The sequence below is a fragment of the Ammodytes marinus genome (assembly GCF_949987685.1).
Source record: "Ammodytes marinus genome assembly, chromosome: 11".
In the NCBI taxonomy this organism is placed as follows: Eukaryota; Metazoa; Chordata; class Actinopteri; order Uranoscopiformes; family Ammodytidae; genus Ammodytes; species Ammodytes marinus.
This window is the reverse complement of record NC_137215.1, coordinates 2,043,804-2,181,303: the sequence shown is the minus strand read 5'-3', so window position 1 is coordinate 2,181,303 and position 137,500 is coordinate 2,043,804. Positions and strand designations below refer to the sequence as shown.

Here is a 137,500-nt window from a genome sequence, read left to right as displayed (position 1 = left end):
AGAAATCGAGTAAGGAATCCCTCTCCCAGGACGGACATCCTGCAATAGATGTCATAGGTAGAGAGATTTTAGCTCCCCCTATGGGCAGAACTGTTTTTATAAACAGAATATTTGAAATGATTCCTTGTGCATTTTTTACAGTTCAAAGAAACATCGTATCATACATTTAAAAAAATAATCATATTGTGAACTTGCGCATTCGTCTAAAAAAATAGCTGAAAATTCCTGTCAACTCTTAAAAAAACAATTTGTAAAAAGGTTTATAACCAAACATGGAATCCGGATATTTAATAACATTGGGAAAATATACTGACAATATATATACTTCAATTTGAGACAAAATATGTTCAAATGATGCCCTGTGCTTATTACTTAATTTGAAAAAAAACATCTTATATTTTTTTTCTTCATACTTTCAGATTGTGAACTCGCCTGTTAGACCCGTGAACCTAATAAATCGTGAGGAGATATTCACTGATTTAAACAAAAAGTGATTTTGACAACGAACTTTCTCCAGAATCACTGACTCCATCTTTTTAAAAGTTGCAGATTCTTATTATCACAGCCGATTATTTCTTCCCTTGTGCTTTTGCGTGAAAAAAAATTGACTTCATGAATTCCCATTAACCTTCAAAGAAATTGACAAAGAATGAGCAGACTAGCAAAAAGTGATTCTGACAATTATCGTTCTCCAGAATCACTGACTCCTTTAGAATACCACTAGCAGCTTTAAAAGTTGCAGATTTTTACAAAGTTCACGGGTCTAACACACAAAAAAATAAAAATGTATTTCCTTTTGTAAAAATTCCCATCAACCCTCAAAGAAATTGACAAAGAATGAACAAACAGAGTGCCATCCATCACTGCAGTAGGTCTGTTGCATATCGTTAACCATCCCCTCATCCCCAAACCCATCCATCTCATCCTTCTCCTCACCCTTCTTCTTCTCTGCTTTCACCCCATCTACCGTCTTACTGCGCTCTTTCTTCTTTGTTGGATCCTTTGGGGTAGTTTTGTGCTCCCCATCTCCACTTTTTCCTTTCAGCCACATGTGAGCCTCTGCTGGGGCCTTTTTGCAGGTTTTGGCCTTGAGCACTTTGTCTCCGTCGCAGGCGTTGAGACGTTTCTTGAGCTTGCCGACCAGCTGCTTCCAGTAAGGGCTGGACTTCACACCGTAGGCCGCGCACAGGTCCGGCTTACCCGCATAACGACACCAATATCTGGGGGAGGGGAAAGGAGAATGAAGACCAGGATTTTTTTTTTTTTCAAGATACTTTTTTGGCAATTTTGCTTATATTAAACATTTTGTAGAGACAGAGATGAAATGGGGCAGAGAAGGGAATGACATTAAGTACTTTGATTGTGTAAAAAACTAATTTAAAGGTGCTCTGAGGAACTTTCAGTTTGTGATAATTCTTGCACCCCCTTTGGACCAAAGCGGTAGTGTTTTTACTACGCCAGCTGTTGTTCCTGGGTGAGCGTATACCCATGACAAAGGCATAAAGAAAAACTATATCAGGCTGCACACAGGTCGGGCTCACCGCGTAAGAGGTTATTCTTTGTTTTTAGTCATAGCCACTCTTTCACTCTCGTTTGGTCCGGACTTTCAGACATTTCCATTTGATCCGAAACACCAAAATTGTATGAGACCAAACAGCTCATACACTTTAAAACATATTTGTTGTTAACTTCTGTTGGGAACACTTCAAAATCTGTTCATAAAGTTGGTCCAAAGGTGAATTTAAATTAATGACTGTAAGGGCTTCCCTCACCTCTGTGTCTCTCCCAGTGTCTCCGTGGTGCAGTTGACCATGAGAGTGACCAGGCCTTCTCCAGAGGTTTGCCACACACAGCTGTGTCCGTCCTTAGTGGTCAGTTCTCCGGACCCGGGCACGGAGCGGTTCCTGGGTCTCTTAGCAACAGCAGGGGGGGAAAGGGAGGGGGGCGGCTGGCGGGGTTTGTCAGGACGTCCCACACCGGGCTGACGCTTTGATTCAGTCAGAATGGGAACGCAAAAGAGAACCAAGAAGAAGGTCCACGGTAGGATAGTCATGGTGGCTAAGGAGAGAAATGTGAAAAAAGTATTAATCAATTATTTATTTATTTTTGCCTTTTTTATTCTACTAGAGGTTTGTAGAGACAGAGATGAAATGGGGCAGAGAGGGGATAATACGGTGTTAATACACAGCCTAGGCTCTGTAACACACATCATTAGATTCAGATAAACAGACGAGCGACAGGAGGAGGAAAGTCCACGGTAGGACACTCATGGTGGCTAGGGGAGAGAAATGTGAGAAAATAAATATAAATGTAAGTGGAACATCTTGCAACTGAAGCGGAAAGCATTCTTCTCCGGCGTTGTGAATATAAATCAATATTCCAATCGACATTTATTATATATGAGCAACAGTGAAATCAAAGTGCTAATCTGTGACATTCAGGCCCTCTGGGATACTGACGAGGAAGATAATAGATACTTTATTTTTGGATTTAAAAAAAAGAACACAAACAAAAATACATTAAAATAAATAACTAACATAAACTAAAAGCAAATGTTAGACAAAAAATAAAAAGTCAAAAAGGTGTCATGAAGGTCACTTTAGCGCTGCTATATAATCAAGGGGGGCAGCTGGCGGGGTTTGTCAGGACGTCCTACACCGGGCTTAGATTCAGTGAGACAGAGGAGGCTAAAGAGAACCAAGAAGAAGGTCCACGGTAGGATAGTCGTGGTGGCTAAGGAGAGAAATGTGAAGAAAGTATGAATATCTTAAAAAGTACAATGGACCCTGAGTGGTAGTGTGAGTCTGTTATTCAAAATCAGCCAAGCTTAAAAAACATTCACCAAAGAGTCCAGACCGGATATGTAGTGAGTGTGTGTGTGTGTGTGTGTGTGTGTGTGTGTGTGTGTGTGTGTGTGCAGATTCACAACAAAAGCAACGTGGGAGGGAAGGTGCGGTAGACGACCCCTGATGATTATATAGCTGAGATAAACAACATTATTAGCCTAAACTACATGTTTAGTATTTAGTAGGCAGTTCATATTAAGGGTCTTCTTGCCTAAGAACCCCCACTGGACTCGCATAGAGGAATTGTAGAATGCTTATTTCTTGTTTATCTAACTTTCAATGTGAAGCTAATACCATAACACCTTGATAAATATGAGCACATAACTTCAAAATCATCTGAACGACGAAACTGACAAACCAAATGTTTTTTAAAGTGAAGTCAGCGATTCTGGAGCTTAGAATGCACACAATACGGTAACACACAGCCTAGGCTCTGTAAACGGGCGTTGTAGTACGACTAAAAGATTTACAAAACAGAACATTACTTTGCATTTTCTGAAAGTGAATTATCTTTTCAACAACACTGAGCGTGAGCTGCAGCTTCTAAAATAGCTAAACAAGGCCTCTACTGATTTCGGGGACTGTTTTTACATTGTTTGAAATTCAACATAATGTACTGTAGTAGTGCTCCGTTTTGTCTTCATAAATGTTGATCCTCTTTCCGTTTATTTAACATACTGGTATTCTATATTTTATTATATCAAAAAATCTCAAACAAGTATAAAAAACAGCCTGATATTACAGATATAGCAGATCCCGTGTTTAAACGGGAGTTTCAGAGAGATGAATAACAAAGGCAGACTGCACCAAAACAAAAATAATCCCCCCTCCAAACCCCCACCCTCCCTCCCTACACACACACACACACACACACACACACACACACACACACACACACACACACACACACACACACACACACTCCCCTCAAATTCACCCTTCATCAATAAGTCATGAACAAAAACACTTATTTCTTTGTTGCCTCCATCAGTCTTCCACTTCAATTACAATATTAACAAAACGCAAAAAAATCCCTAAATACTTTCTTAGTAAAGTAACGTAGTTTAAGTATTTTAAGGTTAGTTGTTTAGTATAAGGAAAGGCCCGGAGTTCTTACCATGGAACGTTGGTCGGGGCAGAGTGGCTGTGTGAGTGTGTGAGTGTGGGGGTTCGCCAACACTCACATAAAAGACATAATGGAAGAGGGGGTTCAGGGAATGAGACCCCTCCCACATTCACCCCCTCCTGCCTGTGTGTGTGTGTGTGTGTGTGTGCTTGTAAATGTAATCTTTTAACCTTTCAAGTGAGGACATTTTTGGAAAGTGAGGACACGTTGCCTTTTACTTGTTTCTTTAAAGGGCTGTTTGAGGGTTAACACTAGGTTTTAAGGTTCAGGTATGCATTAGGTTTATGTAAGGGTTAGTGTTAGGCATTTAGTTTTGATGGTTAGGGTTAGGGTAAGGGGCTAGGGAATGCATTATGTCAATGAATGTCCTCACAAGCATAGCTGTACAAACGCACATTGCCATAAGGTACTAAGTATAAAAACTACAATAAGTGAATGCTAAATAGTGCAAAAAGTAAGGCAAAATAAACAGTATTGAAAGCTAAAAGGAAATTTGAAAATGTACAATGTAACGGACATAAAAACAATGTGCAGACTTATATTAATAAATAAATAAATGTAAAAGGCACTGATGGTCTGAGTAAAATGAATTAAGCAGCTCCACTTGTGCATAATAACTCTGCAGGCAAACTCTCTTAAGACACGGACCTGAATGCGATGTGGACTCCAGCAGAGCCAGTTGCCTTTTCAGCAGAAATATACAAAGAAGAAATAGTCAAGCCGAGTCAACGTTTATTTATATAGCACATTTAAAACATCCCCAGTGAACCAATGTGGCGTACTGGCTCATAACACAATTACAAATATGTCTAACATTAAACAATTAAAATCATTATGAAACGTGAAAATTAAAAAAATATGAAGCTCAATTTAAAAGCCAGTGCTAAGAGGTGAGTTTTAAGCGAGATAGATAGATAGATAGATAGATAGATAGATAGATAGATAGATAGATAGATAGATAGATAGATAGATAGATAGATAGATAGATAGATATCTCTATGCTATAAAGCCCTGACAGTACGTAACTGGGCTTTCAGTGAGGTGAATATGGAGAATCTTCTAAAGGACAAAGACTATTGCAGGAATCTGGGTCAGAGCCGTGTGTGTGTGTGTGTGTGTGTGTGTGTGTGTGCGTGCATGTGTGTGTGTGTGTTTGGCGTGCATGTGTGTGTGTGTGTGTCACAGCTTAACCCCCCGTTGACTCACTGTCACGGAAGCCTAGCTAATTTTCATTCAGATCAGGGGTTTAAGATATACAAGCAGAAAACGCTGCCAAAAACCTGCTTGGAAAAGGGTTGCCATTGTAGAACATTGATTTTCAAACTATAGTGAGTGTACTACACTTGGCACGTGAGCTCTCTCTAGTGGTAGGTGGAGGAATCTTAGAAAAATACCCTGCGTTCCAAATTTACTACACTACATACTAAAGTTCAGAACAGTTTTTAGGGCCACAGGAGAGAAAAAAATAAATCAGATAAGGAAGATTTTTTTTCATTATGTCGAGAAATTTCAAGAATAAAGACGAATACTGCAAAATGCAAATGGACTTAGTGGAGCATCCAGGTCTTTTCAGCATACTGCAATTGAAATGCATGTATCGGGACATCCTAAATCTTTTTCTTGCATACTAAATAGTGTGGAAGTATGGGTATTGGAACGCAGGGATGTTTTCTAAACGTTAACAATAAAATAAAAAAATACTGTTATTAAAATACATAACAAATTTAAATGAAAATACTTAAAACTATGAGCCCGCTAAGATATATCTTAGATTATATGTTGGAATCACTTTTATATTATTTAGTGTGCTGATGTGCCAGGCCACAAGATGGCAGTAGAGAGCTAGTGGTCGGTCAAATCACCTAATCAATGATAAATGTAAGATAAAAATAGGTGTGCAATATTGGTGTGTGGAAATAATAAATATACAATCATACTAAGAAAAGCACATACACATAAGAGCTCTCATATTATCCCCAAAACCACACCATCCATTACATTATATCAACATTATCATATTATAAGAAAGTAAATGAACAAACCCTTTGACAATGCAAAAGTAAATCTAGGCCAGACCTGCCCCACGCCACAAAATCAATCTTATCACTATGTTTATGTCTGATAAAGAGACAAAAACATTGAAACATTAACACCGAGATGCAGAATTAAAATGCAAATGGGTGAAAGTACAATATAGCCTAAGGTGAACTGAATAGATTTTGGAGGTCACAGGTCAAAGGTTACTGTGACATTACATATTGTGATGCTGTAAGGTTTGTCACTGTTTCCTCGATTTCAGCATGTGATACCAATGTCTTATGTCTACTCCTTTTAATAATACATTTTTCTTAACGGAAGAGTAAGACTGTGTGTGTGTGTGTGTGTGTGTGTGTGTGTGTGTGTGTGTGTGTGTGTGTGTGTGTGTGTGTGTGTGTGTGTGTGTGTGTGTGTGCGTATACAGTGAACCCTGTGTGTGTGTGTGTGTGTGTGTGTGTGTGTGTGTGTGTGTGTGTGTGTGTGTGTGTGCGTATACGGTGATGACTGTGTGTTTGTGTGTGTGTGTGTGTGTGTGCGTATACAGTGATGACTGTGTGTGTGTGTGTGTGTGTGTGTGTGTGTGTGTGTGTGTGTGTGTGTGTGTGTGTGTGTGTGAGAGAGAGGATCTTGTGATGACTCTGAGTCCTTGACAGCAAACACAGTGGTCCACTCTCTATCTCACGATGGTCATTGAGACGCGTTCGCAATCAGCTCGCCGCCTCTGCCGTGATTACTGTGGTGATTATGACACCAAGCCACGACCTTGAGTGTGTGTATGTGCTGTGTGTGTGTGTGTGGTGTGTGTGTGTGTGTGTACTTGTACAGGAATCTTTGTGAGGACCAGTAAGAGGGCTAGGGAATGCATTATGTCAATGAATGTCCTCATGAAGATAGAAATACAAACGTCTGTGTGTGTGTGTGCATGTGATAGAGTGTGTGTGTGTACTTGTACAGGCATCTTTGTGAGGACCAGTATGAGCTTTTAAACGCCAGAGTGAGGACATTTTTGGAAAGTGGGGACATTTTGGCCAGTATTCACTTTTAGACAGGCATTTAGAGGACTGTTTGAGGGTAAACACTAGGTTTTAAGGTTCAGGTATGAATTAGGTGTATGTTAGGGTTAGTGTAAGGGTTAGGCATTTAGTTTTTATGGTTAGGGTTAAGGTGAGGGGCTAGGGAATGCATTATGTAAATGAAGGTCCTCACAAAGATAGAAATACAAACGTGTGTGTGTGTGTGTGTGTGTGTGTGTGTGCGTGTGCTTAAACAGACTAAAGGGCAGTTATAGAAGGAAGGTGAAATACAATGAGTTCCTCATTGAGAAACCGTTTAACGCAAACAGAGCAGTCGACTGCTGATGCTGAAGTACTCTGTCGATAGCTGTTGAGTTAAATATGTTTGAATTCATGGTATGCTTCATATAGCAGCTTAGCCCACGCTTTAAAGCTATAGTGCGTACATTTTTACATATAAATTAATGACTGTTACATTCAAGGCATCGCCCAAACGAGTTGACACAAAGTTGATTAAGCCCATCAGCTCCACAGAACTCTCTCTGTATTTCTCAGTATGGCAGCGTTTACAAACTGCTGCCCCCCTTGTGTGTGTGGTGTGTGTGTGTCATGACCAATAATCGCCGTCGTAGAGTCGGGAGGGTTCGGGGACACGAATCTGTTTGGTGTGTGCCGTGAAATCGGTCGTAGTAGATGTCGTCGGGCTTCAATCGGTGGCGGACAGTCTTTCAGTTGGAGCAATTTGATTGGTGGAGGGCTAGCGAATCAGTAAAGCCCGGAAGTGAGGCGGGTAGCACAAACAGCTAACAACAGTTAGCCATCGTTTTAATGCGTTTGTTTGTTTCGTTCAGCGAGTACTCACATGCATCAACCCTTGTTGACTGCTCGACACCATGCTCGACACTCTCTGCTAAAAAGTGTGCTCTTTATGGTCCATAAATATAAATACGTATTTATATCTATGTGTATGGTCTACAGAGCCGTCCCATCATTTCCGGCTTCCGTATTTTTTCGGGCCACAATACAGATTAGCACCGCCTGCTGTTATGGAGACATTACGTCCCGCGCAGAGCGTACGGAAAGTCAGCAGTCGGTTTGGTGTGTTCTTTGCACTTTTTCGGCCGCGACGGGAAGACTGGAGCTCCCTGGATCGGCAGTCGCGATTTTCGGGTAGTCGGATTGGTGTGTCCTGGCCTTTAGAGGACTTTAAAGTGCTAAGGATTTTGAAAATATTTCCTTGAGGAACTTCATTTATGTTAAAAACCGGTTTGGTGTGATTCGGTGCTGAGATTTGTTTAAATCTTGCACCAAAGGTATCAATGAATGACACACATTGTTAGACACCAATTCATACTGTGGAAATGTGGTTGTTGTTTGTTGTTGAATGTAAGTTGGTTATCAGCTTAAGGCTTCAGGCTTCATAATCTTTGATTTTTTGTAATTTTGTAATTCAATGAAAAAGCCAAAGGTATGTTTTCCCATTATTGTTTGAAAACAGATTGTTGATATAAACTTGCAACTTACAATTTAATACAAAATTACATATATCCTGTAGGGCTGTAACGATATGTGTATCGAACCGAGAATCGTGGTACACAGAGCAAAAATCCTGTATCGCGGTGTGAGAAGGCAGAATTGCGTTTTTTTAATTTTTTTATTTAATTTTTTTAATTTTATTTGATTTGATTAGGACAGTGCATATTAATCAACATGTCAGCAGAGCATCAATGTAAATATGCCGGAGTTAGCATAAATGCTAATTCGCATCCGTAGTCCTAAATTTTAAGGCTTAAGTTATGGATAAAAGGTTTGGGGACGGAAACTGTAGCTGTTAAGTGTTTATATGTCTTCTAACCTGATGTTTGGTTTATTGCACAGTTAAATATATACATATTTTTAAACAGTATTATTTTGTTACAGAGAAGAGAGAAATGTTATATATTTGGTTACTATGGTAACTATTTTATACATTGTCAGAATGCTCTTAACTGTCTGAGTGGAGGAGGGAATGCGGACCCGACTATTGACTGTATGCTCAATGACACGTTTTTCTTTGGCTCGTGCAGATGCAATAAATGTCAACAGCCAGCCTCCATTGTGGTCCAGTCATCTTCCCACTCATCCAGTGCATGACACAGAACACAACGCAGATCACTATCCGTTAACGGATGTGCGCCCATTCATATACGAACTTTTGCAGTGCGTGCACACCCGTTACACCATCCATAGTTCAAGGGTGAGCGTACCCATGACAAAGGCATAAAGAAAAACGATATACAAATAGCACTGATGGTCTTTGTTTGCTACATGTCATTAATGATCATCAGTGGAAAAATGTGACTGTTTCCAAAATGTTTAAAAGTTCCTCGTAGCCCCTTTAAGTTCTGTGTGTTAAGGCAGTTGCACACCAGGCACGACGCGAATAAACGGCACGAAAAAGTGAATAATTTTAAATGTGAATTTTGACGCTACGTTTTAGAAAAATCGAACTCAGTTTGAAAAAATAAAAGCCGCAAATTCGAGAAGCGAAATTACGGCGCTGATGTGGAAGCTTGTATTGACTCTGTATTGGGGTTGCCACCTTGGATTTAGGAAAAAAAGGGACACTTAATGTTTAGGGTGGAGGGCTCGGCCATTATTAGGATACCAGTTCAGACTGACCAGTGTAATGACCTTTGATAACCATACGCATCTACACTGGTTCTTACAGTAGGCTATATAGGGAGACTGAGGTGGGGACCCTGGACTTTCTAGGGCACATGTGTCAAACTCATCTGGCCCGCGACACGTTTTGATGTGGCCCGCGAATCAATTCGGCCGATTTGAATCAATTGTGAAAAAAAAAAAAAAGAAAAAAAAATCTTTTTTTTTTTTTTTTTTTTTTTTATTCTTCATGGAGGCTGTGCCATATCCGCATGTTGCATACGCATTATTTATTAAAAATAAAAAAATTAAGAAATTAAAAAAGTGGGGGGCCCCACACTAGGTCTTGAAACGGGCCCCGAGATCGTTAAGACCGCCCCTGCCCGCTTGTCGCGCAGCCTGACGGAGCGATGTGCCTTCTCTCTGCCCACTCGCCTCTCCTTTGAGAACGCATTAGTAGGCGCAACAAACGCCTCGGCCCGTGGTAAACGCCCTTAACTACTGAACGAAGTTAATCAAATTAGGTTTTGACATTTCCCCCCAAAAACGGGACAAATTGTGTCCCGGGAGAGATTCTTCTTTTCCCAGGACAGCTGGTGAAAAAAGAGAACAATTCTGGGAAAAACAGGAAGGGCGGCAACACTACTTAATAAAACGCGCCCGGTGTGCAAAGGCTTTTAGACAGAAATATTTAAGAAAACATACAATAATAAAGATATAGGTCAAACATCATTCAATGCTTTCTTTTTTGGATATCGAATGGATGACGGTACCTGCCAGACGTGCAGACGTTTATAGTTGCTGCGTCAGAGCGCTGGAAGCAGACAGACAGCTGAGGGAGTGTGATCGCCCGCTGCATCCACCACCCCCCCTCTCTATCTCTCTCTCTATATATATCTCTCTCTCCCTCCTTCTCCGAACTGACCCTGCGTTGCGAATCGCATACTCTTTCTTTTTTCTATTCGACATACTACAACCGACGATAAAGATAATCGGTAACACTTTATAATAACTATCCGTTGTAACTCGTTAATAGATCATTAGTAAACTCTTAATTAATGATTTATTAATGATTTGTTAAGTGTTTGTTAGCAGTTTGTTAAGGATTTATAACAATGCCTTACAGACAGTTAATAGACCATTAATAAACTTTTAGTTAATTGGTTATAAATGACTTGTTAAATGACAGTTAACCGTTTGTTAAGGATTTATAACTGTGCTTTATAGATAGCCGATAGATAATTGTCAAGCTAGTAGTGAATTACTTACTAATGACTTATTAAGTATCAGTTAATAGTTTATATGTGTTATCGGGACGTTATTCTAAAGTTGCAACTATTCCTCATTCATTAATTGTTTGTAAATGAGGAATAGTTGCAACTTTAGAATAACGTCCCAATAACATATATAAACTATTAACTAATACTTAAAGGCCTACTTCACCGGTGGGAATATGAAGGTGTATTGAATTCTGAGATCCTATGTAGTATAAATGTGCAAACAAAATTAAATTGGTTCATCCTAGCCTGAGAAAAGGCAGAAAGAGTGTTTTTTAACCCTATATTTCTCTTTCTCGTGACATCACAGAAAGAGAAATATAGGGTTAAAAAAAACTTACTTTGTAAATATTACTGTGATGTCACAGTAAAAGACATCACAGTAATATTTACAAAGTACGTTTTTTGGTTAAAGTTGCAGCTATTCCTCATTTATTAATTGTTTGTAAATGAGGAATAGTTGCAACTTTAGAATAACGTCCCAATAACATATATAAACTATTAACTAATACTTAAAGGCCTACTTCACCAGTTGGAATATGAAGGTGTATTGAATTCCGAGATCCTATGTAGTATAAATGTGCAAAAAAAATTGAAATTGGTTCATGCTAGCCTGAGAAAAGGCAGAAAGAGTGTTTTTTTAACCCTATATTTCTCTTTCTCGTGACTAAATCATATCGTATGTAATATAAACTGGTTAAAAAAAAACGTACTTTGTAAATATTACTGTGCCGTCACAGTAAAAGACATCACAGTAATATTTACAAAGTAAGTTTTTTTTAACCCTATATTTCTCTTTCTGTGATGTCACGAGAAAGAGAAATATAGGGTTAAAAAAACACTCTTTCTGCCTTTTCTCAGGCTAGGATGAACCAATTTAAAAATAAATTGCACATTTATACTACATAGGATCTCAGAATTCAATACACCTTCATATTCCCACCGGTGAAGTAGGCCTTTAACTAATATATTAACTCACACTTTACAGATCAGTTGTTAATAGATATAACCTTCTACTAATACCAGTGAAACTGTGTAAAGCTGCACATGGGTGAAACAAGTTCAAGGTACAGAAATTTGACATGATATTTAAAATATCAAATTTTTGTACCTCAACCTTGTTCCACCCATAGGCTGTTCTGTGTACTGTTTTTTACCAAAGAAACACCACAGATGAAATGTTGAACATTGTGTTTAATCTATAGAAACACACATACTGAGCCATCACATGGCATAACAGTAGTATACAAAAGTATACAACAACATACAAACCCATGAGGTTTGGGAACTTTTTGTGGTAAACACTGGATAAACAGAATTTCAGATGGACATTTAATGTCCATACATCACGGCAATGTCATGGATTATCCGTCCTAATGGCCCTTTGCGATGCTATAAAGCACAGTTATAAATCCTTAACAAACGGTTGACTGTCATTTAACAAGTCATTTATAACCAATTAACTAAAAGTTTATTAATGGTCTATTAACTGTCTGTAAGGCATTGTTATAAATCCTTAACAAACTGCTAACAGACACTTAACAAATCATTAATAAATCATTAATTAAGAGTTTACTAATGATCTATCAACAAGTTACAACGGATAGTTATTATAAAGTGTTACCAGATAAGCTAGTTAGGATGCAGTATAGGCATACTATTGGGACATACTTTTACTCTCTTATTTCATCATAACATTGCGCCTTGATCTTGCCTCTTGCTTTTATATCCGGCGCATCCCCTTTTGTTTTCATTCGGAGGCTTCGTCGATGTGACGTTACTTCACGTGCACACCGGATTGGTCAGAATCGCCCAAATAGGATGAAGTAGGACATCCGGGTACTTCTAACCATCCTAAATCTGGCCACAAGAATCGGGACATCCTAAATCTTTTTTCTACATATAGTAGAAAGTATGCGATTCGGAACGCAGGGTGAATGTGTATTTACATGTTGTCATTTTTCATTCAGTTGGCAACAAGGTATTTAAACCTGATGCAGTGCATAGCTTCTTAATTCTTAAAACAACCATGTCAGAATAAATATGCTATGATTTGGGAAAAGATGTAACTCCGTTTCAGAAGGGTGAAACTATTGTCCTGCATGAAACAAAGAAAACTAAACTCAGGAGAAAATTAAAATACTAAAATCCTATCAAGAACTTTCCAACACATTATTAAAACCTGGAGAGATAGTGGTGAACCGTCATCTTTAAGGAAGAAATGTGGTCGGAAAGAAAATTAATGATCATGAGGGGAAATCATAATAAAATAAAATAATTTGGTGGAATCAAAATTTCAAATATCGGGGCACAACCCAGAGGTAACTGAGAAATTAATAGCTTACCTATATCAGTCTCATACACTTCACCAATTGAATTGATAATTAAATTAATATAAAAAGTTACTAATAGCACGTAGTTCAAGAGAGTTCTAAATGGAAGAGGATTGCAATGTTTATTCTTATGCAATATTAAAGAAAAACCAACACAATTAAAACACTCGTCATTTATTTACATAAAGTAATAAAACACACACATCAACTACTAAACTAACTGATGACAGAAGAGATTGCATGTGACTATGTGTATAGATGCAAATGAGCCTGTCTTTCCCTGACACCTCCCTCCCTGTGGTGAGGCCCAGCCAAGGGAGGGGGAAGGAGAGGAGAGAAAAACAGTCTCTGCGGGCCTGTTCTCACGGTGAAAACGTGACAGTTTTCCCGTTTTTGGTTTAAAAAAAAACCCCGTTCAGACACAATTTATCTGACATCTTCACCCGTGCACATGTTTTCAGAGGAAACGGGACGAAATCGATGTAGTAAGCATGCCAGGCCAGCAGTGGGCGGTACAAGGTAGTAGTAGATAGCTTTTCCGGTACAATTTGATGCATAAAACCTTACTGAAACCGAAAATTAATGCCACTAACGTTCATAAAGCGGTTGGTGTAAGCTTGGGGTTACAAGTATTGTAAATGACAAGCTTTCTGTCCTCTTTCACCGCATTGAACTTGTGAAAACAGAAGACATGCTGATAGTGAAGGGGCTTTGTGAGCGGATACCTTCCTGATAGGCGTACTTCAAAATAAAAGTCAACTCACGTTTGTCCGGTGAAATGCTGTTAATGTTTAGCCAGTGAAATACTTTTACTGTGAAGCCGTAGCCTTAATGCTCCTTTTGTTGAACAGTAACTTAACCGCTGCGCGCTGAACTACGGATAGTGTTTTTTAATGTAGAGAGAGCCGTGTACACAAGTTTATTTTGCTAGAAAAAGCGGCAGAGCACAAATCTTTCCCCAGACAAAGTGGCGGGTGCATGGTATCAATAACTTACTAATAGACTACAGACTAAATTGGCGAGTGTTATAGGCCTATTTAAGCCCTGCACGTTATGTTGTCTTCTAACTTTATAACTCGCGTGTGGGTATATGACAGCAAATGTTATAGACTATGCATACGTGAAGTGGAGCCGTGACGTCAGCGTTACCAGGGGAAATGTGTTCGGTGTTCACATGAAACCAAAACCGTTGTGTTTTCCAAAAAATCCTCCCTGGGAGTAGATCTCAAAAACTTGCGGTGTCATGCCTGTGTTTGCTGTTTTCATGGACATGATATAGTGCAACCGCGGGAATTTTTCCGCGTTTGCACCGTTTTGTGTTGCCGTGAGAACAGGGCCTGCATAAAGGCAATTTAAATCAAAATTAATATTTACGTGTGTAACCAATAAGTTCAGTGTGATATCAAAAGTATATTAACCAAATTACAAAACAACAATGAACAGTCCAAATCAGTGAATATACATCTCTGATCTTTTATTTTTGTAAGTTTGTAATTCAATGAAAAAGCCAAAGGTATATTTTCCCATTATTGTTTTGAAAACACATTGTTAATATAAACTTGCAAGAAAAATGTACAATTTAATACAAAATGACATATAACCTGATATAGAATGTTATATTGCCAAGTAAACAACAACAGTTGCAGACCCAACACCCAAAACTTACTTCTTCCGATAAAACACCAAAATCAAACTTATGTTAAATAAAAGCAGAAATGATTCATATTTATTTTATTTATGTCTATTATTCAACATAAAATAAGAAATCGGAAAACAAACACAGCTTTTGATAGAAATGCATCAGTTATTACACAAATATAAAACTAAATTAAAATGGGCCATGATGACACCAAAATAGAACAATAGTTATAAAGACTTTTTAAAGGTGCTCCAAGGAACTTTCAACTTGATTCATTCTAGCACCCCCTATGGACAAAAGCAGTAGTGTTTTACTACGCCATCTATAGTTCAAGGGTGAGCATACCCATGACAAAGGCATAAAGAAAATTAGACTCTTTCAGAAATGTTTAAGAGTTCCTTGTAGCACCTTTAAATTCTCTGTCTTAGAGATACAGATTTAAGAATATATACAATAGATTATAAAGATATTGGTCAAACATCATATCAATGATTTAATTTTTGGATATCAAATGGATGACGGTCCCTGCCAGTCTGTTATTTTCTATTTGTCTACATTCTCTTTCTGGTTTCATCCCTTTCTCTCTCTCTCTCTCTCTCTCTCTCTCTCTCTCTCTCTCTCTCTCTGTCTATTTCTCTCTCTCTCTCTCTCTCTCTAAAGCTGACTGTGCATTTACATCTTGTCATTATTCAAACTATTGGCCTGGTGACCTCATTACTGTCTGGGCTGCTGACATCATTGTTGTCCATTCTGCAACAACACAGAGAGGCCAACAGCTTGTCTATGGCCCCTTTCCTCATGAAAATATACAGAACTAAATCTGCAAGAGGACTCAACTTCAGAAGCATTAAGGACAGGTAGGAGATGGATCCAAACAAACCATTTAAATCAGCAAAGCTTAGGTGGAAGAGGATTGTATCAATATTATATTCTGTACTTAGACCATAACATAACAAAATGATGAAGGGCAAAAACAGCAGCGTATAAATGAGCAGCACCAGAACCAAAATCCCAACAATTCTTCGTTTTTCTTCAGAGGAGACAGAGATGGAAGCAGACAGGGCTTTGAGGGTCCCACCCAGGAAGAAGATGAACAGTGGGAAGGGTAGCAGGAGGAGGATGACGTATATGTAGATATTTACTACTAGTAGTATAGTACGGGATATACGAGCTAATATAGCCAATAAATATATCATGAGTAGGACAAGAGGAACAACCCAGACTAGGACACAGACCACAACAGAGCTGTTGATAGTTCTTCTGAAGCGGTACCACAGTGGATAGATGATGACCAAATACCTGTAATACAAGACAGACACATGGTCTCAGAGGAACTTCAGAATTATTATATCTTATATAATAAGAAATTGATCAGACTTGAAAGTAGTTTAACACATAGACAGATAGCTACCTTTCCAGGGCGATGCACACCATGAAGCCAACACTGACCACAACACCACAAAGGTGAATATAAAAGAAGATCTCGTATATCAGCTGCTCCTCTTCTGTCTTCATCTGGTAACGTAGTGCCTCCATAACGATCATGCAGCAGAGCTGAATCAGGTCGGAGATGAGAAGGTTGATGACGTAGATCAGAGCAACATTATCCTTTCGGACCTGCAGGAAAACATTGGTCAAACATCTAATTTTAGTAAATCTGACCCAAAGAGTTTACAGCGATCGTAGCAGCCCTCTGAGGCCACATGGGCAGCGCCGTTCATTGAGCTACATGTTCATATGCTCACAATAACATAATGCTAAAATCTACATCTACCAAATATATTGCATTTCACATGTTCCTCGATTGTTTTTTGATAAAAACAAAATATAAATGATGCTGTACAAAGTGTTATTATTTTCTTTGATTTGGAGCCAGATGCCACAGTAACATTTAACAGAAGGCTGGAATGCAGCCACCCATGTGGTTAGGGCGCACATTTAAATATAGTCAAATCTTCCTAAAAATATACAGGTCATAACAACTCTTTGTCCCAGACAGACTTGACGACAGACACATTATACAGACAGTAAATAAATCATTCTTGGTCATAATGTACATACCAGAGAATAAAGAGAGTAGATGGCCATAAGGATCAGAGGAAGGCCGATAATGATGATTATACATGTCGCCACATGCTTGATGGATTCAGCTTTGAGGCCGTTGGTATAGTTGGTGATTCTGCTGTGGTAGACGTTGGTGTAATTGAAGTCGTTGGTGTAGTTGTTGTATCTTCCAGTCTGTGAGGTGTTGAAGTTGAAATCCTCCATTCTTCACTGTGAAACCTGATGATGAGTTTCAATCAGAAAAAATATTTATTAATTTAACACACTGTTACTTTAACTTTTATTTTAGAGAGTGGCAAGTTTGAGGAAAAAGGCAGCTAGCCTAAACCTACCAATTGTTTACCATGTGTCCTAAGTTTTCCTGTGTGTTTACATTATCACAATCAGTTGATACTACTTTTCAAACATAAAAACTATGTAACTTTATTCTTCTTGCATGCTATAATTTACAACAATGCCAAAAGATTCACACCCCTAGTTATTTTTCCTTTTGAACGATCTCTATAATATATTATCACAATATTCCCATTTGAAAGCTACAAGACCTCACCTGACTTGAGTTCCTAAACCAATTTCTGATGTGTTGTCCTCTGCATCTAAAGAGTATGCGGTGATGACAGTAAGTGAGTATGTGCAATAGGTTCCTAGTAATATATATTTGCTTATTATAAGGAAGTGAGAAGGGGGCAGTGCCACTCTTGCCAGCTACTGGGTAAGAGAGAGAGAGAGAGAGAGAGAGAGAGAGAGAGAGAGAGAGAGAGAGAGAGAGAGAGAGAGAGAGAGAGAGAGAGAAGAGAAAGAGAAAGAGAGAGAGAGAGTGAAATACTGTGGAAATACTATTTGACTGTTTTTAAATAAGCGCTGATGAATCTAATTTGAACTTTGTCTGTGCTTGTTGATGAATTATATGTTGTTCTCGTATAGAATATGTGGTAAATTAGAAGGATTAGCAAATGATTTTCTACTTCCTTTCTTAGTATCCTAATATGAATGCCTGCCTACAGACACACACATACAGTGCTGTTTGACAGTTTGTGAACCCCTTGAGACTGTTGGGATTTTATTTATTTTAACCATTATTAATTCATTTTTATCAATACCAGTATTTTTTATATGAAATAACCAGTGTTGCCACAGTTACTTTGAAAAAGTAATCCGATTACTGATAACTAGTTACTCATTAAAATAGTAACTTAGTTACTTTACTGATTACTTGATGTTAAAAGTAACTAAGTTAGATTACAAGTTACTTTAAACGTTACTTTACAGGTTTTGAAACCCATATATCTCAATTTAAAACATGCACATATTAAGAATCATTGAAAATATATAAAATAAAGCTTGTAGGCTAGTAGCCTATAGGCATACTGTTTTCAAAATAATACAAATTATGGTTTGAAAAATGTAATAAAAAAAAACTTTTTCCCCCCATGAAAATAAATGCATTCCTCCAAAGTGCAAAGACAGTAGCAGTGTCTTTAAACTTAATGTGCTTGGCCCTTCACTCTCATGCATTAATTTGACTTTTCTCTGCGATGTCTCATGTGTTGATAGACTGGGTGTGTGCGGCCACCGGTCGCCACGTGACTATACGTTTCCAAGTTTTAAACACTTCTCTCTCTTCAACGTCACCGTACCCGAATCCTAAATATCCCCATAGCAGACGCCAGACGCTATATTTCACGCTGCATGTCAGAGACGAGGGCTGCTACCAAAAAGACGAGAGGAGCAGTTGGAGCGTTTGGAGACACATGCGCGCACATTTATTTACATTAAATCGCAATCGCAGTCATTTGTGCAGTTATGTAAAATGTTTCACTAAGGAAAATGACAGAAAAAGTAACGCACAGTGACTTTGATGAGTAACTTTAATCTGATTACTGGTTTGGAGATAGTAACGCGTTAGATTACTCGTTACTGAAAAAAGAGGTCCGATGCCGGTAACGTGTTACTAAGTAACGCGTTACCGGCATCACTGGAAATAACAGATGTTTGTTTATCAATTCAACATTTTTCTTTTCCAGAAATCAATTGTTAAAACAGATAAAACAAATTATTTGACAACTGTTGTATGTGCAAAAGTTTGTGAACCCTGAGCTGCATTGCTTAAATCAAGCAAGGTAAACACAACCAGGTGGGCCAAATTGATTGATGAAATAGACCAATGTAGTGAGAGATCTTTAGGGAAGAAATTGGGCGGCATTAGATAAAACAAAGATAAAACCAGGTCAGTTCAGGCCCACCAAACTGAACCCATACAGGTCAGACATGCTCAAAGGGGAAAACAATCTCAGAGGATATCAGGAATAGAGTTTTGATGTTTTTTTTGACATTTGTCTGGGGACAGCTATAAATTCATATAAAAAAGTTTGAGCTCCATCGGTCCACGTGAAGAAAATCATCTACAAATGGAGAGCTTTAAGAATGACTTAACATATCGAATATATATTTGCTTATGTTAAGGAAGTGAGAAATGTCACCACCTTGATTTTACTAGGCAAATAGGCAAGAGCTTTTAATCGTTCAAAGACTATAGTCATTGGGGCGCCTGTGGCGCAGTGGGTAAGGGCGTCCCCCCATGGGCACAGGCCCCTCAGCAGACCCGTGTTCGAATCCTGCCCGCCCTCTCTGCCCCACCTCACCTATGTTTCTACAAAATCTGTCCAATAAAGCAAAAATGCCAAAAAAATATTTGAAAAAAGAAAAAAACTGCTGTCAATACTGTCAATATGTTTCAGTTGGTAACAAGTTATTAAAGCCTAACTGATGCAGTGAATAGCTTCTTACTTCTTAAAACAACCATGTCAGAAGACATATGCTATGGTTTTGGAAAAGATGCAACTCCGTTTCAGAAGGGTGAAACTATTGCCCTGCATAAAACAAAGAAAACTACTCAGGAGAAGATAAAACTACTAAAATCATGTTAACCCTTGTGTGGTGTTCGGGTCTTTGGGACCCATTTTCATTTTTATCAAAATAAAAATTAAACTATTAATTATGATTTCAAACTGAGACTTATTGGCCTTGGCTCATTTACCATGAAGAACATATATCAGAAAAAACATTGGTCAACACACACTATACACCCCCCCTAGACATTTATATTACATTCAGGATGTTCGGGTCCACAAGACCCAGCAAGACCTCAATATACCAACAGCGCATGAAGTGCAAAATACCCATGCCTGGGATAGAGACAGAGACATGCAAGACTCTGTAGCAACCATGAAATAACATTTAAAAACAAGGAAATGAGAAAAAGATTAAATCATGCACATGTAAATCACTAAAAACAGTTACAACATAAAAACAGGAATATTTAGCACCATTGTACTTAGCTGCCCATAAGTTGGAAGAGAATGTAATTTAAGTTACTGGTGAAGCCTGTTCCAGGTGGTCAGTGCACTGGTGTTCTGATTATTTTCAACAAAAAAATGTTTCTTAAAGTGCACGATAAGAAATACAAAACATTTCCTTTTTTCTCTCCACCTTAAATAACCTAATGGTCTTCCGTACAGAGTCCTGTTTTTCATCAAACTCACCTTCAGTGTGTGGAGTGTCGGCAGGTTGAAGCAGCAGTGTTGGAGTTTTACACTTTTCTCTCCTGTAGCTGGACTCACCAAGAGGAAGTTGTTAGTTTGGTCTGAATGTGAATGCCTGATTTGTCGGTTCGTCTCAGGTGAAAGGGGGATAGGGGATCCATACCTGACGCGCATGTGACGGCCCTCTAGTTGTCATGGTGGAACTTGTTGGCTAACTCCTCCCTGCTTGCAGACAAGTCCTCACCAGTCTGCTCATCGGCTCTCTCCCTCTACAGACACCCTTATACTTCTTTTGACTTTTGGCTTTTTGTTACATTATTTTACAGTCTACAACACCCACCTCACCTCACCGTACAATACATTCACTCAAACCTACACTACTGACTAACTGACTGACATATGCCACAGTACTTTTATGGTTCTGTGTTTAACCTTATGTTTATGTTAATGAATTATTGTTACTTTTTACACTTGAACCTCTTGTGTGTCTCCATATTTATTGATAACCTGATATAGAATGTTATGTATATTAGCATGCAGACAACAGCAATTGCAAACCCAACACCCCAAAACGTACATGTCTTCTAATAAAACACCAAAATCAAACTTATATAAAATAAAAACAGAATATATTTTATGTCTATTATTCAACATCAAATAAGAAATAGGAAAACAAACACAGCTCTGCATAGAAATATATCAGTTATAATAAAAATAAATAAATAAATTAAAATGGGCCATGATGAGACCAAAATAGAACAAAAGTTATACAGACTTTAAAAAGGTGCTCCGAGGAACTTTCAGTTTTTATTAATTCTAGCGCCCCCTTTGGACAAAAGCGGTAATATTTTTACTATGCCATCCACAGTTCAAGGGTGAAGTGTCTGCAAGAGAACTAAACTTAAGTAAAGATGTACTGCCCTCATTGTTTAACTTCACTAGAAATATTTCCTTGACGAAATTACACAGAATATTGTGTCATCTGTTTTTGCTTCAGTTCTAAAGAAAGAGATAATTGCTCTGTGGCTCTGTGGGCGCTGTGCCATGGACACATTAGACTGCACCTTCGAGAGCCTGCAGCCAAACTTCTGCATGAATCACACACCTTTCTATTACTAGTCTCAAGTAAACACAGCATGAAACTTCACTTATAGAAATGTTTATAACTTTTGTAGTGGTTTTCTATTTATTATTAGCAGTGAGTTTAATCATTCTTTACAGGCTTTATGTTTAACTTAGGATAGAATGCATGTCATGAATAGCCAAGTATCAAGTCTGTGTTTCAGGGCCGGTTGCACTCTGTAACAGTTGGTGTGCTTACTTACTTACTTTAGAGTCCACAATAAGTGATGTGCATAGCAGTAAAAGTTACAGAATTGACTCTTAAAACAATCGACTTCTGACGTCTGAAACACGTGGTATAAGCAGTCGGTACAACAATCACAGGGCTGGTTTAACACTGTGGCTCTATCTCTAACTCAGGCTACAAATAACGATCATGAATAGCCTATAAACTCTATCTTACTTTACCAATTGAATTGATAATTAAATTAATATAAAAAGTTACTAATAGCTAGTAGTTCAAGAGAGTTCTAAATGGAAGAGGATTGCAATGTTCATTCTTATGCAATATTAAAGAAAAACCAACACAGTTAAAACACACGTAATTTATTTACATAAAGTAATAAAACACACACATCAACAACTAAACTAACTGATGACAGAAGAGATTGTATGTGACTGTGTGTGTAGATGCAAATGAGCCTGTCTTTCCCTGACACCTCCCTCCCTGTGGTGAGGCCCAGCCAAGGGAGGGGGAAGGAGAGGAGAGAAAAACAGTCTCTGCATAAAGGCAATTTAAATCAACATAAATGTTTATATAGGGGAATATAAATCTCTAATCTTTTATTTTTGTAAGTTTGTAAATTAATAAAAAAGCCAAAGGTATATTTTCCCATTATTGTTTTGAAAACAGATTGTTAATATAACAGTCTCTGCATAAAGGCAATTTAAATCAAAATTAATATTTACGTGTGTAACCAATAAGTTCAGTGTGCTATCAAAAGTATGTAAACCCAATTACAAAACAACAATGAACAGTCAATCAGTGAATATACATCTCTGATCTTTTATTTTTGTCAGTTTGTAATTCAATGAAAAAGCCAAAGGTATATTTTCCCATTATTGTTTTGAAAACAGATTGTTAATATAAACTTGCACGAAAAATGTACAATTTAATACAAAATACCATATAACCTGATATAGATTGGTATGTATATTGGCAAGTAAACAACAGCAATTGCAGACCCAACACCCCAAAACTTACATGTCTTCCGATAAAACACCAAAATCAAACTTATGTTAAATAAAACAGAAATTATAAATGTATTAACATCAAATAAGAAATAGGCAAAGACACACAGCTTTGGATAGAAATATATCAGTTTTAACAAATAAAAAAGGTTAACTCTTGCACCCCCTTTGGACAAAAGCGGTAGTGTCTTTACTATGCCATCTATAGTTCAAGGGTGAGCGTACCCATGACAAAGGCATACAGAAAAACAGAAAACAGTTTTGCACTGATTTTACTTGTAATTAATGATCATCAGAGGAAATGTGACTGTTTCAGAAATGTTTAAAAGTTATTTGTAGCTCCTTTTAAGATCTCTGTCTTGGACATAAATATTTAAGAATACATACAATAATAAAGATATAGGTCCAACATCATATCAATGCTTTAATTTTTGGATATCAAATGGATGACGGTCCCTGCCAGTCTGTTATTTTCTATTTGTCTACATTCTCTTTCTGGTTTCATCCCTTTCTCTCTCTCTCTCTCTCTCTCGCTCTCTCTCTCTCTCTCTCTCTCTCTCTCTCTCTCTCTTTCTGTCTGTTTGTCTCTCTCTCTCTCTCTCCCTCTCTCTATCTCTCTCCCCCCGACTAAAGCTGACTGTGTATTTACATCTTGTCATTATTCAAACTATTGGCCTGGTGACATCATTACTGTCTGGGCTGCTGACATCATTGCTGTCCATTCTGCAACAACACAGAGAGGCCAACAGCTTGTCTATGGCCCCTTTCCTCATGAAAATATACAGAACTAAATCTGCAAGAGGACTCAACTTCAGAAGCATTAAGGACAGGTCGGTGAGGGATGCAATCCAACTATATACATCAGCAAAGCTTAGGTTGAAGAGGATTGTATTAATATCAGAACTTTTACTTAGACCATAAAATAACAAAATGATGAAGGGCAAAAACAGCAGCGTATAAATGAGCAGCACCAGAACCAAAATCCCAACAATTCTTCGTTTTTCTTCAGAGGAGACAGAGATGGAAGCAGACAGGGCTTTGAGGGTCCCACCCAGGAAGAAGATGAACAGTGGCAAGGGTAGCAGGAGGAGGATGACGTATATGTAGATATGTACTACTAGTCTAGTACGGGATATATCAGCTAATATAGCCCATAAATATATCATGAGTAGGACAAGAGGAACAACCCAGACTAGGACACAGACCACCACAGAGCTCTTGATAGTTCTTCTGAAGCGGTACCACAGTGGATAGACGATGACCAAATACCTGTTATACAAGACAGACACATGGTCTTTGAGGAACTTCAGAATTATTATATCTTATATAATAAGAAATTGATCAGACTTGAAAGTAGTTTAACACAAACACACAAGAGATAGCTACCTTTCCAGGGCGATGCACACCATGAAGCCAACACTGACCACAACACCACAAAGGTGAATATAAAAGAAGATCTTCCGCCACTTCTCAAATGTATTCTTCCGGTCGAGTAGTGGTTCTGTCATCATCTGGCAACGTAGTGCCTCCATAACGATCATGCAGCAGAGCTGAATGAGGTCAGAGATGAGAAGGTTGATGACGTAGATTGGAGCAACATTATCCTTTCTCACCTGCAGGAAAACATTGGAAAAACATCTATTGTTAGTAAATCTGGCCCAAAGAGTTTACAGCGATGGTAGCAGCCCTCTGAGGCTAAATGGGCAGCGCCGTTCATTGAGCTACATGTTCATATGCTCACAATAACATAATGCCAAAATCTACGTCTACCAAATATACTGCATTTCACATGTTCCTTGATTGTTTTTTGATAAAAACAAAATATAAATGATGCTGTACAAATTGTTATTATTTTCTTTGATTTGGAGCCAAATGCCACAGTAACATTTAACAGAAGGCTGGAATGCAGCCACCCTTGTGGTTAGGGCGCACATTTAAATATAGGGACATTTTCCTAAAAATATACAGGTCATAACAACTCTTTATCCCAGACACACTTAATGACAGACACATTCTACAGACAGTAAATACATAAATCTCAGTCATAATGTACATACCAGAGAATAAAGAGAGTAGATGGCCACAAGGATCAAGGGAAGGCCGATAGTGATGATTATACATGTCGCCACATGCTTGATGGATTCAACTTTGAGGAAATGTTCAGAATAATCATCATCATTGCCCATTCTTCACTGTGAGACCTGTTGATGAGTTTCAATAAAAAAAATTAAAAAATCAAATTTATTAATTTAACACTCTGTTACTAGTAACTACATTTTATTTTAATGCAGGACTGCAGGACTGTCTAGTGGACCTCAGGCTTGTCCTTAATACAGACAAAACCAAATATATGTGTTTCTCCAGAGCAAAAACTATACATTTTAATGATCTTATTATTCACACAAATAATGGATCTCATATTGAAAGAGTCACTGAATATAAATATCTTGGCATCTGGATAGATGAAAAACTCTCTTTTACATTTCACATAAAAAATCGTGTCTGTCGTCTGCGACAAAAGATTGGATATTTTTATAGGAATAAAGCCACCTTCCCGTTGTTCAGTAGGAAAAGGATTATTGAGGCAGTTTTTATGTCTGTCCTTGATTACGGTGATGTGGTCTACCGGCATGCATCACATTCATGTCTAAAACTCCTAGACTCAGTTTTTCACTCTGCTTTAAGGTTCATCACAGGAGATGCTTATGACACACACCATTGTCTTTTATATGAGAAGGTTGGGTGGTCCTCCCTTAAAGAGAGACATGATGCACATTGGCATGTTTTTATTTACAAAGCCTTGACTGGGAAGCTTCCTCGTTATTTAACAGAAATGCTGCTTGTTTCAGATGGGCTATAACAGACCCGCTCCACTGACATGCTTATGCTTTATGTCCCACAAGCCCAGTCTGAGCTGGGAAAGACAGCTTTTAGCTTCAGTGCACCTGACTCCTGGAACAACTTACAGCTAAAAATTAAACTAAATACATTCATATCCTTTGGCCAATTTAAACAGACTATCTTGGATCTGCCAAACTCTACTTGTAACTGTTTTAATTAGACTATATTGTACTGTATGCCTTTTAATTGCTGCCACTCTTCCCCACTCTGTAAATGTTTCAATCGTTTTGTTTTTTCTTCTCTTCACTTGTTGTGTATTTGATGTTTTTGCATTGAATATTTTGTTTGTATTGTTGTTTTGAATTTGTTTTGACTCGACGTCATTGAAAATGAGGGTCACCCCTCAATTGGTCTCTCGAGGATAAATAAAAGTTAAATGAAATGAAAAAATGAAAATATTTTAGAGATTCGCAAGGTTGAGGAAAGGCAGCTAGACTAAACCTACACATTTTATTTCCTTTGGTTGTATCTGTACAATATACACACATGAATAAATGTTACCATTGTCTTAAGTTGCCTGTGTGTGTTAACATTATCACAATCAGTTGATACTACTTTTCAAACATAAAAACAACGTAACTTTATTCTTCTTTCATGCTATAATTTACAACAATGCCAAAGATTCACACTCCTAGTTATTTAATGAGAGATCTTTAGGGAAGAAATTGGGCGGCATTAGATAAAACAAAGATCAAACCAGGTCAGTTTAGGCCCACCAAACTGAACCCATACAGGTCAGACATGCTCAAAGTGGTAAACAATCTCAGAGGATCTCAGGAATAGAGTTTTGATGTTGCACATTTGTCTGGGGACAGCTATAAATTCATATAAAAAAGTTTGAGCTCCATCGGTCCCCGTGAAGAAAATCATCTACAAATGGAGAGCTTTAAGAATGACTTAACATATCGAATATATATTTGCTTATGTTAAGGAAGTGAGAAATGTCACCACCTGGATTTTACTAGGCAAATAGGCAAGAGCTTTTCATCGTTCAAAGACTATAGTCATTGGGGCGCCTGTGGCGCAGTGGGTAAGGGCGTCCCCCCCATGGGCCCAGGCCCTTCAGCAGACCCGTGTTCGAATCCCGCCCGCCCTCTCTGCCCCACCACACCTATGTCTCTACAAAATCTGTCCAATAAAGCAAAAATGCCAAAACAATATTTGAAAAAAAATAAAAACTGCAGTCAATTCTGTCAATATGTTTCAGTTGGCAACAAGTTATTAAAGCCTAACTGATGCAGTGAATAGCTTCTTACTTCTTAAAACAACCATGTCAGAAGACATATGCTGTGGTTTTGGAAAAGATGCAACTCCGTTTCAGAGGGGTGAAACTATTGTCCTGCATAAAACAAAGAAAACTACTCAGGAGAAGATAAAACGACTAAAATCATGTTAACCCTTGTGTGGTGTTCGGGTCTTTGGGACCCATTTTCATTTTTATCAAAATAAAAATTATACTATTAATTATGATTTCAAACTGAGACCCATTGGCCTTGGCTCATTTACCATGAAGAACATATATCAGAAAAAAAAATTGGTCAACACACACTATACACCCCCCCTAGACATGTATATTACATTCAGGATGTTCGGGTCCACTGGACCCAGTAAGACCTCAATATACCAACAGTGCATTAAGTGCAAAATACCCATGCCTGGGATAGAGACAGAGACATGCAAGACTCTGTAGCAACCGTGAAATAACATTTAAAAACAAGGAAATGAGAAAAAGATTAAATCATGCACATGTAAATCACTAAAAACTGTTACAACTTAAAAACAGGAATATTTAGCACCATTGTACTGAGCTGCCCATAAGTTGGAAGAGAATGTAATGTAAGTGACTGGTGAAGCCTGTTCCAGGTGGTCAGTGCACTGGTGTTCTGAATTAACTGATTATTTTCAACAAAACATTTTTTCTTAAAGTGCATGATAAGAAATACAAAACATTTCCTTTTTTCTCTCCACCTTAAATAACCTAACAGTCTTCCGTACAGAGTCCTGTTTTTCATCAAACTCACCTTCAGTGTGTGGAGTGTCGGCAGGTTGAAGCAGCAGTGTTGGAGTTTTACTTTTCTCTCCTTTTGTAGCTGAACTCACTAAGAGGAGGTTTTTAATTTGATCTGAATGGACCTGAATGTCTGGTTTTCAGTACGTTGGACTTTTTAGGAAGAACAATAAATCAAGTAAAGATGTACTGCCCTCATTGTTTAACTTCATTAGAAATTTTTCCTTGACGAAATTACACAGAATATTATGTCATCTGTTTTTGCTTCAGTTCTAAAGAAAGAGATAATGGCTCTGTGGCTCTGTGGGCGCTGTGCCATGGACACGTCAGACTGCACCTTCGAGAGCCTGCAGCCAAACTTCTGCATGAATGACACACCTTTCTATTACTAGTCTCAAGTCAAAGCAGCATAACACTTCACTTATAGAAATGTTTATAACGTTTGTAGTGGTTTTCTACTTATTATTAGTAGTGAGTTTAATCATTCTTTACAGGCTTTATGTTTAACTTAGGATAAAATGCATGTCATGAATAGCCAAGTATCAAGTCTGTGTTTCAGGGCCGGTTGCACTCTGTAACAGTTGGTGTGCTTACTTACTTACTTACTTTAGAGTCCACAATAACTGATGTGCATAGCAGTAAAAGTTACAGAATTGACTCTTAAAACAATCAACTTCTGACGTCTGAAACACGTGGTATAAGCAGTCGGTACAACAATCTCAGGGACGGTTTAACACTGTGGCTCTATCTCTAACTCAGGCTACGAATGGTGATCATGAATAGCCTATAAACTCTATCTTACTTTACCAATTGAATTTATAATTAAATTAATATAAAAAGTTACTAATAGCACGTAGTTCAAGAGAGTTCTAAATGGAAGAGGATTGCAATGTTCATTCTTATGCAATATTAAAGAAAAACCAACACAATTAAAACACACGTAATTTATTTACATAAAGTAATACAACACACACATCAACAACTATACTAACTGATGACAGAAGAGATTGTATGTGACTGTGTGTACAGATGCAAATGAGCCTGTCTTTCCCTGACACCTCCCTCCCTGTGGTGAGGCCCAGCCAAGGGAGGGGGAAGGAGAGGAGAGAAAAACAGTCTCTGCATAAAGGCAATTTAAATCAAAAGTAATATGTACGTGTGTAACCAATAAGTTCAGTGTGCTATCAAAAGTATATAAACCCAATTACAAAACAACAATTAACAGTCAATCAGTGAATATACATCTTTGATCTTTTATTTTTGTAAGTTTGTAATTCAATGAAAAAGCCAAAGGTATATTTTCCCATTATTGTTTTGAAAACAGATTGTTAATATAAACTTGCAAGAAAAAGTTACAATTTAAAACAAAATTACATATAACCTGATATAGATTGGTATGTATATTGCCAAGCAGACAACAGCAATTGCAGACCCAACACCCCAAAACGTACATGTCTTCCGATAAAACACCAAAATCAAACTTATGTTAAATAAAACAAACTATAAATGTATTTTATTTATGCCTATTATACAACATCAAATAAGAAATAGGCAAATACACACAGCTTTGGATAGAAATGTATCTGTTTTAACAAATAAAAAAGGTGAACTCTTGCACCCCCTTTGGACAAAAGTGGTGGTGTTTTTACTATGCCATCTATAGTTCAAGGGTGAGCGTACCCATGACAAAAGCAAAGAGAAAAACAATATAAAAATAGCATTTTTTGCACTGATGTTACTTGTAATTAATGATCATCAGAGGAAATGTGACTGTTTCAGAAATGTTTAAAAGTTATTTGTAGCACCTTTTAAGATCTCTGTCTTAGACATAAATATTTAAGAATGCATACAATTATAAAGATATAGGTCAAACATCATATCAATGCTTTCTTTTTTGGAATATTATTTTTAGTAAATCTGGTCCTAATAGTTTACGGCAATTGTATTACGTCTTTGAGGTCACATGGGAAGTGTGTTTCATTGAGCTACATGTTCATATGCTCACAATAACATAATGCCAAAATCTACAGTTATCAAATGTATTGCATTTTACATGTTCCTTGATTGCTTTTTGATAAAAACCTAAAACAAATTATGCTGTAAAAATTGTTATTATTTTCTTTGATTTGTAGCCAACTGACACAGTAACATTTAGCAGAAGGCTGGAATGCAGCCACACATGTAATTAGTCCAAATTTAAATATAGTCAAATCTTCCTAAAAATATACAGGTAATAACAACTCTTTATCCCAGACAGACTGTACCACAGACACATTCTAGAGACAGTAAATAAATCATTCTTGGTGATAATGTACATACCAGAGAATAAAGAGAGTAGATGGCCACAAGGATCAGAGGAAGGCCGATAGCGATGATTATGCATGTCGCCACATGGATGATGAATTCAGCTTTTACCGTTCTTTAATGTGAGACCTGATGATGAGTTTCAGTCAAGAAATGTAAAAATATTTTCATTCATAATCTTAATTTATTGAGCAGTTCATTGTAGTGCTTTATTTTCTTATTTCAACCAAGACTTATTTAGTTCTCGGAGGCAAGCCCTCATTTTCAATGTGTCCGAGATTACAATAAATAAATGACACAGTAAGACCACAATATACCAACAGTGCATGAAGTGCAAAATACCCATGCCTGGGATAGAGACAGAGACATAAAAGACTCTGTAGCAACCATGAAATACAATTTAAAAACAAGGAAATGAGAAAAAGATTAAATCATGCACATGTAAATCACTAAAAACAGTTACAACTTAAAAACAGGAATATTTAGCACCATTGTACTTAGCTGCCCATCAATTGGAATAGAATGTCATTTAAGTGACTGGTGAAGCCTGTTCCAGGTGGTCAGTGCACTGGTTTTCTGAATTGATTATTTTCAACAACAAAAATGTTTCTTAAAGTGCACGATAAGAAATACACCTTCTCTCCACCTTAAAGAACCTAATGGTCTTCCGTACGGAGTCCTGTTTTTCATCAAACTCACCTTCAGAGTGTGGAGTGTCGGCAGGTTGAAGCAGCAGTGTTGTACTGTATATTTACACTTTTCTCTCCTGTAGCTGAACTCACTAAGAGGAAGTTGTTAGTTTGGTCTGAATGTGAATGCCTGATTTGTCGGTTCGTCTCAGGTGAAAGGGGGATAGGGGATCCATACCTGACGCGCATGTGACGGCCCTCTAGTTGTCATGGTGGAACTTGTTGGCTAACTCCTCCCTGCTTGCAGACAAGTCCTCACCAGTCTGCTCGTGGCTCTCTCCCTCTACAGACACCCAAATACTTCTTTTGACTTTTGGCTTTTTGTTACATTATTTTACACTCTACAACACCCACCTCACTGCACAATACATTCACTCACCTACACTACTGACTAACTGACTGACATATGCCACAGTACTTTTATGGTTCTTTGTTTAACCTTGTGTTTATGTTAATGAATTATTGTTACTTTTTACACTTGAACCTCTTGTGTGTCTCCATATTTATTGTGGCCAAGAAGAGCCAGGCCGTAACGAATTGGGGGCTCGTCCAGGACAAACATAATCAGAATCAGTAATTTTGATTGGAACAAACACACCAAAACAAGACAAGGAACAGACAGACAAAGACTTTGTTACTATGTCAAATAGTAAATCCGCTTAAGACATCAGGCTATATAATCTTTTATTTTTGTCAGTTTGTAATTCAATGAAAAAGCCAAAGGTATATTTTCCCATTATTGTTCGAAAACGGATTGTTAATATAAACTTGCAAGACAAATGTACAAATTAATACAAAATTACAAATTACATAACCTGATATAGATTGGTATGTTTATTACCATGCAGACAACAGCAATCGCAAACCCAACACCCCAAAATGTACATGCCTTCTAATAAAACACAGAAATATGAAATAAAAACAGAAATTATTAATATGTATTTTATTTATGTCTATTATTCAACATCAAATAAGAAATAGGAAAACAAACACAGCTTTGGATAGAAATATATCAGTTATAATAAAAAATAAAAAAAATAAATTAAAATGGGCCATGATGAGACCAAAATAGTACAAAAGTTATACAGACTTTAAAAAGGTGCTCTGAGGAACTTTCAGTTTTGATTAATTCTAGCGCCCCCTTTGGACAAAAGCGGTAATATTTGTACTATGCCATCCACAGGTCAAGAGTGAGCATACCCATGACAAAGGCATAAAGAAAATCTATATAAAAATAGCATTCTTTGCACTGATGGTTTCGTTTGCCGTTACATGTAATGTATGATCATCAGAGGAAAAATTAGACTGTATCAGAATTGTGTAAAAGTTCCTTGTAGCACCTTTAAGTTCTCTGTCTTAGACATAAATATTTAAGAATACATACTATAATAAAGATATAGGTCAAACATCATATCAATGCTTTCTAGTTTGGATATCAAATGGATGAAGGTACCTGCCAGTCTGTTCTTTTCTATTTGTCTATGTTCTCCTTATGGTTTCATCCCTTTCTCTCTCTCTCTCTCTCTCTCTTTCTGTCTGTTTCTCTCTCTCTCCGTCTACAAGCTGACTGTGTATTTACATCTTGTCATTATTCAAACTATTGGGCTGCACAAGCAAGGCCTCTTTAATGCGCAATCGCTGCAGAGGTTGGACGCAGTAAGACAGTCATTTTAAATTTCTTAAAAGTTCCTGGGGGTTACGGGACAAAAAAGTCAAGTGGTTGACCCAAAATAATATCACCTGCACTGAGCCGGAGGATCCGACGTTCCACTGTGTTGAAAGGTGTGAAGTCATAAACAATGCCTGGGCTGCCGGCAAAGGAATGTTTGGGAGTTGACAAACACTCTAAATTTCTATCCCTTTCTCTCTATGTCCCTCTTTCTCTTAAGCTGACTGTTTTTGTATGTTCTCATTAATCAAAGTTGTGGCCTGCGGTTATCATTGTCCATTTTGCAACAACACAGAGAGGCCAACCAGTTTGTCTATGGCCCCTTTACTCATGAACATATACAGAACTAAGTCTGCAAGAGAACTAGTAAGTAAATATGTACTGCCCTCATTGTTTAACTTCACTAGAAATTTTTCCTTGACGAAATTGCACAGAATATTATGTCATCTGTTTTTGCTTCAGTTCTAAAGAAAGAGATAATGGCTCTGTGGCTTTGTGGGCGCTGTGCCATGGACACGTTAGACTGCACCTTCGAGAGCCTGCAGCCAAACTTCTGCATGAATCACACACCTTTCTATTACTAGTCTCAAGTAAACACAGCATGAAACTTCACTTATAGAAATGTTTATAACTTTTGTAGTGGTTTTCTATTTATTATTAGCAGTGAGTTTAATCATTCTTTACAGGCTTTATATTTAACTTAGGATAAAATGCATGTCATGAATAGCCAAGTATCAAGTCTGTGTTATAGGGCCGGTTGCACTCTGTAACAGTTGGTGTGCTTACTTACTTACTTTAGAGTCCACAATAAGTGATGTGCATAGCAGTAAAAGTTACAGAATTGACTCTTAAAACAATCGACTTCTGACGTCTGAAACACGTGGTATAAGCAGTCGGTACAACAATCACAGGGCTGGTTTAACACTGTGACTCTATCTCTAACTCAGGCTACAAATAACGATCATGAATAGCCTATAAACTCTATCTTACTGTACCAATTGAATTGATAATTAAATTAATATAAAAAGTTACTAATAGCTAGTAGTTCAAGAGAGTTCTAAATGGAAGAGGATTGCAATGTTCATTCTTATGCAATATTAAGGAAAAAGTAACACAATTAAAACACACGTAATTTATTTACATAAAGTAATAAAACACACACATCAACAACTAAACTAACTGATGACAGGAGAGATTGTATGTGACTGTGTGTGTAGATGCAAATGAGCCTGTCTTTCCCTGACACCTCCCTCCCTGTGGTGAGGCCCAGCCAAGGGAGGGGGAAGGAGAGGAGAGAAAAACAGTCTCTGCATGAAGGCAATTTAAATCAAAATTAATATTTACGTGTGTAACCAATAAGTTCAGTGTGCTATCAAAAGTATGTTAACCCAATTACAAAACAACAATGAACAGTTAATCAGTGAATATACATCTTTGATCTTTTATTTTTGTAAGTTTGTAATTCAATGAAAAAGCCAAAGGTATATTTTCCCATTATTGTTTTGAAAACAGATTGTTAATATAAACTTGCAAGAAAAAGTTACAATTTAATACAAAATACCATAAATAAAAAAGTTTAACTCTTGCACCCCCTTTGGACAAAAGCGGTAGTGTTTTTACTATGCCATCTATAGTTCAAGGGTGAGCGTACCCATGACAAAAGCATACCGAAAAACAATATGAAAATAGCATTTTTTCACTGATGTTACTTGTAATTAATGATCATCAGAGGAAATGTGACTGTTTCAGAAATGTTTTAAAGTTCTTTGTAGCACCTTTAAGATCTCTGTCTTGGACATAAATATTTAAGAATACATACAATTATAAAGATATTGGTCCAACATCATATCAATGCTTTCTAGTTTGGATATCAAATGGATGACGGTCCCTGCCAGTCTGTTATTTTCTGTTTGTCTACGTTCTCTTTCTGGTTTAATTCATTTCTCTCTCTCTCTTTCTGTCCGTCTCTCTCTCTCTCTCTCTCTCTCTCTCTCTCTCTCTGACTGTGTATTTACATCTTGTCATTAATCAAACTAATGTGCTGCTGACATCATTACTGTCTGGGCTGCTGCCAGCATTGCTGTCCATTAGGCAACAACACAGAGAGGCCAACAGCTTGTCTATGGCCCCTTTCCTCATGAAAATATACAGAACTAAATCTGCAAGAGGACTCAACCTAAGAAGCATATAGGACAGGTTGTAGAGAGAATATGGACTTGAATGAGTAAAAAAATAAAAGATGAAGGGCAAAAAAAGCAGAGTACAAATGAGCAGCACCAGAACCAAAATCTCAACAATTCGTTGTTTTTCTTCAGAGGAGACAGAGATGGAAGCAGACAGGGCTTTGAGGGTCCCACCCAGGAAGAAGATGAACAGTGGGAAGGGAAGCAGGAGGATGACGGCTGATAAGATCACTGGGCCTATTGGTCCAAGTATAAATAACGGGAGATAAAGGACAAGAGGAACAACCCAGACACAGACCACCACAGAGATCTTGATAGTTCTTCTGAAGCGGTACCACAGTGGATGGGCGATCAGCAAATACCTGTAATACAAGACAGACACATGGTCTTAGAGGAACTTCAGAATAAAATAATAAGACATTGATCAGACATGTACGCAGTTTAACACGTAGACAGATAGCTACCTTTGCAGGGCGATGCACACCATGAAGCCAACACTGACCACAACACCATATAGGTGAATATAACCGAAGGCACTGCGTATCTGCCAATCCTCATGTGGATTCTCACGGTAACGTTGTGCCTCCAAACCGATCATGCAGCAGAGCTGAATGAGGTCAGAGATGAGAAGGTTGATGACGTAGATCGGAGCAACATTATCCTTTTGCACCTGCAGCAAAACATTTGCACAATATTATTTTTAGTAAATCTGGCCCTGAGAGTTTACAGCAATCGTATTACGTCTTTGAGGCCACATGGACAGCATTGCTCTTTCAGCTAAATGTCCATTTGCTCACTGTTATGGCTCCCGCCTTGTTTTCTCCTCCCTCCTCTTGCCTCCTTCATTTTCCCTCTCTCAGGTGTTGTGGGGCCGGATTGGGCGCAGGTGCTCCCAATCCGGCAGAGTATTAAAGGCGTGGCCTGTGCCGGTCTCTGTCTCTCTCTGCCTGCCTGACTGGAGGACGGTGTGTTGCGGACCTGCTGCTTGTGGTTTATTTAGTTTTATGGTTTACTTATGGGGGGCTGCTAGGTTGTGTTCTGTTTGTTTATTCGTAGTTTAGAGGGGCCGGGGTTATAGTTTAGTTGGAGGAAGGCCTGGGCAATACTGTGGTCCAACTGTGGCTCCCCAGGTCTTCCTCCCGTTTACCTCTTTTCTTTTGCAGCCTCCTTTATTGAGTTGTGTTGTTTGGGATTAATTTAATAAATCACATTATTACTTTGATTCATGGTTCTTTGTGGTTTATTTTAATGTTTACTGGCCGGCTGAACGAGCCTGGGGTGGCCGGCCGTAACATATGGGCGCTCGTCCGGGATGGGGACTCATCCGAATTTTGTTTAGCGCACGTGCATTTGTTGATTTAATGCTCTGCGCCGTGGATTTATTTTTGGTAGATGGGTGTGCTGGGGTTGCTCCTGCGTTGCTGGCGTTGTAGTGTTTTTGCTGTTTGTTCTGTTTCGCTTCGTAAGTGAGATGGAAAAGAAGCTGATTAAGAATCAGCTGTGTGTTTTGCTATGGTTCAGCAGGGAGTGTTGGTGGAGCGGGGCGCGGCTGCCTCTCCTATGTCTAAAGGGGCGGGCTTTAGCGAGCAGGTAAGATTGAGGGAGATAGCGCTAGGAATGTATAAATTAGAAGTAAAGGAAAAAGAGAAAGAGCTTGAATTAAAAATTAAAGAGATGACTCGCCATTTTGAGGTGGAGACGGTGCGTTTGGATGAGCTGGAGATGAGCGCGGCTGTGCCACAGCACGCAGCAGTTATACAGCCAGCTGAGCTAGATGTTACCGAACACATTGATCTTATTACCGATCACCTTGATCTTATCCCGGTTTTCTCCGAGGAGGAGGTAGACAAGTTCTTTGTTCTCTTTGAGCATGTCGCAAGTACTTTAAACCTCGTGATTGGTGGGCGCTGGTGCTGCCGAGTGTACTCACTGGTCGGGCACAGGAGGTTTGTGCGATGTTGTCCGTTGACGATAGTCTTGATTTTGACAAAATTAAAGCTGCCGTGTTGAGAGCATATGGATATAAGGCTGTGTTTGAGAGAACGGTGTCACAAGAATGTCATGCTGAGAGCAATCATGGTGTCTCTGTCCAGTCGTGTAAAATCAGCACTGCTAGTGGGGCGGAGGGGAAGCACACCCGGGAGGGACGGAGCACGCAGGAACGTCCAGTGTGTTTCTATTGTAATAAACCGGGGCACATAGTCGCCAATTGTTATGCTTTACGGGGAGAAAGGAAACCTGCAGTGAAGTCAGTGGGTTGTGTGAACACTTCGAAGCCTGTGGCGGAGGTGGCTCCTGAGAGTCTGGAGTCGGAGCGAGACAATTATGCACCATTCTTGATGGGGGGCGCTGTGCCTTTAGAGCAAGTGGGGGAACAAGTGCCGTTAATCATTCCGAGGGATACAGCTGAGAATCAGTCATTTATTATAAGTGATGTCTTGCCTATATAGTGAGTCTGATGTGGATTCCGGTGTCATTTTCCGGGGGTTTGAGACACAGTGCAGGGGCGCGCCATGGTACCTTGAGTCAGATTTGGTCTCCGGTCCGGTGGCTGTTCGTCCCTATTTTCCGAGTGAAGGTGTGTCTCGTTGTTTGGGAAGTGAGTTAGCTGGTGGTAAGGGGTTGGTCAAGCCTGAAGTGACGGCCGTTCCTATGGTTGCAGGGTGTAACGCTAGGTTGGCTCGGAAAAATCCTGTTTTTTTTTTTTGCAGGTGCGATGACCAAACAGCAAGTAGTGAGCGTAGCTGCTACACCGTCCTCTGGCAAGTTGTCCATTGGGGAGGGTGGAGGAGTGAGTTGCGCTGTTTCGGCGGAGACGGGTCCTGGTCCGGTCGGTGTTAGGCCCGGTGAATTCTCCGAGGAGGGGTGTAAAGTGGTTGGTAAACCTGGCTGTGCCCGTGATGTGGCGCTGTCCAGTGCTGATACTGAAATTCCTGTTGGGGCGCTGTCTGGTGCTGGGGGTGCTGACGGCGTGGTTGTGGTGGAGACTGGTAGTTCTCCAATTGAACGGCATGCCTGGAGTGTGAGCCTGAACAAGCGGGATCGTCTTGGGAGGGAGGTGGAGTATGGGCTAGAGCATGGGGTTGCTGGGCCTGGGTTGAGCTTGTGGAGCTCTCCCTGTGTTTTGGCTGACAGGGCTGACGGAACGGATTGTGGCTTCAGCGTGTTGCTGACTTTGGTCGGGATACAGAGGTCTGTTTTGGGAGGCTGGTGGGCCGAGGTGGGGTGCGGGACTGCTTTTGTCGCGCTTGTGTGTCAGGGCCTGCGATTGTTGTGTTTTTTTTGTCTGGGTTTTGTTTATGACAGGGGAAAAGTAAAATCCAGTTAAAAAAAACACTAACTTAGTTTGGGGGTGTTACCTCTTTTCTTTTGCAGCCTCCTTATTGAGTTGTGTTGTTTGGGATTAATTTAATAAATCGCATTATTACTTTGATTCATGGTTCTTTGTGGTTTATTTTAATGTTTACTGGCCGGCTGAACGAGCCTGGGATGGCCGGCCGTAACACTCACAATACCATAATGCAAAAAATCTATGGTTATCAAATATATTGCATTTCACATGTTCCTTGATTGGTTTTTGATAAAACCAAAATACAAATGATGGTGTACAAATTGTTATTATTTTCTTTGATTTGTAGCCAACTGCCACAGCCACAGTAACATTTAACAGAAGGCTGGAAGGCAGCCACACATGTGGTTAGGGTCCACATTTAAATATAGTCAAATTTTCCTAAATATATACAGGTCATAACAACTCTTTATCCTGGACAGACTTAATGACAGACACATTCTACAGACAGTAAATGAATAAATCTCAGTCATAATGAACATACCAGAGAATAAAGAGAGTAGATGGCCACAAGGATCAGAGGAAGGCCGATAGAGATGATTATACATGTCGCCACATGCATGATGAATCTAACTTTTTCATGAGGATCATCAGAGCTGTTGGTGATTCTGCTGTAGTTGAAGTAGCCGTTGGTGTAATTGAAGTCGTTGGTGTAATTGTTGTAGCTTCCATTCTGTGAGGTGTTGAAGTTGAAATCATCCATTATTCACTGTGAAACCTGATGATGAGTTTCAATCAAAAAATGCATTTATTCATTTAACACACTGTTAGTAACTTTTATTTTAGAGAGTGGCAAGTTTGAGGAAAAAGGCAGCTAGCCTAAACCAATTATTTACCATTGTCTTAAGTTTTCCTTTGTGTGTTTATATTATCACAATCAGTTGATTCTACTTTTTAAACATAAAAACTACGTAACTTTATTCTTCTTTCATGCCATAATTTACAACAATGCCAAAGATTCACACTCCTAGTTATTTTTCCTTTTGAATGATCTCTATAATATATTATCACAATATTCCCATTTGAAAGCTACAAGACCTCACCTGACTTGAGTTCCTTAACCAATGTCTGATGTGTTGTCTTCTGCATCCAAACAGTATGAGGTGATGACAGTTAGTGAGTACATGCAATAGTTCCTGCTAATATATATTTGCTTATTATAAGGAAGTGAGAAGGGGGCAGTGCCACTCTTGCCAGCTACTGGGTAAGAGAGATTGCAATATTGACTATGTTTAAATAAGCGCTGATTAATCTAATTTGAACTTTTTCTGTGCTTGTGGATGAATTATATGTTGTTCTCGTATAAAATATGTGGTAAATTAGAAGGATTAGCAAATGATTTTCTACTTCCTTTCTTAGTATCCTAATATGAATGCCTGCCTACAGACACACACATACAGTGCTGTTTGAAAGTTTTTGAACCCTTGAGACTTTTGGGATTTTATTTATTTTAACCATTATTAAAGCTGCAGTTGATAATTTGAGCCGTTGGGATCCCAACGGCTGTTTTCCCAACGCTCTACCTGCTGTAGCTCCTCCCTCTGAACGACAGCTTCGCGCGTTCATGTGAATTCAGTTACATTGACAGGAGACAAACACCATGTCCGATTCCGAGGTGATTAAACATTAGTAATGATAACTACATACGTACATATTGAGCATACATTTTAATCACAGACATACCATGTATGTTAGCTTAAAATCATTGTAAGTGTGCTGGTAGGCCTAACAAAAGTAGCTGTAACAGCCAGGCAAGATAGCAAACTAATTGTAACAGAGCGGAGAGGTGTGTGTGTATCTCCTATCAATGCTCCTGCTCTGACCGCGGCTGGGAGGGGCTGCTCGGGCAGTGTTGCCAACTTAGCGATTTTGTCGCTATATTTAGCTACTTTTCAGCCCCCCTGGCAACTTTTTTTTCAAAACAGCGACAAGCGACAAATCTAGCTTTTTTTCTGGTGTAATTGGTGACTTTTTCGCCGAAGCAAATATCACTTTTAACGCTTCTCAACGAGCAGCGGGAGCCTCCTGGCCCGTCCCCCGTCACAGAGCACTGACAGACGGCCCGGTCCTTGCGCAGCAGCCCCTCCCAGCTGCGGTCAGAGCAGGAGATAGCCTACACCTCTCAGCTCGGGGCTCCCGCTGCTCGTTGAGAAGAGATGATACTTGCTTTGGTGAAAAAAGTCACAAATAACACCAGAAAAAAAGCTAGATTTGTCGCTTGTCGCTGTTTTGAAAAAATAAGTCGCGAGGTCGCGGTCGGAGAGGTCTTGATGTGATAGGGCAAGAAGACATGGCCGGTGTACTTTTTTTCAAGCTCTCTCCGTCTCCCTTTCAGCAGTTAACTTTTCAATATTCGTCTTTCCTCGTTTTTTTGCTGTCTTAGCGGTGTTAGTTGTTAGTATCCTGGGAATGGTAAATTGAGGGTTCGTTTGTGAAGACATTGCCACTCGCTGTCCGCCGTAGTAGCCTTGTACCAAACAGTAGGCTAGTGTCAGACTGCTAGGGTCGTGAACGCTCACGCAACTGACGCATCAACGTCGTTGCCAATAAGAACGGAGAATCTGACCTCGCTCTGATTGGTCAAAATTAACATGAGCGGTGGCAATTTTGGGGGGCAGCACACAGAGGCAGGGGGGAGCAAAGTGATAAAAAAATATTTTCAGACCACTTCACCTACATATAGCTGAATGGCTATTATGACAGTTTTGCCAAATATTACAGTAAAAAAACTCTCAACTGCCGCTTTAATTCATTTTTATTAATACCAGTATTTTTAATATGAAATAACAGATGTTTGTTTATCAATTCAACATTTTTCTTTTCCAGAAATCAATTGCTAAAACAGATAAAATAAATTATTTGACAACTAGTGTATGTATACAAAAAGTATTTCTGTTAATATGAAGATTAATCTGGTAGAAATGTATGAAGATATCTATAAAGGAAAAAAAGTCCCATTCCCTAATGTGATACTAGTGTCACCTATTGTGGTCAATTTCAGGACTTTCGCCCCGGATAGAGATTTTGTCACACATCCCACGTTGTTCACTGGGGTCATATTAGTCTATAACAGTTGAGATATTCTCCGCTAAATGAAGCGCATACAAAACTTTCCCAGCACCTAGACTAGCAGGCAGACACTCTGATAGGAGTCGAACGGGTCCACCCAGCCCTAAAGGATGATGGGAAATGTAGGATTACATAGCAACGGGGGTAAATACGTCGGCAAACCACCCTAATAACTAACCGAATAGAGATCAGATACTTCCAATGACCGAATATAATGATATTCTGATGTATTTCTTGCTATAAATGTTGTCAAAACACATGTTTATGCACTCACTAGCTGAAGTGTGACGTATTTGTTTCACCAGGGAGGGAACGCTCTTGTCAGCTGTGTCTGTGTGTGTTATCTTTGATTTTGCCCAATTGATCCACACTTAGCTTGGCACGGAGCCTATTGTGTACCAAACATTTCTTGAGAATTATCAGACTTCAGACAGATCATGTCAGAGCCTTGATTTGCCGACCTGATAATGATGTAGGCTATAGCCTTAACCAGTGAATGAATGAAGTAAAATATGAACAGATTCATTTCCTGCAGCGCCCTACTTTAGGCAGCCGCCCAGACAACGCACACCTCCCGCTTTGACTACAGTTGCATACAAATAAATAAATCGCCTCCCGTCACCAACCCCTGCTCCAGCAGCTGATGTATCCTCTTTGTGACTGAAATAGCCTATATTGATATAAAACTAAGGATTATTGACATACAATCAAACGTTTCCCGAGAGGTTAATATGCCTTAATGAAAATAATGTGTTATATGTTGACATTTAACATATCTGGGACAGGTTTCAACCGAACATAATCCGAGAGGTAAATATACGACAAAAAATAGGTTGAGAAAAAACCTATTTGCGATATGTTCAATAGAACGTAATCAGAGACAATACGTTTGTCAGCCAAACGTAATTGAGAATGCCGAATAGTTCTCTGGGAAATTAATTTTGATGAGGCAGGGTTGTACTGGGTAAGAGAGAGTGAAATACTGTGGAAATACTATTTGACTGTTTTTAAATAAGCGATGATGAATTTAATTTTAACTATTTATATGCTTGTGGATGAATTATATGTTGTTCTCGTATAGAATATGTGGTAAATTAGAAGGATTAGCAAATGATTTTCTACTTCCTTTCTTAGTATCCTAATATGAATGCCTGCCTACAGACACACACATACAGTGCTGTTTGAAAGTTTGTGAACCCCTTGAGCCTTTTGTGATTTTATTTATTTTAACCATTATTAATTCATTTTTATTAATACCAGTATTTTATATATGAAATAACAGATGTTTGTTTATCACTTCAACATTTTTCTTTTCCAGAAATAAATTGTTAAAACAGATAAAACAAATTATTTGACAACTGTTGTATGTGCAAAAGTTTGTGAACCCTGAGCTGCATTGCTTAAATCGAGCAAGGTAAACACAACCAGGTGGGCCAAATTGATTGATGAAATAGACCAATGTAATGAGATATCTTTAGGGAAGAAATTGGGTGGCATTAGATAAAACAAAGATCAAACCAGGTCAGTTTAGGCCCACCAAACTGAACCCATACAGGTCAGACATGCTCAAAGGGGAAAAAAATCTCAGAGGATCTCAGGAATAGAGTTTTGATGTTGCACATTTGTCTGGGGACAGCTATAAATTCATATAAAAAAGTTTGAGCTCCATCGGTCCACGTGAAGAAAATCATCTACAAATGGAGAGCTTTAAGAATGACTTAACGTATCGAATATATATTTGCTTATGTTAAGGAAGTGAGAAATGTCACCACCTTGATTTTACTAGGCAAATAGGCAAGAGCTTTTCATCGTTCAAAGACTATAGTCATTGATGGCGCAGTGGGTAAGGGCGTCCCCCCCATGGGCCCAGGCCCTTCAGCAGACCCGTGTTCGAATCCTGCCCGCCCTCTCTGCCCCACCTCACCTATATTTCTACAAAATATGTCCAATAAAGCAAGAATGCCAAAAAAATATTTGAAAAAAAAATAAAAACTGCAGTCAATACTGTCAATATGTTTCAGATGGCAACAGGTTATTAAAGCCTAACTGATGCAGTGAATAGCTTCTTACTTCTTAAAACAACCATGTCAGAAGACATATGCTATGGTTTTGGAAAAGATGCAACTCCGTTTCAGAAGGGTGAAACTATTGTCCTGCATAAAACAAAGAAAACTACTCAGGAGAAGATACAACTACTAAAATCATGTTAACCCTTGTGTGGTGTTCGGGTCTTTGGGACCCATTTTCATTTTTATCAAAAGAAAAATTATACTATTAATTATGATTTCAAACTGAGACTCATTGGCCTTGGCTCATTTACCATGAAGAACATATATCAGAAAAAAAATTGGTCAACACACACTATACACCCCCCCTAGACATGTATATTACATTCAGGATGTTCGGGTCCACTGGACCCAGTAAGACCTCAATATACCAACAGTGCATGAAGTGCAAAATACCCATGCCTGGGATATAAACAGAGACATGCAAGACTCTGTAGCAACCAGGAAATAACATTTAAAAACAAGGAAATGAGAAAAAGATTAAATTATAGACATGCAAATCACTAAAAACAGTTACAACTTAAAAACAGGAATATTTAGCACCATTGTACTTAGCTGCCCATAAGTTGGAAGAGAATGTAATGTAAGTGACTGGTGAAGCCTGTTCCAGATGGTCAGTGCACTGGTGTTCTGAATTAACTGATTATTTTCAACAAAAAAATGTTTCTTAAAGTGCACGATAAGAAATACAAAAAATATCCTTTTTTCTCTCCACCTTAAATAACCTAACAGTCTTCCGTACAGAGTCCTGTTTTTCATCAAACTCACCTTCAGTGTGTGGAGTGTCGGCAGGTTGAAGCAGCAGTGTTGGAGTTTTACACTTTTCTCTCCTTTTGTAGCTGAACTCACTAAGAGGAGGTTTTTAATTTGATCTGAATGAACCTGTTTGTCTGGTTTTCAGTACGTTTGTCTTTTTAGGAAGAAAAATAAAATAAACAAACTGTTTCCTGGTTCGTCTCAGGTGATAGGTGAGGCTCCGCACCTTTCATTCCATAGTAATGACTCATTACATTTGTTGTCATTTGGCACACATTGTATCCAACATAATCATAATCATAATCAACATAACATAATCTTTTAACACTTTTTAATTAAATGAAAAAGCCAAAGGTATATTTAGCCATTATTGCTATAAAACAGATTGTTAATATAAACTTGCAAGAAAAATGTACAACTTAATACTATGCCATCCACAGTTCAAGGGTGAAGTGTCTGCAAGAGAACTAAACTTAAGTAAAGATTTACTGCCCTCATTGTTTAACTTCACTAGAAATATTTCCTTGACGAAATTACACAGAATATTGTGTCATCTGTTTTTGCTTCAGTTCTAAAGAAAGAGATAACGTCTCTGAGTCACTGTGGCCGCTGTGCCATGGACACGGGAGACTGCACCTTCGAGAGACTGCAGCCCAACCTCTGCATGAGTTACATTCCTCTCTATTACTAGCCTCAAGTCAAAGCAGCATAACACTTCACTTATAGAAATGTTTATAACGTTTGTAGTGGTTTTCTATTTATTATTAGTAGTGAGTTTAATCATTCTTTACAGGCTTTATATTTTGATTGATTGACTGATTGATTCAATTTTATTTCAGACATATCAAAAAAAAGAAAAATTAAAAGCATGAAAATACAATAAAAATAAATATGTTCAAATGATTTCACAAAAGAAAAGAAAAATAAACAAAAAATAAACAGAAAATAAACAAATAACATATTGAATTGATATGCCTGAAAAGGATCAGGAAGAAGTATAAACTTATTTGATCCTAACCCCCTTTTCCACAGGTCAATAACTTTATAATTATTTTTATATTTATACAATCCATATATCCATAAACACTCGACGCCATTGCAAATGAGGGCCACCCCTCAATTGGTCTCCCGAGGATAAACAAAAATCAAACGAAAAATGAAATGAAATATCCACTACATACATCCATACAAAAATACATCCACCATATGCATCCACACAATTCATACGTCCATATCTCCATATTTGTACAACTCACATATCCATATCCACACATACATGCATCCACGAATCCACACAATCAATATATCCATATACAAACATTCACTCAACATGATGCACCATAACCACACCCCAAATATATATATAAAATATTTCCTTTTAATATACTTTCCTTCTTAAATCTCTCCCTCATCCCTGTACCTGTTAAAAATCATTGCTTTGAATTTTTTTTTTTAACTGAATCATGTTTGGACATTGCTTTAGCTCCGTGCTCATACCATTCCACAGTTTCACACCACCAATTGAGATGCAATGACATTTTAAAGTCATGCGTGCAGCCAGTGTCTTAAAATGTAACTGTTCCCTCAAATTGTAACCCCCCTCTCTGTCAAAAAAAGTTTTTGAATGTTACCTGGTAGCAGTTTGTTTCTAGCTTTGAACATGATTTGTGTAACTTGATATTCAACCAGGTCCTTGAACTTTATGATGCGGGAATGTAAAAAGAGGAGGTTGGTGTGATCATAATATCCAGCTTTATTGATTATTCTTATGGCTCGTTTTTGAAGTGTGACTAGTGGTCATTATACTATATTTAACTTAAGATAAAATGCATGTCATGAATAGCCAAGTATCAAGTCTGTGTTACAGGGCCGGTTGCACTCTGTAACAGTTGGTGTGCTTACTTACTTACTTTAGAGTCCACAATAAGTGATGTGCATAGCAGTAAAAGATGCAAAATTGACTCTTAAAACAATCGACTTCTGACGTCTGAAACACGTGGTATAAGCAGTCGGTACAACAATCACAGGGCTGGTTTAACACTGTGGCTCTATCTCTAACTCAGGCTACGAATGGCGATCATGAATAGCCTATAAACTCTATCTTACAGGGTAGGCAGCCCCCAGTAATAATTAAGGATCAGGGGAAGAACTTATTCAAGAGGACAAAATTGCATTGAATGTGGAATTCAAATGTTGGACCGAACATACAAAGTACGTTCAACTTGAAAAATGACAAAAATAATCATTAAAAAATGACAACCGATCCTGATTCTTGTGTTCTAAACAGTTGGCTGGTTCAATATAAAGGGGGGAAGAACACCATCAACTGAAAGCAAACCACTGTCAGACTGAAGCTATTTATAAGATAGAGTTGAAAGACAATCCCCACTCCTGTTAGAGTTAAACTAAAGGAGCACAAGAAAGTGAAAGCTAACATTGTGTGTGCGGTGCCAATGCCCTCGAGCAACAACAGACTTTCTTTTCAAAGGTTTTTTTATTCATCAAAAGAATTTGCAAAGCAAATACAATACAATGATTAATTTTTTTTTTTCCCCTTCCCCCCCCCCCCCCGAACACACCCCGCCCACATCCCACCCCACCCACAACCAATCCTGCAGCACATAAAAAAATATATATATATATATATAATAATAAAAATAAAAAAACAATACACAATATTAAAAAACTACATAGACAAAATACACACTACAAGAAACAAAACAAAAAAATAAATAAATAAATAAAAGAAAGGAGGGGAGGGGGTTGCTACTCCTGTAAAATTGTTGTTCGTCTATCAAAATAATTCATAAAGGGGCGCCAAATCTCGTCAAATTTAATCTCCGATCCCTGGGCCGTATAACGTATCTTCTCTAAATTCATACATGACATAATATCCTTAATCCAGTATGAGTGGGAAGGAGGAGCAGGATCTTTCCATTTGAGTAAAATAGCTCTGCGAGCAAGCAGCGAGGTGAAGGCCAGAACCTTCAGCTTCACTTTAGGCAAGCCCGGATTTGGAGCAATGCCAAAAATTGCGGTGAAAGGGTTCGGCTCAATTTGATGCTGCAATACTTCAGAGATTGTTTGAAAAACTGATGTCCAGAACTCAGTCAAGGTGGGACACAACCAGTACATGTGAAAGAGTGATGCCGGTGCGTTCTTACAGCAACAACAGACTTTCAACAAGTTCAGACACAATAGGGGAGACATTAAGGCTGTGTGCTTGGAACATTACTCAACAGTTGAATGGATAAAAGATATTTGCAGGTTTTTGCAGCAGACACACTAACAATCTCAGAAAGATAAAGTAAACGCTAACCATTGTTATAATTTGACCCAATTCATTGCAACAATGCGGTTAAAGTTGTTATTTTATTTTAGTTTTAAACAAGTCCAAACCCTGGTTAAGTTTTGTGGAGCTGACAGGCTTAATCAGGCTTTGTGTCAACTCATTTGGCAAGGGCTTGAATTTAATTTAATTTATGAAAAAGTTACGTTCTATAGCTTTAAAGTATATACCGTACTTAAGGAAGTGTATAGGTGTCAAGTGTCAAATGTGTTCATTTTGTGTTAACAGTTAGTTTCCCTTGTAAAGCACAACCCTCTCTGATTACAATTATGCCTATTGACATTATATTAAAACTCTCTCTCCCTCCCTCACTCCTTTCCACTGACAACGTGAAAAAGAGGAAGTTTAGTTTGAATACAATGTAAATCTAGTCTCACACTGCCAGACCACATACAGCTAGCAGTACTGTCTGGCAGCACGCCAAAGTTTAGTTGGTGTAAGCGCTTTAGAAGCTGAGATTTTTGGGTTCAGAGTATTGAACAAAAACTATTGAGTGACAGACAGACACTGAGAATAAAAAGCAGAATAAACGAGAACAAAGAAAATATTTGAAAGAATGGCCGGATGTGTCCCGGAGCTGTTAAAGACAAGGCAAGTTTATTTCTATAGCACAATTCAGACACACGGCCATTCAAAGTGCTTTACAGGGGCGAGATTAAAATACATAATACACATTTGAAAAGTGAATGAATAGAAATAGAACATTTAAATACAATAAAATTACAGGTTAAAATGAAAACAGAAAAGTCTTCAGACTTGATTTAAAAGAGCTGAGAATTGCAGCAGACCTTTAAGTTTTCTGGGAGTGTGTTCCAGATATGTTTACGACATGATATGAGAATGAATCCTGTATGAGTGGTAAGCACAGCACCATTATCTCACACCCGGACAGACACACATCTCCCTGTGCTGAAGCAGCTAAAACGGGAATATTCGGAACATGCTAATGTGTCCCATTTTAACGATGTGCAAAAGCTCAGATAGAAGTGTTGTGCATGTGTTTGTCTGAGACGAGGTAGACGCACAAACTCAACACAAAGGGTTTTGGTAATTTTTTGTTCTTTATTTTTTTTAGCATACACACACACACACACACAGGCACGCGAGGACACACACACACACACACCTGTGTATGTGATACCAGTTTGTAAACGCTGCCATACTAAGATATAAAGAGAGAATTTTGTGGAGCTTAATCAACTTTGTGTCATCTCGTTTGGCAATGGCGTGAATGTAACTGACCTTCATTCATATGATAAGAAATGTACGCACTATAGCTTTAAGAGACAGGGACATTAAATAGGCAGTGTCTATAAAATGCAACCAACAGTTCCCCACTATTCTATTCTCCCTTTAATCACAACCATCTCACACATTTAGTTCTGTCTTATTACTGAAACTGAAACCTCCGTCTCACTGCGAGGAAACTACTGCACAGTTCAGCACCACGGACAGCTCCAAGCACATTTTAAAAAACCTCTTCAACTAGGAAGCTTTTTTATTGTTCCATTTTCACCCTTGGCTGAGTCTAACACCTGAAGATTCAACTCGATAGTGATTCTGGAGGCTTGGAGGTTTTCAATGATGCTGTTCTTAAGCTCTGAGATAATTGTGTAGCAGTGCATTGACTCCCATTATACACAGATGTTAAACCCAACTTAAAGGTGTAGTCAGTAACACTGGAGAACGCTTGTTGTCTAATTCACGTTTTGTCAAATACAGTAAATATTTCGTCAAGATCCACTAAAATGCCAGTGTTAATACAAAGCCTAGGCTCTGTAAATGGCAATGTTGCTAGTTCAGGTGGGCCACCTTTGTTTACTAGTTTGCAGAGCCTAGGCTGTGTATGAAATTAGTTCGAATTTTGTTTCAGCGCACACACAGTACGGACAGGTAGCAGAACATGAGGAGATATTCACTGATATTGACAAAAAGTGATTTTGACAACAAGCGTTCTCCGGAAATGCTGACTCCACTTTTTTTTTTACTTTTTTTTATTTGCGTGATGCAGGACAAGACAGGTGAAAGACATAACATTAGGTGAGGGACATGACAATTTAAGTGTTCACATTTAAGACAGAACGGACGAGACAAAAACAAGCATTGTTGTTGACAGGCTGTGTGTGTGTGTGTGTGTGTGTGTGTGTGTGTGTGTGTGTGTGTGTGTGTGTGTGTGTGTGTGTGTGTGTGTGTGTGTGTGTGTGTGTGTATACATACATATAAACAACAAAATAATAAATAAAAAATAAAAGATAAATCAGTAGGGGAGAGTGGCCTAAGTTGTGCAACTTTTTACTCAAAGTGATTTTAAAGTAAGGCTTTGACAGTTATGTCTCCAACTCAAATGTGTACATATATTTCAGGATGTTGTGCATCCCTGGCAATAAAAACTTTGGATATGGAATAAACTGTTGAAGAAATATAGCTTTCGGAAAAAAAGTTGTCTTGATGCACAACTTGCCCCCGGTGTGGTGTAAGTTGTGCGGTTGGAGAGAATACCATGGGGTGAATTGTGCCATTGATATATATCTCATAAACTGTAATGCAAGACAAATCCATTAGACAATCACTTATTTAAGGTGTATTTAAAGTAAATAAAGTAAATAGTTGACAAAGATTGAAGGACAATTTTCTTAAACAAGGCCTAGCAGATCTAATGGTTTTACCTGCAAAGCTCACAATGACAAAGTCACCATCATCATCTTTCTGGCCATCTGAACTCTCATCAGTGGTGTCGTTAAGTGGAATTGAGATGTCACTCTCTTCTGAGCTACTGTAGACAATCACTTTCTTTTGGTGACCAGCGTATACAGCCTTGCCACTGGCACAACTCTCAGAAGTCAATCTCCAGACCTAAACCCTATAGAGCAAGCATTTTACCTGCTAAAGAGGAGACCGAAGAGAGTAAAAAAACAGCAACTGAATGAGGCTGCGGTAAAGGCCTGGAAAATCATCACAAAAGAAGAATGCAAAAGTTTTGTAATGTCAATGGGTCACAGGCTTGATGCAGTTATTGCACGTGAAGGATTTGCAACAAACTATTAAGTCTTATTCACTTTAATTTACTTTAAAGGTGCAGTGTGTAATATGACATCATCAAGAAAGTTCTACAAAGTTCTAGAATGCAACGCTCCCTGGGTAACCCCACCCCTTTAGAATAATAACAGAAGCTACAGTGGCCTTCAAGGACAAGAACAATTCAAAATTTTAAACAATGCACCTGATGACATTCCAACTATGACACTTTCAAGATGGCGGCACTAGGCCTTGGTCCAAAATATGCAGAAATATGGACATATATGAGACCCTTTCTAAGGGAAAAAAAATAATTAAAAACTTTTTTTTCAGCTATTATGCACTAAATTAAATGTACTTATGGATATTATAATTACTTTCTACAAAATCTGCTAGGAAGTAAAACCCAAAATTCTACACACTGCAGGTTTAAGTCTATCTGTTCCAATACTTTTGCTCAACTAAAAATGTGGTGTTCCTTTACAAAAAATGCTATCTTCTCAGTTGTGTATCAGATCCAGATGTAAATACCTGGAAATGAAAGCTTAAATGTTGATCTATTGTCTCATATTCATATTTTGGTGTCAAACCCAAATGTTTCCAGTCTACAGCAAAAATAAAGGAATTGGCCTCACTGTTCCGATACTTATGGAGGGGACTGTAAATATTTAAGAAAACATACAATAATAAAGATATAGGTCAAACATCATTCAATGCTTTCTTTTTTGGATATTAAATGGATGACGGTCCCTGCCAGCCGTGCAGACGTTTATAGTTGCTGCGTCAGAGCGCTGGAAGCAGACAGTCAGCTGAGGGAGTGTGATCGCCCGCTGCAGTCTCAAAATCATTGGGCAGCCTGTCCGAGCTCTCTCCCCCCTATATCACACTCAGTCTGTAAAACATGCACGCAGGATTCTTCAGGCCCCCTCCCATATCCTGTTTACTGAGTTTGAGTGGCTCCCCTCTGGACACAGACTCCACTGTCCATTCTGTCAGACACAAAGGAGGAAGGCAACCTTCATCCCAAAGGCTGTCCTGCTCCTTAATGCCAACCACTATTTAACATGTCGAAATGCACTTTACTACATGCCACAATGCACTTTATTATAATACGTTGCTATGCACTTCATAATTCAAGCACCTCCAAAAGCACTTTATAAATCATGAAATCATTACTGTGTTAAATGTTGTGGTCGCAAATGTGTGTGCTGCTTGATTGTGATTGTGTAGGGGAGACCGGGGTAATCTGAGCCACTTTTTACATTTGCTCCCCTCTAAGCGAGCTAAAACGATTTATCACTCAAATTTACACATTTCCCATTAATTCAGGATGTTTCCTAGAAATGGGCATTAGCAGAATTTTTTCAAGATAAAGGGCATTGAAAATATGATTGTTTTAAAAAAAGTTGTCATGTGGCTCAGTTTACCCCAGCTGTGGGGTAAACTGAGACAGACCAGAAAAATCAAGGGGGTAAACTGATCCACTTACTTTTTCCACTCTGAAGCTACCATAACAACACATATTGTAACAGTAAGAATCCTGAAAGCTAGCCACACATTCCAGAACTAATGTCGGACTAGTAAAAGAATGATGGGGTTTGGTGAATTAAGCAAAGCAAATTTTCTAAACACTTGAAAGTAACTCTGAACAAAATCAAATACAACATATCATAATTCAAAAGGTTTTAATAAGATTCAAATGAAAGATAGAACCAGTTAGATTAGAACACAGTCTGGGGGTCAGAACACAGGACCCTTAGAGCCAGCTAGTGTCTGGGGGTCAAAGCATAGGAAAATCAGAACCAGCGAGAACAGCCTGGGACTCAGAACACAGGAGAAGACCCAACTGGATTATTACATCAGCCTGTCATACTCTACAACTAGGCCTACTCTACATTCCAGACCTGAAGGTTACAGGGAAATATGAGAAGGTGCTCTTTCCGTGTGGTTGCCCCAGGTCGTCTTCCTGGTGTATTTCCTTGGCATGATGGCTTTTCTACAATGTGTATGACATTAAAATAAAACATATGTTATGTAATATTACATTAAAATATGTTTAAGACTAAACTTAACTTGTGCCTCATGGTGGGGGAAAGTGAGACAGTGTCCCCCACAGCATTTGGCTCACTTTCCCCCACCACCACAATTTGAGAAATTAATTATTGAATTAGCATTTCAGGCTAATCTTTAGCTAATATCATCACATGGTTTTTATATGTTGGTAGTTCATCAACACGTATGATAGAAGTTTTTCTACGTGAATACATTTGCTTTGGCACAACATTTGATTAAGTTGACAGCAAGAAAATTTACTTTTACATGCAAAATACCTATTTTGGTGAAAAAAACATGCTTACCACAGCACCATGAGGTCCTCTCTTTCAGGGCCATGGGGAAATGAGAGGGGCTTGAAAAGATATATCTCACATGACCAAAAATGTTTTCCTTTGCCTAGATACAGGGGGTGGCTCACATTACCCGATGCCTCAGATTCCCCCGTTCTCCCCTAATGTGTGTGAGTGTGATGTGCGTGTTGATCATACAGTGTGTGCGCTGCTTATGTTGTTGATTGTGTCTATTTGTTACGCTACTGTCATGTGCCCCCTTTAAATTGCCCCTCATGGACGAATAAAGTGATTTGAATCGAATTGAAGCTGACTGTGTATTTACAGGTTGTCATTATTATTATTAATTTTTTATTTTTTTTTTATTTTGTATTTTAACATCACACAAAAAACAACAAGCTTTCACACAAAACTGCGTACAAATAGACATGAAAAATTCCACACACAAAAAAAACAAAAAAACAAGCAGTGACCAAACAACGCAAGGAACACAAATAAACTGTAAAAAAAATTAAAAAATAAATAAAATAAAAAAAGGTGGGGGGGGGGGCTCAATCCTGAGCCAGGGTTGATAAAGAACCGAAATAAGTTACAAAAGAATCCCATTTCCGTGCGAATTTGCCAGCAAAGCCCGTCACTGTTAATTTAATTTTTTAAAATTTAAAAAAAAACATAACATCTTGGAGCCAGATTTGAATTGATGGGGGATTAGGGGATTTCTACATAAGTAGGATACGGCGTCTTACCAGAAGGGAAGTGAAGGCTAATGTTTCTGATTGTAAGGCTGTGATATGGGGTTGTTGGTTATTGCAATGAAGGGGTCTGTTTTAATTTGGGCTCCTAAAACCTTTGTCATGATCTTAAAAAAGTAATTCCAGAATCTGTTTAGTCTGGGACAATAAAAAAGCATATGACTCAAGTTACAAGAGGAGGCGTGGCATCTGTCGCATTGGTCCACAACATTTGGATACATTTCAGTTTGGAACTGGATTTGCTAAAATGGACTCTATGTAACACTTTTAACTGTATAAGCTGCAGCCTGGCACAATGAGAAGATGAGTGTATACTATGCACAGCCTTATCCCACCATTGATCTGTCAAATCTACCCCTAGCTCACGCTCCCAAGCATTATTGCTTTTTACAGCGGAATTGTTTTCCAGAGCCATGAGTTTGTCATAATTCTTAGACATTAGTGATTTCTGCTGAGGTTTTAAGGTCAGAGGGTCTTCCCATGGTTGGTTAATAGAGAGGGAGGGATAACATGAAAAAAGAGAAGAGGCACAATACCTGATTTGAAAGTACGTACATAAATGGGGTGTAGGTAAATTAAAATCTTTGGACAGGCCTGAAAAAGTAGCAAAAGGTCTCTGAATGCCACGATGTTGCCATAACATGTAGGAGATATTCCCAACAGATGGGGGGAATATCACTATGGGCATCAGAGTGGATGCAGTCATTATTCAAACTTTTGGCCTGTTGTCATCATTGCTGTCCATTCTGCAACGACACAGAAAGGCCAACAGCTTGTCTATGGCCCCTTTCCTCATGAAAATATACAGAACTAAGTCTGCAAGAGGACTCAACTTCAGAAGCATAAAGGACAGGTAGGAGAGGGATCCAATCAAACCAGTAAACTGATCTACATCAGCAAATGAAAAAATGATGTATGGCAAAAACAGCAGCGTATAAATGAGCAGCACCAAAACCAAAATCCCAACAATTCGTCGTTTTTCGTCAGGGGAGACAGAGATGGAAGCAGACAGGGCTTTGAAGATCCCAACCAGAAAGAAGATGAACAGTGGGAAGGGAAAGAGGAGGAGGACACCCATGAAGATATATGGTACTGGTGAGTCAAGCCATAAATCAGACGCGAGTATAGGGGCAAGAGGAACGGCCCAGACGAAGACACAGACCGCCACAGAGATCTTGACAGTTCTTCTGCAGCGGTACCACAGTGGACAGGCGATGACCAAATACCTGTTATACAAGACAGACACATGGAGTTTGAGGAACTTCAGAATTATATTTAAGACGTTGATAGTTTAACACATAGACAGATAGCTACCTTTCCAGGGCAATGCACACCATGAAGCCAACACTGACCACAACACCATATAGGTGAATATATGAGAAGCTGTCCCTTATCAGCGAATCCGTATCTGTCATCTCACGGTCAAGTAGTGCCTCCATAACGATCAGGCTGCAGAGCTGAATCAGGTCGGAGATGAGAAGGTTGATGACGTAGATCGGAGCAACATGATCCTTTCGCACCTGCAGGAAAACATTTGTAAAACATTTGCACAATATTATTTTTAGTACATCTGACCCTGAGAGTTTACAGCGATGGTAGCAGCCCTCTGAGGCCACATGGGCAGCGCGGCTCTTTGAGCTACATGTTCATATGCTCACAATAACATAATGTTAAAATCTATGGTTACCGAATATATTGTCATGACAGAAGTTTCCCTCCTGAGTGATTACTGGCCCTATCTGCCTGCCTGCAACCCGCTACCTTAACACATATTGCATTTCACATGTTCCTTGATTGCTTTTTGAAAACAAAAACAAATTATGCTGTACAAATAGTTTTTATTTTCGTTGATTTGTAATTAACTGGTCACATAAATAGTTAAGAGAAGGTTGGAATGCAGCCACACATGTAGTTAGGGGGCACATTTAAATGTAGTCAAATTTTCCTAAATATATACAGGTAATAACAACTCTTTATCCCAGACAGAATGTACCACAGACACAGTATACAGACAGTAAATAAATCATTCTTGGTCATAATGTACATACCAGAGAGTAAAGAGAGTAGATGGCCACAAGGATCAGAGGAAGGCCGATAGAGATGATTATGCATGTCGCCACATGCATGATGAATCCAGCTTTGGTTAAATAGTTGTAGAGGAAGATATAATCATTGAAGTAGTCGTAATTGAAGTCGTAGGTGTAATTGTAGCTTCCGTCCTGTGAGGTGTTGGTGGTGATGTTGGTGGTGATATTGCCCATTCTTCACCTGGTGATGAGTTTCAATCGAAGAATGCAAACATGTATTAATTTAACACTGTTACTAGTAACTACATTTTATTTTAAAGTGGCAAGTTTGAGGAAAAAGGCAGCAAGCCTAAATCTATACATTTTATAAATGTTTTGTACCTGTACAATATACACGCATGAGTAAATGTTAGAATTTATCATAAGTATTCCTTTGTGAGTTCACATTATCGCAATCAGTTGATAATAATAATGGATTGGATTTATATGGCGCTTTTTTCTAGGAACTCAAAGCGCTTTACAGGGTTCCAGGTTCCACTCATTCACACACAGTCATACCTGTGGTGGTAAACCACGATAGTAGCCACATCTGTAAGCGTGGCTGCCAATTTGCCCTATACAGCTCCTCTGACCACCACCTCAAACATACAGCAGTCATACACATTCACACCAGGCAAGGTGGGCGAAGGGTCTTGTCCAAGGACAAGAACAACTATGACACAAGTGGCAGGGCTGGAATCGAACTGCCAACCCTTCGATCATTGGCCAACCGGCTCTACCACCTGAGCCACAGTCGCCCACTAGTCTAAAACTAGAGACTAACAGCAACACTTTTAACAGAGAACTTAAACAACGGCTCAAATCAAATCAACAGTGCCCACACAAATAATTTACAACTGGTTTATTGTTTGATCATGCTGCCTTTGTTTTACTCTACGTAGCCTATATATATATTTGACTCATTATATTGCTGCTCTGTACTCTATTGTATTCTGCATTTTTACTCTTTTAATTATCAGTTTTTTATCAGTATTTGATCTTGTTTCTGTCTTGTTTAGTTTCTTTTGTTGTTTTTAAAAAGCCTCCTGTGGACAGGTTGTAAACTAGCATTTATGCTAATACACTGTAAACAATGCATCTGGTTCGTCCAATGACATTGTCATGTCCATGTCCAAATAAAATCTACTATACTATACTACTACTGATACTATTTTTCAAATATTAAAAACTATTTTATGCCATTACTCCAAAAGATTCACACCCCTAGTCATTTTTCCTTTTAAATAATCTCTATAATATTTTATCACAATATTCCCATTTGAAAACTACAAGACCTCACCTGAATGAGTTCCTTAACCAATGTCTGATGTGTTGTCCTCTGCATCCAAACAGTCTGTGGTGATGATGGTTAGTGAGTACATGCTATACGTTCATGTACATGAATATTTGCTTATTTTAAGGAAGTGAGAAAGGTCACTACCTGGATTTTACTAAGTAAACAGGCAAGAGCTCTCCATCGGTCATAAACTGCAGTCATTAATATGTTTCAGTTCAGTAAGTTATTTAATCCTAGCTGATGCAGTGCATAGCTTCTTATTTCTTAAACAACCATGTCGTTGTTTTGGAAAAGACGTAACTCTGTTTCAGAGAGGTGAAATTATTGGCCTGCATAAAAAAAATAAAACTACTCAGGAGAAGATGAAAATACTAAAATTGTGTTAAGAACTTTCCAAAGCATTATTAAAACCTGGAGAGATAGGGGTGAACCGTCATATTTGTGGAACTCCCGGCTAAGTTTTGTAGTGGGTTTCTACTTAAAGTGTTTGTAAGTTGCAAATAATGCAACAATAATAAGCAGAGGGGTTTTCTCCACTTTTGGCTATCAAGAAAATGAAATAAAATAACATATTAATTCAAACTTAACTTCTAAACGGGGCACCACCCAGAGTTACCTAAAAATGATAACTGAAATTGATAGCTTACCTAAATGAGTCTCATAAATGTTATCAATTGAATTAATAATTAAATTAATAACTATAAAAAGTTACTAATAGCTAATAGTTCAAGAGAGTTCTAAATGGGATTGCAATGTTTATTCTTATGCAATATTAAAGAAAAACCAACACAATTAAAACACAAGTAATTTATTTACAGAAAGTAATAAAACACACACATCAACAACTAAACTAACTGATGACAGAAGAGATTGTATGTGACTGTGTGTACAGATGCAAATGAGCCTGTCTTTCCCTGACACCTCCCTCCCTGTGGTGAGGCCCAGCCAAGGGAGGGGGAAGGAGAGGAGAGAAAAACAGTCTCTGCATAAAGGCAATTTAAATCAAAATCAATATGTACGTGTGTAACCAATAAGTTCAGTGTGCTATCAAAAGTATATGAACCCAATTACAAAACAACAATGAACAGTCAATCAGTGAATATACATCTCTGATCTTTTATTTTTGTAAGTTTGTAATTCAATGAAAAAGCCAAAGGTATATTTTCCCATTATTGTTTTGAAAACAGATTGTTAATATAAACTTGCACGAAAAAGTTACAATTTAATACAAAATACCATATAACCTGATATAGAATGTTATATTGCCAAGTAAACAACAGCAATTGCAGACCCAACACCCCAAAACTTACATGTCTTCCGATACAACACCAAAATCAAACTTTTATCAAATAAAAACTGAAATTATTAATGTATATTTTAATTATGTCTATTCAAAATAAAACAAGAAATAGGAAGACAAAAAGTCTTCCAATAAAACACAAAAATCAAACTTATGTTAAATAAAACAGAAATTATAAATGTATTTTATTTATGCCTAGTATACAACATCAAATAAGAAATAGGAAAACACACAGCTTTGGATAGAAATATATCAGTTTCAACAAATAAAAAAGGTTAACTCTTGCACCCCCTTTGGACAAAAGCGGTAGTGTTTTTACTACGCCAGCTGTTGTTCCTTGGTGAGCGTACCCATGACACAGGCATGAAGAAAAACTATATACTAATAGTATTCTTTGGACTGATGGTCTCGTTTGCTGTTACATGTCATTAATGATCATCATTTTCAGAAATGTTCCTTGTAGCTTTAAGTTCTCTGTGTTAGAGATACAGATTTAAGAATATACAATAATAAAGATATAGGTCAAACATCATATCAATGATTTATTTTTTGGATATCAAATGGATGACGGTCCCTGCCAGTCTGTTATTTTCTATTTGTCTACATTCTCTTTCTGGTTTCATTCCTCTCTCTCTCTCTCGCTCTCTCTCTCTCTCTCTTTCTTTCTGTCTGTCTCTCTCTCTCTCTCTCTCTCTTTCTGTCTGTCTGTCTGTCTCTCTCTCTCTCTCTCTCTCTCTCTGACTGTGTATTTACATCATGTCATTATTCAAACTATTGGCCTGATGACATCATTGCTGTCCATTCTGCAACAACACAGAGAGGCCAACAGCTTGTCTACGGCCCCTTTCCTCATGAAAATATACAGAACTAAATCTGCAAGAGGACTCAACTTCAGAAGCATATAGGACAGGTTGAAGAGGGATTTGTGCATACCAAAAAAATTATTCATAAATGCCAATTTCCAAATGATGAAGGGCAAAAACAGCAGCGTATAAATGAGCAGCACCAGAACCAAAATCCCAACAATTCGTCGTTTTTCTTCAGAGGAGACAGACCTGGAAGCAGACAGGGCTTTGAAGATCCCACCTAGGAAGAAGATGAACAGTGGGAAGGGAAGGAGGAGGAGGACGGATAGGAAGGTAGATAGGACTATTGGGCTGAGATGGCAATATATCATGAGTGTAGGGACAAGAGGAACGACCCAGACAAAGACACAGACCACCACAGAGATCTTGACAGTTCGTCTGAAGCGGTACCACAGTGGACAGGCGATGACCAAATACCTGTAATACAAGACAGACACATGGAGTTAGAGGAACTTCACAATTACAGAATAAGACATTGATCAGACATGGAATTAGTTTAACAAATATACAGATAGCTACCTTTCCAGGGCGATGCACACCATGAAGCCAACACTGACCATAACACCATAAAAGTGAATATAAGAGAAGATTTCCCATGTCAGCCGCTCCTCAACTGTCTTCTCACGGTAACGTAATGCCTCCCTAACAATCATGCAGCAGAGCTGAATGAGGTCGGAGATGAGAAGGTTGATGACGTAGATCGGAGCAACATTATCCTTTCGCACCTACAGCAAAACATTGGAAAAACATTTGCACAATATTATTTTTAGTAAATCTGGTCCTAAGAGTTTACAGCGATCGTATTACGTCTTTAAGGCCACATGGGAACTGCTTTTCATTGAGCTACATGTCCATATGCTCACAATAACATAATGCCAAAACCTATGGTTACCAAATATATTGCATTTATGTTCCTTGATTGCTTTTTGATTCAAACAAAAAACAAAATTATGCTGTATGCTTTCTTTGATTTGTGACTAACTGGTCACATTAATAGTTTAAGAGAAGGTTGGAATGCAGCCGTACACATGCTTAGGGTCCACATCTAAATAAAGGGAAATTTTGGAGTCAAATTTTCCCAAAAATATACAGGTAATAACTCTTTATCCCAGACACACTTAATGACAGACACATTATACAGACAGTAAATGAATAAATCTCGGTCATAATGTACTTACCAGAGAATAAAGAGAGTAGATGGCCGCAAGGATCAGAGGAAGGCCGATAGCAATGATTATGCATGTTGCCACATGCTTGATGAATTCAACTTTGAGGAAATCATAATCATAGCTGGTGTAATTGTAATTGTAGCCGTAAGTGTAGTAGTAGCTGCTGTACTGTGAGGTGTTGGTGAAGGAACTGCCCATTCTTCACTGTGAGACCTGTTGATGAGTTTCAATCAAAACATTTAAAAAATCGAATTTATTAATTTAACCCTCTGTTACTAGTAATTACATTTTATCTTAGAGATTCCCAAGGTTGAGGAAAGGCAGCTAGACTAAACCTACAAATGTTTTTCATTTGGTTGTATCTGTACAATATACAAGCATGAATAAATGTTACCATTGTCTTAAGTTGCCTGTGTGTGTTAACATTATCACAATCAGTTGATTCTACTTTTCAAACATAAAAAGTACGTAACTTTATTCTTCTTTCATCCCATAATTTACAACAATGCCAAAGATTCACACCCCTAGTTATTTTTCCTTTTGAAATTATCTCTATAATATATTATCACATTATTCACATTTAAAAGCTACAAGACCTCACCTGAATGAGTTCCTTAACCAATGTCTGATGTGTTGTCCTCTGCATCCACACAGTATGTGGTGATGACAGTTAGTGAATACATGCAATATGTTCCTAGTAATATATATTTGCTTATCTTAAGGAAGTGAGAAGGGGGCAGTGCCACTCTTGCCAACTACTGGGTAAGAGAGAGTGAAATACAGTGGAAAGAAGAACAAACTTTTTTTAAACAAGCTCAGATGAATTTAGTTTTTAACTATTTCTGTGCTTGTGGATGAATGATAATGTTGTTCTAGTATAAAATATGTGGTAAATTTGAAGGATTCACATGTGTTTTTTTTCTACTTACACATACTGTATATTTGTATACAGTTAGTATACATATGAGAAAATAAAAATGATAATGAAAATAATGGAGGGTCATAATATTAAGATATATTACAAAAAAAAATGTATACATAGAGATAGAAAAATACAACAAAAAATAACATAATTTATATTTAAATTCACTCTTACAACCATCACGACTGAATCCTAAATATTATTAATGATGATCCATATATTTAACGCATTTATTCCACTGTTTCAAATGCTTTCATTGCTACATAATATAGGAAAAGGGATAAAGACAGTGTACTTTACTGTATTTACCAATGAACTACGGTTAATCTAAAAAAATGCCAGAATGGCTATCTATGCTGATGACTCTACAATATACATGACATTCCTGTGAGTCCGCAGCTGAAAGGCTTACACATGTTTTAATGTCTCAAAAACTAAAAGCATTGTTTTTTAAATAAAATATGTTAATTAATAATAAAAAATTTAAATTGTGTTAACGGTATGGCACTTGTCGTTCTTATTTTCTACCTAAAAATTTCATGGGAAATGTCGTTAAAATCATTGCCTTATTTTATGAGGACTGCTGTTCAGAGGTTTTGGTCAGGTGCTGCCATGTCACAGATAAAGAAAAAATAGCGAATTCCTCAAAATAAAGCTGCATGCTGTTTACTAAGGTGCTCATAGAGATCTAACATGAATATAATGCATAACTGCCTATCTTGGTTAAGTATTCAGAATAGATTTACTGCCCTCATTGTTTAACTTCACTAGACATATGTCCTTGAGAAAACTGCACAGGATATTGTGTCAATGATTTTGCTTCAGTTCTGATGAAGATGATAACGGCTCTGAGTCACTGTGGCCGCTGAGAGCCTGCAGCCCAACTTCTGCATGAATGACATACCTTTCTACTACTAGTCTCAAGTAAACACATAACGCTTCACAAAATCGTTCTTACTTTCAGCATCAACCATTCTAAATAAAGGGTTAAAGAATTTGGTTTTGTATTTCTAATGCAATTAAACTAAATGTAAAAGTTAAACAGTTCTTGGAACAACCAACAAGGCAGGCTTTTGTTTGTAAATTCACACCTATTCAGTCCCTCTGTTCTAACCACAAGCCAGGATGTCCCACATGACTCCTGTCTCTTCTGCCATTGGTCAAGAAGTGTTATGCTGTTTCTGATAACAGCTAGTGAGCTGATACAGTTCAGCCTCTTCTTCAAGCACCATCCGAGGTGCTCAGTCTCTTCTTCTCCTCGCCTCCACCGAGAGAGGTTGGAGGACGCCAGTGGCGGATTCAGAACGTAATTTATGGGTGGGCCTAGGAATATCTGGATGGGCCTTGTTTTTTTCAAAGATTAAACAAACACGCATATTAAATCATGAAGTGGAGAGAACATGCAGATCGGTAGTAGGCCTATATGTTAATATGCCTTTTACTCATGTCATATATCACATATAATAAAAACACAAATCCAACACTGCATAGCTCACGTTATAGCCTACTAGTTACTACAACCCGAACATGAATATGGATCAAACGAATCGAATGAATTAATATGAAAAAAAGAAAATCAGAAACAGCAATCATGCCACGGCGGGCCAGCATACAAAAACCCAGTCTAACCGGAGCTTCTACACAAGGCGGAGTCTTATATAGCCTACCTATATAAAATGATGAAGTGGAGAGAACTTGCAAATATGTAGTATTTTAATATTTCTTATACTCATGTCATATCACATAGGCCTACCAGCCTGTCGGACTCGGATCAAATGTAGGATAATAACAAAATAAAAACACAAATCCAACACTGCATAGCTCACGTTATATAGTGACTACAACCTGAACATGAATATAAATGGATCGAACGAATCGAATGACTTAATATTCAGAAACAGCAATAATGCCACGGCGGGCCAGCATACAAAAACCCAGTTTTACCGGAGCTTCTACACAAGGCGGAGTCTCCTACGCTCGAGTTGAAAAAGTTGATTGTGTCATCATAATCCAAACTGTCAATTAGTTGTTAATGATAGGCTATTCCTTTTGCGGACAAGTCTGCGGTCGCAACAAAGCCCACTGCCCGCTCTTTGATGACACATCCGTGAAGGAATCGCACACACACACTGCAACCAGCTCACGTTTGGCTAAGTCTTTGTACTCATCTGCAAGAATGGCTAAATATTGTCCATGCAGTTCGGTCTTTATCTTGCGTAGCAGGATTGATGCTGCAGCCTCAAGCAGCGCATCCTGGATGTGGTGGCTCATTAATGTGGCATTGCGGGGCAGCTCGATAAGTCTTTTTTCCACTTCTGGAGCATACTGTGACACAAACTTGAAGAGCTCTAGGAAATTACCTCTATTAAGTGCCTCCTCAGTTTCCCTGTGGCCTCTCAGTGGTATTTCTAGCTTGGCACATAACATGGCAATATCAAGAACAACTTTAACATGCTCCCGGTTTCGTTCCACAAATGGGCGTCGCCGTGCAGCTGATTCAAAACTGTCCCGTGGCTTTTCGGTGCATGGCTGTCACTGTATGCTTTTAGTTTAGTTTGTGCAAAAGCACGCGACTTGTCTGAGACGTTTCCAGTTCCTGTAGGCCTAACCATCTCTGACAAAAGTAATCTCTGCGTGCATATCCGTAAAATGCCTACACGCCCTGCAAAAGACTGCGTCCCGCTCTTAACTGTATTCCATCCATTTGAATTGCCCATACCACCCGATGTTAAATGAGCGTGATTTCCAACTAATGACAGTAGCTGTAAATGTTGTCAGCTTTGGTGGAGTGGCGGGTTCCTCCAGGGCAGAGAGATCCGATGGAGTCCCGCCGACGGTTGTCTCTCTGGATGTCTCTGTGGCGGCTTTGGCTGTAGGCTATTATAACATTAGCACGACTAGTTGTAGCCATTTCCTCTGCATTCTCCGGGAAATCCTGCTGCTGCGGAGTCTCCATAGGTAGCCTACAACCTGGTCCAACGGTATTAAATCATCATTTTGTAGACGTCGTTTTTTTTAAAGTGACTCAAAGAGAGCTGTTTAGCCATTGCTAATTGAGGCTGCTATCTGATAGTGCACGAAACCGCCATCCGCTGTCTGCGTCGACCATGATGTTGCGTAAAGACATACGTCACTGGACAGAAGTAGCATATTAAGTACGAGTAATATTTACATTTTTTGGTAGCTACTGTGAATATTTTAAATTATAAAAGTATTCAAGGATAAAAACATATATTGTATGAGAAAAGACAATTAAACATTAAAAATATGTATATTTTTTTTATTTTTTTTATTTTTTTTTCCATGAATCTGATTGGGTGGGCCCACTGTCAATCTGGGTGGGCCTGTACCAACCCGGCCCACCCGTAGATCCGCCCCTGGAGGACGCTCTACTCTACGACCTCAAGGAAGGTAGCACGCTCTCTCCTGCCTTGCTAACCACCCCATTATTTTTCCATTCTTAAATGAATGGTGGTGCCCCTTTGAACTTTAACAAATTATTAAGGTATTATTAATCTTCAAATTAATTTCTAATAGCAGAATTAATCTGAACCACCTGTAATCGCTACACTATGTATGAATTCTAAATTGTTCATAAAAAGTAGCTATCCACCCTTTATTGGTTGAAATGGGCCCCTCCATCATATAACAGGTCTGCAGACCAATCTACTGTACTGTTTTTGCAGTTGCAAAGTAAAGAGTGCTGCCTGTTTAAGAAAAATCTGAAAAATAATGTTCTTAATGCATCTCAGGATTTGATATAGCCTCTAAAATTTCCTCTCAAAGTGCACCAGATTGATGCATTTTCCTGTGGGAAACACTGACTTCCTAATATGTTTTTGCCATTCATTGGAAACGCACTGAATGTCTCTGTCGCTTGCACCGAGCCGTCTCTGTGCATACATTTACCGGCATAATACGCTCACAACACCGGTGGTCACGTGGTTTTAAAAAATCAACACGACCCACCTCACACACACACACACACACACACACACACACACACACACACACACACACACACAGTTAGTTCACTCACTCACTCACACTCACTCACTCACTCACTCACTCACTCACTCACTCACAGACAGTTTATTAAATCACATCAAATCAGTTTTATTTCTAAAGTCAAGACACACACACACACACACACCCACACACACACACACAGCCATTTCTTAGGTTAAATGAATGTATTAATTGTTAACAATGTTTAAATGTTAATTTAATGATTAGATGGTTGGGGGCGTGGTCTTGGGCCACCTGCAGTTAATGGCACCTGTGTATGGCAGCCAGGCAGTCCAGCAATGTTACCAGGTGGAGCAAGTACTGTGGTGCTCATATCATTTTGACCACTTGGATTAAATGTTTGTTCTAGCTTTTCGTTTAGTTTAGAATTAATTAGTTATTTAGAAAGCTTCTTTTTTGCTAAATTTTTGGAAACAAAAATTGTAATTGTAGCCGTAAGTGTAGTAGTAGCTGCTGTACTGTGAGGTGTTGGTGAAGGAACTGCCCATTCTTCACTGTGAGACCTGTTGATGAGTTTCAATCAAAACATTTAAAAAATCGAATTTATTAATTTAACACTATGTTACTAGTAATTACATTTTATCTTAGAGATTCCCAAGGTTGAGGAAAGGCAGCTAGACTAAACCTACAAATGTTTTTCATTTGGTTGTATCTGTACAATATACAAGCATGAATAAATGTTACCATTGTCTTAAGTTTTCCTGTGTGTGTTTACATTATCACAATCAGTTGATTCTACTTTTCAAACATAAAAACTACGTAACTTTATTCTTCTTTCATCCCATAGTTTACAACAATGCTAAAGATTCACACCCCTAGTTATTTTTCCTTTTGAAATAATCTCTATAATATATTATCACATTATTCACATTTGAAAGCTACAAGACCTCACCTGAATGAGTTCCTTAACCGATGTCTGATGTGTTGTCCTCTGCATCCAAACAGTATGTGGTGATGACAGTTAGTGAGTACGTGCTATAGGTTCCTAGTAATATATATTTGCTTATCTTAAGGAAGTGAGAAGGGGGCAGTGCCACTCTTGCCAACTACTGGGTAAGAGAGAGTGAAATACTGTGGAAATACTATTTGACTGTTTTTAAATAAGCGCTGATGAATTTCATTTAAACTATTTCTGTGCTTGTGGTTGATGTATATGTTGTTTAGTATGAAATATGGTAAATTAGAAGGATTCACATGATTTTCTATTTCCTTTCTAAGTATCCTTTTATGAATGCCTGCCTACAGACACACACATGTACAGTATATATGAAAAAATAATAATGATAATACAAATAATTGGGGGGGGTCATATTAATAAAACATATTTTTTAGAAACAATTATTTATACAAACCTCTCCGGGAACCATCACCTTATCGTGGTGGAGAGGTGTGTGTGTCCCTGTGAACCTGAGGGCTGTGCTGTCTGGAGCCTAGTGCTCCCAAGGCAAAGTGTCTCAGCTGAGGGGCCGGACTAAGATGGTTCAAAAAAGACCTCATGGAAAATCAAGTCAGAGGAAGAGAGACCGTGCCCGGAGGAAGCACGGGGCCCCTGTCTGGAGCCCGCTTGTCTGCCATGGGGCCCGGCCGGGCACAGACAGAAGAAGGAACCGCTGGGGTCGGTGTGCTGCCTCACGGGGCAGTGAAGGACCACGACGGACCAGACCCGGGCAGCAGAGGCTTTGGGGACACGTCACCTCGCTGTGGGGGAAGGAGCCGGAACTGGTGCGGGAGGTGGAGCCTACGAGTTAGATCTGGTGGGGCTGACCTCCACGCACAGTCTCGGCTCTGGAACCGTACTCCTGGATCGGGGTTGGACTCTATTCTTCTCTGGAGTTCCCCAAGGTGTGAGGCGCCGGGCCCGTGATGGGAGACTCACGAGCTCCCGGCTGGGTGCTACTGCGTTAGAGTTTACCCCAGTGGACGAGAGGGTTGCCTTCGGGTTATGGGGTGGGAAGACTCTGACTGTCCCTGTCTGTGTGTATGCACCAAACAGCAGTTTGGAGTATTCGGCCTTCTTGGAGACCCTGAACGGAGTCCTGCATGGAGCTCTGGTAGGGGACTCCATAGTTCTGCTGGGAGACTTCAACGTGCACGTGGGCAACGATGGAGACACCTGGAGATGTGTGATTGGGAGGAACGGCCTCCCCGATCTGAACCCGAGTGGTCGTTTGTTGTTAGACTTCTGTGCTGGTCCTGGTTTGTTCCTTGTAGCTTTAAGTTCTCTGTGTTAGAGATACAGATTTAAGAATATATACAATAATAAAGATATAGGTCAAACATCATATCAATGATTTATTTTTTGGATATCAAATGGATGACGGTACCTGCCAGTCTGTTATTTTCTTTTTGTCTACATTCTCTTTCTGGTTTCATTCATTTCTCTCTCTCTCTTTCTGTCTTTTTCTCTCTCTCTCTCTCTCTCTGTCTGTTTCTCTCTCTCTCTCTCTCTCTCTCTCTCTCTTTCTGTCTGTTTGTCTCTCTCTCTCTCTCTCTCTCTCTAAAGCTGACTGTGTATTTACATCTTGTCATTATTCAAACTATTGGCCTGGTGACATCATTACTGTCTGGGCTGCTGACATCATTGTTGTCCATTCTGCAACAACACAGAGAGGCCAACAGCTTGTCTACGGCCCCTTTCCTCATGAAAATATACAGAACTAAGTCTGCAAGGGGACTTAACCTAAGAAGCATTAAGGACAGGTAGGAGAGGGATCCAATCAAACTATCTACATCAGCAAAGCTTAGTTTGAAGTGGATTGTATGAATCTCAGAACTTGTACTTAGAAGAGAACATAACAAAATTATGAAGGGCAAAAACAGCAGAGTATAAATGAGCAGCACCAGAACCAAAATCCCAACAATTCTTCGTTTTTCTTCAGAGGAGACAGAGATGGAAGCAGACAGGGCTTTGAGGGTCCCACCCAGGAAGAAGATGAACAGTGGCAAGGGTAGCAGGAGGAGGATGACGTATATGTAGATATGTACTACTGATATAGCCCGTAAATGAAACGTGAGTAGAGGGACAAGAGGAACAACCCAGACTAGGACACCGACCACAACAGAGCTCTTGATAGTTCTTCTGAAGCGGTACCACAGTGGATAGACGATGACCAAATACCTGTAATACAAGACAGACACATGGAGTTTGAGTAGCTTCAGAATAACATAATAAGACATTGATCAGGCATGAAAGCAGTTTAACACATAGACAGATAGCTACCTTTCCAGGGCGAAGCACACCATGAAGCCAACACTGACCACAACACCATATAGGTGAATAGAAAAGAAGGCACTGCGTATCGGCCAAACCTGACGTGCATTCCCACCGTAATGTGCCTCCACAACAATCATGCAGCAGAGCTGAATGAGGTCGGAGATGAGAAGGTTGATGACGTAGATCGGAGCAACATTATCATTTTGCACCTGCAGGAAAACATTTGCACAATATTATTTTTAGTAAATCTGGCCCTGAGAGTTTACAGCGATCATATTACGTCTTTGAGGCCACGGACAGCATTGCTCTTTGAGCTAAATGTCCATTTGCTCACAATAACATAATGCAAAAATCTATGGTTATCAAATATATTGCATTTCACATGTTCCTTGATTGCTTTTTGATCAAACCAAAATACAAATGATGGTGTACAAATTGTTATTATTGTCTTTGATTTGTAGCCAACTGCCACAGCCACAGTAACATTTAACAGAAGGCTGGAATGCAGCCACCCATGTGGTTAGGGTCCACATTTAAATATAGTCAAATTTTCCTAAGAATATACAGGTAATAACAACTCTTTATCCTGGACAGACTTAATGACAGACACATTCTACAGACAGTAAATGAATAAATCTCAGTCATAATGAACATACCAGAGAATAAAGAGAGTAGATGGCCATAAGGATCAGAGGAAGGCTGATAGAGATGATTATACATGTCGCCACATGGATGATGAATCCAACTTTTTCATAAGGATCGCTGTAGTTGAAGTTGTTGTAGCTTCCATTCTGTGAGGTGTTGAAGTTGAAATCAACCATTCTTCACTGTGAAACCTGATGACGAATCAAAAAATGCATTTATTAATTTAACACACTGTTACTAGTGACTTTTATTTTAGACAGTGGCAAGTTTGAGGAAAAAGGCAGCTAGCCTAAACCAATTTTTTACCATGTGTCTTAAGTTTTCCTTTGTGTGTTTATATTATCACAATCAGTTGATTCTACTTTTTAAACATAAAAACTACGTAACTTTATTCTTCTTTCATGCTATAATTTACAACAATGCCAAAGATTCACACTCCTAGTATTTTTTTCTTTGAAATGATCTCTATAATATATTCTCACAAAATTCCCATTTGAAAGCTACAAGACCTCACCTTACTTGAGTTCCTTAACCAATGAGTTTCTAAACCGATGTCTGATGTGTTGTCCTCTGCATCCAAACAGTGTGAGGTGATGATGGTTAGTGAATACGTGCAATATGTTCCTTCCTAGTAATATATATTTGCTTATTTTAAGGAAGTGAGCAGGGGGCAGTGCCACTCTTGCCAGCTACTGGGTAAGAGAGAGAGAGAGAGAGAGAGAGAGAGAGAGAGAAAGAGAAAGAGAAAGAGAGAGAGAGAGTGAAATACTGTGGAAATACTATTTGACTGTTTTTAAATAAGCGCTGATGAATCTAATTTTAACTATTTCTGTGCTTGTGGATGAATTATATGTTGTTCTCGTATAAAATATGTGGTAAATTAGAAGGATTAGCAAATGATTTTCTACTTCCTTTCTTAGTATCCTAATATGAATGCCTGCCTACAGACACACACATACAGTACTGTTTGAAAGTTTGTGAACCCCTTGAGACTTTTGGGATTTTATTTATTTTAACCATTATTAATTCATTTTTATCAATACCAGTATTTTTTATATGAAATAACCAGTGTTGCCACAGTTACTTTGAAAAAGTAATCCGATTACTGATTACTAGTTACTCCTTGAAATAGTAACTTAGTTACTTTACTGATTACTTGATGTTAAAATTAACTAAGTTAGATTACAAGTTACTTTAAACGTTACTTTACAGATTTTGAAACCCATATATCTCAATTTAAAACATGCACATATTAAGAATCATTGAAAATATATAAAATAAAGCTTGTAGGCTAGTAGCCTATAGGCATACTGTTTTCAAAATAATACAAATTATGGTTTGAAAAATGTAATGAAAAAAAACTTTTTCCCCCCATGAAAATAAATGCATTCCTCCAAAGTGCAAAGACAGTAGCAGTGTCTTTAAACTTAATGTGCTTGGCCCTTCACTCTCATGCATTAATTTGACTTTTCTCTGCGATGTCTCATGTGTTGATAGACTGGGTGTGTGCGGCCACCGGTCGCCACGTGACTATACGTTTCCAAGTTTTAAACACTTCTATCTCTTCAACGTCACCGTACCCGAATCCTAAATATCCCCATAGCAGACGCCAGACGCTATATTTCACGCTGCATGTCAGAGACGAGGGGTGCTACCAAAAAGACGAGAGGAGCAGTTGGAGCGTTTAGAGACACATGCGCGCACATTTATTTACATTAAATCGCAATCGCAGTCATTTGTGCAGTTATGTAAAATGTTTCACTAAGGAAAATGACAGAAAAAGTAACGCACAGTGACTTTGATGAGTAACTTTAATCTGATTACTGGTTTGGAGATAGTAACGCGTTAGATTACTCGTTACTGAAAAAAGAGGTCCGATGCCGGTAACGCGTTAAATAACAGATGTTTGTTTATCAATTCAACATTTTTGTTTTCCAGAAATCAATTGTTAAAACAGATAAAACAAATTATTTGACAACTGTTGTATGTGCAAAAGTTTGTGAACCCTGAGCTGCATTGCTTAAATCAAGCAAGGTAAACACGACCAGGTGGGCCAAATTGATTGATGAAATAGACCAATGTAGTGAGAGATCTTTAGGGAAGAAATTGGGCGGCATTAGATAAAACAAAGATAAAACCAGGTCAGTTCAGGCCCACCAAACTGAACCCATACAGGTCAGACATGCTCAAAGGGGAAAACAATCTCAGAGGATCTCAGGAATAGAGTTTTGATGTTGCACATTTGTCTGGGGACAGCTATAAATTCATATAAAAAAGTTTGAGCTCCATCGGTCCACGTGAAGAAAATCATCTACAAATGGAGAGCTTTAAGAATGACTTAACATATCGAATATATATTTGCTTATGTTAAGGAAGTGAGAAATGTCACCACCTTGATTTTACTAGGCAAATAGGCAAGAGCTTTTAATCGTTCAAAGACTATAGTCATTGGGGCGCCTGTGGCGCAGTGGGTAAGGGCGTCCCCCCATGGGCACAGGCCCCTCAGCAGACCCGTGTTCGAATCCTGCCCGCCCTCTCTGCCCCACCTCACCTATGTTTCTACAAAATCTGTCCAATAAAGCAAAAATGCCAAAAGAATATTTGAAAAAAAAATAAAAACTGCAGTCAATACTGTCAATATGTTTCAGTTGGCAACAAGTTATTAAAGCCTAACTGATGCAGTGAATAGCTTCTTACTTCTTAAAACAACCATGTCAGAAGACATATGCTATGGTTTTGGAAAAGATGCAACTCCGTTTCAGAAGGGTGAAACTATTGCCCTGCATAAAACAAAGAAAATTACTCAGGAGAAGATAAAACTACTAAAATCATGTTAACCCGTGTGTGGTGTTCGGGTCTTTGGGACCCATTTTCATTTTTATCAAAATAAAAATTAAACTATTAATTATGATTTCAAACTGAGACTCATTGGCCTTGGCTCATTTACCATGAAGAACATATATCAGAAAAAAAATTGGTCAACACACACTATACACCCCCCCTAGACATTTATATTACATTCAGGCTGTTCGGGTCTACTGGACCCAGTAAGACCTCAATATACCAACAGTGCATGAAGTGCAAAATACCCATGCCTGGGATATAAACAGAGACATGCAAGACTCTGTAGCAACCATGAAATAACATTTAAAAACAAGGAAATTAGAAAAAGATTAAATCATGCACATGTAAATCACTAAAAACTGTTACAACTTAAAAACAGGAATATTTAGCACCATTGTACTTAACTGCCCATAAGTTGGAAGAGAATGTAATTTAAGTGACTGGTGAAGCCTGTTCCAGATGGTCAGTGCACTGGTGTTCTGATTATTTTCAACAAAAAAATGTTTCTTAAAGTGCACGATAAGAAATACAAAACATTTCCTTTTTTCTCTCCACCTTAAATAACCTAATGGTCTTCCGTACAGAGTCCTGTTTTTCATCAAACTCACCTTCAGTGTGTGGAGTGTCGGCAGGTTGAAGCAGCAGTGTTGGAGTTTTACACTTTTCTCTCCTGTAGCTGAACTCACTAAGAGGAAGTTGTTAGTTTGGTCTGAATGTGAATGCCTGATTTGTCGGTTCGTCTCAGGTGAAAGGGGGATAGGGGATCCATACCTGACGCGCATGTGACGGCCCTCTAGTTGTCATGGTGGAACTTGTTGGCTAACTCCTCCCTGCTTGCAGACAAGTCCTCACCAGTCTGCTCATCGGCTCTCTCCCTCTACAGACACCCTTATACTTCTTTTGACTTTTGGCTTTTTGTTACATTATTTTACAGTCTACAACACCCACCTCACCGCACCGTACAATACATTCACTCAAACCTACACTACTGACTAACTGACTGACATATGCCACAGTACTTTTATGGTTCTGTGTTTAACCTTATGTTTATGTTAATGAATTATTGTTACTTTTTACACTTGAACCTCTTGTGTGTCTCCATATTTATTGATAACCTGATATAGAATGTTATGTATATTAGCATGCAGACAACAGCAATTGCAAACCCAACACCCCAAAACGTACATGTCTTCTAATAAAACACCAAAATCAAACTTATATAAAATAAAAACAGAAATTATTAATAAGTATTTTATTTATGTCTATTATTCAACATCAAATAAGAAATAGGAAAACAAACACAGCTCTGCATAGAAATATATCAGTTATAATAAAAATAAATAAATAAATTAAAATGGGCCATGATGAGACCAAAATAGAACAAAAGTTATACAGACTTTAAAAAGATGCTCCGAGGAACTTTCAGTTTTTATTAATTCTAGCGACCCCTTTGGACAAAAGCGGTAATATTTTTACTATGCCATCCACAGTTCAAGGGTGAAGTGTCTGCAAGAGAACTAAACTTAAGTAAATATTTACTGCCCTCATTGTTTAACTTCACTAGAAATTTTTCCTTGACGAAATTACACAGAATACTGTGTCATCTGTTTTTGCTTCAGTTCTAAAGAAAGAGATAATTGCTCTGTGGCTCTGTGGGCGCTGTGCCATGGACACATTAGACTGCACCTTCGAGAGCCTGCAGCCAAACTTCTGCATGAATCACACACCTTTCTATTACTAGTCTCAAGTAAACACAGCATGAAACTTCACTTATATAAATGTTTATAACTTTTGTAGTGGTTTTCTATTTATTATTAGCAGTGAGTTTAATCATTCTTTACAGGCTTTATGTTTAACTTTGGATAAAATGCATGTCATGAATAGCCAAGTATCAAGTCTGTGTTTCAGGGCCGGTTGCACTCTGTAACAGTTGGTGTGCTTACTTACTTACTTTAGAGTCCACAATAAGTGATGTGCATAGCAGTAAAAGTTACAGAATTGACTCTTAAAACAATCGACTTCTGACGTCTGAAACACGTGGTATAAGCAGTCGGTACAACAATCACAGGGATGGTTTAACACTGTGGCTCTATCTCTAACTCAGGCTACAAATAACGATCATGAATAGCCTATAAACTCTATCTTACTGTACCAATTGAATTGATAATTAAATTAATATAAAAAGTTACTAATAGCTAGTAGTTCAAGAGAGTTCTAAATGGAAGAGGATTGCAATGTTCATTCTTATGCAATATTAAAGAAAAACCAACACAGTTAAAACACACGTAATTTATTTACATAAAGTAATAAAACACACACATCAACAACTAAACTAACTGATGACAGGAGAGATTGTATGTGACTGTGTGTGTAGATGCAAATGAGCCTGTCTTTCCCTGACACCTCCCTCCCTGTGGTGAGGCCCAGCCAAGGGAGGGGGAAGGAGAGGAGAGAAAAACAGTCTCTGCATTAAGGCAATTTAAATCAAAATTAATATTTACGTGTGTAACCAATAAGTTCAGTGTGCTATCAAAAGTATGTTAACCTAATTACAAAACAACAATGAACAGTCAATCAGTGAATATACATCTCTGATCTTTTATTTTTCTCAGTTTGTAATTCAATGAAAAAGCCAAAGGTATGTTTTCCCATTATTGTTTTGAAAACACATTGTTAATATAAACTTGCACGAAAAATTTACAATTTAATACAAAATATCATATAACCTGATATAGATTGGTATGTATATTGCCAAGCAGACAACAGCAATTGCAGACCCAACACCCCAAAACTTACATGTCTTCCGATAAAACACCAAAATCAAACTTATGTTAGATAAAACAGAAATTATAAATGTATTAACATCAAATAAGAAATAGGCAAAGACACACAGCTTTTGATAGAAATATATCAGTTTTAACAAATAAAAAAGGTTAACTCTTGCACCCCCTTTGGACAAAAGCGGTAGTGTCTTTACTATGCCATCTATAGTTCAAGGGTGAGCGTACACATGACAAAGGCATACAGAAAAACAGAAAACAGTTTTGCACTGATTTTACTTGTAATTAATGATCATCAGAGGAAATGTGACTGTTTCAGAAATGTTTAAAAGTTATTTTAGCTCCTTTTAAGATCTCTGTCTTGGACATAAATATTTAAGAATACATACAATAATAAAGATATAGGTCAATCATCATATCAATGCTTTCTAGTTTGGATATTAAATGGATGACGGTCCCTGCCAGTCTGTTATTTTCTGTTTGTCTACATTCTCTTTCTGGTTTCATCTCTTTATTTCTCTCTCTCTCTCTCTCTCCCTCTCTCTATCTCTCTCTCTCCCTCTCTCTATCTCTCTCCCCCCGACTAAAGCTGACTGTGTATTTACATCTTGTCATTAATCAAACTAACGTGCTGCTGACATCATTACTGTCTGGGCTGCTGCCAGCATTGCTGTCCATTCGGCAACAACACAGAGAGGCCAACAGCTTGTCTATGGCCCCTTTCCTCATGAAAATATACAGAACTAAATCTGCAAGAGGACTCAACCTAAGAAGCATATAGGACAGGTTGTAGAGAGAATATGGACTTGAATGAGTAAAAAAATAAAAGATGAAGGGCAAAAAAAGCAGAGTACAAATGAGCAATACCAGAACCAAAATCTCAACAATTCTTTGTTTTTCTTCAGAGGAGACAGAGATGGAAGCAGACAGGGCTTTGAGGGTCCCACCCAGGAAGAAGATCAACAGTGGGAAGGGAAGGAGGAGGATGACGGCTGATAAGATCAATGGGCCTATTGGTCCAAGTATAAATAACGGGAGATAAAGGACAAGAGGAACAACCCAGACACAGACCACCACAGAGATCTTGATAGTTCTTCTGAAGCGGTACCACAGTGGATGGGCGATCAGCAAATACCTGTAATACAAGACAGACACATGGTCTTAGAGGAACTTCAGAATAAAATAATAAGACATTGATCAGACATGTACGCAGTTTAACACGTAGACAGATAGCTACCTCTCCAGGGCGATGCACACCATGAAGCCAACACTGACCACAACACCATATAGGTGAATATAACCGAAGGCACTGCGTATCTGCCAATCCTCATGTGGATTCTCACGGTAACGTTGTGCCTCCAAACCGATCATGCAGCAGAGCTGAATGAGGTCAGAGATGAGAAGGTTGATGACGTAGATCGGAGCAACATTATCCTTTTGCACCTGCAGCAAAACATTTGCACAATATTATTTTTAGTAAATCTGGCCCTGAGAGTTTACAGCAATCGTATTACGTCTTTGAGGCCACATGGACAGCATTGCTCTTTCAGCTAAATGTCCATTTGCTCACTGTTATGGCTCCCGCCTTGTTTTCTCCTCCCTCCTCTTGCCTCCTTCATTTTCCCTCTCTCAGGTGTTCTGGGGCCGGATTGGGCGCAGGTGCTCCCAATCCGGCAGAGTATTAAAGGCGTGGCCTGTGCCGGTCTCTGTCTCTCTCTGCCTGCCTGACTGGAGGACGGTGTGTTGCGGACCTGCTGCTTGTGGTTTATTTAGTTTTATGGTTTACTTATGGGGGGCTGCTAGGTTGTGTTCTGTTTGTTTATTCGTAGTTTAGAGGGGCCGGGGTTATAGTTTAGTTGGAGGAAGGCCTGGGCAATACTGTGGTCCAACTGTGCCTCCCCAGGTCTTCCTCCCGTTTACCTCTTTTCTTTTGCAGCCTCCTTATTGAGTTGTGTTGTTTGGGATTAATTTAATAAATCACATTATTACTTTGATTCATGGTTCTTTGTGGTTTATTTTAATGTTTACTGGCCGGCTGAACGAGCCTGGGATGGGCGGCCGTAACATATGGGCGCTCGTCCGGGATGGGGACTCATCCGAATTTTGTTTAGCGCACGTGCATTTGTTGATTTAATGCTCTGCGCCGTGGATTTATTTTTGGTAGATGGGTGTGCTGGGGTTGCTCCTGCGTTGCTGGCGTTGTAGTGTTTTTGCTGTTTGTTCTGTTTCGCTTCGTAAGTGAGATGGAAAAGAAGCTGATTAAGAATCAGCTGTGTGTTTTGCTATGGTTCAGCAGGGAGTGTTGGTGGAGCGGGGCGCGGCTGCCTCTCCTATGTCTAAAGGGGCGGGCTTTAGCGAGCAGGTAAGATTGAGGGAGATAGCGCTAGGAATGTATAAATTAGAAGTAAAGGAAAAAGAGAAAGAGCTTGAATTAAAAATGAAAGAGATGACTCGCCATTTTGAGGTGGAGACGGTGCGTTTGGATGAGCTGGAGATGAGCGCGGCTGTGCCACAGCACGCAGCAGTTATACAGCCAGCTGAGCTAGATGTTACCGAACACATTGATCTTATTACCGATCACCTTAATCTTATCCCGGTTTTCTCCGAGGAGGAGGTAGACAAGTTCTTTGTTCTCTTTGAGCATGTCGCAAGTACTTTAAACCTCGTGATTGGTGGGCGCTGGTGCTGCCGAGTGTACTCACTGGTCGGGCACAGGAGGTTTGTGCGATGTTGTCCGTTGACGATAGTCTTGATTTTGACAAAATTAAAGCTGCCGTGTTGAGAGCATATGGATATAAGGCTGTGTTTGAGAGAACGGTGTCACAAGAATGTCATGTTGAGAGCAATCATGGTGTCTCTGTCCAGTCGTGTAAAATCAGCACTGCTAGTGGGGCGGAGGGGAAGCACACCCGGGAGGGACGGAGCACGCAGGAACGTCCAGTGTGTTTCTATTGTAATAAACCGGGGCACATAGTCGCCAATTGTTATGCTTTACGGGGAGAAAGGAAACCTGCAGTGAAGTCAGTGGGTTGTGTGAACACTTCGAAGCCTGTGGCGGAGGTGGCTCCTGAGAGTCTGGAGTCGGAGCGAGACAATTATGCACCATTCTTGATGGGGGGCGCTGTGCCTTTAGAGCAAGTGGGGGAACAAGTGCCGTTAATTATTCCGAGGGATACAGCTGAGAATCAGTCATTTATTATAAGTGATGTCTTGCCTATATAGTGAGTCTGATGTGGATTCCGGTGTCATTTTCCGGGGGTTTGAGACACAGTGCAGGGGCGCGCCATGGTACCTTGAGTCAGATTTGGTCTCCGGTCCGGTGGCTGTTCGTCCCTATTTTCCGAGTGAAGGTGTGTCTCGTTGTTTGGGAAGTGAGTTAGCTGGTGGTAAGGGGTTGGTCAAGCCTGAAGTGACGGCCGTTCCTATGGTTGCAGGGTGTAACGCTAGGTTGGCTCGGAAAAATCCTGTTTTTTTTTTTTGCAGGTGCGATGACCAAACAGCAAGTAGTGAGCGTAGCTGCTACACCGTCCTCTGGCAAGTTGTCCATTGGGGAGGGTGGAGGAGTGAGTTGCGCTGTTTCGGCGGAGACGGGTCCTGGTCCGGTCGGTGTTAGGCCCGGTGAATTCTCCGAGGAGGGGTGTAAAGTGGTTGGTAAACCTGGCTGTGCCCGTGATGTGGCGCTGTCCAGTGCTGATACTGAAATTCCTGTTGGGGCGCTGTCTGGTGCTGGGGGTGCTGACGGCGTGGTTGTGGTGGAGACTGGTAGTTCTCCAATTGAACGGCATGCCTGGAGTGTGAGCCTGAACAAGCGGGATCGTCTTGGGAGGGAGGTGGAGTATGGGCTAGAGCATGGGGTTGCTGGGCCTGGGTTGAGCTTGTGGAGCTCTCCCTGTGTTTTGGCTGACAGGGCTGACGGAACGGATTGTGGCTTCAGCGTGTTGCTGACTTTGGTCGGGATACAGAGGTCTGTTTTGGGAGGCTGGTGGGCCGAGGTGGGGTGCGGGACTGCTTTTGTCGCGCTTGTGTGTCAGGGCCTGCGATTGTTGTGTTTTTTTTGTCTGGGTTTTGTTTATGACAGGGGAAAAGTAAAATCCAGTTAAAAAAAACACTAACTTAGGTTGGGGGTGTTACCTCTTTTCTTTTGCAGCCTCCTTATTGAGTTGTGTTGTTTGGGATTAATTTAATAAATCGCATTATTACTTTGATTCATGGTTCTTTGTGGTTTATTTTAATGTTTACTGGCCGGCTGAACGAGCCTGGGATGGCCGGCCGTAACACTCACAATAACATAATGCAAAAAATCTATGGTTATCAAATATATTGCATTTCACATGTTCCTTGATTGGTTTTTGATAAAACCAAAATACAAATGATGCTGTACAAATTGTTATTATTTTCTTTGATTTGTAGCCAACTGCCACAGCCACAGTAACATTAAACAGAAGGCTGGAAGGCAGCCACACATGTGGTTAGGGCACACATTTAAATATAGTCAAATCTTCATAAGAATATACAGGTCATAACAACTCTTTATCCAGGACAGACTTAATGACAGACACATTATACAGACAGTAAATGAATAAATCTCAGTCATAATGAACATACCAGAGAATAAAGAGAGTAGATGGCCACAAGGATCAGAGGAAGGCCGATAGAGATGATTATACATGTCGCCACATGCATGATGAATCTAACTTTTTCATGAGGATCATCAGAGCTGTTGGTGATTCTGCTGTAGTTGAAGTAGCCGTTGGTGTAATTGAAGTCGTTGGTGTAGTTGTTGTAGCTTCCATTCTGTGAGGTGTTGAAGTTGAAATCATCCATTCTTCACTGTGAAACCTGATGATGAGTTTCAATCAAAAAATGCATTTATTCATTTAACACACTGTTAGTAACTTTTATTTTAGAGAGTGGCAAGTTTGAGGAAAAAGACAGCTAGCCTAAACCAATTCTTTACCATTGTCTTAAGTTTTCCTTTGTGTGTTTATATTATCACAATCAGTTGATTCTACTTTTTAAACATAAAAACTACGTAACTTTATTCTTCTTTCATGCCATAATTTACAACAACGCCAAAAGATTCACACTCCTAGTTATTTTTCCTTTTGAATAATCTCTATAATATATTATCACAATATTCCCATTTGAAAGCTACAAGACCTCACCTTACTTGAGTTCATAAACCAATGTCTGATGTGTTGTCTTCTGCATCCAAACAGTATGAGGTGATGACAGTTAGTGAGTACATGCAATAGTTCCTGCTAATATATATTTGCTTATTATAAGGAAGTGAGAAGGGGGCAGTGCCACTCTTGCCAGCTACTGGGTAAGAGAGATTGCAATATTGACTATTTTTAAATAAGCGCTGATTAATCTAATTTGAACTTTTTCTGTGCTTGTGGATGAATTATATGTTGTTCTCGTATAAAATATGTGGTAAATTAGAAGGATTAGCAAATGATTTTCTACTTCCTTTCTTAGTATCCTAATATGAATGCCTGCCTACAGACACACACATACAGTGTTGTTTGAAAGTTTGTGAACCCCTTGAGACTTTTGGGATTTTATTTATTTTAACCATTATTTAAAGCTGCAGTTGATAATTTGAGCCGTTGGGATCCCAACGGCTGTTTTCCCAACGCTCTACCTGCTGTAGCTCCTCCCTCTGAACGACAGCTTCGCGCGTTCATGTGAATTCAGTTACATTGACAGGAGACAAACACCATGTCCGATTCCGAGGTGATTAAACATTAGTAATGATAACTACATACGTACATATTGAGCATACATTTTAATCACAGACATACCATGTATGTTAGCTTAAAATCATTGTAAGTGTGCTGGTAGGCCTAACAAAAGTAGCTGTAACAGCCAGGCAAGATAGCAAACTAATTGTAACAGAGCGGAGAGGTGTGTGTGTATCTCCTATCAATGCTCCTGCTCTGACCGCGGCTGGGAGGGGCTGCTCGGGCAGTGTTGCCAACTTAGCGATTTTGTCGCTATATTTAGCTACTTTTCAGCCCCCCTGGCAACTTTTTTTTCAAAACAGCGACAAGCGACAAATCTAGCTTTTTTCTGGTGTAATTGGTGACTTTTTCGCCGAAGCAAATATCACTTTTAACGCTTCTCAACGAGCAGCGGGAGCCTCCTGGCCCGTCCCCCGTCACAGAGCACTGACAGACGGCCCGGTCCTTGCGCAGCAGCCCCTCCCAGCTGCGGTCAGAGCAGGAGATAGCCTACACCTCTCAGCTCGGGGCTCCCGCTGCTCGTTGAGAAGAGATGATACTTGCTTTGGTGAAAAAAGTCACAAATAACACCAGAAAAAAAGCTAGATTTGTCGCTTGTCGCTGTTTTGAAAAAATAAGTCGCGAGGTCGCGGTCGGAGAGGTCTTGATGTGATAGGGCAAGAAGACATGGCCGGTGTACTTTTTTTCAAGCTCTCTCCGTCTCCCTTTCAGCAGTTAACTTTTCAATATTCGTCTTTCCTCGTTTTTTTGCTGTCTTAGCGGTGTTGGTTGTTAGTATCCTGGGAATGGTAAATTGAGGGTTCGTTTGTGAAGACATTGCCACTCGCTGTCCGCCGTAGTAGCCTAGTACCAAACAGTAGGCTAGTGTCAGACTGCTAGGGTCGTGAACGCTCACGCAACTGACGCATCAACGTCGTTGCCAAGGTCCCACAGCCAATAAGAACGGAGAATCTGACCTCGCTCTGATTGGTCAAAATTAACATGAGCGGTGGCAATTTTGGGGGGCAGCACACAGAGGCAGGGGGGAGCAAAGTGATTAGGGTTGCAAAGGGGTGGAAAGTTTCCGGTAAATTACCGGAAAGTTTCCGGAAACTTTCCACGGGAACTTTCGCTCGGGAATTTTGGGAATATTCAAAATTGGAAATTATAGGAATTAACTAAATGTCGGTAATTTAAATGATTTTTTTTTCATATCCAAACATAAATCTAAACATCTAAACACTATGTTTGGTCATAGGCTGACATCCATGCAAAATAATACAATTAAAAATCATTACATTTGAAGAGATTTGTTTGTAAGAAGAACTTTATCAAGTTTTGATTATTTTATGAACAATCAATAATTTCACTGAACAACAAAAAGATGAATGTTGAGTTAAATATTACTCATCTGTCTGACCCCACCTATTCAATAAATAAAGTCAAATGTCCCCCCACCATGTGATGGAGGAATGCACAGAGTATGTGGAGGGCATGGCCTCAGTACCCCTGCAGTAGGATGTGTGCTATGTGCAACTTGCCAAGGTTGCTTGCATAAAATCTGGTTATTTTAGTCAAGATTTTGCTCAAATATATTTTCCCCAACTATATTTATAATCACTGTTTAAGCCTCTGTAAACCTGGTCTAGTAAAAATCAATATATGATATCAAGTTGGGTGTCTCAATAAACTTTAAAAAAAATCTGATTTGAAATTAAATGTTCATAAATAGGGGAAGGTGGGGTGATTTGTGCAACTTTTTACTCAAAGTGATTTTAAAGTGAGGCCTTGACAGTTAAGTCTCCAACTCAAATATGTACATATATTTCAGGATGTTGTGCATCCCTGGCAATAAAAACTTTGGATCTGGAATAAACTGTTTAAGAAATATAGCTTTCGGAAAAAAAGTTGTCTTGTCGCACAAATCACCCCACGTAGTGGGGTGATTTGTGCGTCATTGTGTCACAATGACAAAGTCACCATCATCATCTTTCTGGCCATCTGAACTCTCATCAGTGGTGTCGTTAAGTGGAATTGAGATGTCACTCTCTTCTGAGCTACTGTAGACAATCACTTTCTTTTGGTGACCAGCGTATACAGCCATGCCACTGGCACAACTCTCAGAAATGTACTTTGCACTAGTTGCTCCGTGCTTGTGGAACCAACTGCCACCTGACAAATGTGATTCCCCCTACATTACTGCCTTTAAATCAAGGCTCAAAACCCATATGTACACCCTGGTGTTTCCTCCCCATTAACCTCTGCACTACTTACTTACCTCTGCACTACTATCTGTGTTTATGTGGATGTATGGGCTTTACGTCTTTTATTTTGGTTATTGTTATTTTACCTTCATTGTTTACCTACTGAATGCACTATGTACAGCACTTTGGACAGTGCAAACTGTCATAAATGTGCTTTTATAAATACATTTTACTTACTTACTTACTTATAACTCACCCAGGCCCTTGCGCACAAATCACCCCATCCCCAGAATTTTGGATAATAGGCATGATGCAGCAATTTAGGGTTGACATTGTGCTAACTATATAGACTCAAAGTGTAGCATACCAAAGCACTAAAACATGTGTCAAATGTTTTCAAACGTGTCTATAATTGTTCAGACACAATAATCAAAAAACCTTGATCATGGAAATTTTACTTTGAAAGGCAAAACACAGTTTTTTGAGCTTAAATGTGCTTATATCTTATTCCTTGTGTCTCCCTTCTTTACAGGATGAGTCAAATGGATGGCTCTTCTTAAATATGTGGTCACATTTCCAATTTCTTCCACGGTTTTCTAGAAACAAGGGGTTTTGCAACTTCCAAAATGCACAAATCACCCCACCTTCCCCTATATAAAAACTTAGTTGAAAAAACAGCTTTTTACAGTCTAGAACGTTTGCCAGGACTGACATAACATAGTTAGAAGGATTTAGTGCATTTGGTTTGCTTTAAATTTAGTAAATTCCCAAAATTCCCGTTAATTCCCAAAATTCCCGTTAATTCCCATAAATTCCCGTTAATTCCCATGGAAAGTTTCCAACTTTGAAAATTCCCGGAATTTTGCAACCCTAAAAGTGATAAAAAAATATTTTCAGACCACTTCACCTACATATAGCTGAATGGCTATTATGACAGTTTTGCCAAATATTACAGTAAAAAAACTCTCAACTGCCGCTTTAATTCATTTTTATTAATACCAGTATTTTTAATATGAAATAACAGATGTTTGTTTATCAATTCAACATTTTTCTTTTCCAGAAATCAATTGTTAAAACAGATAAAACAAATTATTTGACAACTAGTGTATGTATACAAAAAGTTTTTCTGTTAATATGAAGATTAATCTGGTAGAAATGTATGAAGATATCTATAAAGGAAAAAAAGTCCCATTCCCTAATGTGATACTAGTGTCACCTATTGTGGTCAATTTCAGGACTTTCGCCCCGGATAGAGATTTTGTCACACATCCCACGTTGTTCACTGGGGTCATTTTAGTCTATAACAGTTGAGATATTCTCCGCTAAATGAAGCGCATACAAAACATTCCCAGCACCTAGACTAGCAGGCAGACACTCTGATAGGAGTCGAACGGGTCCACCCAGCCCTAAAGGATGATGGGAAATGTAGGATTACATAGCAACGGGGGTAAATACGTCGGCAAACCACCCTAATAACTAACCGAATAGAGATCAGATACTTCCAATGACCGAATATAATGATATTCTGATGTATTTCTTGCTATAAATGTTGTCAAAACACATGTTTATGCACTCACTAGCTGAAGTGTGACGTATTTGTTTCACCAGGGAGGGAACGCTCTTGTCAGCTGTGTCTGTGTGTGTTATCTTTGATTTTGCCCAATTGATCCACACTTAGCTTGGCACGGAGCCTATTGTGTACCAAACATTTCTTGAGAATTATCAGACTTCAGACAGATCATATGAATTTGCTATATCAAGATCATGAAATTAAAGTACATAGGGCTGCCGCTATTGGCTCGTTTCGCGTCACATGACATTCCTCGACATTGATTGGTTTGTAGGGGGGCGTGCGTCTGACGTCACCAGTTTGAATGAACGAGAACTCGTTTCCTGCAGCGCTGTGTAGTTTAGCAGTTTAACGTTATCTAGCTGGCAGAGTTGTTGTAAAGGAACTTGACATTGTGTCTTTCTGTCAAATTTTAACTTATTTATCTCGTTTTCTTTGTGTGCTGTTTTGGACCGCAATAGTGCACGTGAGCTTTGTTTACCCCCCAAAGGGGACGGGGCCATCATGTCAGAGCCTTGATTTGCCGACCTGATAATGATGTAGGCTATAGCCTTAACCAGTGAATGAATGAAGTAAAATATGAACAGATTCATTTCCTGCAGCGCCCTACTTTAGGCAGCCGCCCAGACAACGCACACCTCCCGCTTTGACTACAGTTGCATACAAATACATAAATCGCCTCCCGTCACCAACCCCTGCTCCAGCAGCTGATGTATCCTCTTTGTGACTGAAATAGCCTATATTGATATAAAACTAAGGATTATTGACATACAATCAAACGTTTCCCGAGAGGTTAATATGCCTTAATGAAAATAATGTGTTATATGTTGACATTTAACATATCTGGGACAGGTTTCAACCGAACATAATCCGAGAGGTAAATATACGACAAAAAATAGGTTGAGAAAAAACCTATTTGCGATATGTTCAATAGAACGTAATCAGAGACAATACGTTTGTCAGCCAAACGTAATTGAGAATGCCGAATAGTTCTCTGGGAAATTAATTTTGATGAGGCAGGGTTGTACTGGGTAAGAGAGAGTGAAATACTGTGGAAATACTATTTGACTGTTTTTAAATAAGCGCTGATGAATTTAATTTTAACTATTTATATGCTTGTGGATGATTTATATGTTGTTCTTGTTGTGGTCACAGCAGCCCGCTGTGTTTTCCTCGTCTGTATCTGCCACTCCCCCTGTCTGTCTCACTTCACACCTGGTCCTCATCTGCAATCACGCTCACCTGGTCTTCACCTCCAATCAACTCCCCTTCATAACCCGTGGATTCCTTGCTGTCGGCGCCGGATCGTCCAATGCGCTACCGTGGTAACTATAACGTACCTGGCTCCAGTTTAATGTTCCCTCGCTCTCGCTTACCCGTCTCTGGTTTCTTGTTGCCTGTAGCTGTTGACCACAACCTAACTTTTGTTTTTCCTCTGCCTGCAGTATCCGGACCACTCTCTCCAGCTTCCCGGTTTTTGTCTCCCCCTGGCTCCCTCACCCACTACCTGCTTCCCCTCACCATATATATAATAAACCTTTTTTATATAAATCCTACTTCGTCTCTGTCTGCTCTTGGGTCCAGCATCGTAACCATAACAGAACGATCCGGCCAAGATGGACCCAGCGGACATCGGAAAGATTCGTGGAGCTCTCGCCGCCCAAGGCACTCAGGTGGCGGAGCACAGCCAAGCTCTCCGGGACGCTATGGAGGCTTTTAAGAATCTCGCTACCCGAGTCACACAGATGGGTGACCAATTGGACTTACTGGTACCCCCCACCACAGCGCCTCCACTACCAGCGGCACCCCCGCCTGCTCTCACTTCCCCGTTACACCTGCCACGAGCTCGTGAGCCATTTATTCCTGCGCCAGAGCGCTATGCTGGGGACATGGGTACGTGCAGAGACTTTTTGATTCAGTGTTTCCTAGTTTTCAGTCAGCAGCCTCTCACCTATCCCACAGAAAAGGCTAAGATCGCTTACATTATGGGGTCACTTAAGGGTAATGCACTAGCGTGGGCTTCGGCATTATGGGACAGTGATTCCCCAGCTAATGACAATTTTGACCTTTTTGTAGCAGAGATGAGGAAAGTGTTTGACCATCCAGTAGAGGGAGGGGACGCCGCCAAGCGGCTTATTTCTTTACGTCAGGGCTCCCGCAGTGTAGCTGAGTTCTCCGTTGAGTTCAGGACCTATGCAGCCAGGTCAGGCTGGAACGACAAGTCACTACGTGGGCTTTTTCTTTCCGGTCTCAGTGAGACAATCAAGGATGAGCTGGCTACTAGGGAGGAAGCTGACACTCTCGATGAAATAATTTCCCTCTCTATCCGGCTGGATAATCGCCTACGCGAGCGGCGTAGGGAGAAGGCGGGCAGCTCCGTGCCTCCGGTTTTCGCTGCTTCCTGTTCCCCACTCTTCCCTAAGACTGCCCTCTCTGCCCCCGTGACGCGTGCTGTCACTGAAGAGGAGCCCATGCAGCTGGGTCGCACACGTCTCACCCAGGCAGAGCGGCTTCATCGGATTAAGACCGGAGTGTGTCTGTACTGTGCGCTGCCCGGGCATCTCATCTCCACCTGTCCGTCACTGCCAAAAGACAGGGCTCGGCAGTGAGGCTCGGGGCCCTGCTGAGCCACGCCCCCTCCGTCCCCGATTCTCACTGTTCTCGCTCACTGCTGGATGCCACTCTCCTGTCCCTCGGGCATTCCTTTCCTGTGTCAGCCCTGGTGGATTCTGGAGCGGATGAGAACTTCATTGATGCGGGCTTCGCGTCTCAGGTTGGCATTAAATTGGAACAATTACCCTCTCCCTTGAATGCTAACGCCTTAGACGGCCGTCACCTGGCCCTTATTACCCACCGTACTAAGCCCCTTGAATTAATTGTTTCTGGCAATCACCACGAGATACTTCAGTTTCATGTCATCCTGTCTCCCCTCACTCCCCTGGTGCTGGGGTACCCCTGGCTCAAGCTTCACAATCCCCAATTTGACTGGTCTTCTGGCAAGGTGGTGAGTTGGAGCACGTTTTGTCATTCCACCTGCTTACAGTCTGCCCTGTCTCCGGCAGTGGGAGATGTTCTCTTGCCCAAGGAACCTCCCGACCTCTCCTTGGTTCCCCAAATTTATCATGACCTGGGAGAGGTATTTAGTAAGTGTCGTGCGCTCACCCTGCCTCCTCATCGCCCCTATGACTGTGCCATTGATCTCCTCCCCGGCGCCCCTTTGCCCAGTAGTCGCCTTTATAACTTGTCCCGTCCTGAGAGGGAGGCCATGGAGAAGTACATTAAGGATTCTCTTTCGGCTGGCCTCATGAGACCCTCCTCTTCTCCTGTTGGTGCAGGTTTCTTTTTTGTGGCCAAAAAGGACAAGTCACTTCGCCCATGCATTGATTTCAGGGGTCTCAATAACATTACTGTGAAGAACAAGTATGCGTTGCCCCTCATCAGTTCCGCATTCGAGCCACTGCAGGGCGCCACAGTCTTCTCCAAATTGGACCTACGTAATGCCTATCATCTGGTGCACATCCGTGAAGGCGATGAGTGGAAGACGGCCTTTAACACCCCCCTCGGCCATTTTGAGTATCTCGTCATGCCTTTCGGCCTAACTAATGCCCCTGCTGTGTTCCAGAACCTGGTTAACGACGTCCTCCGGGACTTTCTCAACCGCTCAGTTTTTGTCTATTTAGACGACATCCTGATTTTTTCCCGCAATCAGAAGGAACACGTCCAGCATGTCCGGCAAGTTCTTCAACGGCTGTTGGAGAACAAGCTATATGTGAAGGCCGAGAAGTGTGAGTTCAGTGTCACCTCTGTATCCTTCCTGGGGTTCATCATTGAGAGCGGGCAAGTGAGGACCTGCCCCGAGAAGGTCATTGCAGTGACTGACTGGCCCATCCCCGATTCCCGCAAGAAACTGCAGCAGTTTCTGGGGTTTGCCAATTTTTACCGGAGGTTCATCTGTGACTACAGCAGGGTGGCAGCCCCTCTCACTCATCTCACCTCCCCTGCCCGCCCTTTTGCCTGGACGCCTGAAGCGGAGGCTGCCTTCTCTAGGCTTAAGGAGCTTTTTTCGTCTGCCCCCATTCTCATCCAACCGGATCCCTCCAGGCAGTTCATTGTGGAGGTTGATGCATCTGACACTGGGGTGGGGGCGGTCCTGTCCCAGCGCTCGGCCTCTGATGAGAAGATTCACCCCTGCGCTTTTTTCTCTCGCCGGCTGGTTCCTGCTGAGCGGAATTATGATGTGGGTAACAGAGAGCTGCTGGCTGTGAAACTGGCGTTGGAGGAATGGCGGCACTGGCTTGAGGGGTCAGAACAGCCGTTCGTGGTATGGACTGACCACAAGAATTTGTCTTACATCCAGACAGCCAAGCGATTGAATTCCCGCCAGGCCCGGTGGTCCCTGTTTTTTGGGCGTTTCAATTTCTCCCTCACCTACCGGCCCGGTTCCCGTAACGTCAAACCAGACGCCCTCTCCCGCCAGTTTGGCACTGTGGACACACCGGGTCCCCCTGACACCATCCTCTCTCCTTCCTGTCTCAGGGTGGCTGCGGTTACCTGGGAGATAGAGTCCCTCATCCGGGAGGCCCAAATCACTGAACCAGACCCGGGCAACGGCCCTCCTAACCGCCTCTTTGTCCCCAGTTCGGTGCGCTCCCAGGTTCTGGTGTGGGGTCACACATCGCGTTTTGCCTGTCACCCTGGCGTGGGTCGCACCCTGTCACTCCTTAAGAGGTACTTTTGGTGGCCAGCGATGGACGCTGACACCCGGGCTTTCGTGCTGGCCTGCACGGTTTGTGCTCGGGCCAAGTCCTCCCATCAACCCCCTGCCGGCCTGCTTCGCCCGCTTCCTGTTCCTGGTCGGCCCTGGTCTCACATTGGCCTGGATTTCGTCACTGGTCTTCCCCCCTCTAATGGCCATACAGTCATCCTCACAGTTGTGGATAGGTTCTCTAAGGCTGTTCATTTCATTGCCCTCCCAAAGCTCCCCTCTGCCACCGAGACTGCCCAGCTGCTCGTGCAGCATGTGTTCCGCCTCCACGGGATTCCCACGGACCTCGTCTCCGACCGCGGCCCCCAATTCATCTCCCAGGTGTGGAAAGCCTTCTGCCGTGCGCTGGGGGCCTCTGTCAGCCTGTCATCAGGGTACCAGCCGCAGACTAATGGGCAGGCGGAGAGAGCGAATCAGGATCTTGGAACCGCGCTGCGTTGTGTGGCTGCCCGCAACCCCTCTGCCTGGAGCGACCATCTCTCTTGGATCGAGTATGCCCACAACTCCATGTCCTGTGCAGCCACCGGCATGTCCCCGTTTGAATGTTCCCTGGGGTACCAACCGCCCTTGTTTCCGGCTCAGGAGGACGACATCTCCGTTCCCTCAGTACAGCACCATCTCCGCCGCTGCCGCAGGGTGTGGAAGGGCGCGCGCACCGCTCTGCTGCGCTCCGCTGAGCAGAACCGGCGCACGGCTGATCGCCACCGGGCTCCCGCTCCTGCCTATCGGGTGGGTCAGCAGGTGTGGTTGTCCTCCAAGGACCTTCCCTTACAGACTGGCTCTAAGAAGTTAACCCCTCGTTTTGTGGGGCCCTTCCCTATTGTCTCCGTCATCAACCCCTCTGCGGTCACACTCAAGCTGCCCCCAGCCATGCACGTCCACCCAACCTTCCATGTCTCTCGTCTAAAGCCAGTCTCCACCAGCCCTCTCTCCCCCCCGGCCGTTGCCCCCCCTCCTCCCCGGGTGATTGACAACCACCCAGCATACACCGTCCGGCGGTTGCTGGACATTCGGCGTCGGGGCAGAGGGCATCAGTACCTCGTGGATTGGGAGGGTTACGGTCCTGAGGAAAGGAGCTGGGTTTCGCGGGGTCTCATTCTCGACCCCTCCCTCATCCGGGATTTCCATCTGGCTCATCCAGAGAAGCTTAGGCCGCCTGGAGGCGTCCATTGAGGGGAGGGTACTGTTGTGGTCACAGCAGCCCGCTGTGTTTTCCTCGTCTGTATCTGCCACTCCCCCTGTCTGTCTCACTTCACACCTGGTCCTCATCTGCAATCACGCTCACCTGGTCTTCACCTCCAATCAACTCCCCTTCATAACCCGTGGATTCCTTGCTGTCGGCGCCGGATCGTCCAATGCGCTACCGTGGTAACTATAACGTACCTGGCTCCAGTTTAATGTTCCCTCGCTCTCGCTTACCCGTCTCTGGTTTCTTGTTGCCTGTAGCTGTTGACCACAACCTAACTTTTGTTTTTCCTCTGCCTGCAGTATCCGGACCACTCTCTCCAGCTTCCCGGTTTTTGTCTCCCCCTGGCTCCCTCACCCACTACCTGCTTCCCCTCACCATATATATAATAAACCTTTTTTATATAAATCCTACTTCGTCTCTGTCTGCTCTTGGGTCCAGCATCGTAACCATAACAGTTCTAGTATGAAATATGTGGTAAATTAGAAGGATTAGCAAATGATTTTCTACTTCCTTTCTAAGTATCCTAATATGAATGCCTGCCTATAGACACACACATACAGTGCTGTTTGAAAGTTTGTGAACCCCTTGAGCCTTTTGTGATTTTATTTATTTTAACCATTATTAATTCATTTTTATTAATACCAGTATTTTATATATGAAATAACAGATGTTTGTTTATCACTTCAACATTTTTCTTTTCCAGAAATAAATTGTTAAAACAGATAAAACAAATTATTTGACAACTGTTGTATGTGCAAAAGTTTGTGAACCCTGAGCTGTATTGCTTAAATCGAGCAAGGTAAACACAACCAGGTGGGCCAAACTGATTGATGAAATAGACCAATGTAATGAGAGATCTTTAGGAAAGAAATTGGGCGGCATTAGATAAAACAAAGATAAAACCAGGTCAGCTTAGGCCCACCAAACCGAACCCATACAGGTCAGACATGCTCAAAGGGGAAACAATCTCAGAGGATCTCAGGAATAGAGTTTTGATGTTGCACATTTGTCTGGGGAGGGACAGCTATAAATTCATATAAAAAAAGTTTGAGCTCCATCGGTCCACGTGAAGAAAATCATCTACAAATGGAGAGCTTTAAGAATGACTTAACATATCGAATATATATTTGATTATGTTAAGGAAGTGAGAAATGTAACCACCTTGATTTTAATAGGCAAGAGCTTTTCATCGGTCAAAAACTGTAGTCATTGGGGCGCCTGTGGCGCAGTGGGTAAGGGCGTCCCCCCCATGGGCCCAGGCCCCTCAGCAGACCCAGGTTCGAATCCCACCTGCCCTCTCTGCCCCACCCCTATGTTTCTACAAAATCTGTCCAATAAAGCAAAAATGCCCAAAAAAATATATTTAAAAAAAAATTAAAACTGCAGTCAATACTGTAATATGTTTCAGTTGGCAACAAGTTATTAAAGCCTAACTGATGCAATGAATAGCTTCTTACTTCTTAAAACAACCATGTCAGAAGACATATGCTATGGTTTTGGAAAAGATGCAACTCCGTTTCAGAGGGGTGAAACTATTGCCCTGCATAAAACAAAGTAAACTACTCAGGAGAAGATACAACTACTAAAATCATGTTAACCCTTGTGTGGTGTTCGGGTCTTTGGGACCCATTTTCATTTTTATCAAAAGAAAAATTATACTATTAATTATGATTTCAAACTGAGACTCATTGGCCTTGGCTCATTTACCATGAAGAACATATATCAGAAAAAAAATTGGTCAACACACACTATACACCCCCCCTAGACATGTATATTACATTCAGGATGTTCGGGTCCACTGGACCCAGTAAGACCTCAATATACCAACAGTGCATGAAGTGCAAAATACCCATTCCTGGGATATAAACAGAGACATGCAAGACTCTGTAGCAACCAGGAAATAACATTTAAAAACAAGGAAATGAGAAAAAGATTAAATTATAGACATGCAAATCACTAAAAACAGTTACAACTTAAAAACAGGAATATTTAGCACCATTGTACTTAACTGCCCATAAGTTGGAAGAGAATGTAATTTAAGTGGCTGGTGAAGCCTGTTCCAGGTGATCAGTGCACTGGTGTTCTGAATTAACTGATTATTTTCAACAAAAAAATGTTTCTTAAAGTGCACGATAAGAAATACAAAAAATATCCTTTTTTCTCTCCACCTTAAAGAACCTAACAGTCTTCCGTACAGAGTCCTGTTTTTCATCAAACTCACCTTCAGTGTGTGGAGTGTCGGCAGGTTGAAGCAGCAGTGTTGGAGTTTTACTTTTCTCTCCTTTTGTAGCTGAACTCACTAAGAGGAAGTTGTTAGTTTGGTCTGAATGGACCTGATTGTCTGGTTTTCAGTACGTTTGTCTTTTTAGGAAGAAAAATAAAATAAACAAACTGTTTCCTGGTTCGTCTCAGGTGATAGGTGAGGCTCCGCACCTTTCATTCCATAGTAATGACTCATTACATTTGTTGTCATTTGGCACACATTGTATCCAACATAATCATAATCATAATCAACATAACATAATCTTTTAACACTTTTTAATTAAATGAAAAAGCCAAAGGTATATTTAGCCATTATTGCTATAAAACAGATTGTTAATATAAACTTGCAAGAAAAATGTACAACTTAATACTATGCCATCCACAGTTCAAGGGTGAAGTGTCTGCAAGAGAACTAAACTTAAGTAAAGATTTACTGCCCTCATTGTTTAACTTCACTAGAAATATTTCCTTGACGAAATTACACAGAATATTGTGTCATCTGTTTTTGCTTCAGTTCTAAAGAAAGAGATAACGTCTCTGAGTCACTGTGGCCGCTGTGCCATGGACACGGGAGACTGCACCTTCGAGAGACTGCAGCCCAACCTCTGCATGAGTTACATTCCTCTCTATTACTAGCCTCAAGTCAAAGCAGCATAACACTTCACTTATAGAAATGTTTATAACGTTTGTAATGGTTTTCTATTTATTATTAGCAGTGAGTTTAATCATTCTTTACAGGCTTTATATTTTGATTGATTGATTGATTGACTGATTGATTCAATTTTATTTCAGACATATCAAAAAAAAGAAAAATTAAAAGCATGAAAATACAATAAAAATAAATATGTTCAAATGATTTCACAAAAGAAAAGAAAAATAAACAAAAAATAAACAGAAAATAAACAAATAACATATTGAATTGATATGCCTGAAAAGGAGTAGGAAGAAGTATAAACTTATTTGATCCTAACCCCCTTTTCCACAGGTCAATAACTTTATAATTATTTTTTTTTTATATTTATACAATCCATATATCCATATACACTCGACGCCATTGCAAATGAGGGCCACCCCTCAATTGGTCTCCCGAGGATAAACAAAAATCAAACGAAAAATGAAATGAAATATCCACTACATACATCCATACAAAAATACATCCACCATATGCATCCACACAATTCATACATCCATATCTCCATATTTGTACAACTCACATATCCATATCCACACATACATGCATCCACGAATCCACACAATCAATATATCCATATACAAACATTCACTCAACATGATGCACCATAACCACACCCCAAATATATATATAAAATATTTCCTTTTAATATACTTTCCTTCTTAAATCTCTCCCTCATCCCTGTACCTGTTAAAAATCATTGCTTTGAATTTTTTTTTTTAACTGAATCATGTTTGGACATTGCTTTAGCTCCGTGCTCATACCATTCCACAGTTTCACACCACCAATTGAGATGCAATGACATTTTAAAGTCATGCGTGCAGCCAGTGTCTTAAAAAAAGTTGTCATGTGGCTCAGTTTACCCCAGCTGTGGGGTAAACTGAGACAGACCAGAAAAATCAAGGGGGTAAACTGATCCACTTACTTTTTCCACTCTGAAGCTACCATAACAACACATATTGTAACAGTAAGAATCCTGAAAGCTAGCCACACATTCCAGAACTAATGTCGGACTAGTAAAAGAATGATGGGGTTTGGTCAATTAAGCAAAGCAAATTTTCTAAACACTTGAAAGTAACTCTGAACAAAATCAAATACAACATATCATAATTCAAAAGGTTTTAATAAGATTCAAATGAAAGATAGAACCAGTTAGATTAGAACACAGTCTGGGGGTCAGAACACAGGACCCTTAGAGCCAGCTAGTGTCTGGGGGTCAAAGCATAGGAAAATCAGAACCAGCGAGAACAGCCTGGGACTCAGAACACAGGAGAAGACCCAACTGGATTATTACATCAGCCTGTCATACTCTACAACTAGGCCTACTCTACATTCCAGCCCTGAAGGTTACAGGGAAATATGAGAAGGTGCTCTTTCCGTGTGGTTGCCCCAGGTCGTCTTCCTGGTGTATTTCCTTGGCATGATGGCTTTTCTACAATGTGTATGACATTAAAATAAAACATATGTTATGTAATATTACATTAAAATATGTTTAAGACTAAACTTAACTTGTGCCTCATGGTGGGGGAAAGTGAGACAGTGTCCCCCACAGCATTTGGCTCACTTTCCCCCACCACCACAATTTGAGAAAAAAACTACCTCTCTTAGCATTTCAGGCTAATCTTTAGCTAATATCATCACATGGTTTTTATATGTTGGTAGTTCATCAACACGTATGATAGAAGTTTTTCTACGTGAATACATTTGCTTTGGCACAACATTTGATTAAGTTGACAGCAAGAAAATGTACTTTTACATGCAAAATACCTATTTTGGTGAAAAAAACATGCTTACCACAGCACCATGAGGTCCTCTCTTTCAGGGCCATGGGGAAATGAGAGGGGCTTGAAAACATATATCTCACATGACCAAAAATGTTTTCCTTTGCCTAGATACAGGGGGTGGCTCACATTACCCGATGCCTCAGATTCCCCCGTTCTCCCCTAATGTGTGTGAGTGTGATGTGCGTGTTGATCATACAGTGTGTGCGCTGCTTATGTTGTTGATTGTGTCTATTTGTTACGCTACTGTCATGTGCCCCCTTTAAATTGCCCCTCATGGACGAATAAAGTGATTTGAATCGAATTGAAGCTGACTGTGTATTTACAGGTTGTCATTATTATTATTAATTTTTTTTTTTTATTTTATTTTGTATTTTAACATCACACAAAAAACAACAAGCTTTCACACAAAACTGCGTACAAATAGACATGAAAAATTCCACACACAAAAAAAACAAAAAAACAAGCAGTGACCAAACAACGCAAGGAACACAAATAAACTGTCAAAAAAATAAAAAATAAAATAAAGAAAGGGTGGGGGGGGGGGGGGGGGGGCTCAATCCTGGGCCAGGGTTGATAAAGAACCGAAATAAGTTACAAAAGAATCCCATTTCCTTGCGAATTTGCCAGCAAAGCCCGTCACTGTTAATTTAATTTTTTCAAATTTAAAAAAAAACATAACATCTTGGAGCCAGATTTGAATTGATGGGGGATTAGGGGATTTCTACATAAGTAGGATACGGCGTCTTACCAGAAGGGAAGTGAAGGCTAATGTTTCTGATTGTAAGGCTGTGATATGGGGTTGTTGGTTATTGCAATGAAGGGGTCTGTTTTAATTTGGGCTCCTAAAACCTTTGTCATGATCTTAAAAAAGTAATTCCAGAATCTGTTTAGTCTGGGACAATAAAAAAGCATATGACTCAAGTTACAAGAGGAGGCGTGGCATCTGTCACATTGGTCCACAACATTTGGATAAATTTCAGTTTGGAACTGGATTTGCTAAAATGGACTCTATGTAACACGTTTAACTGTATAAGCTGCAGCCTGGCACAAGGAGAAGATGAGCGTATACTATGCACAGCCTTATCCCACCATTGATCTGTCAAATCTACCCCTAGCTCACGCTCCCAAGCATTTTTGCTTTTTACAGTGGAATTGTTTTCCAGAGCCATGAGTTTGTCATAATTCTTAGACATTAGTGATTTCTGCTGAGGTTTTAAGGTCAGAGGGTCTTCCCATGGTTGGTTAATAGAGAGGGAGGGATAACATGAAAAAAGAGAAGAGGCACAATGCCTGATTTGAAAGTACGTACATAAATGGGGTGTAGGTAAATTAAAATATTTGGATAGGTTTGAAAAAGTAGCAAAAGGTCTCTGAATGCCACGATGTTGCCATAACATGTAGGAGATATTCCCAACAGATGGGGGGAATATCACTATGGGCATCAGAGTGGATGCAGTCATTATTCAAACTTTTGGCCTGTTGTCATCATTGCTGTCCATTCTGCAACGACACAGAAAGGCCAACAGCTTGTCTATGGCCCCTTTCCTCATGAAAATATACAGAACTAAGTCTGCAAGAGGACTCAACTTCAGAAGCATAAAGGACAGGTAGGAGAGGGATCCAATCAAACCAGTAAACTGATCTACATCAGCAAATGAAAAAATGATGTATGGCAAAAACAGCAGCGTATAAATGAGCAGCACCAAAACCAAAATCCCAACAATTCGTCGTTTTTCGTCAGGGGAGACAGAGATGGAAGCAGACAGGGCTTTGAAGATCCCAACCAGAAAGAAGATGAACAGTGGGAAGGGAAAGAGGAGGAGGACACCCATGAAGATATATGGGACTGGTGAGTCAAGCCATAAATCAGACGCGAGTATAGGGGCAAGAGGAACGGCCCAGACGAAGACACAGACCGCCACAGAGATCTTGACAGTTCTTCTGAAGCGGTACCACAGTGGACAGGCGATGACCAAATACCTGTAATACAAGACAGACACATGGAGTTTGAGGAACTTCAGAATTATATTTAAGACGTTGATAGTTTAACACATCGATAGATAGCTACCTTTCCAGGGCAATGCACACCATGAAGCCAACACTGACCACAACACCATATAGGTGAATATATGAGAAGCTGTCCCTTATCAGCGAATCCGTATCTGTCATCTCACGGTCAAGTAGTGCCTCCATAACGATCAGGCTGCAGAGCTGAATCAGGTCGGAGATGAGAAGGTTGATGACGTAGATCGGAGCAACATGATCCTTTCGCACCTGCAGGAAAACATTTGTAAAACATTTGCACAATATTATTTTTAGTACATCTGACCCTGAGAGTTTACAGCGATGGTAGCAGCCCTCTGAGGCCACATGGGCAGCGCGGCTCTTTGAGCTACATGTTCATATGCTCACAATAACATAATGTTAAAATCTATGGTTACCGAATATATTGTCATGACAGAAGTTTCCCTCCTGAGTGATTACTGGCCCTATCTGCCTGCCTGCAACCCGCTACCTTAACACATATTGCATTTCACATGTTCCTTGATTGCTTTTTGAAAACAAAAACAAATTATGCTGTACAAATAGTTTTTATTTTCATTGATTTGTAATTAACTGGTCACATAAATAGTTTAAGAGAAGGTTGGAATGCAGCCACACATGTAGTTAGGGGGCACATTTAAATGTAGTCAAATTTTCCTAAATATATACAGGTCATAACAACTCTTTGTCCCAGACAGACTGTACGACGGACACATTATACAGACAGTAAATAAATCATTCTTGGTCATAATGTACATACCAGAGAATAAAGAGAGTAGATGGCCACAAGGATCAGAGGAAGGCTGATAGAGATGATTATACATGTCGCCACATGCATGATGAATCCAGCTTTGGTTAAATAGTTGTAGAGGAAGATATAATCATTGAAGTAGTCGTAATTGAAGTCGTAGGTGTAATTGTAGCTTCCGTCCTGTGAGGTGTTGGTGGTGATATTGGTGGTGATATTGGTGGTGATATTGCCCATTCTTCACCTGGTGGTGAGTTTCAATCGAAGAATGCAAACATGTATTAATTTAACACTGTTACTAGTAACTACATTTTATTTTAAAGTGGCAAGTTTGAGGAAAAAGGCAGCAAGCCTAAATCTATACATTTTATAAATGTTTTGTACCTGTACAATATACACGCATGAGTAAATGTTAGAATTTATCACAAGTATTCCTTTGTGAGTTTACATTATCGCAATCAGTTGATAATAATAATGGATTGGATTTATATGGCGCTTTTTTCTAGGAACTCAAAGCGCTTTACAGGGTTCCAGGTTCCACTCATTCACACACAGTCATACCTGTGGTGGTAAACCACGATAGTAGCCACATCTGTAAGTGTGGCTGCCAATTTGCCCTATACAGCTCCTCTGACCACCACCTCAAACATACAGCAGTCATACACATTCACACCAGGCAAGGTGGGCGAAGGGTCTTGTCCAAGGACAAGAACAACTATGACACAAGTGGCAGGGCTGGAATCGAACTGCCAACCCTTCGATCATTGGCCAACCGGCTCTACCACCTGAGCCACAGTCGCCCACTAGTCTAAAACTAGAGACTAACAGCAACACTTTTAACAGAGAACTTAAACAACGGCTCAAATCAAATCAACAGTGCCCACACAAATAATTTACAACTGGTTTATTGTTTGATCATGCTGCCTTTGTTTTACTCTACGTAGCCTATATATATATTTGACTCATTATATTGCTGCTCTGTACTCTATTGTATTCTGCATTTTTACTCTTTTAATTATCAGTTTTTTATCAGTATTTGATCTTGTTTCTGTCTTGTTTAGTTTCTTTTGTTGTTTTTAAAAAGCCTCCTGTGGACAGGTGTTGTAAACTAGCATGTATGCTAATACACTGTAAACAATGCATCTGGTTCGTCCAATGACATTGTCATGTCCATGTCCAAATAAAATCTACTATACTATACTACTACTGATACTATTTTTCAAATATTAAAAACTATTTTATGCCATTACTCCAAAAGATTCACACCCCTAGTCATTTTTCCTTTTAAATAATCTCTATAATATTTTATCACAATATTCCCATTTGAAAGCTACAAGACCTCACCTGAATGAGTTCCTTAACCAATGTCTGATGTGTTGTCCTCTGCATCCAAACAGTCTGTGGTGATGATGGTTAGTGAGTACTTGCTATACGTTCCTGTACATGAATATTTGCTTATTTTAAGGAAGTGAGAAAGGTCACTACCTGGATTTTACTAAGTAAACAGGCAAGAGCTCTCCATCGGTCATACACTGCAGTCATTAATATGTTTCAGTTCAGTAAGTTATTTAATCCTAGCTGATGCAGTGCATAGCTTCTTATTTCTTAAACAACCATGTCGTTGTTTTGGAAAAGACGTAACTCTGTTTCAGAGAGGTGAAATTATTGGCCTGCATAAAAAAAAGAAAACTACTCAGGAGAAGATGAAAATACTAAAATTGTGTTAAGAACTTTCCAAAGCATTATTAAAACCTGGAGAGATAGGGGTGAACCGTCATATTTGTGGAACTCCCGGCTAAGTTTTGTAGTGGGTTTCTACTTAAAGTGTTTGTAAGTTGCAAATAATGCAACAATAATAAGCAGAGGGGTTTTCTCCACTTTTGGCTATCAAGAAAATGAAATAAAATAACATATTAATTCAAACTTAACTTCTAAACGGGGCACCACCCAGAGTTACCTGGGAAAATCAAAAATTATAACTTACCTAAATGAGTCTCATAAATGTTATCAATTGAATTAATAATTAAATTAATAACTATAAAAAGTTACTAATAGCTAGTAGTTCAAGAGAGTTCTAAATGGAAGAGGATTGCAATGTTTATTCTTATGCAATATTAAAGAAAAACCAACACAGTTAAAACACACGTAATTTATTTACATAAAGTAATAAAACACACACATCAACAACTAAACTAACTGATGACAGGAGAGATTGTATGTGACTGTGTGTGTAGATGCAAATGAGCCTGTTTTTCCCTGACACCTCCCTCCCTGTGGTGAGGCCCAGCCAAGGGAGGGGGAAGGAGAGGAGAGAAAAACAGTCTCTGCATAAAGACAATTTAAATCAAAAGTAATATGTACGTGTGTAACCAATAAGTTCAGTGTGCTATCAAAAGTATATAAACCCAAATACAAAACAACAATTGACAGTCAATCAGTGAATATACATCTCTGATATTTTATTGTTCTAAGTTTGTAATTCAATGAAAAAGCCAAAGGTATATTTTCCCATTATTGTTTTGAAAACAGATTCTTAATATAAACTTGCAAGAAAAAGTTATAATGTAATACAAAATATCATATAACCTGATATAGATTGGTATGCATGTTGCCAAGTAAACAACAACAGTTGCAAATCCAACACCCCAAAACTTACATGTCTTCCGATAAAACACCAAAATCAGACTTATGTTAAATAAAAGCAGAAATTATTCATATTTATTTTATTTATGTCTATTATTCAACATAAAATAAGAAATAGGAAAACAAACACAGCTTTGGATAGAAATGCATCAGTTATAACACAAATATAAAACTCAATTAAAATGGGCCATGATGAGACCAAAATAGAACAATAGTTATAAAGACTTTTTAAAGGTGCTCCAAGGAAATTTCAACTTGATTCATTCTAGCATCCCCTATGGACAAAAGCAGTAGTGTTTTACTACGCCATCTATAGTTCAAGGGTGAGCGTACCCATGACAAAGGCATAAAGAAAATTAGACTCTTTCAGAAATGTTTAAGAGTTCCTTGTAGCACCTTTAAATTCTCTGTGTTAGAGATACAGATTTAAGAATACATATAATAACTAATAAAGATATAGGTCAAACATCATATCAATGATTTAATTTTTGGATATCAAATGGATGACGGTCCCTGGCAGTCTGTTATTTTCTATTTGTCTACATTCTCTTTCTGGTTTCATCCCTTTCTCTCTCTCTCTCTCTCTCTCTCTCTCTCTCTGTCTATTTCTCTCTCTCTCTCTCTCTCTAAAGCTGACTGTGCATTTACATCTTGTCATTATTCAAACTATTGGCCTGGTGACCTCATTACTGTCTGGGCTGCTGACATCATTGTTGTCCATTCTGCAACAACACAGAGAGGCCAACAGCTTGTCTATGGCCCCTTTCCTCATGAAAATATACAGAACTAAATCTGCAAGAGGACTCAACTTCAGAAGCATTAAGGACAGGTAGGAGATGGATCCAAACAAACCATTTAAATCAGCAAAGCTTAGGTGGAAGAGGATTGTATCAATATTATATTCTGTACTTAGACCATAACATAACAAAATGATGAAGGGCAAAAACAGCAGCGTATAAATGAGCAGCACCAGAACCAAAATCCCAACAATTCTTCGTTTTTCTTCAGAGGAGACAGAGATGGAAGCAGACAGGGCTTTGAGGGTCCCACCCAGGAAGAAGATGAACAGTGGGAAGGGTAGCAGGAGGAGGATGACGTATATGTAGATATTTACTACTAGTAGTATAGTACGGGATATACGAGCTAATATAGCCAATAAATATATCATGAGTAGGACAAGAGGAACAACCCAGACTAGGACACAGACCACAACAGAGCTGTTGATAGTTCTTCTGAAGCGGTACCACAGTGGATAGATGATGACCAAATACCTGTAATACAAGACAGACACATGGTCTCAGAGGAACTTCAGAATTATTATATCTTATATAATAAGAAATTGATCAGACTTGAAAGTAGTTTAACACATAGACAGATAGCTACCTTTCCAGGGCGATGCACACCATGAAGCCAACACTGACCACAACACCACAAAGGTGAATATAAAAGAAGATCTCGTATATCAGCTGCTCCTCATATGTCTTCATCTGGTAACGTAGTGCCTCCATAACGATCATGCAGCAGAGCTGAATCAGGTCGGAGATGAGAAGGTTGATGACGTAGATCAGAGCAACATTATCCTTTCGGACCTGCAGGAAAACATTGGTCAAACATCTAATTTTAGTAAATCTGACCCAAAGAGTTTACAGCGATCGTAGCAGCCCTCTGAGGCCACATGGGCAGCGCCGTTCATTGAGCTACATGTTCATATGCTCACAATAACATAATGCTAAAATCTACATCTACCAAATATATTGCATTTCACATGTTCCTCGATTGTTTTTTGATAAAAACAAAATATAAATGATGCTGTACAAATTGTTATTATTTTCTTTGATTTGGAGCCAGATGCCACAGTAACATTTAACAGAAGGCTGGAATGCAGCCACCCATGTGGTTAGGGCGCACATTTAAATATAGTCAAATCTTCCTAAAAATATACAGGTCATAACAACTCTTTGTCCCAGACAGACTTGACGACAGACACATTATACAGACAGTAAATAAATCATTCTTGGTCATAATGTACATACCAGAGAATAAAGAGAGTAGATGGCCATAAGGATCAGAGGAAGGCCGATAATGATGATTATACATGTCGCCACATGCTTGATGGATTCAGCTTTGAGGCCGTTGGTATAGTTGGTGATTCTGCTGTGGTAGACGTTGGTGTAATTGAAGTCGTTGGTGTAGTTGTTGTAGCTTCCAGTCTGTGAGGTGTTGAAGTTGAAATCCTCCATTCTTCACTGTGAAACCTGATGATGAGTTTCAATCAGAAAAAATATTTATTAATTTAACACACTGTTACTTTAACTTTTATTTTAGAGAGTGGCAAGTTTGAGGAAAAAGGCAGCTAGCCTAAACCTACCAATTGTTTACCATGTGTCCTAAGTTTTCCTGTGTGTTTACATTATCACAATCAGTTGATACTACTTTTCAAACATAAAAACTATGTAACTTTATTCTTCTTGCATGCTATAATTTACAACAATGCCAAAAGATTCACACCCCTAGTTATTTTTCCTTTTGAACGATCTCTATAATATATTATCACAATATTCCCATTTGAAAGCTACAAGACCTCACCTTACTTGAGTTCATAAACCAATTTCTGATGTGTTGTCCTCTGCATCTAAAGAGTATGCGGTGATGACAGTAAGTGAGTATGTGCAATAGGTTCCTAGTAATATATATTTGCTTATTATAAGGAAGTGAGAAGGGGGCAGTGCCACTCTTGCCAGCTACTGGGTAAGAGAGAGAGAGAGAGAGAGAGAGAGAGAGAGGGAGAGAGAAAGAGAAAGAGAAAGAGAGAGAGAGAGTGAAATACTGTGGAAATACTATTTGACTGTTTTTAAATAAGCGCTGACGAATCTAATTTGAACTTTTTCTGTGCTTGTGGATGAATTATATGTATTTCTCGTATAAAATATGTGGTAAATTAGAAGGATTAGCAAATGATTTTCTACTTCCTTTCTTAGTATCCTAATATGAATGCCTGCCTACAGACACACACATACAGTGCTGTTTGACAGTTTGTGAACCCCTTGAGACTGTTGGGATTTTATTTATTTTAACCATTATCTTTCTCTCTCATTTTTATCAATACCAGTATTTTTTATATGAAATAACCAGTGTTGCCACAGTTACTTTGAAAAAGTAATCCGATTACTGATTACTAGTTACTCATTAAAATAGTAACTTAGTTACTTTACTGATTACTTGATGTTAAAAGTAACTAAGTTAGATTACAAGTTACTTTAAACGTTACTTTACAGGTTTTGAAACCCTTATATCTCAATTTAAAACATGCACATATTAAGAATCATTGAAAATATATAAAATAAAGCTTGTAGGCTAGTAGCCTATAGGCATACTGTTTTCAAAATAATACAAATTATGGTTTGAAAAATGTAATAAAAAAAAACTTTTTCCCCCCATGAAAATAAATGCATTCCTCCAAAGTGCAAAGACAGTAGCAGTGTCTTTAAACTTAATGTGCTTGGCCCTTCACTCTCATGCATTAATTTGACTTTTCTCTGCGATGTCTCATGTGTTGATAGACTGGGTGTGTGCGGCCACCGGTCGCCACGTGACTATACGTTTCCAAGTTTTAAACACTTCTCTCTCTTCAACGTCACCGTACCCGAATCCTAAATATCCCCATAGCAGACGCCAGACGCTATATTTCACGCTGCATGTCAGAGACGAGGGGTGCTACCAAAAAGACGAGAGGAGCAGTTGGAGCGTTTGGAGACACATGCGCGCACATTTATTTACATTAAATCGCAATCGCAGTCATTTGTGCAGTTATGTAAAATGTTTCACTAAGGAAAATGACAGAAAAAGTAACGCACAGTGACTTTGATGAGTAACTTTAATCTGATTACTGGTTTGGAGATAGTAACGCGTTAGATTACTCGTTACTGAAAAAAGAGGTCCGATGCCGGTAACGCGTTACTAAGTAACTAAGTACCAAGTTACTAAGTAACGCGTTACCGGCATCACTGGAAATAACAGATGTTTGTTTATCACTTCAACATTTTTCTTTTCCAGAAATAAATTGTTAAAACAGATAAAACAAATTATTTGACAACTGTTGTATGTGCAAAAGTTTGTGAACCCTGAGCTGTATTGCTTAAATCGAGCAAGGTAAACACAACCAGGTGGGCCAAACTGATTGATGAAATAGACCAATGTAATGAGAGATCTTTAGGGAAGAAATTGGGCGGCATTAGATAAAACAAAGATAAAACCAGGTCAGCTTAGGCCCACCAAACTGAACCCATACAGGTCAGACATGCTCAAAGGGGAAAACAATCTCAGAGGATCTCAGGAATAGAGTTTTGATGTTGCACATTTGTCTGGGGAGGGACAGCTATAAATTCATATAAAAAAAGTTTGAGCTCCATCGGTCCACGTGAAGAAAATCATCTACAAATGGAGAGCTTTAAGAATGACTTAACATATCGAATATATATTTGATTATGTTAAGGAAGTGAGAAATGTAACCACCTTGATTTTAATAGGCAAGAGCTTTTCATCGGTCAAAAACTGTAGTCATTGGGGCGCCTGTGGCGCAGTGGGTAAGGGCGTCCCCCCCATGGGCCCAGGCCCTTCAGCAGACCCAGGTTCGAATCCCACCTGCCCTCTCTGCCCCACCCCTATGTTTCTACAAAATCTGTCCAATAAAGCAAAAATGCCCAAAAAAATATATTTAAAAAAAAATTAAAACTGCAGTCAATACTGTAATATGTTTCAGTTGGCAACAAGTTATTAAAGCCTAACTGATGCAATGAATAGCTTCTTACTTCTTAAAACAACCATGTCAGAAGACATATGCTGTGGTTTTGGAAAAGATGCAACTCCGTTTCAGAGGGGTGAAACTATTGTCCTGCATAAAACAAAGAAAACTACTCAGGAGAAGATACAACTACTAAAATCATGTTAACCCTTGTGTGGTGTTCGGGTCTTTGGGACCCATTTTAATTTTTATCAAAATAAAAATTATACTATTAATTATGATTTCAAACTGAGACTCAATGGCCTTGGCTCATTTACCATGAAGAACATATATCAGAAAAAAAATTGGTCAACACACACTATACACCCCCCCTAGACATTTATATTACATTCAGGATGTTTGGGTCTACTGGACCCAGTAAGACCTCAATATACCAACAGTGCATGAAGTGCAAAATACCCATGCCTGGGATAGAGACAGAGACATGCAAGACTCTGTAGCAACCAGGAAATAACATTTAAAAACAAGGAAATGAGAAAAAGATTAAATTATAGACATGCAAATCACTAAAAACAGTTACAACTTAAAAACAGGAATATTTAGCACCATTGTACTTAACTGCCCATAAGTTGGAAGATAATGTAATTTAAGTGACTGGTGAAGCCTGTTCCAGGTGGTCAGTGCACTGGTGTTCTGAATTAACTGATTATTTTCAACAAAAAAATGTTTCTTAAAGTGCACGATAAGAAATACAAAACATTTCCTTTTTTCTCTCCACCTTCCCTAGAACCTAACAGTCTTCCGTACAGAGTCCTGTTTTTCATCAAACTCACCTTCAGTGTGTGGAGTGTCGGCAGGTTGAAGCAGCAGTGTTGGAGTTTTACACTTTTCTCTCCTGTAGCTGAACTCACTAAGAGGAGGTGTTTAATTTGATCTGAATGGACCTGTTTGTCTGGTTTTCAGTCCGTTTGTATTTTTAGGAAGAAAAATAAAATAAACAAACTGTTTCCTGGTTTGTCTCAGGTGATAGGTGAGGCTCCGCACCTTTCATTCCATAGTACTGACTCATTACATTTGTTGTCATTTGGCACACATTGTATCCAACATAATCATAATCATAATCAACATCATTAAATGAAAAAGCCAAAGGTATATTTAGCCATTATTGCTATAAAACAGATTGTTAATATAAACTTGCAAGAAAAATGTACAACTTAATACTATGCCATCCACAGTTCAAGGGTGAAGTGTCTGCAAGAGAACTAAACTTAAGTAAAGATGTACTGCCCTCATTGTTTAACTTCACTAGAAATATTTCCTTGACGAAATTACACAGAATATTGTGTCATCTGTTTTTGCTTCAGTTCTAAAGAAAGAGATAACGTCTCTGAGTCACTGTGGCCGTTGTGCCATGGACACGGGAGACTGCACCTTCGAGAGACTGCAGCCCAACCTCTGCATGAGTTACATTCCTCTCTATTACTAGCCTCAAGTCAAAGCAGCATAACACTTCACTTATAGAAATGTTTATAACTTCTGTAGTGGTTTTCTATTTATTATTAGCAGTGAGTTTAATCATTCTTTACAGGCTTTATATCTTGATTGATTGATTGATTGACTGATTGATTCAATTTTATTTCAGACATATCAAAAAAAAGAAAAATTAAAAGCATGAAAATACAATAAAAATAAATATGTTCAAATGATTTCACAAAAGAAAAGAAAAATAAACAAAAAATAAACAGAAAATAAACAAATAACATATTGAATTGATATGCCTGAAAAGGAGTAGGAAGAAGTATAAACTTATTTGATCCTAACCCCCTTTTCCACAGGTCAATAACTTTATAATTATTTTTTTTTTATATTTATACAATCCATATATCCATATACACTCGACGCCATTGCAAATGAGGGCCACCCCTCAATTGGTCTCCCGAGGATAAACAAAAATCAAACGAAAAATGAAATGAAATATCCACCACATACATCCATACAAAAATACATCCACCATATGCATCCACACAATTCATACGTCCATATCTCCATATTTGTACAACTCACATATCCATATCCACACATACATGCATCCACAAATCCACACAATCAATATATCCATATACAAACATTCACTCAACATGATGCACCATAACCACACCCCAAATATATATATAAAATATTTCCTTTTAATATACTTTCCTTCTTAAATCTCTCCCTCATCCCTGTACCTGTTAAAAATCATTGCTTTGAATTTTTTTTTTTTAACTGAATCATGTTTGGACATTGCTTTAGCTCCGTGCTCATACCATTCCACAGTTTCACACCACCAATTGAGATGCAATGACATTTTAAAGTCATGCGTGCAGCCAGTGTCTTAAAATGTAACTGTTCCCTCAAATTGTAACCCCCCTCTCTGTCAAAAAAAGTTTTTGAATGTTACCTGGTAGCAGTTTGTTTCTAGCTTTGAACATGATTTGTGTAACTTGATATTCAACCAGGTCCTTGAACTTTATGATGCGGGAATGTAAAAAGAGGAGGTTGGTGTGATCATAATATCCAGCTTTATTGATTATTCTTATGGCTCGTTTTTGAAGTGTGACTAGTGGTAATTATACTATATTTAACTTAAGATAAAATGCATGTCATGAATAGCCAAGTATCAAGTCTGTGTTACAGGGCCGGTTGCACTCTGTAACAGTTGGTGTGCTTACTTACTTACTTTAGAGTCCACAATAAGTGATATGCATAGCAGTAAAAGTTACAGAATTGACTCTTAACACAATCGACTTCTGACGTCTGAAACACGTGGTATAAGCAGTCGGTACAACAATCACAGGGCTGGTTTAACACTGTGGCTCTATATCTAACTCAGGCTACGAATGGCGATCATGAATAGCCTATAAATTCTATCTTACAGGGTAGGCAGCGCCCAGTAATAATTAAGGATCAGGGGAAGAACTTATTCAAGAGGACAAAATTGCATTGAATGTGGAATTCAAATGTTGGACCGAACATACAAAGTACGTTCAACTTGAAAAATGACAAAAATAATCATTAAAAAATTACAACCGATCCTGATTCTTGTGTTCTAAGCGGGTGGCTGGTTCAATATAAAGGGGGGAAGAACACCATCAACTGAAAGCAAACCACAGTCAGACTGAAGCTATTTATAAGATTGAGTGGAAAGACAATCCCCACTCCTGTTAGAGTTAAACTAAAGGAGCACAAGAAAGTGGAAGCTAGAACATTGTGTGTGCGGTGCCAATGCCCTCGAGCAACAACAGACTTTCAACAAGTTCAGACACAATAGGGGAGACATTAAGGCTGTGTGCTTGGAACATTACTCAACAGTTGAATGGATAAAATATATTTGCAGGTTTTTGCGGCAGACACACTAACAATCTCAGAAAGATAAAGTAAGCGCTCACCATTGTTATTATTTGACCCAATTCATTGCAACAATGCGGTTAAAGTTGTTATTTTATTTTAGTTTTAAACAAGTCCAAACCCTGGTTAAGTTTTGTGGAGCTGACAGGCTTAATCAGGCTTTGTGTCAACTCGTTTGGCAAGGGCTTGAATTTAATGTAATTGATGAAAAAGTTACGCACTATAGCTTTAAAGTATATACCGTACTTAAGGAAGTGTATAGGTGTCAAGTGTCAAATGTGTTCATTTTGTGTTAACAGTTAGTTTCCCTTGTAAAGCACAACCCACTCTGATTACAATTATGCCTATTGACATTATATTAAAACTCTCTCTCCCTCCCTCACTCCTTTCCACTGACAATGTGAAAAAGAGGAAGTTTAGTTTGAATAAAATGTAAATCTAGTCTCACACTGCCAGACCACACTATAGCTAGCAGTACTGTCTGGCAGCACGCCAAAGTTTAGTTGGTGTAAGCGCTTTAGAAGCTGAGATTTTTGGGTTCAGAGTATTGAACAAAAACTATTGAGTGACAGACAGACACTGAGAATAAAAAGCAGAATAAACGAGAAGAAAGAAAAGATTTGAAAGAATGGCCGGATGTGTCCCGGAGCTGTTAAAGGCAAGGCAAGTTTATTTATATAGCACAATTCAGACACACGGCCATTCAAAGTGCTTTACAGGGGCAAGATTAAAATACATAATACACATTTGAAAAGTGAATGAATGGAAATAGAACATTTAAATACAATAAAATTACAGGTTAAAATGGAAACAGAAAAGTCTTCAGACTTGATTTAAAAGAGCTGAGAATTGCAGCAGACCTTTAAGTTTTCTGGGAGTTTGTTCCAGATATGTTTACGACATGATATGAGAATGAATCCAGTATGAGTGGTAAGCAGAGCACCATTATCTCACACCCGGACAGACACACATCTCCCTGTGCTGAAGCAGCTAAAACGGGAATATTCGGAACAAGCTAATGTGGCCCATTTTAACGATGTGAAAAAACTCAGATAGAAGTGTTGTGCATGTGTTTGTCTGAGACGAGGCAGACGCACAAACTCAACACAAAGGGTTTTGCTAATTTTTTGTTCTTTATTTTTTTTAGCATACACACACACAGGCACGCGAGGACACACACACACCTGTGTATGTGATACCAGTTTGTAAACGCTGCCATACTGAGATATAAAGAGAGAGTTTTGTGGAGCTTAATCAACTTTGTGTCAACTCGTTAGGCAATGGCGTGAATGTAACCGACCTTCATTCATATGATAAGAAATGTACGCACTATAGCTTTAAGAGACTATAAAATGCGACCAACAGTTCCCCACTATTCTATTCTCCCTTTAATCACAACCATCTCACACATTTAATTCTGTCTTATTACTGAAACAGAAACCTCCGTCTCACTGCGAGGAGACTACTGCACAGTTCAGCACCACGGACAGCTCCAAGCACATTTTAAAAAACCTCTTCAACTAGGAAGCTTTTTTATTGTTCCATTTTCACCCTTGGCTGAGTCTAACACCTGAAGATTCAACTCGATAGTGATTCTGGAGGCTTGGAGGTTTTCATTGATGCTGTTCTTAAGCTCTGAGATAATTGTGTAGCAGTGCATTGACTCCCATTATACACAGATGTTAAACCCAACTTAAAGGTGTAGTCAGTAACACTGGAGAACGCTTGTTGTCTAATTCACGTTTTGTCAAATACAGTAAATATTTCGTCAAGATCCACTAAAATGCCAGTGTTAATACAAAGCCTAGGCTCTGTAAATGGCAATGGCCGCGTTTCCCAGAATCGATCGTTCTTTGGGGCCAAAGAAGGGTCGAAAGAAGGGTTCGCCAAAGAACGAGCGTTAAGATACGGGTGTTTCCCAGATGGCTTCTTTGGTGCCTTCTTTGGAGAACGCGTAAGTTGAAGCGAAAGAGGCTCTTTGGTGGGAGCTCTCCACCGCGGTCGTGCTGAAACTGAATAAATCGATGCCAGGCGAATCGATCACCCACCTCTTTATCAGCGCATAAGTCACACACAGCGCCCCGTGGTCTCCCCCACACAGGTGGAATTAGGCTACGCATGTATCGTGTGTGTGTGGGGGTGTGTGGGTGCGGGGGGGGTGGGGGGGGTGTGTGGCAACAAGTGTATCCAAGTAGTAATCAAGCCCATTAGCGCATATATACCCCGTGGATAGGCACACACATGTGAGAGTGGAAGAAAGCGGCAGAAAAAGAAACAAGCGGGCACCGTCGTTTACCGCGGAGGAGATGGGCGTTAGTGGACGAGGTCTGGCAGCACCGGGCAGTTTTATTCGGGGGAACAAGGGGCAAAAAGAACATCACGTTGAAGAACCGTGTTAGGCAGGCCATAGCCGAAAATATGTCCCCCTCCATCCCATGTGGCCTGCGTGACTGGCGTGCTGTGAGGAAGAAGTGGCAGGAGTTCCAGAACCAAACAAAAAGGAAGAGTGCGAAGGTTTCACTAATCAATCTCCCTTCGTTGCAGGTGATGCAGACGCCCAGTAAAGACAGCGCAGAGTAACCCCTCCCCCATATGGTTTCAATAAACTACTTTGGTTTCCTTTTCAACCATGTATTGTGTGTATCATTTTGCATTGAAATGAGAGTGTCAAACCTATAGCAACAAAAAGTCCCAGGCAATTTGTAATTTATCTAAGCGTAGGTTAATGACGTGTGCGTATAGTGCGCCCTTTCAACAGCATTCCAGTGCCAGACTTTCAGGTAAAGCACTCGGACACTGCAGCAATACTCATAGTGTGCAGGACGTTACATGTAGCCTACATCTGCTGGTTCTGTTTATTTATTTCAGCCTTCAGGCCTGAGAGTATATGGGTGATGTGGTGGTTGTGGGTTTATGGTTTAGTGATCAGTGCTTGGTGACTGGTGGTAAAGGGGTAGGGGCTGGGGGTTGTTGGACCTCAGAAGAGGTTGATATGTTCTTAAAAACGCAGCGCAGTCAGAAGCTGCATCTCCGGGGGGCTGAAGGAAAAATTGCATGTGTGTGGAGACACCAGAGTGATCAGCCGTTGGATCTCCGCACGGCCGGGGCAGTCGGTACTTTGCCTGGACGGCCCGGTCTGATAGCACGAGAAGTGCCGACGCACGTATGCATTTATGTAAACCGTCTGGCTTCACGCACGGCGAGGCTGTTGTAATGCAGCCATGGTTTCTCACACGCGCGGACTTTGGCAACGCCTTTATAGCAGGTGGAGCCGCTCTGGATGAGGTTCAGCTGAGTTCAATTAAATCTGTTTCCTTGATATCTGTCAAATGCCACAGGGTTGTGGATGTTTTTTTATGTGTAGTACTATAAACTCACATGTGTGTGGAAAACGTAAACGTGTAATTCATTAAAACATTTTTTTTCTCTACTATTAGTTTATGTTTATTGCGCCAGGTCCGCATTGAACATTGTTTTATTATTTCGAAAAGTGGAGGAAATAAATTTCCCTGACGCAGCATGATCACTGACGATTTGGTCGCTAAGAAGGTTGAAAGAGTGGGTCAGCGCCGTCGTACAGTTCCATCTTAGTGAAAGTACTACTTTCGCTAAGAACGAATCTGGGAAACGCATTCTTCTTTCACAGCGTTCTTAAGAGCGCTCCAAAGTAGTACTTTGCCCAAAGAGGCTCTTAACGATTCTGGGAAACGCGGCCAATGTTGCTAGTTAAGGTGGGCCACCTTTGTTTACTAGTTTGCAGAGCCTAGGCTGTGTATGACATTTGTTCGAATTTTGTTTCAACTCACACACAGTACGGACAGGTAGCAGAACATGAGGAGATATTCACTGATATTGACAAAAAGTGATTTTGACAACAAGCGTTCTCCGGAAATGCTGACTCCACTTTTTTTTTAACTTTTTTTTATTTACGTGATGCAGGACAAGACAGGTGAAAGACATAACATCAGGTGAGGGACATGACAATTTAAGTGTTCACATTTAAGACAGAACGGACGAGACAAAAACAAGCATTGTTGTTGACAGGCTGTGTGTGTGTGTGTGTGTGTGTGTGTGTGTGTGTGTGTGTGTATACATACATATAAACAACAAAATAATAAATAAAAAATAAAAAATAAAAGATAAATCAGTAGGGGAGAGTGGCCTAAGTTGTGCAACTTTTTACTCAAAGTGATTTTAAAGTAAGGCTTTGACAGTTATGTCTCCAACTCAAATGTGTACATGTATTTCAGGATGTTGTGCATCCCTGGCAATAAAAACTTTGGATATGGAATAAACTGTTGAAGAAATATAGCTTTCGGAAAAAAAGTTGTCTTGATGCACAACTTGCCCCCGGTGTGGTGTAAGTTGTGCGGTTGGAGAGAATACCATGGGGTGAATTGTGCCATTGATATATATCTCATAAACTGTAATGCAAGACAAATCCATTAGACAATCACTTATTTAAGGTGTATTTAAAGTAAATAAAGTAAATAGTTGACAAAGATTGAAGGACAATTTTCTTAAACAAGGCCTAGCAGATCTAATGGTTTTACCTGCAAAGCTCACAATGACAAAGTCACCATCATCATCTTTCTGGCCATCTGAACTCTCATCAGTGGTGTCGTTAAGTGGAATTGAGATGTCACTCTCTTCTGAGCTACTGTAGACAATCACTTTCCTTTGGTGACCAGCGTATACAGCCTTGCCACTGGCACAACTCTCAGAAATGTACTTTGCACTAGTTGCTCCGTGCTTGTGGAACCAACTGCCACCTGACAAATGTGATTCCCCTACATTTCTGCCTTTAAATCAAGGCTCAAAACCCATATGTACACCCTGGTGTTTCCTCCCCATTAACTATCTTACCTCTGCACTACTATCTGTGTTTATGTGGATGTATGGGCTTTACGTCTTTTATTTTGGTTATTGTTATTTTACCTTAAATGTTTACCTACTGAATGCACTATGTACAGCACTTTGGACAGTGCAAACTGTCATAAATGTGCTTTTATAAATACATTTGACTTACTTACTTACTTATAACTCAACCAGGCCCTTTGGCACAAATCACCCCAATCCCAGAAATTTGTATAATAAGCATGATGCAGCAATTTAGGGCTGACATCGTGCTAACTGTATATACTCAAAATGTAGCATACCAAAGCACTAAAAGATGTGTCAAATGTTTTCGAACTTGTCTATAATTGTTCAGACACAATAATCAAAAAACCTTGATCATGGAAATTTACTTTGAAAGGCAAAACACAGTTTTTTGAGCTTAAATGAGCTTATATCTTATTCCTTGTGTCTCCCTTCTTTACAGGATGAGTCAAATGGATGGCTCTTCTTAAATATGTGGTCACATTTCCAATTTCTTCCACGGTTTAATAGAAACAAGGGGTGGCACAACTTCCAAAATGCACAACTTAGGCCACTCTCCCCTACTACTGGTGGGTGACTGAAATTAAGACTTTTGGAATATTTTCGAGCTAAATCTAACATTTGGAATTTGGTCAAAGATTATGTGGAATTTAATATTATATAATATAATGAACACTTTCCAACAGTACACTGCCTCACACGTAGCACCATACATGTAATGGTGTTATACCTAGAATGTTTGTAAGTTGCATATCATACAACAACAAGAAGCAGAGGGATTCCTCCCCTTTTGGCTATGAATAAATTAAAATTTAAAAACAGAAATCAATCCAAACTTAACTTACATCTGGGGCACCACCCAGATTTAACTGAGAAATTGATAGCTTACCTAAATCAGTATCATACATTTTACCAATTGAATTGATAATTAAATTAATATAAAACGTTACTAATAGCTAGTAGTTCAAGAGAGTTCTAAATGGAAGAGGATTGCAATGTTTATTCTTATGCAATATTAAGGAAAAACTAACACAACTAAAACACACATATTTTATTTACATAAAGTAATAAAACACACACATCAACTACTATACTAACTGATGACAGGAGAGATTGTATGTGACTGTGTGTATATATGCAAATGAGCCTGTCTTTCCCTGACACCTCCCTCCCTGTGGTGAGGCCCAGCCAAGGGAGGGGGAAGGAGAGGAGAGAAAAACTGTCTCTGCATAAAGGCAATTTAAATCAAAATTAATATTTACGTGTGTAACCAATAAGTTCAGTGTGCTATCAAAAGTATATAAACCCAATTACAATACAACAATGAACAGTCAATCAGTGAATATACATCTCTGATCTTTTATTTTTGTAAGTTTGTAATTCAATGAAAAAGCCAAAGGTATATTTTGCCATTATTGTTTGAAAACAGATTGTTAATATAAACTTGCAAGAAAAATGTACAATTTATTACAAAATACCATATAACCTGATATAGATTGGTATGTATATTGCCAAGTAAACAACAGCAATTGCAGACCCAACACCCCAAAACTTATATGTCTTCCGATAAAACAACAAAATCAAACTTATGTTAAATAAAACAGAAATTATTAATGTGTTTTATTTATGCCTAGTATACATCAAATAAGAATTAGGCAACACACACAGCTTTGGATAGAAATGCATCAGTTTTAACAAATAAAAAAGGTTAACTCTTGCACCCCCTTTGGACAAAAGCGGTAGTGTTTTTACTATGCCATCTACAGTTCAAGGGTGAGCATACCCATGACAAAAGCATACAGAAAAACAATATGAAAATAGCATTTTTTGCACTGATGTTACTTGTAATTAATAATCATCAGAGGAAATGTGACTGTTTCAGAAATGTTTAAAAGTTCCTTGTAGCACCTTTAAGATCTCTGTCTTAGACATAAATATTTAAGAATACATAGGGGAGAGTGGCCTAAGTTGTGCAACTTTTCACTCAAAGTGACATTAAAGTAAGGCCTTGACAGTAAAGTCCCCAACTCAAATATGTACATATATTTCAGGGTGTTGTGCATCCCTGGCAATAAAAACTTTTGATCTGGAATAAACTGTTGAAGAAATATAGCTTTCGGAAAAAAAGTTGTCTTGTTGCACAACTTGCCCCCGGTGTGGTGTAAGTTGTGCGGTTGGAGAGAATACCATGGGGTAAATTGTGCCATTGCTATATATCTCATAAATGCAAGACAAATCCATTAGACAATCACTTATTTAAGGTGTATTTAAAGTAAATAGTTGACAAAGATTGAAGGACAATTTTCTTAAACAAGGCCTAGCAGATCTAATGGTTTTACCTGCAAAGCTCACAATGACAAAGTCACCATTGTCATCTTTCTGGCCATCTGAACTCTCATCAGTGGTGTCGTTAAGTGGAATTGAGATGTCTCTCTCTTCTGAGCTACTATAGACAATCACTTTCTTTTGGTGACCAGCGTATACAGCCATGCCACTGGCACAACTCTCAGAAATGTACTTTGCACTAGTTGCTCCGTGCTTGTGGAACCAACTGCCACCTGACAAATGTGGATCCCTCTACATTTCTGCCTTTAAATCAAGGCTCAAAGTCCATATGTACACCCTGGTGTTTCCTCCCCATTAACTATCTTACATCTGCACTACTATCTGTGTTTATGTGGATGTATGGGCTTTACGTCTTTTATTTTGGTTATTGTTATTTTACCTTAAATGTTTACCTACTGAATGCACTATGTACAGCACTTTGGACAGTGCAAACTGTCATAAATGTGCTTTTATAAATACATTTTACTTAATTACTTACTTATAACTCACCTAGGCCCTTTGGCACAAATCACCCCAATCCCAGCAATTTGGATAATAAGCATGATGCAGCAATTTAGGGCTGACATCGTGCTAACTGTATAGACTCAAAGTGTAGCATACCAAAGCACTAAAACATTTGTCAAATGTTTTCAAACTTGTCTATAAGTGTTCAGACACAATAATCAAAAAACCTTGACATTGGAAAATGTACTTTGAAAGGCAAAACGCTGTTTTTTGAGCTAAAATGTGCTTATATCTTATTCCTTGTGTATCCCTTATTTACAGGATGAGTCAAATGGATGGCTCTTCTTAAATATGTGGTCACATTTCCAATTTCTTCCACGGTTTTCTAGAAACAAGGGGTGGCACAACTTCCAAAATGCACAACTTAGGCCACTCTCCCCTACAATTATAAATATATTGGTCAAACATCATATCACTGCTTTCTTTTTTATATCAAATGGATGACGGTACCTGCCAGTCTGTTATTTTCTATTTGTCTACATTCTCTTTCTGGTTTCATTCCTTTCTCTCTCTCTCTCTCTCTCTCTCTCTCTCTCTCTCTGACTGTGTATTTACATCTTGTCATTATTCAAACTATTGGCCTGATGACATCATTGCTGTCCATTCTGCAACAACACAGAGAGGCCAACAGCTTGTCTATGGCCCCTTTCCTCATGAAAATATACAGAACTAAATCTGCAAGAGGACTCAACTTCAGATACATTAAGGTCAGGTCGGTGAAGGAATCGTACACAACAGAATATGTTATAAATGCCAATACATATATGATGAATGGCAAAAACAACAGTGTATAAATGAGCAGCACCAGAACCAAAATCCCAACAATTCGTCGTTTTTCTTCAGAGGAGACAGAGATGGAAGCAGACAGAGCTTTGAGGGTCCCACCCAGGAAGAAGATGAACAGTGGGAGGGGAAGGAAGAGGAAGACGGCTAACAAGATAAATTGGACAAGTATTGGTACACATATTTGTAACGGGAGAAAGGGGACAGGAGGAAGGACCCAGACTAGGACACAGACCACCACAGAGATCTTGATAGTTCTTCTGAAGCGGTACCACAGTGGACAGGCGATGACCAAGTACCTGTAATACAAGAAAAACACATGGTCTTAGAGGAACTTCAGAATAACATAATAAGACATTGATCAGACATGGAAGTAGTTTAACACATAGACAGATAGATACCTTTCCAGGGCGATGCACACCATGAAGCAAACACTGACCACACCACCATATAGGTGAATATAAAAGAAGATGTAGTATATCAGTTGCTCCTCATCTGTCTTCTCACGGTAACGTAGTGCCTCCCTAACAATCATGCAGCAGAGCTGAAAGAGGTCGGAGATGAGAAGGTTGATGACGTAGATCGGAGCAACATTATCCTTTTGCACCTGCAGGAAAACATTTGCACAAAACTATTTTTAGTAAATCTGGCCCTGAGAGTTTACAGCAATCGTATTACGTCTTTGAGGTCACATGGACAGCATTGCTCTTTGAGCTAAATGTCCATTAGCTCACAATAACATAATGCAAAAATCTATGGTTACCAAATATATTGCATTTCACATGATCCTTGATTGGTTTTTGATACAAACCAAAAACAAATTATGCTGTACAAATAGTTATTATTTTCTTTGATTTGTAACTAACTGGTCACATAAATAGTTTAAGAGAAGGCTGGAAGGCAGCCACACATGTGGTTAGGACACACATTTAAATATAGTCAAATCTTCCTAAAAATATACAGGTCATAACAACTCTTTATCCCAAACAGACTGTACGACAGACACATTCTACAGACAGTAAATAAATCATTCTTGGTCATATGTACATACCAGAGAATAAAGAGAGTAGATGGCCATAAGGATCAGAGGAAGGCTGATAGAGATGATTATACATGTCGCCACATGCGTGATAAAATCAACTTTAGCATCATCATATCCATCATACCAGGCGGTGTAGTCGTAGGTGTAATTGTAGTCATATGTGTTATTGTAGTAGGTGTGATTGTAGTCGTAGGTGTTATTGTAGTCATAGTCGTAATTGTAGTCGTAGCCCTCGTACTGTGAGGTACCGGTTAAGCAATTGCCCATTCTTCACTGTGAGACCTGTTGATGAGTTTCAATCAAAAAATGAAACAATTTTTTTTTATTAATTTAACACTCTGTTACTAGTAACTACATTTTATTTTAGAGATTCCCAAGGTTGAGGAAAGGCAGCTAGACTAAACCTTCCAATTGTATTTCCTTTGGTTGTATCTGTACAATACTGTATACATGCATGAATACATTTTACCATTTGTCTTAAGTTTCCCTTTGTGTGTTTACATTATCACAATCAGTTGTTACTACTTTTCAAACATAAAAACAACGTAACTTTATTCTTCTTTCATGCTATAATTTACAACAACGCCAAAAGATTCACACTCCTAGTTATTTTTTTCTTTGAAATGATCTCTATAATATATTATCACAAAATTCCCATTTGAAAGCTACAAGACCTCACCTCACTTGAGTTCCTTAACCGATGTCTGATGTGTTGTCCTCTGCATCCAAACAGTGTGAGGTGATGACAGTTAGTGAGTACATGCAATATGTTCCTAGTAATATATATTTGCTTATTATAAGGAAGTGAGAAAGGGGGCAGTGCCACTCTTGCCAGCTACTGGGTAAGAGAGAGTGAAATACAGTGGAAAGACTATTTGCCTATTTCTAAATAAGCTCTGATGAATTTAATTTTAACTATTTCTGTGCTTGTGGATGAATTATATGTTGTTCTAGTATGAAATATGTGGTATATTAGAAGGATTCACATGATTTTATATTTCCTTTCTAAGTATCCTTATATGAATGCCAGCCAACAGACACACACATATACTGTACAGTATATATGAAAAAATAGTAATGAGGGGGCGGGGGGGTGTCATATTAATAAAATATATTTTTAGAATAAATTATTTAGGGGAGAACGTGGGAATGTGAGCCATCGGGTAATGTGAGACACCCCCTGTACCTAGGCAATGGAACACAGGTTTGGCCATGTGAGATATATGTTTTCAAGCCCCTCTCATTTCCCCTTGGCCATGAAAGAGAGGACCTCATGGTGATGTTGTAAGCATGTTTTTTTCACAAAAATTTATTTTTTGTATGTAAAAGTAAATTTCCTTGCTGTCAACTTAATCGATTGTTGTGCCAAAGCAAATTGATTCAGGTAGAAAAACTTCTATCATGCATGTTGATGAACTACCAACACATGAAACCATGTGATGATGATAACTGAAGATTAGCCTGATTTGCTGAGAGAGGTAGTTTTTTTCTCAAATTGTGGCAGTGGGGTAAAGTGAGACAAATGCTGTGGGGTAAAGTGAGACAGTGTCTGTGCCCTCTTTTAGTCAATCTATTATATTTGAGGTAGCAAGGAGACTAGTTTGAATAAGACAAAAGACAATGTGGGCTGGAGGTGGGGGTTGATGGTTGAAGGGGTGTCAGCAAGGGCATGGTTTGGCATGTATGTATGTGGGGGACAGGAGAGTGACCTTTAACACCAATAGACTCTAAGTAATATGTCTTTATTCAATGAATGATCCCAATAAAACAAATGCAGAAAAATATTAATCAAAGACTCAAAAGATGGAAAATGACAGCTGAGTCTAGTCCTGTGTTCTGAGTCCCAGGCTGTTCTAGCTGGTTCTGATTGTTCTTTGCTCTGACCCCCAGACACTAGCTGGCTCTAATGGTCCTGTGTTCTGACCCTCAGACTGTGTTTTAATCTAACTGGTTCTATCTGTCATTTGTATGTTAATTATTGAATATGAATTATATGGTGTATTTGATCAGAGTTACTTTCAAGTGTTTTAGAAAATGTTTTTTCTTAATTGATACTCGTCCGACATTACTTTTGGAATATTTGGTTTTCAAGCTAGCTGTCAGGATTGTAACTATTACAACATGTATTGTTATGGTAGTTTCAGAGTGGGAAAAGTAAGTGGATCAGTTTACCCCCTTGATTTCTCTGGTCTGTCTCGGTTTACCCCACAGCTGGGGTAAACTGAGACACAAAAAAGATGTATTTTTTTAAAACAATCATATTTTCACTGCCCTTTGTCATGAATAAATTCTGCTAATGCCCTTTTCTAGGAAACATCCTGAATTAATGGGAAATGTGTAAATTTGACTGATACATCATTTAAGCTCCCTTAGAGGGAAGCAAATGTAAAAAGTGTCTCACATTACCCCGTTCTCCCCTATACAAACCTCTCCAGGAACCATTCCCATATTGTGGTGGAGAGGTTTGTGTGCCCCTGTGAAACTGAGGGCTGTGTTTTCTTGAGCCTAGTGTTCCTGGTCTCCCAAGGCAAAGTGTCTCAGCTGAGGGGCCAGACTAAGAATGGTTCAAAAAGACCTCATGGAAATCAAGTCAGAGGAAGAGAGACCTTGCCAGGAGGAAGCCCATGAAGGGGGCCCGCTTGTCTGCCATGGGGCCCGGCTGGGCACAGCCAGAAGAAGCTACCTGGCACCAACCCCCGCTACAGCTGATGGGTCCACCACTCGTCAGAGGAACCGCTGGGGTCGGTGTGCTGCCTCACGGGGCAGTGAAGGACCACGACGGACCAGACCCGGGCGGCAGAGGCTTTGGGGACATGTCACCTCGCTGTGGGGAAAGGAGCCGGAACTGGTGCGGGAGGTGGAGCGGATTAGATCTGGTGGGGCTGACCTCCACTAACAGTCTTGGCTCTGGAACCGTACTCCTGGACAGGGGTTGGACTCTATTCTTCTCTGGAGTTGCCCAAGGTGTGAGGCGCCGGGCCGGTGAGGGGAAACTCACGAGCCCCTGGCTGGGTGCTTCTACTTTGGAGTTTTGCCCGGTGGACGAGAGGATCGCCTCCCTAGGCCTCCGGGCAGTGGGGGGGAAGACTCAGACTGTTGTCTGTGCGTATGCAACAAACAGCAGTTTGGAGTATTCGGCCTTCTTGGAGTCCGGTAGAGGACTCCATAGTTCTGCTGGGAGACTTCAACGCGCACATGGGCAACGATGGAGACACCTGGAGAGGCGTGATTGGGAGGAAAGGCCTCCCCGATCTGAACCCGAGCGGTCGATTGTTGTTAGACTTCTGTGCTGGTCATGGTTTGTCCATAACGAACACCATGTTCCAACATAAGGGTGCTCATAAGTGTACGTGGTGCCAGAGCACGCCAGGCCGAGGGTCGATGATCAATTTCGTGATCGTATCATCTGATCTGAGGCCGCATGTTGTGGACACTCGGGTGAAGAGAGGGGCGGAGCTGTCAACTGATCACCATCTGGTGGTGAGTTGGATCAAAGGGGGAAGACTCTGGACAGACCTGGTAGCAGAGTCGGTGCCCTGTGGTCCAAACGGGTGAACTGGGATCGTCTGGAGGAGGCCTCCATTCGAGAAATTCTTCAACTCAAACCACCAGCAGAGCTTTTCTAGCTCCCTGTGGAGGTTGGGGGCATTGAACCCAAGAGGTCAATGTTCAAAACTTTCCATTGCTGAAGCCGCGGCGGGGAGCTGTGGTCTCAAGGTCTTAGGTGCCTCAAGGGGCGGTAACCCTCGAACGCTGTGGTGAACCTCGGTGGTCAGCGAAGCTGTCCGACTGAAGAAGGAGTGCTTCCGGGATATCTTACTTCAGGAGACTCAAGAGGCAGTTGCAAGGTATCGACAGGCCCGAAGGAGAACGACTTTCGGTCGGCACCAAAGATTTTCTGGAAGACCGTACGGCACCTCAGGAGGGGGAAGCGGGGAACCATCCAAGCTGTTTACAGTAAGGATGGGACGCTGTTGACCTCAACTGAGGAGGTAGTCGGCCGGTGGAAGGAGCACTTTGAGGAACTCCTGAATGTGACTAACACGCCCTCTATAATAATAATAATGGATTGGATTTATATAGCGCTTTTCAAGGCACTCAAAGATGCTTTACAGGGTTCCAGGTTCCATTCATTCACACACAGTCATACTGGTGGTGGTAAACTACCATAGTAGCCACAGCTGCCCTGGGGCAGACTGACGGAAGCGTGGCTGCCATTCAGCGCCTACGGCCCCTCCGACCACCACCTCAAACATACAGCAGTCATACACATTCACACGAGGCAAGATGGGTGAAGTGTCTTGCCCAAGGACACAACAACCATGACACAGGTGGCAGAGCAGGGATCGAACCGCCAACCCTTGGATCATTGGCCAACCCGCTTAACCACCTGAGCCACGGTCGCTATGTTGGAGGCAGAGCTGGAGGCTGATGGGGGATCATCGTCAACTTCCCTGGAGGAAGTTGTGGAAGTCGGGTACAGTGCCGAAGGAGTGGTGGACCAGGGTGGTGGTTCCTCTCTTCAAAAAGGGTACCCTACTCAGCCTCCCTGGCAAAATCAATACTGTGGGGGGTGCTGCGGGAGTATGGGGTGAGGGGTTCCCTTCTCTGGGACCCGACTATGGATAAGTGGTTGAAGATGATGATGATGATTTATACAGAGAGATTGAAAAATACAACATAACATAATATATATTTAAATTAACTCCTCCAACTATCACGACTGAATCCTCAATATTATTTAATTATGATCTATTTATATTATATTTAATCTATGTATTCCTCTTTTTCAAATGGGAAAAATACAGTATACCTTAATCAAAGTTTATGTGAGGTAAAATCAATAAATTGTGGAATTCCACAAGAAAGCAACCTGGAACCACTGCTATATTATGTATTTACCAATGAACTACCGTTAAGCTTAACTAATGCCAAAATAGTTATGAAATTGATGACTCTACAATGTAAAATATACAGTCCCCTCCAAAAGTGTTTTGGGAGAGTGAGGCTGATTCCTTTATTTTTGCTGTAAACTTGAAAGATTTGGGTTTGACACCAAAATATGAATATGAGACAATAGACAAACATTTCAGCTTTCATTTCCAGGTGTTAACATCTGGATCTGATACACAACTGAGAAGATATCATTATTTGTAAAGGAACACCACATTTTTAGGTGAGCAAAAATATTTGAACAGATAGACTTAAAATAAATTAAAACTGCGAGCAGTGATGACCGGGCCCTCGCACTCCCGTGCTGGACGCCGTCCCGGCCGGCCGGCCTCGGTGCTCCGGGTAACCGCGTGAGAGAATGCGCCGCGGTCTTCTCCTCTTCGGAGCGCGCGGCACAGCAATACCTGTCACCGGAAGCGCGGAAGTAACCGTGATGCGCTTGACACGGACGCGAGGACGTCCTCGGGCCTGGGCTCTTACCAGGCGGGTGAAGTTTGGAGCGCGTGGGACAGTGCAGAGCGAAATTACAGCGACTTCCTGTTTCGTGGCAATGACGCCGAGAAACTACGAAGGCCACGGAGCCGATAGAACCAGCTTCCCGTGTTATCATTGTCTTTGGACCTCCCTGAGCTGCTTTGAGGTTGATTTGATCAAGTGTGTAGGACTTGGAGGTAAATAACCAACATGCAATATTTACTTTGCCCAGCAGGTGGCGCTCCCACTTTATATGAATATTAGTGTGGGGGCTTCCTCAGGCCTTGGGTCTCATTAACCATAAAACATTTGGAGAAGATGAGACAGAGTATGGTGGAGTTAGGCCAACTTCCTGTTTTTTGGCAAATACTTCAAAATAAAAAACTTCCTGTTGATTTCGGGGCGGGGCGTCCAGAGGCTTTTTTGTTTTTACTAGGATTGTACAATGCTGTATGAAATTGTGTTGTTCTAAGTATAACACAGCCTGAGTTATCATCAATAGAAGGCTTCATGACGTCCATTTTTGATGTGTTTTGGCGAATGACACTCCGGTGCTGCAAGACGGTAGTTCCGTATAAAACAAGCTTTCGGGTTTTTTTGCACAAAAAGTTGTTATGAGTCCACTTTACTCTGCAATCCTGCAGAGTAATGTGGAGTTATGACTTTTGAGTCAATTTTGGTGAATATTGGCCATTATTTCGTCATAGTTATTCGGAATCCAACAAAACATTTGTTGGTATAAATACCATGTCTTATGAGTGTCCCCATCATTTTTGTTTTGCAAAATATGTTCCTACTAGGAGTTATGAATTTTTGAACATTTTGATGATTTTCGGGTCAGAAATTCACATATTTCAAATTAAAAGACTTCCTGTTGAGTTTGGGGCAGGGCTTCAAGAGGTGCAGCTAGGTATAACACAGTTTCATGAGGTTCGTTTTTTATGATGTTTACGTTAACTTTGACCCCCAATAGCTCCCTGGTACAATGCTAATTTTGAAATATTTTCGCGATTTAACATCGGGCAAGCGTTTTGAGTATTTGAGAGGTGATTCGACATCCCTGGCGTAAAAACTCTAAGACGAGTTCGTCGATATGTGAAATGCTGTAATATGGCAATTTTAGGCACTAAATCCAAAATGGCCGACTTCCTGTTGAGTTTGGCCCAGGATATAAAATTGCATTTAGGTGCGCCTCGGGCCAATACATGTTGTCCTAAAATTTCAGGCTTCTAGCCCAATTTTTTATCATGCATTTCCTGAAAAACTGGTCTCGAAACCAACGATAAGTTGCAATTTTTTGCAGGTCTGATGGGTACGCAAAATATTTTCAACTTATGCATGATGGGAAGGAGGTGAAAAGTGCCAAAAACCACTAAGAATAATAATGAAAAGAAGAAGAAGAAAAATTCTGGCGGCTTCAATAGGGCTTCGCACCGTATTCGGTGCTCGGGCCCTAATTAAAGTGAATAAGACTTAATATTTTGTCGCAAATCCTTCGCTTGCAATAACCACATCAAGCCTGTGAACCATTGACATCACCACACTTTTGCATTCTTCTTTTGTGATGCTTTTCCAGGCTTTCACCGCAGCCTCTTTCAGTTGCTGTTTGTTTTGGGGGGTTACTCCCTTTAGTCTCCTCTTAGCAGGTGAAATGCATGCTCTAAAGGGTTTAAGTCTGGAGATTGTCTAAAACCTTCCACTTCTTGCCGCTGATTAACTCCTTTGTTGTTTTTGCAGTGTGTTTTGGGTCATTATCTTGCTGCATGATGGAGGATCTTCCAATCAGTTTGGTTGCATATTTCTTTACATTGGCAGACAAAATGTCTGTATAAACTTCTGAGTTCATTTTGCTGCTGTCAATGTTTTGGTTTCAGTTCTGATGAACATGATAACGGCTCTGAGCTGCCACTGTGGCCGCTGTGCCATGGACACGTCAGACTGCACCTGAAAAATAGATTCCTAGGAATATATATTTGCTTATTTTAAGGAAGTGAAAAATGTCACCACCTGGATTTTACTAGGCAAATAGGCAAGCGCTTTTCATCAGTCAAAAACTATAGTCATTGGGGCGCCTGTGGCGCAGTGGGTAAGGGCGTCCCCCCCATGGCCCCAAGCCCCTCAGCAGACCCGGGTTCGAATCCCGCCCGCCCTCTCTGCCCCACCTCACCTATGTCTCTACAAAATCTGTCCAATAAAGCAAAAATGCCCAAAAAATATCTTTAAAAAAAAAAAAAAAACTGCAGTCAATACTGTAATATGTTTCAGTTGGCAACAAGTTATTAAAGCCTAACTGATGCAATGAATAGCTTCTTACTTCTTAAAACAACCATGTCAGAAGACATATGCTGTGGTTTTGGAAAAGATGCAACTCTGTTTCAGAAGGGTGAAATTATTGGCCTGCAAAGAATACTAAACTCAGGGGAAAGAATGAAAATACTAAAATCATGTCAAGAACTGTCCAACGCATTATTGAAACCTGGAGAGATAGTGGTGAACCGTCATCTTTGAGGAAGAAATTTGGTAGGAAAAACATCTTTAATGATCATGATGGGAAATCATAATAAAATAAAATAATTTGGTGGAATCAAAATTTAAAATATCAACAATAGAACTCCCGGCTATGTTTAAAACTGGGGTATATGATTTCTGATTGGTCAAAGTGAACACGAGTGGTACACTTTGACCAATCAGAGCGAGGCTCCGATTCTAAAATGTTTTAAAAATTAAAAATAAATATGATTCTCTGTTCTTATTGGCTGTTGGGACTGTCCATTCACTTTGGCACCGACGTTGTTGGTGTAGAGCGTGTCAGGGAGGGACCATAGGGGAGGGACCAAAGAGAACAAGTGGAGCGGTTGAGGTATTTGGATTCAAATCTCTATCCCAACTGCTATTTTCTCCCCAAATCATATACCCCAGCTTTAATAGTGAAAGTAAGAGCATTTGCACACACACACACACACACAATGCTTACATTAAAATGTTGTACCAGCCAAAGGTACCACCCTTTAATCAGCATTTTCATATGCCACACCTTCCACACAGTTCAAGGTGCTCTGAGGAACTTTGTTTGTTGTCACTCTTGCTCCCCCTTTGGACAAAAGCGGTAGTGTTTTTATTACACCAGCTGTTGTTCCTGGCTGAGCGTACCCATGACCAACTACATAGAGTTTACATCTATCTTGATACTTTTGCACGATAAGATTTCTTTTCCCCAGTTTTTAAAGGGGGAGTTTATAAGTGAGGACATGTATTTGAGGGATTGGATACTGAATATGTCTTTGGTTGACTTTGGGCTGCAGCTCCTATTGTATATATAAAAATAAAATAAATACATTTAAAAAATGCTAGACTGGGTTTAGTCTGATGTATGTCAAGGCCACACATTGTTTTTATCTCCCCAGATATACATGTATTAGGTAGAGAAAGTCATTTATCCAACGAGGTGTGAGCAGAAATTTAAAAGCAATACAAGACAAATCCTTTAATATCATAACAAGTCTAACTATATCCATGCATTAGTAAGCCAGGATATACTGTCTATATTTAAAAAAAGACATGATCTACTTGTAATAGTGCATTTATTTCATTCTTTGCCTCATCTTCGTGCCATACAATGGTGAGAGGTAATTTAGAGGTGGTTCATTCTACATCTGAACATGGAACCAACGTTTGGTTTAGTCTGGGGGAGGGACATGCTGTGTGTCTGTGACGGATATCTGACCTCCAACACTCTTCATGTTTCTAGAATTGCGTTTGTGTTTGTGTGTGTGTGTGTGTGTGTGTGTGTGTGTGTGTGTGTGTGTGTGTGTGTGTGTGTGTGTGTGTGTGTGTGTGTGTGTGTGTGTGTGTGTGTGTGGGTGGGTGTATCTATAATTGATTCATCAAATGAATGAATATGTCTCTATATTTTTCTGTTGTAAATGTTTCTCCGTCACATACACTGATAAATAAATACAGTTATGATCGACAGCTGTAGAAAACACCTGTGTGTGTGTGTGTGTGTGTGTGTGTGTGTGTGTGTGTGTGTGTGTGTGTGTGTGTGTGTGTGTGTGTGACCCCTGGGTGCCCTCAGTCTGTTTCAACTGCACTACTGATGTAAGATGAAAGGAGCAAAAACACACACACACACAGACACACACACACACACACACACACACACACACACACACACACACACACACACACACACACACACACACACACACACACAGACATACTGAAAAGGTTAAAAAACAAATAGCCTAAAAAACCCAGTCGAAAAAATACAAAAACAGTAACACGACAACAAAGGATACCACTACAGCTTTTTTCCTCGTTTAATTTTTTCTTTATTTCATCGTCATGGATAGATAGATGGATGGATGGATGGATGGATATAGATGGATGGATGGATATAGATGGATGGACGGACGGACGGACAGACAGACAGACAGACAGATGATCTGTCTGTTATATAAAATGAATGTTAGTAAAAGTGCAATCAGAGAGACAGACTAATCACAGGCTCTTACAATGTCTCTTTCTCTCTGTGGGCGTTTTGCTCCTTCAACCTGTGTGTGTGTGTGTGTGTGTGTGTGTGTGTGTGTGTGTGTGTGTGTGTGTGTGTGTGTGTGTGTGTGTGTGTGTGTGTGTGTGTGTGTGTGTGTGTGTGTGTGTGTGTGTGTGTGTGTGTGTGTGTGTGTGCGTGTGTGTGTGCATACCACTGCTTTCTGTCCATGGTGATGAAATGCTTTCCAAAATAGATAGAATGAAAGGCATTGTCAGTGTTCTCTGTAGTCGACATTATGATTGCGAAAGAGATATACAGCTCTGGAAAAAATAAAGAGACCACTCCAAATGTTCGGGGTCTATCGTTTGACTATTTATAGACATATGTTTGAGTAGAATGAACATTTTGGTTTTATAATATAAACTTCTGACAACATTTCTACCAAATTCACAATAGAAATTTTGTCATTTAGAGCATTTCCATTAAGTAATGTAGAGATGAAGATTTAAGAAAAATCCACACTGGTCTCTCAGTTTTTTCCAGGCCTGTATTTGTATTTTTGTGTTAAGAGGAGGAGATGTGTGGCTCTATTTCAATGGTGCCATACAGTACCTTTGCTGAAAGTCACATGGTTTGCACGTTAAAGGTGCTACAAGGAACTTTCAGTTTGTGTTCATTCTTGCGCCCCCGTTGCACTGCATGTCATTCCCCTCTCTGCCCCATTTCAACTCTGTCTCTCCAAATATGTCTAATAAAAAATGAAAAATGGCCAAAAGATAATCTTAAAAAATAAAAAATTCAAATTAAAGTCTTGCGGGGTCTGTTCTTTCAAAATAGATAGCTAGATAGATAGATAGATAGATAGATGGATAGATAGATAGATAGATAGATAGATAGATAGATAGATAGATAGATAGATAGATAGATAGATAGATAGATAGATAGATAGATAGATAGATAGATAGATAGATAGATAGATAGATAGATAGAGACCAAGCTCAGCCCGAAGCAACGCACGTCTCTCGCATCTCAACTTCTCATTTCAAAGATTGATTTTACGGCTTCAGAACATTTTTAATGAAAAGGCAGATTTTACATTCACACATAGTCCAGAATCTGAATAATTGAAAGACTCCAGGTTCATTTCATAGTAATACATAAGATTTACTGTTCGTTTTCTATCTCCAGCCTTTCTGTATAAAATAAGTTAAATAACTTAAAGGTGCTACGAGGAACATTTAAATATTTCTGAAACAGTCAAATGTTTCCTCTGATGATCATAAATTACATGTAACAACAAACGAGACTATCAGTGCAAATAATTCTATTTGTATATAGTTTTTCTTAATGCCTTTGTCATGGGGTATACGCTCACCCAGGAACAACAGCTGGCGTAGCAAAAACACTACCGCTTTTGTCCAAAGGAGGTGCTAGAATTAACAAAAACTGAAAGTTCCTCGGAGCACCTTTAACAGATCTGCTTCTATTTGAATATGTGAAAACAGCAAAAATCAACTGTCTGTTTGATTGTCCAAATAGGGTCACCGTAGGAAGTCCCAGTGCTCCCAGTGTTCAGTCCACACCTGGCTTAGGCTCAGGTGTGGAGCAAAAGTTTTAATACAGCTAAATTCCTACCTGTTTGTGCACTGCAAAAAATAGCTGACGTTAATACACAACCTAGGCTCTGTAAACTGGTGAGGGGCCTATACCGTGGCTAGCACATGCCCATTTTACAGAGCCTAGGCTGTGTATTAACGCCAGATTTTTTTCAGAATACACCTGAGCACCAGTTTCTTTACAGCTAAATTGAAATGTATGTGTTTTTTGAAGGCAACACAGCCTTAATTCCTGTTTAATATTTGGGCAGCTGTGGTGAAGTGTGTAGGGTGGTCAACCCTCAACTGCAGGGTCGGTGGTTCGATCCCCCGTCTCCCCGCCACATGTCAAAGCGTCCCTGTGCAAAGAGACACTGAACCCACAAATTGCTCCCGATAGTCAACCTGCTATTGGTGTATGAATGGTAACGTGTGAATGGGAACAGGTCTCCCTTGATAAAGAGTCTCCGGTCTCAATGGGATTTAACCTGTATAAATAAAGGTTAAAAAAAATTCTCAAAGTAGTTCCTTGTCCCTTATCCATCCTGGTGTACTTGTCCCGGTATTAGCGCTTCCCTCTCGAGCGCGGCCGCCGACGTAAACGGCGTGATCGTTTCCAAGGAGATCTCTGGCTCCTCCTCCACTCTGACCGTTGCAGGAAGTAGCAGCATTCTATTGTTGCTACGGGAACAATTCGAAATTATCGATTCCGCGTCAAACTGACATGCGCTCACATCATCATCATCCAAATTCTCCGACCTTGATTGTGCATTGTGTTGTGTCATTTGCGTGCACGGGACTAGCAATTCCTTATGTAGCGTCGTATCGTGGTGGTACGAAACCAATTCCTCGCTGAAATTAACGGCCTCCACCGCATTATTGGAACAGATTTGGTTGCAGCCGAGAATGGTGGCGAAAGCGCGTCGAAAATCGGCGTTGAAAGCGTAAATAACAGGGTTTAAGGATGAGTTAGCCCAGCCGAACCAGACGAAAACGGCGAAGGTTGTGTCGCTGACGCACGGCGGGTCACAGAAAGGCACGGTGCAGTTTAAGACGAAGAAGGGAAGCCAGCAGAAGACAAACACGCCCATGATGATGGAGAGAGTCTTCAGCACTTTGGTTTCCTTCTTGAACGAGGATTTCAGCGAGGCTTCGTCGTTGGGTCGGTGTTGATGTTGATTCCTGTGAAAGAAGGGTTTGAGAACGCATTAGATTCACTATGTTAGAAATAATTTTGTAACTTTTTTACTATAGATTACATTTATACTTAGATTTAATTTAACTTTAACTATTATTATTTTAACCATTTTTACTCATTTTAATTTTTACTACAGAGTATATTGTCTCAATTTCTGTACTTAAAGCTGTAGTGCGTAACTTTTAGTTGGTTCCAGTAATAGAAGGGTTGAGAACGCATTAGATTCACTATGTTAGAAATAATTTAGTCATTTTTTTGGTAGACTAATAATGCAACAAAGTGCATTTTCTGTACTTTAAGCTATACTGCGTAACTTTTTTCATATGAATGATTATTGCTTATATTCAAGCCGTCGCCAAACGAGTTGACACAAAGTTGATCAAGCCTGACAATACATACAAACTAAGAGTTTTTATGTCTTAGTTTGTATGTATTGTCTGGTGTTGTTTGTTTGTTTGTTTGATTATTGTTACAAAAAAAAAAGCAAAATAAAAAGAATTATACAAAAAAAACAAAGTTGATCAAGCCTATCAGCTCCACAAATCTGTATTTCTCAGTATGGCAGCGTTTACAAACTGGTGTCTCCCCCCGACACTGGTTCAGGAGCTCAGACAAATCAGAAGAAATGTTTCAGTTGTTGATTTTACTACTAAGAATCATGCATCTACATGAGGTAAAGCCTTCAGTGATGGCACATGGATTTTATACCTTCAGCTGTACGTCCAGGTTTTTTGTTAGCAGAAGAATCAACAACTGAAACATTTCTTGGGCTCTTCTTGGGATTTTTCTGAGCTCCTGCACCAGTGTCAGGGGGGCGACACCAGTTTGTAAATGCTGCTGCCATACTGAGAAATACAGAGAGAGTTTTGTGGATCTGATATGCTTAATCAAACTTTGTGTCAACTAACTTGCTGATAGCTTAAACATAACCAACATGAATTCCTATGAAAAAAGTTACGCACTATAGCTTTTAAAAAATAAGTTCCTTTTTTCTACCCACCTCTGGTTCCTGTTGACGGCATGTTGACAGCCTTGGTTGTGCGCTTGCTCCGCGGCCCTTTCCAAAGATGTTATCCGACGTATCTGTGTCTGAGCGATCCGATATATCCTCGTATAAGTCGCTATCATGATCACCACCGGTATGTAGAAGCTGATGAGCGAAGACGATATTGCGTAGGTTTTGTTCAAATTGGCCACACAGCTTTTGGCTCCAACCGTGCTAGCATTGAGGTAGCCGCTACTCAGAACGCTACTAGAACTCGAATTTCCTAACGACATCATCTCTGACATCATCAAATCTTGTTGTTGTTGTTGTTGTTGTTGTTGCTCGGCGACCTGATGCCAGTTGAGTTGGACGGGAATGAATGAGATTAAGATGGAGAGGGTCCAGGCCACGCCGATCATGATGAAGGCCACGCGATGTGTCATCTTGCGTTCGTATTTGAAGGGACTGGCGATGGCCCAGTAGCGATCCACGCTGATGATACACAGATTCAAAATGGACGCCGTCGAACACATGATGTCGAATGCGATCCAAACCTAGACAGGGACAGAAAAAAAGTCAAAAGTCAAATTTATTTCTATAGCACATGTCATGTTCTGTCTTTGTCTTGTCTTGTTTTGGTGGTTCCCCGTGTTTCCTGTTTTATTTTGGTATGTCTGTCTTGTTCCTCCCCATGTCCTGTCAAGTTTCCCTCCTGTTTGATTGCTGTTCCCTCCCCTAATGTGTTTCACCTGTCCCTCGTTGTCTGCCCTGTCTTGTGTGTATATAACTCCCTTTTGTTTCTTTGTTCCCTGTCCGAGTATTGTACCTGTTGGTGAGTCTGTCCCTGTATGTTCCTGTGTTCCCTGTGCCTTGCCTTTTTTGCATGTCTGGAGTTTTTGTGTTTTTGTGGAGCAAATAAATAGTCTTCTAGTTTTACTGTCTGCATCTGGGTAGTGATGGTGAGATGAAGCCCCGTGAATGTGTCGAATCTTTCTGGCCAAATGCTTCACCAAAAAGCCTGATCAACAAAGCCCCATTTAACAGCTCATTTAGGAATACTGACATCTGCTGGTATGTTACGGTAGTGGCTCTCTTATTTCACGTAGCGAGCATAGACAGTATATAAAGTGAGGCAGTCGCATGATTTCAGAAAACAGGGCTTCGTTTGTCTTTAGTCACGTGGTACTGTGACAAACGATACAGGCCTCGAGACAGGCTTCATCTGGACACGCCCCCTTTGCGCGACACAGGCTTCGGGGCTTTCGTGTCGGACCTAACATCACTACATCTGGGTCCTACTTGAAATCCAGTGTTAATAAACAGCCAAGGCTCTGTAAACAGGTATGTAAACAAAGGGGCCCACGCAACTACACATGCTAGTTTACAGAGCTTAGATACAACGCATTTCCCCCCACCCCCAACTGAATGGTAAGAAAGATTTTGTGGATTTGGGTTAACAGTTCCAGGGGCTTCAATGTAAGTGTGATATCCATGTCAAATAAAATCCAATCGATCAATTAACTACCCGAACTGGTACGTAAAACCAGGGGTAGGCTATCTAAACAAAGCGATCCACAACATGCCCGTTTACAGAGCCTAGGCTGTGTATTAACATTGGATAATTAAGGCCCTGTGGACAACATGCAGTGGATCATGAGGAGATATTTACTGATTTTGAAAAAGTGATTTTGACAACAAGCGTTCTCTAACGCTTCTCACTGACTCCACCTTTAAACAATGCATCTGGTTCGTCCAGTTTAAGTGTAGATGTCTATATCAAATGAAATACAATTAACCAGTTAAAGACCTACTTCACCGGTGGGAATATGAAGGTGTATTGAACTCTGAGATTCTATGTAGTATAAATGTGCAAACATTTTAGAAATCGGTTCATCCTAGCCTGAGAAAAGGCAGAAAGAGTGTTTTATGGTCTCACTGTCTAACCCTACATTTTCCCATGCGTGACATCACACATGGTAAAATGTATGGTTAGGATAAACAGGACAGCTGGGCCAAGGGAAGACTGAGGGAAGACTGAGGGATTAATAACCTCATTCATTATATTATAATAGCAATTTTATGATGATAGAACGCCGGTTCCGTATGGGTGAAGTATTCCTTTTACTAATCAACTTGATCTCACCTCACAAAACCTCCCGAACAGCCAGGTGCCGGTAACCTGGGTAACAGCCTCCCAGGGCATCACCAGCACGGCCACGAACAGATCGGACACGGCCAGAGAAATCACAAAGAAGTTTGTGACTTTGGATCGCAGGTGTCTGAAACGCACGACCGCCCAACACACCAGAGTGTTACCGAGCAGCGTGGAGACTATGAGAAGGAATAGGACGCACCCTACAAGCACACGCACGCCACTACTCCTCCTTCCAGTTACTGTATCTTCATCAAATTCATCCTCTTCCTCAGTGTCCATTGTACCATCCAAATCCGAAAGAACCTGGGTGAAATTCCTCCATATCGTGAAATTTTCCATTTTTTTATTTATTTTTTTCAGTCGACACAGATATTGGCGATTTTATATTGCCAACAGGTAGTTAGTATCCACAAATGAAAAAGAGTGTGTCAATGTCGTGTTCCCTGATATTAATATACATGACAAAAGTTACGCAATATAGCTTTAATATAACACTTTTACTTGAGTGCGATTCTAGGCTATTATAGTTTTCCCTTTTTTTTCTCGGTATCGACACAGAATTGGCTATTTTAAAAGTGCCAACAGGTAATTAGTATCCACGAGAAAAAGAGTATGTCCGTGTCACCGTCTTTCCTGATACACAATCCATCCTATTTCATCTCCCAATGAAGAATTTCAGCTGAAAAAATAGTCAAATAAAAGGTTTTTTGTGTCCTTAGTATAAATCCAGATCTCCTTATGAAGAAGAAAATATGTATTTGTCCTTAATTTTTAAAAAAAAGTCGACATTTTGCAGTAAGATCTTCCATCCTTTCATGTCTAAATGACCAATTTAAGAAGAAATAAATTGTCCAATAGAAGGATTTCTTGTTCTGTACATGAAATCCTGGTCTCTGAATAATAAAAAAAATTACCAATAAAATGTATGTGTCCTTAATTTAAAATAGATCCTTTTCGATCCACATTTGCAGTAAGATCCTGGATATGTCGATGTGTAAAAGAGATGCTGTCAGTGTGTATTAATCCTTAGAAATGAGAATGAATATAGAGATGGAAACGTAGCCTTGACCATACATCCTGAGCCGTCTCTGTGCCGGTGATTTGTCGATATGTGTGTGCGTGTGTGTGTGTGTGTGTGTGTCAATGGGCTCCTCGAGCGCTCTGAATGAGACGCACGCTCACTCGCACACACACACATACACACACACTCTCTCTCCCTCTGTCTCTTTCACACACACACACACACACACACACTCTCTCTCACACACACACACGCAAGCATGCATGCACACACACGGACACACACACACACACTCTCTCACACACACACAAACACAAACACTCTTTCTCTCTCTCTCTCACACACACACACTCTCTCACACACACACTCTCTCTCTCACACACACACACACAAACACTCTCTCTCTCTCTCTCTCACACATACATTTCATTTTTTATTAATTTTTTTCACAACACACAAACAAACAAACACCTGCACGCACACACACACACGCACACACACACACACACACACACACACACACATACACACACAAACACCTGCACCATCACAACATACAAAAAAAACAGAACCTAGAACAGAACAGAACAGAAATAAAACAAAAAAGAAAAATGACCAAAAAAGGCTAATTCTAACTGGCATCGTTACTAGGAGGAATTAAACAATTAGAAATACATATCAACACTACTCATTAAACCTACAGTGTGTAGCATTTTGGGATTTTTTTCATAGCAGACTTCGTAGAAAATAACTATAATATCCATAAGTATGTTTAATTTAGTGCATAATAGCTGATTTTTTTTTTCTTTTTTTTGTTCCCCTTTGAAAGGGTCTCTTATATCTCCGTATTTCTCCATACCATGGACCAGGGCATGGGCGCCGCCATTTTAGAAGCGTCATAGTTGGAATGTCATCAGCTCTACAGAAGCACAGAATGGAACAGCTGGCCACACTGTGTCCATCAGAACGAACTAATGTTCTTTTTTTTTCTTTTTTTTTAAGATATTTTTTTGGAATTTTTATGCTTTATTGATAGTGTAGAGACAGAGTTGAAATGGGGCAGAGAGGGGAGTGACATGCAGAGAACGACCACGGGCAGTAATCGAACCCGGGTCCGCTGCTGGGCCCGGCCCGGGGGCGCCCTACCAACTGAGCTAAGTGCGCCCCCAAGTTGGAATGTTCTTGAAGAATTTCTGTTGCTTCTCTGAACGGGAGCCATAGAGACCAACTGTTGTGATCTAGAATTGAACCACTTGATGATGTCATGTTACACAATGCACCATTAAATGTTTCAATGCCTTGCCATACAAGGCCGCTCAGTTTCCTCAATACAAGTAAGCCATACAATCTTAAAAAATCAATTTGAAGCGTAACTGGCAGCAGTGGTCTGTATGTTCTTATGTCTCTTTGTGAAAGTAATTGAATTTATTTTTATCCCAAAAGAACCGAGAGAATAAAAACCGAATAAAAAAAATGGTTTTCAGCGTGTCCTACCATCAGCACAGAGGATTTACACACACACACACACACACACACACACATAATTACACACACACACACACACACAAACTCTCACACATACAAACGCACAGAAGCACAGACACACACAGAATTACACACACGCACACACACCCTCACACACACACACACTCACACATACACACACACACTCTCTCACACTCTCACACACACACACACACACACACACACACACACATACTCTCGCACACACACTCACACACTCTCACACACTCACACACACACACTCACACACAGACACACACACTGAACCCATGTGTTGCTGCTCAGTTCATTCAGTTCGTTCACAGAACAATGAGTCAGACGTATGACTCATGTTAAAATGATAATGTCTGACTAGTTTTCTCTCTATATATAAAAATGTCTAAACTTCAAGTCAAGCCCTTGTGTTTTAAAAGAAATAAGGTATTAAAGCTATAGTGCGTAACTTTTTTCATACAAATGAATGTTGTTTACATTCAAGCCATCGCCCAAATGAGTTGATAGGAAGTTCGTTAAGCATATCAGCTCCACACAAAACTCTCTCTGTATTTCTCAGTGTGGCAGCGTTTACAAACTGGTGTCCCCCCCCCCCCCCCTCCCTGACACTGGTGCAGTGCAGGAGCTCAGAAAAATCCCCAAGAAGAGCCCAAGAAATGTATCAGCTGTTGATTCTACTGCTAAGAAAAAAACTTGGACGTACACAGCAGAAGGTATACAAATCCATGTGTCATCACTGAAGGCTTTACCTCATGTAGATGCATGCAGAATTCCTCATGGGGGCGACAGAAGTTATGCACTGTAGCTTTAAACACTGACCGTGGAGTTAATACTGTATGAGGGTGAATCATAAATGTTTAAATCTGCGTCTCTATTCCTCAAACCATCTCTGCCCTTTACTTCAATAAATGTCGATTTCTTCAAGGACCCTTCAGTGCTACTTTGAAAACTAAATACATGTCTGAATTTTGGACTCTCTAAGAATACAGACAATTTAATGTTGTCTTTAAAGGGTCACTGTGCAGTTTCAGAGGAGGGGGATTTGTTTACATTCACAGAGCCTGCAGTTAGTTTACTAAACATATTTTATCTACATGTAATTCTTAGTATTGAATAATTCTATCATCATTAATCAAAACTAAATTATTTTGAGGATCCTAGTGCATTTATGATCATATGTGTAAATGAGTATGATACCACCTGCCAAAGCAAACCCTCCAACCCATTGAGTTATATAAAAAGTTATTTAAAGGTGCTCCGTGGAACTTTAAGTTGTTAAATTCTTGCCCCCCTATGGACAAAAGTGGTAGTGTTTTTTGTTTTTTTTTCACAATGCCAGGTATAGTTCCTGGGTGAGCGTATACCCATGACAAAGGCATT

The 137,500-nt window shown here is 39.8% G+C and overlaps 11 protein-coding genes across 11 annotated transcripts; all 11 read right to left on the bottom strand.

The window, feature by feature from the left end:
- Positions 1–811: 811 nt before the first annotated feature.
- Positions 812–2,053, bottom strand: fgfbp3 (fibroblast growth factor binding protein 3; the record flags this gene model as incomplete). The annotated part of the gene is made up of 2 exons (XM_080036796.1): positions 812–1,220; positions 1,773–2,053. The coding sequence occupies 2 exons, from the start codon at positions 2,051–2,053 to the stop codon at positions 812–814; spliced, it is 690 nt and encodes a 229-aa protein (XP_079892922.1).
- An 11,725-nt stretch (positions 2,054–13,778) lies between these two features.
- Positions 13,779–20,780, bottom strand: LOC307257182 (uncharacterized protein). The gene is made up of 5 exons (XM_080036333.1): positions 20,684–20,780; positions 20,521–20,588; positions 16,976–17,197; positions 16,326–16,531; positions 13,779–16,213 (listed from the first exon to the last, which is right to left on the bottom strand). Exons 3-5 carry the CDS (start codon positions 17,180–17,182, stop codon positions 15,604–15,606), a joined length of 1,023 nt encoding a protein of 340 aa, XP_079892459.1. The 5' UTR covers positions 17,183–17,197; positions 20,521–20,588; positions 20,684–20,780; the 3' UTR covers positions 13,779–15,603.
- A 2,563-nt stretch (positions 20,781–23,343) lies between these two features.
- Positions 23,344–27,811, bottom strand: LOC307257803 (ovarian cancer G-protein coupled receptor 1-like). The gene is made up of 4 exons (XM_080037141.1): positions 27,756–27,811; positions 24,891–25,034; positions 24,220–24,446; positions 23,344–24,102 (listed from the first exon to the last, which is right to left on the bottom strand). Exons 2-4 carry the CDS (start codon positions 25,017–25,019, stop codon positions 23,496–23,498), a joined length of 963 nt encoding a protein of 320 aa, XP_079893267.1. The 5' UTR covers positions 25,020–25,034; positions 27,756–27,811; the 3' UTR covers positions 23,344–23,495.
- Positions 27,812–33,545: 5,734 nt separating this feature from the next.
- On the bottom strand, positions 33,546–43,905 carry LOC307257813 (G-protein coupled receptor 4-like). The gene is made up of 4 exons (XM_080037154.1): positions 43,840–43,905; positions 38,421–38,609; positions 35,052–35,257; positions 33,546–34,949 (listed from the first exon to the last, which is right to left on the bottom strand). The coding sequence occupies exons 2-4, from the start codon at positions 38,496–38,498 to the stop codon at positions 34,433–34,435; spliced, it is 801 nt and encodes a 266-aa protein (XP_079893280.1). The 5' UTR covers positions 38,499–38,609; positions 43,840–43,905; the 3' UTR covers positions 33,546–34,432.
- A 14,700-nt stretch (positions 43,906–58,605) lies between these two features.
- LOC307257532 (ovarian cancer G-protein coupled receptor 1-like) lies at positions 58,606–60,184 on the bottom strand (the record flags this gene model as incomplete). Its single annotated transcript, XM_080036794.1, has 3 exons — positions 58,606–59,234; positions 59,337–59,542; positions 59,996–60,184. The coding sequence occupies 3 exons, from the start codon at positions 60,182–60,184 to the stop codon at positions 58,718–58,720; spliced, it is 912 nt and encodes a 303-aa protein (XP_079892920.1). The 3' UTR covers positions 58,606–58,717.
- Positions 60,185–66,714: 6,530 nt separating this feature from the next.
- On the bottom strand, positions 66,715–72,349 carry LOC307257400 (uncharacterized protein). The gene is made up of 4 exons (XM_080036627.1): positions 72,249–72,349; positions 68,808–68,987; positions 68,264–68,360; positions 66,715–67,159 (listed from the first exon to the last, which is right to left on the bottom strand). Exons 2-4 carry the CDS (start codon positions 68,970–68,972, stop codon positions 67,020–67,022), a joined length of 402 nt encoding a protein of 133 aa, XP_079892753.1. The 5' UTR covers positions 68,973–68,987; positions 72,249–72,349; the 3' UTR covers positions 66,715–67,019.
- A 1,643-nt stretch (positions 72,350–73,992) lies between these two features.
- On the bottom strand, positions 73,993–92,208 carry LOC307257114 (G-protein coupled receptor 4-like). The gene is made up of 4 exons (XM_080036251.1): positions 92,096–92,208; positions 79,026–79,259; positions 75,658–75,863; positions 73,993–75,555 (listed from the first exon to the last, which is right to left on the bottom strand). The coding sequence occupies exons 2-4, from the start codon at positions 79,242–79,244 to the stop codon at positions 75,039–75,041; spliced, it is 942 nt and encodes a 313-aa protein (XP_079892377.1). The 5' UTR covers positions 79,245–79,259; positions 92,096–92,208; the 3' UTR covers positions 73,993–75,038.
- A 3,866-nt stretch (positions 92,209–96,074) lies between these two features.
- LOC307257531 (G-protein coupled receptor 4-like) lies at positions 96,075–97,639 on the bottom strand (the record flags this gene model as incomplete). Its single annotated transcript, XM_080036793.1, has 3 exons — positions 96,075–96,591; positions 96,680–96,885; positions 97,415–97,639. 3 exons carry the CDS (start codon positions 97,637–97,639, stop codon positions 96,075–96,077), a joined length of 948 nt encoding a protein of 315 aa, XP_079892919.1.
- Positions 97,640–99,643: 2,004 nt separating this feature from the next.
- LOC307257700 (uncharacterized protein) lies at positions 99,644–105,696 on the bottom strand. The gene is made up of 4 exons (XM_080036986.1): positions 105,620–105,696; positions 102,079–102,300; positions 101,429–101,634; positions 99,644–101,316 (listed from the first exon to the last, which is right to left on the bottom strand). Exons 2-4 carry the CDS (start codon positions 102,283–102,285, stop codon positions 100,707–100,709), a joined length of 1,023 nt encoding a protein of 340 aa, XP_079893112.1. The 5' UTR covers positions 102,286–102,300; positions 105,620–105,696; the 3' UTR covers positions 99,644–100,706.
- A 10,776-nt stretch (positions 105,697–116,472) lies between these two features.
- LOC307257530 (uncharacterized protein) lies at positions 116,473–117,996 on the bottom strand (the record flags this gene model as incomplete). Its single annotated transcript, XM_080036792.1, has 3 exons — positions 116,473–116,986; positions 117,089–117,294; positions 117,739–117,996. 3 exons carry the CDS (start codon positions 117,994–117,996, stop codon positions 116,473–116,475), a joined length of 978 nt encoding a protein of 325 aa, XP_079892918.1.
- An 11,783-nt stretch (positions 117,997–129,779) lies between these two features.
- On the bottom strand, positions 129,780–133,920 carry LOC307257086 (D(1)-like dopamine receptor; the record flags this gene model as incomplete). Its single annotated transcript, XM_080036215.1, has 3 exons — positions 129,780–130,425; positions 131,442–131,980; positions 133,570–133,920. 3 exons carry the CDS (start codon positions 133,918–133,920, stop codon positions 129,780–129,782), a joined length of 1,536 nt encoding a protein of 511 aa, XP_079892341.1.
- Between the last annotated feature and the right edge of the window lie 3,580 nt (positions 133,921–137,500).

Bases quoted from the DNA above. Each gene is read 5' to 3' on its own strand.
- LOC307257182 (XM_080036333.1), bottom strand. From the start codon at position 17,182: ATGGAGGATTTCAACTTCAACACCTCACAGACTGGAAGATACAACAAC. The intron at 16,532-16,975 runs GTATGTACATTA...GTTTTCCTGCAG, and splicing joins TCTACTCTCTTTATTCTCTG to GTCCGAAAGGATAATGTTGC. The intron at 16,214-16,325 runs GTAGCTATCTGT...CTTGTATTACAG, and splicing joins GTGTGCATCGCCCTGGAAAG to GTATTTGGTCATCATCTATC.
- LOC307257803 (XM_080037141.1), bottom strand. From the start codon at position 25,019: ATGGGCAATGATGATGATTATTCTGAACATTTCCTCAAAGTTGAATCC. The intron at 24,447-24,890 runs GTATGTACATTA...GTTTTCCTGCAG, and splicing joins TCTACTCTCTTTATTCTCTG to GTGAGAAAGGATAATGTTGC. The intron at 24,103-24,219 runs GTAGCTATCTCT...CTTGTATAACAG, and splicing joins GTGTGCATCGCCCTGGAAAG to GTATTTGGTCATCGTCTATC.
- LOC307257813 (XM_080037154.1), bottom strand. From the start codon at position 38,498: ATGCATGTGGCGACATGTATAATCATCTCTATCGGCCTTCCTCTGATC. The intron at 35,258-38,420 runs GTATGTTCATTA...GTTTTGCTGCAG, and splicing joins TCTACTCTCTTTATTCTCTG to GTGCAAAAGGATAATGTTGC. The intron at 34,950-35,051 runs GTAGCTATCTGT...CTTGTATTACAG, and splicing joins GTGTGCATCGCCCTGCAAAG to GTATTTGCTGATCGCCCATC.
- LOC307257400 (XM_080036627.1), bottom strand. From the start codon at position 68,972: ATGGTTGATTTCAACTTCAACACCTCACAGAATGGAAGCTACAACAAC. The intron at 68,361-68,807 runs GTATGTTCATTA...GTTTTCCTGCAG, and splicing joins TCTACTCTCTTTATTCTCTG to GTGCAAAATGATAATGTTGC. The intron at 67,160-68,263 runs GTGGGAATGCAC...TCTCTAACACAG, and splicing joins TGTTGTGGAGGCACATTACG to AGAACTTAAAGCTACAAGGA.
- LOC307257114 (XM_080036251.1), bottom strand. From the start codon at position 79,244: ATGGATGATTTCAACTTCAACACCTCACAGAATGGAAGCTACAACAAC. The intron at 75,864-79,025 runs GTATGTTCATTA...GTTTTGCTGCAG, and splicing joins TCTACTCTCTTTATTCTCTG to GTGCAAAAGGATAATGTTGC. The intron at 75,556-75,657 runs GTAGCTATCTGT...CTTGTATTACAG, and splicing joins GTGTGCATCGCCCTGGAGAG to GTATTTGCTGATCGCCCATC.
- LOC307257700 (XM_080036986.1), bottom strand. From the start codon at position 102,285: ATGGAGGATTTCAACTTCAACACCTCACAGACTGGAAGCTACAACAAC. The intron at 101,635-102,078 runs GTATGTACATTA...GTTTTCCTGCAG, and splicing joins TCTACTCTCTTTATTCTCTG to GTCCGAAAGGATAATGTTGC. The intron at 101,317-101,428 runs GTAGCTATCTGT...CTTGTATTACAG, and splicing joins GTGTGCATCGCCCTGGAAAG to GTATTTGGTCATCATCTATC.